This window comes from Cibotium barometz, chromosome 29, assembly GCF_041138505.1.
Source record: "Cibotium barometz isolate CiBa-2024 chromosome 29, ASM4113850v1, whole genome shotgun sequence".
NCBI lineage: Eukaryota > Viridiplantae > Streptophyta > Polypodiopsida > Cyatheales > Cibotiaceae > Cibotium > Cibotium barometz.
The window spans coordinates 19127124-19271302 of NC_141074.1; the positions used below are offsets into that span (position 1 = coordinate 19127124).

The following is a 144179-nucleotide window of genomic DNA, read 5'->3' on the forward strand; positions in this document are numbered from 1 at the left end:
ATGGCTACCCTAATGATATTGTCCCACCATGGAATCTCTGCACATATGAGTGATGAGATGATTTTTCCTTCATTAAGACCTTATGTGTTGTTGTGTATATGTTGTGTGTATATCATTCTTACCTTTTTTGTGTATATCATTCTTACCTTTTTTGTGTATGTCATTCTAATACCACGTAGATGGAGAGGAGCCTGTATTGCTTTAGATTTGTGAGACCATATTAAATGACAATGGCTCTATTATTGTCATTGTGGTACTATGCATCAAGTGGCAACCATTATAGCAGTGCAAGGGCCGAAGCGCTTCTGGCTTCTCCTTAGACACCCTGGTGAATATGCGATATACAATGTAGATTGGGAAGGCGTTTGGACAAGAGGTAAGCAACACTAACCATAGAGGTTGCCATTGAGCGCATCACTTTTTGCTATTAAAAAAAATCATCTCATACTCTTATGCAGATACATACCCTTGCTACCTTCACGAACATAGAGGTTGCCATTGAGCGCATCACTTTTTGCTATAAAAAAAAATCATCTCATACTCTTATGCAGATACATACCCTTGCTACCTTCACGAACATAATTGGACAAAACTACACACAACCTTTCTCACGTGATTATATCATTGATCCTTGGAACATGATGCACTAGGGCCAGCAGATGGGACAGCATGGTGAGATATGAAGTTAACATTTTTGTGCTCTCCAAAATAAGGGTGTTACATTTTTTGGTGGAACTAAGAGAGATGTTTTCTTTGCAAGTGGATCTCAACATGGATGACTTTTTGGAGAGAGAGAGAGAGAGAGAGAGAGAGAGAGAGAGAGAGAGAGTGAGGATAGAGAGTGTGAAGGGAAGGGTAGAGAGCGAGAGCAAAGAGAAGGGTAGAGAGCGAGAGCAACGAGAAGGGTAGAGAGAGGGAGGATGGAGAGAGCAAAGAGAAGAGAAGGGTAGAGAGAGGGGGGGGGAGGATAGAGAGAGTGAGCAAAGAGAAGGATAGAAAGACAAAAAGGGTGAGAAAGAGATAGAGCAAAGAGAAGAGTAGAGAGAGAGAGAGAGAGAGAGAGAGAGAGAGAGAGAGAGAGAGAGAGAGAGAGAGAGCAAAGAGAAGGATAGAGAGAGAGAGAGAGAGAGAGAGAGAGAGAGAGAGAGAGAGAGCAAAGAGAAGGATAGAGAGAGAGAGAGAGAGAGAGAGAGAGAGAGAGAGAGAGAGAGAGTGAAGGGAAGGGTAGAGAGCGAGAGCAAAGAGAAGGGTAGAGAGAGGGAGGATGGAGAGAGCAAAGAGAAGGGTAGAGAGAGGGAGGATGGAGAGAGCAAAGAGAAGAGAAGGGTAGAGAGAGAGGGGGGGAGGATAGAGAGAGTGAGCAAAGAGAAGGATAGAAAGACAAAAAGGGTGAGAAAGAGATAGAGCAAAGAGAAGAGTAGAGAGAGAGAGAGAGAGAGAGAGAGAGAGAGAGAGAGAGAGAGAGAGAGAGAGAGAGTGAGCAAAGAGAAGGATAGAGAGAGAGAGAGAGAGAGAGAGAGAGAGAGAGAGAGAGAAGAGAAGAGAAGAGAAGGAAGGATAGCAAGAGAGGGGGGAGGATAGAGAGAGTGAGATAGGGAGGATACATAGAGTGACAAAAGAGATAGGGAGGATACAAAGAGTGAGAAAAGAGAAGGATAGAGAGAGAGGGGTAGAATAAAGAGAATTAGCAAAGAGAGAGAAGGATAGAGAGAGTTAGTGAGGAAGGATAGAGAGTGTGAGCAAAGAGAAGGATACAAAGAGAGAGAGAGAGAGAGAGAGAGAGAGAGAGAGAGAGCCAAGAGAAGGATAGAGAGAGAGAGGGGGGGAGGATAGAGAGAGTTAGCGAGGGAGGATAGAGAGAGTGAGTAAAGACAAGGACAAAGACAGTGAGCAAAGAGATGGATAGAGAGAGAGGAGGTTGAAATAGAGAGAGAGAGAGAGAGAGAGAGAGAGGTAAGAGAAGGATATATATATATATACATGTATATATATGTATATATATATATATATATATACATGTATATACATGTATATACATGTATATATATATATATATATATATATATATATATATATATATATATATATATATATATATAGAGAGAGAGAGAGAGAGAGAGAGAGAGAGAGAGAGGGATGGTAGATAGAGAGAGTGACAAAGAGATAGAAATAGAGAGACAAGAGCAACAAAATGACTTAGATGTTGGTTGGATAGAGGAGAGGAGAGGAGAGAAGGAGAAGGGAAGATGGTAATAGATGGAGAGAGAAAAGAAGGAGCAAGGTTGGTGGTGAAGGGGGCTGGGCTGGGGGCGCTAGGCTAAGCTGGGCTGGGCGGTGGTGGGCGGTGGCAATAATTAGAGAGATATTGTTCAAGTAGAGAGAGAGAGTGCAACCAAGAAAATCTCCCTCCACCGAGCTCCCTCGGTGACCATCCCCGTTAAATGTGACAACACCCTCTTATGGAGAAGCTAGGTTGCATCCTCAAAGGTGTCACTCCAACGGGGCCTTGCAAGAGTGGTTAGGGAGAAAAGAGAAAAGGAGCTATATAAGAGATCACCTCTTAATGCCAGTGGTGCAAGATGGTGGAATGGAGAGAGCAAACTACAAGAGAGAGTGAGAGGAAGAGAGAGAATACACCAACACATCATGCAAACACTCACAATCCACTAACATGCATCAAAACGAGGAAAATCATTCAATCTCAATTAAGATTAATGGGATTTCTCTATTGAAAATAATTTATGTACATAGCCTCATATTTACAATATACAAATCCTCATATTTACAACGTGATTTCTCTACTCAAAATAAGTTATGTACATAGCCTCATATTTATAATGTTTAGCTACCCATAGAATGCCTAGGGAGCCCAAAAAGCTAGTAATTCTATCCTAGGCTTTATGCATATACAAAAATCTCGTAACCCGTTAATACACAACTTCTAGGCCATGCTAGATCATGTAATCATATATGGTGAAGTGTTGAGCATGATCACAAATAATGATTACAAAATGACACCATCATGCTTACAAAGGTCATGTCAACCATGTGGTCACAACATTGTATACATGTGTAGCTAACTCTTAGCACGGAATGGAAAAAGGGTATGTTATTAATGTACCTAAAAAAGATATATATCTTGATGACTACCTTTTTGATAGTATGGATGAGAAACCAAAGGAACATTATCATAATACAGTGGGATCCAAAAAAAAAAAGAATAAGAGAAAGATGAATATGCATTTACATCTAAAAATCCCAAGAGTACATCTTGTAGAATAGAAACCAAAAGTTAAATAAGGAACTTTACTTAAAGAGTTATTGTGTACTTGCTATGGTGGTAATAAAAGCAACAAAAAAATCCTTCTCCTTCAAAAAGCCATCTAATTCTTTAGGATTTGTAATAGTAAAAAGGGGAGCCTTTGCACTAATTATTTAAAAGCTAATGAACCTCTATAACCAAAATGCCAACCATTTGAGCACAAATAGGAACCTTCTTGATGTAAACAAGATGCCATCTATAATACCTTTAGCGCTTTCTAACCACAATGATGGAACCCTCTATGCACCCTAATTCTTCTCTAGGAAACATTTATCAAAATGAATATAAGGTTGGTTATGATTATCAAAACTAGAAATATTTATAAAGAACACATTATATTACCTAAGACTCAAAGCTAAGACTCAAAGGGTGCAACTGAGAAAATACTCATATATGACAATACACCTATTGTTTACAGTTTTAGGAGACCAACATATTATTATGCATGTGGGAGGTCTTTTTGAGTTTTAGAAATCCTAATCTAGAGATATCTCTATTATCAATTGTGTGAATTTGTGACCTCACTAATCTTTAGAAGGATTACCTTGAGAAAGGAAGACCTTGCCATCTAATTCTTAATAACCTTTAGTATGTTCCCCTCCAAAACCCACATGTGCAAGCTATCAAAACCTTTAGAATTGAATTAAATAAAAAGGAAAATATTAATGAATCTCTTAGTTAGAAGGGCAAGTGTGAAGGTCAAAAGGCTTATGACAAAGCCATATTACAAGTTAACAATGCCAAAAAGCCACTATTGAAGAAAGCAAATCGAACTAATAAAGTAATGTAAATCCAACGTAAGGAGTTCTAAATTTAAAACAAGATGGAAAAAAAAGTCAAAAAACCATTCATATCAAGGATGACAAGCAACCATTAGAAAAGGATGATTCATCTTTAAATTCATTCGATACCTCTTTACATGCATTTCTTTACATGAATGTGGGGAGCACTAATGCACCCTTAAGTTGAGAAGAACGTGCTTAGACTTGTCCAAGTGGGGTTGTAAAAAGAACAAACTAAAGAAAGAGATGAGACATGGGCATCATACCAAAAGAAAGATATGTGGGCATCATACCAAATTACTTTAAGTAAAAAAACCTTTTTGGGGGATGGTAAAGGTTAATGGGCACCACATATGTATTAGTTATACATCATATGCACATAATACAATTATGATCTCTGTTGTTCTAGATGGTTATAATGTAGGGACCTTCCTCATGCTCCACTCTCTTGTAAAAATTACACTTGAGTGCAGCAATATAAATATATACTTTGAATATCATTAATCAATGAGAAAATACCTTGTGTGGGTACAAATGATATGTGCACCCATGTATCACAAATGTAATTCCACACACGAGATACCCATTTCATTTTAATATTGTAATGTCTCTTCAGCTCTTCCTTTTAAGTGCCCAATAAGGGTAAAGACTTTTCTTGAATTAACTAAGTAAAATAGTGGATAAGGAGGATTATGCAAATGTGCTTTTAGGAACATGCATTAATTTACAAGAGAGGGTTATAATATTGTATTAATAAGACCATTGATACATGCATATGAGCAATATTACATTATTGAATAAACGATAATCTAACTTCATAAAGCTTCATGTCACCATAATTAGCATGCTCTAATTAGACATAAAATGTAAAATTACTGTTTTCCTTTATTAAAGGAGGTTCAAATATCATTATCATCCTATTTTTAGAGCCTCTCAATATATTATTTATGATATAATTATGTTTCTTAGACTTTTATCGAGTGGCACATGAAATTAAAGAAAGTAAGAAAGTAAAGTTTGTCTTACTACAATTGGCATCGAAGTAATAAAAGGGGTTCATTGTTGTGGATGGTGTCATGAGGTGCTAGAAGTTCTAAAACTTTTAGGGGCACACAATTTTTGTGGAAAATTAGTGGATCCAAGGTTAATGGAACCTAGATATATTTTTAAGAAAAGGAAGGGGGAAAAAAGGGGCGGGGAGTGGAGAGCAAGGGGTGAGGGTGGGGGTGTAAGAATTGGTGAAAGTTGGGATGATTCCACCCATTTCAAAAGTGTTTATAAGGTGAGAAGAGTCTTACATGGAGAGAGAGAGAGAGAGAGAGAGAGAGAGAGAGAGAGAGAGAGAGAGAGAGAGGAAAACTTCAAAATAACATAAAAAATGCATGATACTTACATGAAGAGAGGTAAATTTAATACGCAAAAACAAAACATATTCTAAGCTTGTGTAACTATTACACTTCATCAATATAATGTTAACATTAGTCATTGATACAATGTCACCATCGGTCATAAGCATCCAAGAGTAGAGAATAAGTTTCCTAGCCAATAAAGCCTTTTATGAACTTAAAAATGTTGTATTTGATTGGTGTAAAATAATGAATGTAGAGCTTTAAAATTACTATTTTATACACTTTAATGAGCAAACAATAATATGAAGTGATACACCCTTTGATCTCAAAAATGACAAGATTATGAGCTTCAAGGAACACTTGGAGGAGAAGGAATGTTGGAAGGTAGATATGGAACACTTGGAGGAGAAGGAATGTTGGGAGGTAGATATGGAACGCTTGGAGGAGATAGATATGGAACACTCGGAGGAGAAGGAATGTTGGGAGGTAGATATGGAACACTTGGAGGAGAAGGAATATTGGGAGGTAGATATGGAACACTTGGAGGAGAAGGAATGTCGGGAGGTATATATGGAGGAGTGTTGGGAGGTAGATACGGAACACTTGGAGGAGAAGGAATGTTAGGAGGTAGATATGGAACACTTGGAGGAGATAGATATGGAATACTTGGAGGAGAGGGAATGTTGGGAGCTAGATATGGAACAGTTGGAGGAGAAGGAAAGTTGGGAGGTAGAGAAGGAACACCTGGAGGAAAAGGAATATTGGGAGGTAGATATGGAACACTTGGAGGAGAGGGAATGTTGGGAGCTAGATATGGAACACTTGGAGGAGAAGGAATGTTGGGAGATAGAGAAGGAACACCTGGAGAAGAAGGAACACCTGGAGGAAAAGGAATGTTGGGAGGTAGATACGGAACATTTGGAGGAGAAGGAATGTTGGGAGGTAGAGAAGGAACACTTGGAGGAGAAGGAATGTTGGGAGGTATATATGGAGGAATGTTGGGAGGTAGATACGGAACACTTGGAGGAGAAGGAATGTTGGGAGGTAGATATGGAACACTTGGAGGAGATAGATATGGAATACTTGGAGGAGAAGGAATGTTGGGAGGTAGATATGGAACACTTGGAGGAGATAGATATGGAATACTTGGAGGAGAGGGAATGTTGGGCGCTAGATACGGAACACTTGGAGGAGAAGGAAAGTTGGGAGGTACAAAAGGAACGCCTAGAGGAGAAGGAACGTTGGGAGGTAGACAAGGAACACTCGGAGGAAAAGGATTACTGGGAGGTAGAGAAGGAACACCTGGAGAAGAAGGAACACCTGGAATAAAAGGATTGTTAGGAGGTAGAAAAGGGCTAGTAGGAAAGGGGGGAAATGTTGGGAGGCCTGGGGTAAATGGGAATGGGGGCAAGCTAGGAAATCCTATTGGGGTGGTGCCTGGAGAAAATGGATTAGGTGGAAGAGGAGGAAAATCAATCCATGGAGGAAAGGGAGGTAATTCTATTGGTGGAAAAGTAGGAAATGGTGTTGTAAAACCTGGGGATGGAAAAGAAAAATTGGGAAGTGGAGGAAATTTTAATGTCGGAAAATTAGGAAGTGGAGGAAGTCCAAATGGGAAACCTGATGTTGTGGGACTAGGAGCATCAGGGGGTTGGAAAAATGGAGGTAAGAAGGGGAAGGGAGATAATGGGGGTTGGAAAAATGGAGGAAAGAAGGGGAAGGGAGATAATGAGAAACCTTGTTGCTTAAGAGAGGTTTCTTTGGATGATACAACATTATGGCCACTCTTTGTTGAAAGTTCATTTGTGGAGGTACAAAAGCTTGGGATGAAATTAGGTTGAAAGCTAAGCCAACCGGTTGAGTAGGTGAGATGGCCTTTTTGCTTTGATTTCAAGGCCAAAATTGGTGAGAGCACCTTAGAAGAGCGATGTGTTTGCTTTCTACATGACTCAATTGGGCCATGAATGAGCTTCACTTTGCACCTTCTCAAGAGTTTGGGTGAGAAGGAAGGGAGGACAAATGTGAAGACGCCATGGTTGTCTGTGGAGGTTTGCATGGTGAGAGGGGTTCTTGTAGAGTGCTTTGGGCTCTTGCATGTCAAGGAGATGGTAGCACCTACAAAGAAGACACAAAATCAGAAGGTTAGAGAGCTGTGGCAAGGTGGTGGGAAGCACCTACAAAGGGAACACAAGGTCACACAGAGTCATGCATTAGTAGCATGTGTGTGTGTGTGTGTGTGTGTGTGTGTGTGTGTGAGTGTGTGTGTGTGTGTGTGTGTGAGAGAGAGAGAGAGAGAGAGAGAGAGAGCTTACCCGAGAAGAGAAGAGAGCGGTTAGTTTTGTGGTTTTCTCGGCATATATCGCACAATGCAGTGCCCTCCACTTTGATAGAGGTGATGGGATGGCGGCCATGGGGGGCTACAGAAGCAGGCAAGCTTGCAAGAAGAAGAAGAAGAAGAAGAAGAAGAGGAGCAAGAAGAAGGCGAAGAGGAGGCATGGTGAGAGAGACAACATGTGAGAGCCTTGCAGGCTGCTCAGTGTGTATATAACGTGTAGCGGGATAAGAAAAGCCTGAATTCTGCTCGCAAGCCGGTCACGCCATGTCACGTATACTCACGTGAAGGTCTATATGGAATAATTGATTGTTTTATCATATTCTTAACATAAAAGTATTCACTGTACCTACACACCCGTGCTCTTTGTCCATGTCCACTTCGTCAACACTACCTTTTGCCAGCAAAGTACTGCCGCCCCCCCCCCCTCCCCCCCCACACACACACACACAGTACTGCCCCTGCAAAAGGGGTTTCATTTTTGGTTTCAAGGCATAACTACCCCCCTTAAGCCCACTATTCCTCCCCCACCCCAAAATAAAGATAATGCTCCAAAGAAGCTCGGATTATGGTTAATGTATGGCTTTTGTCCCTTGCAAGTAAAGCCCCAAGATGGTAGCCATCTTGGGGTGAATATGGTCTTGGATCAAGGATCAAGAGTGGATATGATCTTGGTGGTGAATATGATCTTGGATGCAAGATCAAGACTGAATATGATCTTGGGAGCACTCTACATCATATGGAGAAGACCCAAGGTAGAGTCAATTGACCTTTTTTGTCAAGATTGCCAACCAATTAGCTTAGATTACTCTCGATGTACCAATCAAGATCGTTGGATTGTATTTCATAGCACCATTTGTGGTGATGTCAAACTCAATGAGTCCATCCTTTGCAAGATACTACTCACTCTTGCTTTTCCTTGGCACTTCTTTTCTCATATGCATTATTGGTCACACATAACCTAGTAGCACACTCAATAATGGGGTACACAAAGCCTTGCTTTCTCACTCAATCAAGAACCACCACCAACTAGGAAGAACAAAACAAGTGTAATACAATAGAACAAGAGTTAGGAGTTGATAAAGAACCTAAACCTCGAACCTGTAAGACCAAGCTGGACTTGGATGATCTTGTGAACCTTAAGTTCATCCAAAACTGGGGTCTCAAATGTTAAAAATCCTAATACATGGAATTGATCATGGTGTTGTGCAACATAGTTTAAACATAAACTATGGTGAGTTAAACCACACCAAGAACTACATGGCTAGAGAGAGAGAGAGAGAGAGAGAGAGAGAGAAGCACACTCAACAATACTCTATTGCATATGTTGTATGAACCATACAAATGAAAGGCTTCTAATATAGATAGTCATTGACCCAATCTTCTTTACACATCATCATGCCATGTGGCAATCTCTATCCCATGTCTTCTTGTGTGACTCTCATAAATCACACCCCACATAATATCTTATCTCACCAATAAGGTGTGTTCCTACACAAACATAAACTCACACATCAAAACCCATTGCAATTTTACATTGCACATTTCAACACCCCTCCTCAATTTAAAATTGGGTATTCATAATCTTTTCAATCATTTTTTACCAACTCACCTCTCACCTTCATCAATTTGGCATTGCCAATCTCAACACTCCCCCTCAACATAAATTGGAGTGTTCAACAAGTGTGTGTATATGTGTCTAGCCAACCTAGACACCTCAAGTCCATTTTGAGCACACTTGCTCACACAGCGGAACCACTAAGTCCGATATGAACAAGAATGTTTGGGTGGGAACCAACCCATAGCATGCACCTTACACGTGCATCGCCCATGCACACTACTACAAAACGATTTTGAGCTTCTTGGTAAGCTTGGGCAAGAAACCCTCATACCATATGGGTCAATAAAAATCTTCATTTTGAGCTCGATGGCTCGTGATGAACGGTTACCCTCATAAGCTCGGTGAAAAAAGTACAAAACCTTTTGGTAGAAGCCGAGTAGCGAACCCAACTAAGCAATAAACCACGGTTTATTTTAGTAAAACCAATATTTACCCATTATTTCAGAGCGATAGCTTGTGTGTATACAACCTTTGTTAATAATCATTATGCTTTTCAGGCATGTGAACATCTCTAATGTTTCTTTTTTATGAGGTTTCATCCATGCTCTTACAGTATGTGAAGAGGGACTTTTTAAAAAAATTAAAGGTCTTTAAAGAAATATATTATCTGTGTGCCTGTTACTCGTGGTGGCCGATTCTTTTGCTTCTCCTTCATGTCGCGCCAACCTTCCATCACTGGCAGTTGCACACATCGATTGAACACTGCATACTTTGCTTTGGGACCCTGTTTCTTCTCTAGGATAAGTCGTCTTCGCTGGGACCCGCCTTTGTTGCAGATCATCTTCTCCATGGTGCTCTCTACTCTCTGCACCCAACTCTGAGCTTGCATGGGAACTTTGCTAACCATTGATCATGCTTGCTTCTTTGCTCTACAACAGTCAAATTAGGCAAATTTTCTCCACCACTGTTTCTTAGTCGAATCATGATCTCTTAACGTTTCTCAAAGTTATGTGCCACAGCTACTCTTCTCATGCTATTTGCGTTCAGATCTCGTTGTCGTCGTTTGGAACAATCACCATCATAAGGAGGTCCTACCCCCTTCACCATCATCATGTGTTGTGCTTGCACTCCTCATTCCACCTCTATGATCTCTCTTGTTATGCAGCTTCTCTTTCCTTCGCCTACTGCTACTTTCTCTCTAACTGCAATTGCTTCCCTAGCTGCACCTATGCGCACCACTATGTGGGCATTGTTCTACTGCCTAAGAGTGTACTACTTCCTGCGTACCATAGTGGCATCATCTCATCTATCATGCAATGCTCTTTGATTCAACTAAATAAATCTGCTTGTCTTTCACAATGAAAGCCCTCCATTGTCAATTTTAGCAAGACTCGACAATGCTTGCACCTTGCATCCTCTATGCTCGAGTCCTCCATTGATAGACTTTGTGTCCTCCATCCTCTATGCTAGAGTCCCCAACCTCCTCATGTATACGATAGCAACAGCATCTCATCTCTCCTGCAATGCTCTTTGATTTTGCTAAATAAATCTGCTTGTCTTTCACAATGAAAGCCCTCCATTGTCGATTTTAGCAAGACTCGACAATGCTTGCACCTTGCATCCTCTATGCTCGTGTTCTCCATTTATAGACTTTGTGTCCTCCATCCTCTATGCTAGAGTCCTCCACAACCTCCTCCTGTGTACGATAACAGCATCATCTCATCTCTCCTGCAATGCTCTTTGATTCTGCTAAATAAATCTGCTTGTCTTTCACAATGAAAGCCCTCCGTTGTCGATTTTAGCAAGACTCTACAATGCTTACACCTTGCATCCTCTATGATCGAGTCCTCCATTGATAGACATTGCAGTAGAATTTTACCTCCGCAACCTCCTTCTTGAGGTTTCAATGATCACCAATGTGGCTCATAAGCTCCCAAATGATCTTTAATATGCATGCTTGTCCTTTGCATGCATCTATTCTAGGATGCTCTTCACAAGTTTCTCATAGGAAACCAAGATGCCAAGCCATGAAGCAAGCTTCCAAGAGCTTCCACCAATTTTCTTATCATCTATGAGCAAAATCAAGAATTGCATTCCTCTTACTGCACAAACATAGATTTCAATTTGAGCCCACAATCACTTGTTTCTTGCTTGGACAAGCTTGCATCTACTTATGCTCTTTGCCCAAGTGCAAAGAACCATGGGATCCTCTCATTTTGTAAATCAACCTCTTCTTTACATTGAACATTCTCTCATGCTCAAACCAAAACAATTGAGACAAAATTGCAGAACCAACCTTATCTTGAGACACTAGTCTCCTATACTGCAGACTCCAAAGATCTTCGCATTACTGAAATCTTCATTTTCAGCTTTGTAGCCAACTTTCATCATCTCTTCAATACCAATTACATAATCTCTCTCCAAATGCAATACTGATGATAATGAGCGTACAAAACAAAATCATACAATATGCGTAATCAACTAAACTCTCATGAAAACTACTATAAATAGATATCCATCATAATCAAGAGCCCATCCTAGCTTTGATACCATGTTAAAAATCCTAATACATGAAGCTCATCATGGTATTGTACAACATAGTTTAAACTAAGGTAGATTAAACCACACCAAGAACTCCATAGCGCGCGAGAGAGAGAGAGAGAGAGAGAGAGAGACACACACTCGACAAACTCTACATTACATATGTTGTATGAATCATACAAATGAAGGCTTCTAATATAGATAACCAATGACCCAATCTCCTTTACACATCATGTCATGTGACAATCTCTACCCCACATCTTCTTGTGTGACTCTCATAAATCACATCCCACATAATTTCCTATCTCACTCGGAAGGTGTGTTCCCACAAATAAAAACTCACATTAAAACCCGTTGCAATTTTAAGTTGAACATTTCAACATCAAAGAGATCATTAAGTTGTATTGGAACAAAAGGAGCAATGAACCTATTCTTAAAACATATGAGGTACACCATTCCTATTCATCTTACTGGCATGGTTATCTGATTGCACATTTGATACCATGGCTAAGGCCTTCAACTTGCCCTAGGCTATACACTTGAGTGGGCATTGGGCATGATAAATTACATGGAAACTAGAACCAAAGTTAAAACCATGTTAAAAAGCAAGGCCATGAATATTTACTTCAAAGTGGACTCCCAAGGGTCTCTCTCTCTCTCTCTCTCTCTCTCTCTCAACACCCTGACATGCCGAGAGATATGTAGCAAGTAGGCAAGTCTAAACTCATGATGTTTCTCAAGAAGAATTACCTAGACGAGAGCAATTGAGTAAAGAATCAATTTTCTGCTTACATGGCCAACAACATAAACAAAGCACACTGAGAATCCAAACAAAAACCAATGGCAAATGATGATGATACCCCAATTGAAGTACCACCCTTTGACCTTAAGGTCCCCAACAGGCTGCAATCTTTTAAGGATTTCAATTAGTTGCTTAAGAAGACCTTAAGGAAAAATGAGGTCACTTGCGTGTAGCAATTAGGCTTTACAAGGTGCTTCATTGTTGATTAAAACAGAACCCCACCTTTGATTGAAAAAAAACAAAAATTTAAAAAGCCCCAATTTCTAAGTTTGTGTACTTAGTGTTTCCACCATGAGCCTACTCTACAAAAATAGCAGATAACATTTGAAGCAGCAGCACAGAACATGGACTTAAGTGACTTACTAGCACCGTTGTGATTTGGAAAAAAAAATATCTATGGTTCAACAGCCTTCAGATTTTTCTGTTTGCTAAAAGCCAGAATTATTACTTGAACAATCCCAGCCTGAGATAATCTCACCATAGACAGACAAGAGGAAGAAACGATGCAGCCTAATATTCATGCCATAAACTACACGTATACAACTGGGCTGTAATGGGCGACTTTTCTCGCCTGTGTGTCCCTGAAAACTTGTTCAAAGGAAGCAGTTTCTTCATCCATGGTCTCACACAACACCTGACGGCAATCGCATGACAGATTGACCTTCCACCACACTGCATGGCCAAAATACAACCTAGTCCGTCAGCACAGTAATAACAAGCAGCAATGCACCAGGGTTAATACATTTCAGAACTTTGTCCACAGAATGTATGGCACCTATATGCACACAGGCAACTGGACTGCAAGGTGGAGGAACATGTACAATGGGAGAAGAGGGAGGGAGGGAGGGAAGGCGGGCGGCGGCCGGGGGGGCGAGGGGGCGAGGGGGCGAGGGGGTGGGGGGGGGTTTTGTTTTTGTAAATGAGACCTCACCTCTTCACATAGTAGTAGCAGAAATCAGCCAGGATGAATGTTTGCACGACTTCTGACAAAAGCACCATTGAAGGCCATAGGCCATGCCCCAAAGCTGTCAACAAATAACCGCGACTATCTAAGACCTGCAAAAGCACAAAGCACAAAGCACTAAGCCTCTCTCTCTCTCTCCATGCTTCTACCATCCAGTTGTTCATGGAACATATGTACTCATTCTTCAGTCACATAGACCCTTTGGGTCTTTCATAGACGTTTAATTCTCCCTCTCTCTCTCTCTCTCTCTCTACCATAGAGGTTCCCTCCTTTGCTCTCAGCCGCACAGCTGAACAGAGTCATCAAGAAGGACATCGTGAGACTGGATACTCAGATGACTTGGCACCCACCTGTCCAGCCCCTTGGGACGAAGATGGCCTTTTACAGGGACCATTTTCTTCGCCTGACAGAGGACGGATTCATCACACGCCAGCACTACATGGACACACATCTGTCATTTGGGGTGCGATGTGCGATTGGACAGATCCACACCTCATCCCATCAGTTGAGAGTGGAGACAGCCAGATATGGACCGAGGGCAGCTGCACCAAAAAAATACGTCAGCTTTGTCACACATAGGCTGAGACAAAGGCCCACTATGTATGCAAATGCCTAGTATACTATGAGATTAGGGGGAGATTCCACTACCTCTTCCGAGATGGATTTGGACTACTTTCCAGATCATGGATTTCCCAAACCAGAGATGCTTGGGACTTTTCATCCCAGAGCTTCGCAGACACAGGGAGTCCCTTTTGTGGCCTAGACCAACGGTACCCGTCGGAGGACGGGTACAGAAAGCTCTCGCCGACTTCTTCCAGACCAGAGTGACGAGGGCAGATTCACCCACTACACCCGACCTACAGGCTGATGCAAGAGCTCGGCCAAGAGGAGTGACACTAGACAGAGCCATTGAGCTATGTAGATCCTGGCACCCTCGACCTCGTGGTCCCCGCCCACGCCCACGTCACTACGAGAGGATCAGAGCCATCGTCTCCCACCACCACAAGACTTTCTCCCACTGGCCCAACTTTACTACATTGGGTGCCATTTTGCGGCGTCCTATGCAAGATATTTTAGGGTGATATGAGAGCTGGACACTTCGTGTTTTGGGATCAGATCTGACATTTCAGCTCTTATTACTTTCTTTGATTTTTATTTTTAGTACCCATGATGATGTGTTTCATGGACATCATGTAATCTTTTGGTCTCATAGGTCATTTTGGGCTTTGGTATACAACTTTCTCTCTCTCTCTCTCTCTCTCTCTCTCTCTCTCTCTCTCTCTCTCTCAACCCCTCTATATTAAACCATATACCAATGAAAAGTTCCAGTTATTTCCCCAACTAAACAAAAACCGAAGTCTTTGACTTTTTCAATTTGCAGCCAAATTAGGGTTTGCACGATGCAACTGTCAATGCACGAGCCCAATGCACAGCTCGTAGTTGTCACGGTACAAAAATACAATACCGTACGATCCGATTCTATATGGGAATTTTTGGTGCGATATGATTTTGGGATACTGTACGATAAAATACTGTTTTTTTAACACTTACAAACTATGGAGCTTCAAGCTTAGAATGTGAGAAGGTTGGGGGGGAGGAGTCTACACTGCTTGAGGAACCAGAACATGGAGATGTGTCTCTCCCTGGATCTCCTAATCGTCTCCAAAAAAGAGCCTGCATGGGTAATGCGATACCAAAGGTCTCCCAGTGTAGCGTTAATGACTAAGAGACCGTCCTTGCACAAATATAGGTAGTACATCTAGGTGATAGGTTTAGGGACTCCTTTGTAGATCAAAATGGCCTTGTCCAAATCTTCTCCCTCGTACAAAACTTGAGGATCTGATTGTCTAACCTACCTATACCAGGGTTCTCCAAGTGATGTAGCAAGATTCTCTCATCCTACCAATCAAGTGTACACTACCAATCTACCTTGCCAGATTTTTTAGCTCTCTCAACAACCCCATATGTATACTAAGTGGACACGAAAGTTACGAAGCATTTGGGATCTTTGTTGAGCATGATTTCTTTTTTTTTTTAAGTATTTGTTTTTTTTCTCAAGGTGAGTGAGGAAATAATAATAATTGTACCATACGATATCGTACGGTACGAATAGGTTTGTACACGTACAAGAAACAACCCTGGCCCAGCTGAACTCCAAGATATAGAATCTCTGTGAGTCCTAAATGGAGGATGGGGAAGCTACGAGTGATGCAACAATTTGGAATAGAGCCTACGAATGGACCACTACGGAAGTGGAGCAAAGGTGCATTAAGTGCCCCAACGTTCCGTGATCAGTAGGGGAAATGTGTAAGAGGCCTCCCATACCTATCTAACCAAGATCTTCTGAACACAGTCCAAACAAGATTAGAGGAAACCAAACAATTGCTGCTATAAATAGCTAACCTCCTAAAAATAGCTAGTAGCCTAGTTTTATTAATTCTAAACCTTAGCCCTTTGCATCTACTTGCTATCTCCTAATCCTAGGATCCCTAGCCTGCTAATCTGAGGATTAGCATGCCTATTTGTGATATGCCATGTCTAACCTACTATAGATAGTCAATAGCGTAGTTTTATTCATTTTGAACCTTAGCCCTTTGCATCAGGGTCCCCTAACCCTACAAGATTAGGCTCCCTAATCTGATGATTAGCGGGCCTATCTATAATCTGCCATGTCCATAGGAAGAGTAGAAACTCTAGTCCAAGCACAGCAAAAGTGCACCACACAACTAACTATATAGTGATAATTGCCACTATAAATAGCTAACCTGCTATAGATAGCCAATAGCCTAGTTTTATTAATTTTGAACCTTAGCCCTTTGTATCTGTCTACTATCTCCTAATCCAAGGGTCCTCTAACCCTATTGGATTACTGTACATCAACATAAACGGATTGTAACCAATGGCCGCATGCTTAGCACTATTATGGGCAATTTCAACCATCGTTAGCAAGAAGCGTATCCTTCAAAACCTGATCTAATGGTCTCTTGGAGACGTAAGCAAGAAGCGTATCCTTCAAAACCTGATTCACCCACTCTGTCTGCCAGTCAGATTGAGGATGATTAGAGAAAATCAAACTCAGCTTGGTCTCCAATTTCGGGGAGACTAGCTCCCAAAAGTGTTCAGTAAACTTTGAGTTCCTATCACTCATAATGTCACAAGGTAAGCCACATAACCTAAAAAGCTACACAACAAACTGATGTGCCAATTCAAGAGCCGTTATTGTTTTCCTTGTGGGTAAAAACCTTGCCATCTTTGTCAATCTATCTACCACCACCCAAATGGCATGATGCCCTCTTTGAGTGCATAGTAAACCGATGATAAAGTCCAAGAAAATACTCTCCCATTTACTGTAAGAGATCTCCAGAGGATGTGACAGTCATCCAGCCCTAAGGTGCTTAGCCTTATTTACCTAACGACGCTTTGCACCACAGTCCTTGAACTGTCCTCATTTTGGGCGAGTAAAACATACGTTTTACCAAGGCAGAGGTTCGTTGTATCCCCGGAATACCTAAAGGAGTGTCGTGACAGTCATAAATAATCCTCCTCCTAATCTCAGCACTATCCGACATGCAAACCCTATCATTTCGAAGCAGCCACCCGCCCTGAATAAGATAATGACCTCCAACCACCTTGACAAGTGGAATGAACCCTGAGCTCTAGTCTGTATAATAATGGAGCTCCCTGCCCGGACCTCTTGCCAAAACCAACCAAATATCTATCGATCTCACATAGCCCTCTCTAGTTATCATAAAAGGTCAGCTTGAATCTCGATAAAACTCAAAAGATTCACCTCCCTGATCTGACTCAACGCATATGCACCCCTATTCAAGCTACCCTTCCAATACCGAATCTCCATATCGATATTATGCATCAACTCTATCCACCGCACCTTCTTCCCCCTCAGCTTAGGTCTATCACAAAAACACTTGACCGACAATTAATGTCTCCAAATTTACCGGGCCTCTCATTCCAAGTAATAGGAGCATTGGACTTTTGTCCATGTCCTTTGAGGAGGTTAGAAAGGGGAACCGTCACGTCAGAATATTCCCTCATCACCAACTTCTTAAGAAGGACAATGAATCCTAAAAATGAATGAACCTATCTAACAGTCCGAAGTACTAGCAGTTTAAAACCTTCTGGATCGCCTTAAGATCTGTGTCCATCCCATCTCTGGAAATCCAATGACCTAGGTAAGCTATTTCTTTACAAAAAAAAAATCACACTTAGAGATTTTTGCATACAGTCGTTCGTGTCTTAGAATCTCGAAGTGGCAAGGCGAATCAAAGGTGCTCTACATGCTCCTCCAAAGAACGACTATATATCAAATAATCGTCTAGGAATACCACAATGAATTTTACCAAACAATCCCGAAAGAGATTGTTCATCATATGTTGAAAGTAGCGAGAGCATTCGTGAGCCCGAAAGGCAATACAAGGAACTCGTAATGAACATAGCTGGTTCGAAAACCTGTCTTAAAGACATCTTTCTCGGCTATCCTAATCGGATGATACCCTATACAAAGATTAATTTTCGTAAAATGCTTGACTCCCTGGAGGCTATCTATCAAATCGTCCATTCTAGAAAGGCGATATCTATTCTTGATTGTAACTTTCTTCAACTTTTTATAGTTGACACACATCCTCCAAGTTCTACCTTTTTCTATGCTTCAAAAGCATTAATCTCAATTTTGTTTTATGTTAATCGAATCACACTTCTGCAGGCATATTACAACTTAATAGACTTGGCATCTATCAATTATTCATAGATGCAGGGCACCCTCAGCCATGATGAAGGCTAGCACTAAAGAGAACAAACACACGTGCATAGTCAGTAGCTAGTAGCTGGTTGGGCAATTGCACCACTTTGAATAGAAACAATTAATACAAACCAATTGACCGTAACTTGGACGGAGACCTTCATAAGATTGGCATATATCCAAACTTACAAATTGAGAGAATAATTGAATTTACTTAATAGCAAACATAAGGAAAATGCTAGAAAAATTTACAAAGAATACTAGGATGTGAGAAAATAAAGATTCTGAAAATCAATGTTCAACTCATAGAATTACAAAAACAACTTAACAAGTTATGATCAACTTATAAAAAATAGGAGGGAGAAGACCAAGGGGCGCGCGCCGCATGCGTGGGGGGGGGGGGGGGGGGGCGCTAGTAAAAGCTTTTTAGTAAATGAACATTACTTATGTTCACCCAACCCTAGTTACTCGCTAGGTTTCGAAAGAGTCCGAACTCTTGCTTAGTAAGAAGAAGACAAAAGCACAAAGAAAGATTTCAAGGGGGGAAGAGGAGGGGAGGGAAGAGAGATTAAAAAAAGAGAGAAAGAAAGGTTATATTAAAATCAGAATTGGCAAAGGAAACAAGTGATGTCTCTGCAATGGAAACAACCTGAAATGGGGATGAAAATGGCTAGGAAATGTTACGTCATTAACATTATGTAGTAGATGTAAATGAAAAATGATGAAAAAAGTTTGAGAGAAATAGTAGAGAAACTAGGAATAGATCTTTCTTCTTCTTCTTCTTCTTCTTCTTGCAAGAAAGAGACGTCTATTAAGTATGAAAGAATCAATACAAAATCATATACCTAGATGAATCCATGAACATGCCCAAATTCACCTTTAGAAACGTGCATGTTATATACTCATGGTAGTCAACCCACATGACTATATAGCTATCAACTCCATTACGCATAGTATGGACTAGATACTACGACATCCCCACTAACGTCATCAGTGCCCAATAGTGGGTGTAGAACTCTGTATCAAGATATGCTCTCACACACAAACTCCACACACACACACACACACACACACACACACATAAGAGCATATATTCACACAAAGGCCTTTGTACTGAGTTTCTGTCAAACCTCCGGAGATGCAGGGCAGACTCAGCCATAATGAAGCCTAGCACTAAGGGAAGTAGCAAATAGAAAGAATTGGTACAGTAAATAAGTAGTTGATAGGGCAAATGCACCGCTAAAGATAGAAAGAATTAGCACAATATCAACTAGCCGCAACTCGGACGAAAACTTCACAATGTGAAATCTGCATGTCCGCTAATACGACTGAATTATATACCTAGATGAATCCAAGAACATGCCCAAATTCACCTTTTAGGAACATGCATGTTATATACTCATGGTAGTCAACCCACAAGACTATATAACTATCAACTCCATTATGCATAGTATGGACTAGATACTACGACATCCCCACTAACGTCATCAGTGCCCAATAGTGGGTGTAGAACTCTGTATCAAGATATGCTCTCACACATGCACTCCACACACACACACACACACACACACACACAAGAGCATATATTCACACAAAGGCCTTCATGGCTAGAAGCCAAAAATACTCACCATACAGTGTAAGGGCAATAGTGGGTGTAGAACTCTGTATCAAGATATGCTCTCACACATGCACTCCAGTGTGACTCCACACACACACACACACACACACACAAGAGCATATATTCACACAAAGGCCTTCATGGCTAGAAGCCAAAAATACTCACCATAGAGTGTAAGGGCAATTGCAGCCAATAAGGGGCGCAGTGATGCCAAGAGAGTCCAATGGGAGCCAAGCAGAAGATCCCACATGATCCCACACCGCCATGAAGAAACCACTCTTTGCTTCCATTGATCTAGATCTCTGTAATGCCTCACATAAGTAGCAACCTTTGGGGAGGCTACTTAGAGCATAGGAAAGTCCTTAGAAGAAAACAACATTGTGTCCAAAAATGAGTGAATTCTCCCTCCTATTTGTGGGAGAAATCTTGTGTTGCTTTTGGTCAAGTTTTGGAGGTCCCTCATGTCTGCCTTGGCACTGGGCGCACTGACCCAGACTTATTATCCATGTACTTCATCCATCCATCTTAGGTGACCACATCATGTTGCAAAGACTAGATGATTCATATTTCAGACAAGGATGGAGATTTTCGAGAAACTAGACCAATGCCTATCTTGTCGACAGATCTACCACATTAGTAATTACTAGGGGCTACCCTAGAAACATGAGACTGGCTAGGAGACGGCATGGGAATGCTCAACAAATGTCGTCATCTTCCGTCCGGCCCCTAGTGTTACAAACCTAACTCTAGCCCTTGGGTTTTGGAACTAATCCCCACAAGATTAAGGAAGCCCTGAGATTAGAAAAAGCAAGTAGATTCAGGTGGCTAAGGTTTAGATTTAATAAATCCAAGGTTATTGGCTATTTATGATTGGACTCTTATTTATGACTTAGTCTTGGGTTATTATTGATTCATTGTCATTTGGACCTGGACCAAGAGGCTTACTCTTGTTATGAACATGGCGGATCACAAGTAGTGTTGCGAAGGACCCCTGTGGGTAGGCACTGGTGGTATGGGACGCCAGGGCTGACTAGCATGGACTCGTGGGAGTGGAATGATGGGGAGAAAAACAGTTAGGGTTAGAGTTCATTCATGGGAGACATACACAGAGAAACAAGGGAGAGAGAGAGAGAGAGTTGTGGGGATAAGTCAACTCATGAGGCATGAGTGTGTGACTCCCCTATCACACATGTATATTGCACTAGTACACAGTGTGCACTTAGTACATTAAAAGTACTAAGTGTACTATGTACTATAACTTATGGGCTTGTACACACTATAAGGGTGGGCATAACGCCTTTACCCCAACAACCTCCCACTTAAAGGCAAAGTGCCCTTAAGTAAAGGAAAAGAAAAATCAGCATGTACATGATAATATACAAGGCCATATCAAGGCTGAAACTGGCCTCATCCAATGCCCATCAAGTGTCTGCAATGAGCAAACCGCTCCGGAGGCAAACTCTTCGTCAGCAGATCAGCCGGGTTGTCATCCGTATGAATCTTAACAAGCTGAATTTGCTTGTTCTCTATCACCTCTCTGATGAAGTGATACTTCACATCCACATGCTTCGTCTTTGCATGAAAGACAGGGTTCTTTGCCAACTGGATGGCACTCTGACTGTCACAATGCAACAATGGAATATCCCCTGTATAGCCCAGATCAACCACTAACCGAGATAGCCATAATGCCTCCTTGCAAGCCTCTGTGGCTGCAATATACTCGGCCTCTGTAGTAGATAAGGCAGTGCACTTCTGCATCCTGGATATCCATGACACAGCACCTCCTGTGAATGTAAATACATAACCGGTAGTAGACTTCCGGTTATCTGGATGACCGGCATAATCCGAATCCGTGTAACCATGCACTAATGCATCCTGTTTGCCAAAGCAAATGCACAAATCCTGTGTGCCCTTCACGTATCTCATGACACCTTTCACTGCTTCCCAATGCTTCTTGCCAGGGTTGGCCATGTATCTAGAAACCACTCCCACTGCAAATGCAATGTCCGGCCTAGTAGCAACCATGGCATACATGAGACTGCCACAAGCTGAAGCATACGGAATCTTGGCCATATCAGCCCTGTCTCTATCTGACTGTGGGCTGTCCATAGCACTGAGTTTCACATATGGAGGCAAAGGAGTACTAGCTTTCTTCCCCCCATCCATATTGAACCTCTGCAAGACTTTGCCAATGTATTCCTTCTGAGACAAATACAACACATGCTGATTTCTGTCCCGAAGTATCCGCATACCCAAGATGTGATTTGCATCACCCAAATCCTTCATATCAAAGGTTTCATGCAGCCTCTTCTTCAAGACATCCATCTCTTTACAAGATTTCCCGGCAATCAACATATCATCAACATACAAAATGAGAATCAATAGACTGCCATCCAAAGCTTTCTTGGTGTACAAGCAGTGATCTATGTCACTTCTCCTGAAATCCTGAGATTTCATGAATGTATCAAATTTATGATACCATTCTCTTGGTGCCTGTTTGAGCCCATAAAGACTCTTTTTCAGCTTGCATACAAGCTTCTCCTTTCCACTCACTGCATAACCCTCTGGCTGCTGCATATATATCTCCTCATGGAGATCACCATGAAGAAAAGCAGTCTTCACATCCATCTGAATCAAGTCCAGATCATCATGCGCAACCAAAGCCAACACAGCTCTAAGTGTGGTCATTTTGACCACTGGAGAGAAGATCTCATCAAAGTCCACACCATATTCCTGCTTGAAGCCCTTAGCCACTAACCTGGCTTTGTATCTTGGCTTTGCATCTGGTGCAACTTTGAGCCTGTAAACCCATTTGCATGGCAAAACCTTCTTGCCTGCAGGCAAATGCACCAACTTCCATGTTCCATTTTTATGGAGAGAATCCATCTCTGACTTCATGGCACGCTCCCATAGAGCCTTGTCTGCCCTCTGTAAAGCCTCTTTATAACATGAGGGCTCCCCACAGTCAGTAAGCATCAAATAGTCAACCCCTGGAACAAACCTGTCAGGGGTTCTGGAGGGTCTTGTGGACCTCCGTACCCAATGACCATCATTTGCAGGTTGCTGTCCAGCCTGCATATCACCCATTGGTGGCTCCTGTTCCATGCCATAAGGCTGAAAAATCATGCCCGGTATCTCCTCCAACTGTGGTATATCCATAGGGATATCTTCTGCCATCTCTGGCTGTCCATTTGGACCATTTTCAGCACCATTTAAGGGTTGGTTTTCCTGCTGTAATGGCTGATTTACAGCCCTTTGTTGTTGTCCATGATGTCCATCATCATCAAAGATGACTCTGCCAGGCTCCTGTTGCCTTGCAGGCTCTTTATACATGCATGTTTCATCAAAAATGACATCATTGCTGCGTATGATCTTTCTATTCATGGGATCCCAAAGTCTATACCCCATTTCACCTCTGTCACCATATCCTAGGAATATGCATTTATGAGACTTAGGATCAAGTTTGGTGCGCATTTCCCTGCGTATGTGCACGTACGCAACGCAACCAAACACTCTCAAGTGCTTGTACGACGGAGGCTTCCCTGTCCATACTTCTTCTGGCACTTTCCCACCAAGCCTCGTGTTCGGTGACCTATTTATAAGGTGAACGGCTGTCATAACAGCTTCAGCCCAAAAACCATGAGGTAATGCAGCATGTGACAACATAGAACGGACCTTCTCCTGTATGGTCCTGTTCATCCTCTCTGCTGTCCCGTTTTGTGGAGGATCATAAGGAGTAGAGAGCTCCCTCTTGATGCCTTTAGCATCACAAAAGTCCTGAAACTGTTTGGACATATACTCTCCACCATTGTCGGAACGCAAAGCCTTCAGTGTTTTGCCAGTTTGATTCTCAACAAGAGCAACAAACTTCTGAAACACTGAGAATGTATCACTCTTCAAACGAAGAGGATAGACCCACACCTTGCGTGTGGCATCATCAATAAAAGACACAAAGTATTTTGCCCCTCCCAAAGAAAGCTGAGGCATCTCACATACATCTGTATGCACAAGCTCTAACTGAGCATCTTTCTGTCCAAGAGCTTTCTTGTGGGGGCACTGTAGTTGCCTACCATATATACAATGCTCACAAAACTGAAAACTTGAAAACTTTAGAGAAGGCAAGTAACCCAAACGAGACAATTGCTCCATTCCCTTGACACTCATGTGTCCCAACCGGCTATGCCACATAGAAATTTCCGGCAGCTCGGTTGCATTTACATTAGCATGGTGACAAACACCTGCATGCATAAAGTAAAGAGTGTCCACCTTAGAGCCTCTGGCAACAACCAGTGAGCCCTTACTAATTTTCCACTTTCCACTACCAAATGTGGTAACATAATCAGCATCATCAAGCTGTCCAGTAGAAAGCAGATTCTTCTTGATCTCAGGCACATGCCTGACATCATGGAGCATAAGCTGTGAGCCATCTGAAAATACAAGCCTCACATCACCTCTGCCAAGAATTTTGCATGCATGGTTATCACCCAAATAAACCACTCCTTCATTGCCAGCAGTATACCTGACAAACAAGTCTCTGCAACCTGTGACATGAAAGGAGGCACCTGAATCAATGATCCATGAGTGCATACCATGACCACCTGTAAGAAGTGAATGGGCATCAAGTGAAGACGTAAAGAGGACCTCGTCCTCACTGCCACCTGCATGTGACACATTGATTTCTTCAATCTTGACTCCACTTTTGCCCTTTGGCTTTACATCTTTGGCTTCGTCTTTCTCTTTGTCTTTGCCTTTTCCCTTTTCTTTTTGATCATTTTTCCATTTGTAGCATTGCTTTTTAATGTGTCCCTTCTTGCCACAATAATGGCATTCCAAATCCTTTTTGGAGCGAGACTTGCTCCTTCCCCTTTCTTGGCTTTTCCCCCTTTGCTGGGATCTTCCACGTGCATTCATTGCATTGGACTTTCCAACAGAGTTGTTTTTCCTGTTCATCTCTTCTTGAAGAAGAGCACCCTCAACATCTGCATATGACAGCATAGCATGCGAATTGCTAGTGGCTGTCCTAAATGTGTCCCAACTCTCTGGCAAAGTGCATAATAAAAAGGTGGCTTTGAACTCATCGTCCATTGCCAACTTTTGATTAATGACCTGGCTGACAATACCATTAAACTCATTGAGATGGGCTGTCATAGATGCCCCTTCCTTCATCTGAAGGCCTATGAGTTTCTTCAACCAATACACTTTGCTTGAGGCACTTTGTTGGGCATACAAGTCCTGCAATCTCTGCCACATTCCCCAAGCTGTCTTCTCTTCACGAATGCTGAAAAGTAATGAGTCTGACACAGACAACATGATAGTAGATCTTGCCAGCTCATCCATATCTTCCCACTCTTCAGCAGTAAGAGAAGCGGGCATCACACCCCTTTCTTTGATAGGCTTGTGCTGCTTTTTCTGGAGCAACACATTGTAGCACTGGGTTTGCCAAATATCATAATTATGCGAGCCTTCAAGCTTCTTGATGTGAAGCAATGAAGAGCTCTCACCTGTGGTTGCCATAGCAAAATGCAACCTGTCAATGCCTGACTCCCTGCAAATGTGCAAACACTGCACCCTAAGCACACAAAGTGCTCACAAATGTTCTCCCAAGCTTTATCTCCCACTGCGGAAGCACAAATGCAACTTTTCTCCCACTTTTTGTGATGAAAACACCAAAATCTGGTTGCTGCAGATTTTGGACAGCACCTTAAATGTGCTCTTTTGCCCTTCCAAAGTACTGTACAACAGTACCAATTGCTCACAAATGATGTACCAAACCTGTACCGGCAAGTTCAGCAGCTGAATTTGAACCTTTTGATCACTCAAAACAGTGTACAGCCATGCCAAAACATGCACAAAGCTCTGCCAAATTTGTACCAGCAGGTACAATAGCAATAAATGCTCTCCTGGCTGTCCAAATGAGTGAAAATCAGACTTTTACAGTCCCGAACAGTGCATACAACAGTCCCGAACAGAAATTGGGCAAAAGCCCCTTGACTGCAAGCTGATTTTTGAGGATTCAAGGCATAAATGTCTTGCCTGCTGCTTTGCCAAGCTCAACAAGCATAAAAACTTGAAAAGCCCCTTGATTTAAGATCAATTGCTGATCATACATGGTACATTGACGCACATGAAGGCATCCAGAGTGTTCACGATGCTTTCCCCTGGCCACATATACATCCAATACATGAAAGCCCCTTGATTTACAGGCACATTGAGTGCTTGTAAGGCATCAACACATTATCCACAGCATCAAATGCGATCGCCTGCATGCAAATCAACCAAATCGGCACAAAAGCCCCTTGATTTGCACTGCAATTTGCTGCAATTTTGCCCAAATGTGCGATTTTTCACATCATACAGCATGTATGAGTGCTTAATTGCACAATTACATCAAAAGCCCCAAATTTCGACATCCAATTTCTTGCAAATTGATCCTGATTTGACCAATTTCCTGCAAATTTATCCTGATTGTGACCAATGTCACCCAATTTTGCCAATTTTGCTCAAAAATTGAGCAATTGGGCACCTGTACATGCTCAATTGTTGATTGTACTTGCTCAATTGCAAGTCCCAAAAAAAAATTGAAGCAAAATACCTTGTAATTTTTTGATTTTTCTCTGATTTGCAGGCGAATTTGGTGCTGATGCTGATGCTGATGCTGATGCTGATGCTGATGCTGATGCTGATGCTCCTGCAGCTGTGCAGGTAGGGACGGCTGGGTGACAAACTCCTGGTTTACCCTCTGCTGAAGAGCTTCAAGAGATTCCAAAAAAAAAACCCCAGCTTCGCTACTGTTAAAAGCGAGCAAAAGAGGCAAAGGAGTAAGGAGATGAAACCCACTCGTGCTGTTGACGTCTGCCAGCTACGCTCCTACCAGTGAACGAAACAAGCTGCCATGAAAGGGTTTGGTTGTGTGAGGTCTGCGAGCAGGCTACGGCGGTAGTAACCTGCAAAGCCGATGCCGCTTCTCTATGCTTCGCCTGTGACGCAGACATCCACTGTGCTAACCCTCTGGCCAGCAGACATGAAAGAGTCCCTGTCCTGCCCTTCTACGAGTCCCCTGGCCTCATCAAGCTCAACGCTATCGCTTGCGTAATTACTCGCTCACGTCGTGTTCGCCTGGCTACTTAGCCTCTACACGCGACTTGGACTGGCTTTCACTTTGCTTCGCCGTGCGCCTTCTACACGCCTGAAGTCGATCGCTTGTTTATCTTACTCGCTCACGTGGTGTTCGCCTGGCTGCTTAGCCTCCTCGCTATGCTGCCTTCGCCTAGTAGCACTGAGTGTGGTTTCGCCTAGCGCCAGTGAGTGTGGTTTCGCCTAGCGCCTTGCTGTAGCACCTGGTGTGAAGGTTGAAGCAGAGAGCTCGCCTTGCCTGGCGTTCAACACAAGCAGCTCACTTAATTTGCTACCTAAGCCAGGAGAGAAATCAACGCCTGAACCTTCTTCTCATCTACAGCAAATTCAACACAACCATGTTGGAAGTTCAGGCTCTGATACCAGTTGATGGGGAGAAAAACAGTTAGGGTTAGAGTTCATTCATGGGAGACATACACAGAGAAACAAGGGAGAGAGAGAGAGAGAGAGTTGTGGGGATAAGTCAACTCATGAGGCATGTGTGTGTGACTCCCCTATCACACATGTATATTGCACTAGTACACATAGTGCACTTAGTACATTAAAAGTACTAAGTGTACTATGTACTATAACTTATGGGCTTGTACACACTATAAGGGTGGGCATAACGCCTTTACCCCAACAGTGGAATCCTAGCCCCTAGCTTGGGGGAGGTTTAAACTTTGTAGACGCGAACCTATGGTTGGGTGGTGAGCTTGCTTGCACCCTTTTTTGTTTGTGTTAATCTTGTTTATGCATGTGTATTAGGTGATCCTATCGAGGAGTCCCTTACAGTTAGTATCAAAGCTAACCTAATTACGGAGGCGGGAAAAAGTAAGGTTTTACATGTTGTTTGTGTTTTTTCAAGATCGCCCAATCCAGGTATCTCTCCGTCACCATATATGTGTTTTGATATGCAATAAGTAGGTGCTTTTTTAGGGTTTGCTAGTGGCAGGATAGGAGTCGTGGATTTTGAGAGAAGGGGAGAAAGGGGGGATTAGTATGCATGTGTGTCGGTGATAATTGTCGGAAATCCCTATTTTGAAAGAAAGAGAACCCTAGATCTCTCTAGTATGTCAGTGCAGGTGCAGTTGTATATCTGTTTTCTTACGAGTATGCATGATCACCTAGCATGGGCTCTGGCATGGGCAAACACCTATATATTGGTTACAGCAAGACGTGCATAGAAAGGTCGGCCATGTACAGGTTTCTGTTAGAAGTCATCTCCTGTCTATATTTATACACCAGGGCCTCTGTTGTGGGTGTGCCCGCCCTGTATAAGGTGTTTTATCATTTTTCCTCACTCCCCGTATTTTTTCCTATTTTTCCCATTTTTTCCATGGTGTGGATGGATGCCAGATGGTTGGCAGGAGCACCTAGTGGCTGGCCGACTGTCCATTTAGCAGTCGTGTGGCTGGCCGACTGCATATTCAGCAGTCGTGGAGGTGCTGGTGGCTGGCCGACTTGCTCCTACAGTCGTGGAGGCCATTTACTGCTGGCCGACTGCTGTATGCAGTCGTGGAGAGCTTTTACAGCAGGCCGACTGCATGCATGGGGCATATAAATAGGCCCCATGCCCCCCACCGTTGGATCATTTAGTTATTTGCGGGATCTTGTGTATAGAGAAGAGTTTACACACCTATCTCTCTGTGTTTCTTGTGCTGTCTATTTTCTGCATTCTACTTGCTCTTGTCAGCCCAAGTTTGGTTATCATTTCCGCTGCATATTCTGACATGGTATCAGAGCCCTAGGCTCGTGATAGATCTTGGGAGTTTTTTGAGCAAGAGGGGGAGCGTTAGGCTGCTGTTTGGTGGACTGTTTTGGACTGTTTGGGAAGAGAAGGTGCAAGAGAAAGGCGGGCTAAGGTGCTGGACAGACACTTGCAGGTTTTACAGATTTTTTTTTCCCACCCACCCACCCTTTCAGTTTCCTCCCCGTGATGGCAGATTTACTAGAGATGGTTGAGAAGCACGTGAAGATTCCGACTCTCCCCACGTTCCCAGTGGACCGTCAGTTGGACGGGTCCAATTACGGCATCTGGAAGGTCATGATGGAGTCTGTGCTGGAGTCATATGACCTTGCTGATTTCATCATCATCAGGGTTCCACGGCCGGAAGCAGAGGAAGGGGAGTTACTGTCGACGAGGAAGGACCGAGAGGCACATGCACACATGTGGGATCGTGTCAACGCCAGGGTCCGGTCATTTATTTTCCTCAACTGCACACCACAAGTGATCAATCATGTAAAGCACATGACGCTGGCGAGAGGCATATGGGAGCACTTGGCTTCTCTTTATAACAGGGTATCTCCAATGAAACGGATCTCCTTGGAAGTGCAGATGCGGGTTATGAACCCTGTAAAGTCCTCGACGATGCCGGAACACATAAACAAGCTACACACCCTTCAGCAGGAAGTCCTACAAGCTGGGAAAGAGATATCATCTGAAGACATGGCCATCACTTTGCTGTCCCACTTGCCTACTCAGTATTCTGCTTTCTATTCCTCGTTGATTACGAGTGGCAAGCTCAGCACCATTACCTGGGAGGAGCTTGTGCCAATGGTCTTGGACCAAGAGGAACGTTTCACGAACCCACCTCACAGTGGCGGTTCGGAGGCCTTAACTGGCCAACGGTCGAAAGGCCGGAATAACAACAAGGGCAAAGGGAAGGCTTCACCGGAGAAGTCTTCTGAGAAGAAGCCTGACTCAAAACGAGAGAAGCTGAAGGCCGAAAGATTCTGCAATGATTGTGGCGAGAAAGGCCACTATTGGAGGAAGTGCCCTAAGCAGACAGGGAAGAGTGCTGATTCCTTAGCCTCAGCTGCAAAGACTCCGGCATTTGTGCACTTAGAGATGATGGACTCCGACGCTTCATCATCTTCGAGCGAGGAGGCAATTGGCTTCACCGGGAAGATGCTCGGGAATGGATTCTTGACAGTGGTGCTTCCAGGCACATGACTCCATCCCGTGACTTCTTTTTGGATCTGAAACGACAGTCAGGTCGCATCTTTATTGGCGACAACTCCACTATTCCGATACATAGTGAGGGCCGGATGGAGATTATTCCCGACGACGGCAAGGGGGGCAAGCATGCTTCCCGTGTTCTTTATGTCCCTGCTCCGGATTTTCATCTGCTGTCAGTGCATGAAGTATGCAAGACTGGCTTTCGGGTGGAATTTGAGGAGCATTCAGTTGCTCTACGAGACCATGAGACTGGCCAGGTTGTTTGGGAAGGCGGAGTGGAGAATGGTATCTACAAGCTCTCTGCACTCTCCTCATTGACAGGTTCTCAGGTCGGAGATTTGTGGCACTTTCGTTTTGGCCACTTAAATGTGGATGCATTGAGGCGAGCTTTCCGGGACCAGATGGTGGTTGGCTAGCCAAATGTTGGTAGTAGGCAAGGGCGTTGTAGTTCTTGCATACGTGGTAAGCAGCATAGGGAATCCTTTCCAAAGCAGGCTTCCATGCGGGCTTCGAAACCATTGGAGTTGATTCACACTGACTTGTGTGGACCTCAGCAGACACCATCTTTGGGAGGATCTCTCTATTTTATGCTGCTGCTTGATGATTGTACCAGATTCATGTGGGTCTACTTTCTTTCCCAGAAGGACCAAGCTTTTGCTCAGTTCAAGGATTGGCACGTGATGGTGGAGAAAGAGTCTGTGAAGACTCTCAGGGCTGATAAAGGAGGTGAATTCTCCTCGACTGTATTTCTCAGATTTTGTACAGATCATGGCATCAAAAGGGAATTGGCCAATACTGGATCGCCTTTGGAGAATGGAGTTGTCGAACACAAGAACAGGACTGTGGTGGAGATGGCGAGGACCATGCTGGAGCATCGTGATCTTCCTCGTCCACTTTGGGGAGAGGCTGTGGCAACGGCTGTCCATACCCTCAACCGATCTCCGACGACTTCAGTACCCCATATGGCTCCATTTGAGGCATACTTTGGCAGGAAACCTGATGTCTCGCACTTCCGTGTCTTTGGGAGTGACGCATATGTACATATTCCGAAGAAGCAGAGGGGAAAGCTTGACTCCAAGTCCCGCAAGCTTGTATTTGTGGGATATAACTCTCTTTCCAAGGGATACAGGTTGTATGATCCAGAGAGGAACGAGATTGTTGTCAGCCGGGATGTGGTCTTTGACGAGCATGTTCCAGTATCCACTGTCGAGGAGCCGCCACTTCTTGGAGATCCAGAGGAGTCTGATGATGATTCCCAGACCATTATTCCAGTTGATCAACCTCAGTCAACACAGGAGGTTGAGCCCGCAGCTGGAGTAGAGCCCCCGCGAACACAGGAGGCTCTACGATCTGTTCGAGTACCTAGGTGGTTGTTAGACACCCTTCGGGAGTCAGGTGTCACGGAGCTACCCTCCGAGTGGACCACAGAGGACGGCCCTCGAAGATCACATAGAGTCCGAAATAAAAGCAACACAGCGGAGCTTCTTCAGGTGAACTATGCTTTGATGTCTCGTATCATGCGGGACAAAGAGCCCACTTCCGTAAAGGAAGCCCTTTCACAAGAACTTGGAGGAAAGCCATGCAGGTGGAAGTTGATGCCATCGAGAAGAACAACACTTGGGAGTTGGTACCGAGGCCGTCGAAGCGGTGAGTCATTGGTGTCAAATGGGTCTTTAAGACCAAATATGCGTCTGATGGATCGGTGGACAAACACAAAGCCAGACTTGTGGCTAAAGGTTATGCTCAGCGGCCAGGCATCGACTATGAGGATACCTTTGCACCGACAGTACGGATGTCCACGATTCGGACCGTTCTTGCCCTTGCTTCTTCTCAGAGGTGGCCCGTGTATCAAATGGATGTAAAATCTGCGTTCCTTAATGGTGACCTACAGGAGGAGGTGTATGTTGAGCAGCCTCCAGGCTTTATTGTTCCAGGATCTGTAGGGATGGTTTACAGGTTACGTAAGGCCTTGTATGGTCTTAAGCAGGCTCCCAGGGCTTGGAATTAGAAGATCGATTCCTTCTTTATTCGGACTGGATTTCAGAGATCGGTTGCAGATCCGAACCATATCTCTTTCGGGAACGCGGCATGGCACGCTTATCATCCTTTATGTGGATGATCTCATTCTCACCGGCGGTCATGTGGAGCACATTAGAGTGACGAAGGCTGCCGTCAAAGGAGTTTGAGATGACCGACTTAGGCTTACTCCACTTCTTTTTGGGATTGGAGATCTAGCAGACCCAGAGGGGGTTTTCCGTCTCTCAGCAACGGTATGTTCATGAGTTGCTTGAGGCCTTTGGGATGGAGAACTGCAAGCCTATTACTTCGCCGATGGACCCGAACACAAAGTTAACCGTTACTGATCCTTGTGAGCCAGTTGATGCCTCGCATTACCGGAAGTTGGTTGGTTCATTGATCTGGTTGCTGAACACCAGATTGGACTTGAGCTTCTCCGTGGGGCTGTTGAGCTCTTTTATGCAGACGCCATTGAAGTATCATTGGGACGCAGGATTGCGGATCTTGCGATATCTGCAGAGTGCGAAGGATCTAGGACTCTTTTACACAAGAGGGGATGGAGTCAGGCTCCAAGGTTGGAGTGACTCAGATTGGGGAGGAGATCCAGACACGAGGAGATCTAATTCAGGATACAGTTTTACCCTCGGCTCAGGAGCAGTTTCTTGGAGCAGCAAGAGGCAGCCAACTATTGCCCTTTCTTCGACAGAGGCAGAGTACCGGGCTGCTTGTGGTGCTGCTTGTGAGATTGTGTGGCTGCATAGACTACTAGGCGAGATTGGGTTTCCACAGAAGGAGCCCACAGTCATCCAGTGCGATAACCAGAGTTGTATAGCTATTGCTCGGAACCCGGTCTTCCATGCCCAGACCAAGCACATAGAGATACAGTATCACTTTGTACGTGAGAAGATCTTGGCTGGTGACATCTTGCTACTTTATTGTTCGATGGAGGACAATGCGGCGGACCTCTTCACGAAAACTCTACCTCAAGCTACGCTCATGCGGCACTCCAACTCCCTTGGGTTGGTTTCACAGCCAGGAGCTGAGAGGGGGTGTTAGAAGTCATCTCCTGTCTATATTTATACACCAGGGCCTCTGTTGTGGGTATGCCCGCCCTGTATAAGGTGTTTTATCATTTTTCCACACTCCCCGTATTTTCTCCTATTTTTCCCATTTTTTCCATGGTGTGGATGGATGCCAGATGGTTGGCAGGAGCACCTAGTGGCTGGCCGATTGTCCATTTAGCAGTCGTGTGGCTGGCCGACTGCATATTCAGCAATCGTGGAGGTGCTGGTGGCTGGCCGACTTGCTCCTACAGTCATGGAGGCCATTTACTGCTGGCCGACTGCTGTATGCAGTCATGAAGAGCTTTTACAGCAGGCCGACTGCATGCATGGGGCATATAAATAGGCCCCATGCCCCCCACCATTGGATCATTCAGTTATTTGCGGGATCTTGTGTATAGAGAAGAGTTTACACACCTATCTCTCTGTGTTTCTTGTGCTGTCTATTTTTTGCATTCTACTTGCTCTTGTCAACCCAAGTTTGGTTATCATTTCCGCTACATATTCTGACAGTTTCATGGGGAAGACGACGCAGCATGGTCACAAGGCTCTTCGGCTAGCAACTTCAATTGTTACGCAAGTTTGGCTATTCTCTCATCCTTCTCTATCAGTCGTAATGGTCACTTCTCTTGTCTCCCTTGTCTACAAAAGTTGTTCATATCATGAAACCCCATGTGCTACCTTTGTCTATTCTTCCAGCTCTGCCGCAATAGTGTTGTTGAAGCACCTCATCTTTTACTTGGTTCTTTCTTCACTTCTTGGATGGAGGTTGTGAGATGTGAAACAACTTGTTGGTGGCTACTGATGACCATCTCCAACTATTCCTTGCTTGGCTTGGATCTCAACATGATGAGCTCTAATGGCCTAGGCATGTTGTCTATTTAATTCGTCTCACTCTATTTCCATATTCAATCTTTTCCTTCTTTACTCCTTCGACCTTGTGCAATTTTGTGATTTGCCCTTTTGCCAATTTTTCGCTTGCTTTCTCTATTTGATGAAGTTGGGACTTGAGCTCATTAACTTGACGTACCTCTTGTTGTAGTCTCTATTTATATTCTGATTTGTCTTCCTACAATTTCTTCACATGATGGCTGACTTATGGCCACAACCTGCTTCATAAGCCAAGAATTCCAACACCTTTTTATCAAATTTTTCTTTCATCTCATCAAGGTGGGTATTAATATTCGCTAACATGGCCTGACATTTTGTTGTCATTCTTGGAGTTTATCCTCGGTTGTCCTTCCCTTTGCTACTTCTTCAATCAATTCTTCTTTTATCTTGTGTAGCTCATCCTCCCAGGCAGTAGGATGTGTGCGCATGTGCAACCTAGCAGCCACCACGAGTGTGCAACATACCATACAGGGTGGGGGGGTAATAGGTTAAAGAGGGCCTAGATTTTTTTAAAGCACTTAGGTGTTTTTTGCCCATAAAAGGGGAGGCCTTAATCCACTCATCCTTAGCACATGACGAAACCGATTGAAGGTTAGCCCGTTGCAAGGATTCTCAACCAGTTCTTCATCTATCATGCGTGGAGCACCGGTGGGTCACCTTGTTTTGCATGCTTTTCTCCAATTTCTCACATTGAATGTATGTTTTTTTTCTCCCACTTTCCTTATTTTCAGAATCAATCACATAGGTATCTTAAAGCAGCAGACCTTCCTTTCCTTCTATTTCTCCCTTTACCATGGCAACACAAGAAGGGTTCGAGAAAACTTACTTCGCGGAGCATATAGCAAAACTCTGGGCTGAGTTGCAGGAAGTGATCGAGCTTTTGCAAGATCAAGTAGTTTTACTTCAACAGGTAATGATTAGTGCAGTGGCTCCTATGAGGCCGGCAGCAATAGCTCCTCCTTTTGCACCCAAGGCTTTTGCGGGTGAGAAAAAGGAGGACCCAAGATATGGTTGACTCTTGGCTCAATTACTAGAACAGACACTTCAAGTTCCACTTGGATTTAGTAGGTAATGGTTTGGGTTGCCTGCTTGATGTGTAAACGTCAATCTCACAGGGCCAAGGAGGCTTGGAACTACCTCTCGTAAGACCGTGCACATGAACTTGGATGTTGACAAGGTTTGTGGGCTTTTACAGGTGGTAAGTATCCTTCATTACTCTTGCAAACATTTGAAATATTTTGCTTGTTATGTTTTGTTCTAACTATGATGGCAGGTTCACACTTTATTGAAATCGGTAGGACACTCATTAGTGGGCGGGCACCCCATGGCCTTCACAAAGGGCCCTGGACATTTTACAAGAGAAAGGACTCCTGGAATTTAATCTTGGACACCCTCTTGCTGTGTGGTTGGGCCCCAACCACCTTAGAGTGGCCACCGTGACACATGGCTGGTGGAGCCCCCCACATGGCAAAAGGAAAGAGCCTTACCAACCAACCTGACTCCCCTCCACCTTATGAAGGTCACTTGCCCCCATGCAAGCCATTGCAACTCTTTATCTCCCTCTCCCATAGGAAGCGCACAAGCCCATAAGTCATTCTTTTGGTCTTCTTTTTTGTTAGTCCAATGAAACATGTTGTGACAGACTCAACCACGTATCCAAGAGATAAAGATATAGAGAGAGAGGGGAGAGAGAGAGAGAAGGGAATATGGATCTTGCACAATACACCACACTGAGCAAGGACAAGCCGTCCCCTTTCAAGAATTTATTCAGGAACAATCCACGGGCACGGTAGCCAGGAACAATACAATCAATGAGTACAAAAGCAAACAAATATGCCGATGTAGAATCCCTAAGTCAAAGTTGGTGTCGAGGCAAGAGATCTCTCATGCCGAGCACACCACGGGGACGACCCACAAGAATCTCTCACCAGGCTAGTACCAGATCCAAATCCAAGTCCAAGTCCAAATCCACAGTAGATTAGGTCTCTCTCTCCTTCTCTTTTGTGTATTTGCTAAACATAGGATTAGCGTTCTCTTCTTTGCTTAGCGTTAATCATGAACATGCTTCTACAAGGCATGTTACGTTGGTATCAGAGCGATCATTCTAGGACAACCCTTAGCTTATGTTTGGTGAATGCTAAATTAGCAAATATATGGACAGATTTAGGTACAGATTTAGAGTGGATTTTGCAGCCCCTCCGGGAAGTGCCCAAGACATAGCCCAATGGTTGGGACACCTTTTGGGTATAGTTTGGACACAAAATATGACTTTTTGGACAATGTTTCCTAGGTAAAATAGACAAAACCAACTTGATTACGAATTCATACCTTTTTCCTATAAATGGATCATCAAGCATTCATTAGAATCATCATTCAAAGATCAAGAGGATCCATTTGTCAGAGTCTGCAAGGCAGCAAGGACACAGTGGTGGATCAACAGGAGCTTCTCTTGTTCGACTGCAAGTAGAGGGTTGCAAGGATCTTTGGTATGCATCATGAAGCTGTGAATCACTAAGATCATTGTATATATAGCATGTTTTGGCAATATACAGTAGATTAGGTCTATCTCTCCTTCTCTTTTGTGTCTTTGCTAAACATAGGATTAGCGTTATCTTCTTTGCTTAGTGTTAATCATGAACACGCTTCCGCAATGCATGTTACACACACACACACTCCACGATCTCCTTCATGATGCTACAAGAAAGGTTCAAGCCTTTTTATACTTAAAGAGGGCTCTGCTTTTTACGAAAAGCTTAACCAAGCTTTTGCTTTTGCCTTTTCTCCTTTGCTTTCCACTTTATAATAAAATATTGCTCACTTTTGTCAAAGTTCTTTAACTTAGCTTTTCTAACTTCAGAACCTTGCTTTTAGCGTTTTGGTCCGACTCAGTCCCCTCTTGCCAGTGGTGCCCCTGACTCGCGATCAACATGGTTTGACTTTTTGCTTTTTCTTGCTTTTTGACCAAGACTGGTGCCTTTTACCCATACTACACAGATATGCGTTGTAGGCTCCAATCACCGAGAGAATGCATGTGAAAATGATGATTTTTTAATATGCATATATATACGCATCCCAATGCTAGTTGGCCACTACTTATGCTGTCGGCCTATAAAGAGAACTGCCAAAGACGTGTTGCCGCAGACACATCTCCTGAGGCAGCCCACAAGCCTACACAAATTTGTCGTCTCTTGTCCAAGGCTGGTAGACATATACCATAGGTGAGGTGTGTCACATTCTCCCCAACTTGCATTGGGGTTGTTGTCAATTGCACGGTGCCCATATAAAGTGCCCTTTCATAAAAGGAAAAGATTCAAGAAAAGCTCATCCAAGCTACCCAAGATCCCGAAAATAGAGAGAGCAGTTTGCGTCCTCTACAAAGGCTCACATTCCATCCTTGACGTGTTAGCACAAAGACCGCAAAGAAACCTATAGATGGCCAACTTTTGCTTGATCTAGCACCTTCCAGTTGCCCACCCATCCTTGAATTAACACTAACATGCAACTAAGGATAGCCCACGGGAAGAATGGCTTGGCAAAATCCACTATCCACGAGGGTTCGAGAAAAGACGGGCTCACTTCATATTGGAGCCTACTCAACTTTTGAAAATACACCTTATCTTGAGAGGGGGAGGAAAAATGTGTTCTCCAATTTTTCAAAATAGTAGCAATTGGATGAAACTATGAAGAAAATGCTTGTTCAAAATTGTGTTTCCCTCTTCAACCCATGGTGAGAAGGACTCATGTTAGGTTCACTCAAAAATGTTTCCCGAACACTGCTATCCACACTCCAGCCACTAATGCATCAACTCAGATGGATCACAATACCTGCTTGCACCAACTCCAACGCACCCTAACAAAAGAAAGCCAAACCAAGCACATACTACTCAAAAGAGTTGCACCAAATCTGTATCCATCAATAGTAATGTCTAGACCACCATCTCCTCGTGGAACATACTCCAAGTAATCCATCCACTGGTAGACCTAAGTAAAGCCTTCGACTATTGTTAGTGCACCCTCTAAGAAATATGTGCATTTCCTCCCAAGGTGAAGACAAATCTAGTGATATGTCCTCTTGTAGTCATAAGACACTAAAGATACTCCACCCAATTGAAATGGCAAATGAGAAGAGTCCTCCTGAATGGACCCAGAAATGCAACCACCACTGCAGCCTAAGTATCTCCACCTAGTGTAGATAGGAACATCAAGACTCCCTTAGAGACTTGGCTAGAAACTTCCTCTATTCGAGTAGTGGCATGATGCAATGAAGCACCCTGGGGGTGTGCTCAACTCGAGAAATGAAGACCTTAGATGTGCACACATGCATCTCCTTCACACTCATTCTCCAAGGTCCTCGGGCAATCCTTCTTCGTGATGTGCTCAACGGAGTCACACTTGAAACACCTCCGAACTCCTCATGAGAGCTATGTCCATGACACCCCCACTAGAGCTGATGCTATCCTCCATGGCCTTAAGAGCTCCTTTAGGAATCTCCTTACCCTTCTACAGCTCGACTTTTTGTTGATCTCAAGTTTGGGAGCCCCCCCGCATCTCGAGGGTCGTAGCAAGACGAACCGCACCAAAAAGATCATGGAGACCTTAGATGTGCATGTTAGAAGTCATCTCCTGTCCAGTTTTATACACCAGGGCCTTTGTTGTGGGTGTGCCCGCCCTTATGAGGTGTTTTATCATTTTTCCTCACTCCCCGTATTTTTCCCCCTATTTTTTCCCATTTTTCTGTGGCATGGGAGGCAGTCTAGTAGTGGCAGGAGGACCCTGAGCCTGGCCGACTGCATCTGTGACATGGCTGACTGCAGTGCATGAGTCGTGGGACTCTTCTGGTGCTGGCCGACTGTGATTATCCAATCGTGGAGGTTCTTGTGTCCAGTCGGCTGCCCTACAGCAGGCCGACTGCTGATGTGGGGGCATATATATAGGCCCCCACTCCCATACCACTCATTGTATCATATTCGGGATCTTCTAGTGTATGTCAGCGCAGAGTTACACGCCTACTTCTCTCTCTCTCTCCTGCGTTTTTGCTCGTGTTCCCAGATCTGGTCATCATCTCCGCTGCGTATTTTGACATGGTATCAGAGTCCTAGGCTCTAGATAGGTCTTGGGATTTGTGTGAGCAAGAGGGGGACTGTTTTGTGGCTAATTGGTGGACTGTTTTGGACTGTTTGGGAAGAGGAGAAGCAAGAGGAAGGCGGGCTGATTTGCTGGACAGCCACTTGCAGGTTTTAGTTCTTCTTTGTTCCCACCCACGGTCCACCCACCCTTTTCAGAGTACATCCCCGCAATGGCAGATCTGTTTGAGATGGCCGAGAGACATGTGAAGATCCCGACACTCCCCACGTTCCCGGTGGACCGTCAGTTGGACGGGAGCAACTACGGCATATGGAAGGTGATGATGGAATCTGTTCTGGAGTCTTACGACCTCGCCGATTTCGTCGTCGTTGGTGTTCCACGGCCGGAAGTAGAGAAAGGGAAGTTACCGTCGATCCGAAAGGACCGGGAGGCCCAGACACAGATGTTGGATCGTGTCAACGCCACGGTCCGTTCGTTTATTTTTCTCAATTGCACACCACAGGTAATCAATCATGTAAAGCATATGACGCTGGCCAAAGGTATATGGCAGCATTTGGCCTCACTTTACAACAGGGTATCGCCCATGAAGAGGATTTCCTTGGAAGTACAGATGCGGGTTATGAGCCCTGCAAAGTCGTCGAGGATGCGGGAGCATATTAACTAGCTGCAGGCTCTTCAGCAGGAAGTTCTTCAGGCTGGGAAGGAGATATCGTCAGAGGACATGGCCATAACGTTGCTGTCGCACTTGCCCTCTTCGTACTCAGCATTTTACTCGTCTTTGATTACCAGTGGCAGGCTCAGCACCATCACGTGGGAGGAGCTTGTGCCCATGGTCCTGGACCAAGAGGAATGATTCACGAACCCTCCTCAGGGTGGAGATTCGGAGGCCTTAACTGGCCAACGGTCGAAAGACCGTAACTCGGGCAAAGGGAAGGCTTCATCGGAGAAGTCTTTTGAGAAGAAGTCTGACGCTGACCGCGAGAAACTGAAGGCAGAGAGGACCTGTAATGATTGTGGCGAGAAAGGCCACTACTGGAGGCAGTGTCCCAAGCGGAAGACTGAGAAGGGTGAAGATTCCTCAGCAGCAATCATGAAGACCCGACTTTTGTGCACCTGGAGGTGATGGACACCGATGTTTCATTTTCTTCAGGCAGGGAGGAGACTAGAGGACTCTCCGCAAAACGGATACTCGGGAGTGGATTCTCGATAGTGGTGCTTCCAAGCACATGACTCCTTCCCGTTCCGGTTTACAGGATCTCTACAGGCTTTCTGGTCATATTCTTACTGGGGATATGTCCGCTATCCCAGTTCACAGTGAGGGCAGGATGGAGATAATTCCCGATGGCAGAGGGGGGAAGCATTCCTCCCAGGTGTTGTATGTTCCGGCACTTGGTTTTCATCTGTTGTCAGTGCATCAGGTTTGCAAGACTGGCGTACCGGTGGAGTTTGATGAGCATTTTGTTGCTCTCCGGGATAAAGCAATAGGCCAGGTGGTTTGGGAAGGCGGAGTGGAGAATGGAGTTTACAGGCTTTCAGCACTCTCTCTCCCAGGTCCTCAGGTTTGTGATGAGTGGCAGTCTGGTAATGGCCACTTGTGTGTGGATACACTGCAGGTGCGGGCTTTCCGGGACCAGATGGTGGATAGCTTGCCAGTAGAAGGCAGCAATTGGCAGGAACTTTCCAGTACTGATGTTGGTAGTTCTTGTGCTCGTCAGTCAGAGGAAGCTGAACAGGTCACTTATGCTCTGATGTCTCGTAGTGTTCGGGACAGAGAACTTCCAGTAGTTGAGGATGTTCTTTCCACGGGGACCTTTCGAAAAGCTAGGTAGGTGGCAGGTGCTTACTTGTAGAAGGAGGTGGTTTCTCCAGGCCTAGTGGTTCCGGATTCAGAGGTGGTGGTTGACAGGTTTCATCAGGTTTCCAAGACTTGTTTGTGCACCGTAACAGGTGTTGATCCTTGTGAGCAGCGTGATGTCTCTGTAACTCAGAAGCTGTATGGTTCATTGATCTGGTTGATGGATACCAGATTGGACGAGAGCTTCCTGATGAGGCAGTTGAGCTCATGGTTGCAGATGTCTCTTTGGGAGGCAGGATTGCGTTTCCTATGGTTTCTGCGGCATGCGAAGGATCAGGGACTCTTTTACACATGAGGGGGGTTGTTGGATGGAGTCTGACTCCACGGTTGGAGTGACTCGGTTTGGGGAGGAGATCCGGACACGAGGAGATCTACTTATGACCCAGGAGCAGTTTTATGGAGCAGCAGGAGGTTACATTACAGGTTTGGGCTTCCACTGGAGGAACCCGTGGTCATCCACAGGCACTTTGTTCGTGAACAGATCGTTGCTGATGACATCTTGCTGGAGTTCTGTTCGACGGAGGACAGTACGGTGGACCTCTTCATGAAGTCGCTCTCTCAGGATTTGCTCAGGCAGTACCCCAGCTCCCAGTGGTTGGTTTCACAGCCAAGAGCTAAGAGGGCGTGTTAGAAGTCATCTCCTGTCCAGTTTTATACATCAGGGCCTTTGTTGTGGGTGTGCCCGCCCTTATGAGGTGTTTTATCATTTTTCCTCACTCCCCGTATTTTTCCCCTATTTTTTCCCATTTTTCTGTGGCATGGGAGGCAGTCTAGTAGTGGCAGGAGGACCCTGAGCCTGGTCGACTGCATCTGTGACATGGCCGACTGCAGTGCATGAGTCGTGGGACTCTTCTGGTGCTGGCCGACTGTGATTATCCAATCGTGGAGGTTCTTGTGTCCAGTCGGCTGCCCTACAGCAGGCCGACTGCTGATGTGGGGGCATATATATAGGCCCCCAGTCCCATACCACTCATTGTATCATATTCGGGATTTTCTAGTGTATATCAGAGCAGAGTTACACGCCTACTTCTCTCTCTCTCTTGTGCTGTTTTTCTGCCGCGTTTTTGCTCTCGTGTTCCCAGATCTGGTCATCATCTCCGCTGCGTATTCTGACAGTGCACACATGCATCTCCTTCACACTCATTCTCCAAGGTCCTCCAGCAATCCTTCTTCGTGATGTGCTCAACGGTGTCACACTTGAAACACCTCCGAACTCCTCATGAGAGAGCCATGTCCATGACACCCCCACTAGAGCTGATGTTATCCTCCATGGCCTTAAGAGCTCCTTTAGGAATCTCCTTATCCTTCTATAGCTCGACTTTCTGCTGATCTCAAGTTTGGGAGTCCCCCCGCATCTCGAGGGTCGTAGCAAGACGAACCGCACCAAAAAGATCATGGAGCTGATGTGCACGAACATCTGCGTACAAGGGCCATTTCACAACATCCACAAAACATTCAACCTGCTTCGACCACCGTCAAACGGTCCTCAAGAGCAACAGAAAAGCCTTCTAGAACATGACAAGTGGTCGGTTACCTGCTCACCCTACTCCTTGGCAACTGTTCTTGCTTCCCATTTTGGGATAGCCTAGTTTTCCTTGGTCCACACAACTTCACTGAATGCATATGTTTTGTGGGGTGAAGCCAAGGACCCAAGTGGGGTCTTGGAGCAAGGATCAAGACGGGAACACCAGAGGATTCTTGACCCAAGGGAAGATCCCCTAAAAGACTATCTACATCGGCAAATCTCTTGTTTTGTAATATTGTTTTCATCATGCAAATGTATTTGGAAATTTGGGACCAAATGCCCCCAAAGCTTGTAGATCAAGAACTCCTTGCTAATACATCATCAACAAGGGAGGGTCAGCCCATTCCAGCCCTAATATGTATACAATTTTAATGTATCTTTGTGTTGTTGTGAATGTTGTTGTTCTCGATTCATCTTTCTCAAATGTGTTAATAGTAATTTGCTTCCAAGAGAGTTTCAATCATAATGCCTTATGCCCCACCCACTTCTAGCAAGATGATGTCTCGGATTTTCCAGTTTTTCTAGGGATATGTATCATCATATTCCTCGATGACATCCTGGTCTTTAGCATAACCAAGAACAAACACGATTGACACATGGAAATGGCCAAATACATCATTAACGAAGGAGGGTCGGCCCATTCGCTTTACCCTGAAAAGTCGGAGCTTTTCATGACAAAGATCGCCTTATTGGGCATGTCATCTCCAAGGATGGAATCTCTTATGTGACCCAATTTGAGCAAAATGTACACGCACTTCGGACATTTCTTGGGCTAACTATCTTTCGTCACCGCTTTCTGGAGTATTGTGCCCGGAAGCCCCATCCTTTGTCAGATGCAACAAAGGAGTATCAGGACCCGGTTGAGTGCTTAAAAGGTCCCCACATTTTCGACTTCCTTTCCAAAACCCCAAACACCTCTAATCCTAAATTCCCAGGAATATCACAACTATAATTTAACACAGATTGATTGTAGCCCTTGCAAAGAAATTTAAAAATACTAAACAAAGTAGCAAAAATATTTTTATTTGTACATAGGCAAGAAAATCTATGGAAAGGTGAAGTTATTAATCCATGTTTTCCTATATTTGCGGTACTCTGAGACATTCTTATTATATCTATACATGCACACTCTGGCTCAAGACGTATAAGAAAAATATAAACTTCGAATCCCATATCAGATTGCATTTTCAAATCTAACAAGGAACAATAACCTCCACTAGCTGTAAGAACAAGCTCTCAAAAATCAGGGCGGTAAATTCCATCAGCAAAAAATTCAAGATTTTGAGTATAAGTTGATGGAAATCTTGGAAATCACGGACAAACATGACCTCTCACTTGACATGGTTTATGAAGAATAATAGGACAAGTGTTGTGATGCACCTACATATTAGTACAGCCCAAGGTGGGTAGCCTTCATCGGAAAGGGCTGCCTACAGAGCAGCAAGGACCTAAACATGGACAGGCAGGCAGGTGGACGAGCAGATATTCAGCAGGCAGACCAAACAAACATCCAGCAGCCATGTGTGGACAGGCTAGTAGTCAGGCACCCCTGTGTGAAAATCGGGCCCTTCTAGTATGGTTTTGATGGGTTTTATCTGGTCAATCAGCCCACGACCAATATGAAGCATCTAACGAATAAAATGAGGGGAAAGATATGCTTGCGTTTTCAGCCTTCTTATGTCATTTTCCCTCAATTAAATGCTTGCTGCTAGCTGGTAGTCTGACATTTGATATCAAAGCTTAGGACTCCTAAATTCTTGCTTTAGCTAGAAGCCCGCAGAAGTGGTTTTAGAGTGAAAACAAGGTATACCGTAAATGTCAAGCTCACCGCCAAGCTGAACTGGTGGCATACGTGGAAGCTCTACAGTTGGAAACCACTACCGATTTGTTCTTTTCAGCTTAGGGTTATTGAAAAAAAAGCTTTTCTCTAACAGTCTGTTATGCTGGTCACCTGATTAGGGATCAGGCCCTAGAGTCAAGAAGCACAGTCGGTTTTGGAAATAGATCTTTTCTTGGTACACTTTGCTTATTTCAAGGTTTCTCCTAGGCCAAAGACAAGCACATGGTGGTTTTGGCCAATTTGCTATGGCACAACTCGACAACCAAATAGCTACGCGGCTTAACACGAGGAAGTATGTATTTCTGAGGCGTTCATGCTGCATGTTGTTCAAACAGCTTTGATTGGTTCCATCTTGTTATGATTGGAGGACTATTTGAAGCACTATAGGGTTCAGACTTGGGACGACTGCAGTCAGCCAGTCCTCAAGCAATTTATCCCAATGAATTACCCACATAACCAAAAGAAGCAGTGGGAGAATTTTTCTCAGAAGCAATGTAAGCAATGTAAGCAGGCAATTCACATCATAACCTTCTAGAGAGAAGAACAGTAAATGTGAGGAGAGAGAGAGAGAGAGAGAGAGAGAGAGAGAGAGAGAGAGAGTTGTGTATGAGAGCACCATAAGAGAAAACCCTCAACCCCAAACCACTTTCATGCTTCTTAACCACATAAGTTACACGATCCCTTCAATAGGGAAGGTTGGACCACTATTGAGTTTTTACAACACAAAGAGATCATAGGAGGATGCCCAACACTTAATGAAAACACTAAAATCATTTTCCCTTACTTTCTTCACAAGCTACTCAATGGACCAGCTGCCACGTCAAGTGGGCACTAGAGAGCATCAAAACTAAAACGCACTGATACTGTCAGCACATAGAACAGCTTACACCACAACCTTCACAAAGAGAGAAAGCAAAGACCACAAAACAAGCTCTCATACAAGGATGAAAAAGGCCTTTACCTGAAGAACCCAGTGGGCACAACTCAAGAATCTTGCCACTCCCAATGCAAAAACATAGTGTGCTGTAAAGGGCTCAACAACCTGCCAAGCATCCGATCTATATTTTGACATGAAAGTATTGTCCATCTAAAATGGTGGCATGATTGAACCAGCAGATTTCATATTTTTTTATTTTTATTTTTTTTAAAGCACTCTTCACTATCGGCTTAGAAGATACCTTTGTGTTCTGCATAACCCGAAGTTGAGGTATGACCGAGACAGCTTCCAAGTAAACACAGAAGGCCCAGAGAAGCCTATTCACAATGTGGTGTGTCGTGGTAGGATGGATGATAAGAGCAATTACAGCGCAAGGGATTACCTTCACCAAATAACAAGATCCCATCAGTACTCCCTGTTGTGAGATACACTGATCTACCCAATGTATGTTCATGAAAAGATTATTAATTCCGCTAATGATCCTTAAACATACCACAAAATATATGGGAAAATTGTCCAGGTCAGCCAAATAGGTTGACTTCAGCTTGTAGCGTATCATGTAGATGACCCAGCAAGTTGTTATTAGAGTTGCAGTATCTAGTAGAGTGTGGATGTCATACTCCATCACAAAACTACAGTAAAGCCTGACAGCTAAGAAAAGTGCTGTCAACTCCTGTGACTTCAATGATAACCCTGGAAAAGACAAGAACCATCAGCATAAGTGCTTTAGAAACTGAATCACTATGAAGCAATTCCATTTTTCGACACATGACCGTTTGCCATGCGTGGGTCATAGAAATTTGCTTATGTCTGTCCACCTTTTGTCTGTGATAGCAGTAACGATATGTTTATGCAAGTCTTCCATTGCACCCCTTCTCCGTTAACGCCTTCATAGCACCAGTAGGCTTACAGTTCAGCCAGCTCATTTGGTGACTTGCCAGCTAGGAATAGCACTAGCATGTTAAGACACCCTTGTTTCTGAACAAGGACCTCTTCAGCAGATGTAAATGGATTTGAAAGATCTTTTACCAAGCTTCTTTTCCCAACGCCTCCACTAGCTTGGCTATGATGTTGAAAGACCTCTCTCTCTCTCTCTCTCTCTCAAAACTTGGCGTGAGCCTTCACCCCTAGGCCCACACACAGGCGCCCCTTTCTGTCTGCTCGTTGTCTGCGCTGCGCACCCCGTTATGTCTGCTCGAGCGGCGCTTCCATACTGTCTGCTTGTGCCACACCACCCTGTCCGCGCCATGAGCCCTGTTCTGCCTGCGCACAGGCGCTGCCACTCTGTCCGTGCTGCACGCGTCCCTGTCCCTCCGCTGAAAGATCTTTTACAAGGCTTCTTTTCCCAACACGTCCACTAGCTTGGCTATGATTGAAAGGCAAAACCACCAGGCTTCGCCTCTTACGCAAGAGGAAGCATGGGCTGATTTCAGCACATAAGATGCCATACACTCACTCACCAAAAGAAACGAGCATTTCTCGACAGACGAGAACAAGAGTTATACCAGCTCTTTTTGAGTGAGGACAACTCAGAAGCTTGGCGCATTCTGGAAGAAAAAAGAGCACCTACACCTATCACAGATCCTAGCATTTGGGAAGCCTATGCACGACAACTGTATGATGTGCCAAACCAGCCTATACCACAAATGTCACACATCCCTAGGCCTACATCATCTTCTCTCTTTGATTCCCCCAATGTCACTAGGGCTCTTAAAAAGCTGCATAATGGGAGAGCAAAAGATCATACGTGCGGAACATTTTGCCCACGGGCATCTTTTTAATAGAGCACTCTATGAAGGCTTCCCACCCTCCTGGACAACCAACACCATTGTCCCCATCCACAAAGCAAGAGATCCCACGGACCCAGGTAACTACAAGACTATCATGATCGGTCACACAATGGCCAAAATCTATGGGGCAGAACTAGAGGACATGATGAGCTCTATGGCAGAGAGGATGGGAAACAGAGCATCAGGCTAGGCAAGCTTCAAGAGAAACTTCTCCACGCTAGACCATATCTTTATTTTACACGCTATCATAGAGGGGGCGACGTCCTCAAAGAGACATGTGTATTCCTGCTTTGTGAATTTCCGCAAAGCCTTTGACTCCGTCCCTCGATCTCGTCTGATAGGACGCTTGCAGGAGCTCCAGTTCTCACATGAGATGATATGGGGTGTGATGGCACTATATGAGGCAGTACTCAGCCGAGTACGTGCACCCGGTGGGACCTCGGGAGATATATGTAGCACTATTGGGATTGAGCAGGGCTGCCCACTCTAACCTACACTCTTTGGCTTATACATTGATGAGATCGCAGTATTTGTGGATAGTTTCACAAGTAGAGGTTCCCCATTGGCTCAGATAGTAGTGCCCATATTGCTATATGCTGACGACATTGTCTTGATCTCAGATTCAACCAAGGGTTTACAGAAACACTTAAATGCATTGGACAAATTTTGCAGGGAGTGTCAAATCCCCACGGATCCCCTCGTGATCGATCTTGGTTCGAAACTCGAATCTTGCAAACAAACGAACAAACGAACAAACAAACAAGCAAGGGGGTGCAGGCCTGACTCACCTCCCAACCATGACAGCCGTGGGCAAGCCCACAGTCTTGGCTGTCCCCACCGAGCCACGAGCTGAGCTAACTAGTTTGACGTACCGACCAATCTCCTCCTCGTGACGTGCCATACCGCCACGAAGCTGCCCTCGCGAGCCTCGAGATTGCTGCCGGCCTCGGCTGCAGAAAGCAGGTGCACGTCTGCACTAGATCCAGGCTCCAAGACCATAGAGCTCTCACAAACTCGCGAGACTCTCTATAGTACAATAACTAACCTTGGCCACCCTTTTATAGGCTCTTGGCCGGTCATCGAGCGTCCACACTTGGCCGCCCGCCCGTCCATACTTGGGTGCCCGCCCGTTAGTATTTCCCTAACTCAGCTCGTCAATCAGCCTGCCTAGTTCCAAGCTTCCCCAAGCCTCGAAACTATTCTTGCATGCGTATAGCACATGGTAGATACACATTGTGCACATGACATACTCCCCTTCCTCTAAGAGCTCACTCCTGAGCCCACTAAAAAGCCAGGGTAATCTCTCTGAAGAGCAGTCAATGTCTCCCATGTAGCGTCCTCCTCAACACGATCCTTCTACTTGATCTTGTATTCCGTGATAAGCGTATGTCGCAATCTTCGTTCACGAAAGCCAAGAATCTTTTCAGGTTCGTGCGGAACAAATGTCATGTCTTGGACATCTATAATTTCTTGAGGAGTAACTAACTGATCTGCTCCACCCAGTACTTCCTTAAGTCTACTGACATGAAATACAGGATGAACTTTCATAAATCCAATTCATATGCAACTGAACCAATCCGTCGTGTAACACGAAATGGTCCACAGTATCTAGGGGATAATTTCAAAGATCTACCTGTCCGTAAAGTCTCGGAATCTTTCAGAACTCGCAAATACACCATCGTTCCTTCAGAGAACTCTCTAGGTAAACGATGTCTATTAGAATAAAGCCTGTCTCGGTCTTGAGCACTTCTAATAGATTCCTTTGCAACCTGTAACATTTCTTGCATATCTTGCAAAAAATTACGTGCTGCATCATCTTGAAGTCCTGAGAATCCTACTGTAACAGGTGATCTAGGTTGAAAACCATACATAAGCATGAAAGGACTAAACCCTGTACTCGTATACTTAGTACTGTTATATGCAAATTCTAACATAGGAAGATAAGCCTCCCAAGAACTCTGTCTTTTGGATACATATGCTCGAAGCATATCCTCCAAAATCTGATTCACTCTTTCAGTCTGGCCATCAGATTGAGGATGATCTGAGGAACTCAAATTCAAAGTTGTTTCCAACTTCTCAAAAACAAGTTTCCAAAAATCACTCGTAAACTTAGAGTCCCTATCACTGACTATGTCCTGCGGTAACCCGTACAGTCTAAACAATTGCTCGATAAACTGCCGAGCTAATTGCGTAGCTATAATAGTCTTCCGGGTCGGTAAAAATCTAACCATTTTTGTCAAGTGATCTACCACAACCCAAATAGAATCGTGGTCTTGATGTGTTCTTGGCAATCCGGTAATAAAATCAAGGAAAATACTTTCCCATTTATTACCTGGGATTTGCAAAGGATGCAACAACCCAGCTTGTCTAAAGCGTTCAGTTTTATTTGCCTGACAAATCTGACACTTGAGAACATAATCTTCTACATATCCTTTCATCTTCGGCCAATAAAAAGTGTCTCACTAACGATAGTGTCCTGTGTACCCCAGGGTGTCCAGCAGAAGGGGCATCGTGACACTCCTTAAGAATCTTGGAACTAATGTCCAAGATCTGTGGTACACAAATTTTGTCATTACGGAATAGCAAACCATTCCGAATCATCCACTGACCTCCAGCAGCCTGAATAGTAGACTGCTCAGTCATCGAGTCTTGGTCAATCAATGAGCTCCCGTCCTGGATCTTCTGCCAAAATGGACCAAAATAACTATCAGTCCTGCAAAGCCCTCTCAATGACTGAAATAAGTCAGTAGAAATCTCGGTGAACGACAAAGAATTACCTCGCTAATCCGACTAAGCGCATCTGCAATATTATTCATGGCTCCTTTCCGATAACGGATCTCAAAATCAAAATCTTGCATTAACTCTGCCCAACGAGCTTTCCTGCCTCTCAAATCATCCGCATCACACACATACTTGATTGACTGATGATCAGTCAATACCACAAACTTGGAGCCATATAAATAATGTCTCCAAACCTTGAGAGAATGAATCACAGCATAAAGCTCCTTCTCAAGGGTTGGCCAACAAGATTGAGTGTCGTCTAGCTTTTTACTTTCAAAAGCAACCGGTCTACCATCTTGAAATAAAGCAGCCCCGATAGCATAGTCACTGGCATCAGTTTCAAGAACGTAAGGCCGACTAGGATCAGGTAATGCTAAGATAGGTGCTTCCTTGACTTTATCTTTCAAAAGTCTGAAGGCCATATCCAAATCATTATTCCAAGTGATAGGCTCATTGGACTTACGTCCACGACCTTTCAATAAGTCGGTCATCGGTAGTGTGAGCTAAGAGTACTCCCGTACAGATTTCCGAAGAAAAACAACAAAACCGAGAAAAGAACGAAGTTGTTTCACTGTTCGCGGTATAGGCCAGTCTAAAACCTTTTGAACTCGGTCATAGTCAATGCTCAATCCATCTCTAGTGATCTTGTGTCCCAAGTAAATGATGTCAGTCATAAAGAACTCACATTTACTCAACTTAGCATATAGTTGATTCTGTCTCAAAATAGATAAGACAATCGTGAGGTGTCTGACATGATCCTCAAGAGTACGGCTATATATCAAAATATCATCCAAGAACACCACCACAAATTTTCCCAAATGTTCACGAAAAAGATCGTTCATCATTTGCTGGAAAGTGGCTGGAGCATTGGTTAACCCAAAAGGTAATACGAGAAACTCGTAATGGCCATACCTAGTCCGAAAGGCGGTTCTTTCGACATGCCTTTCATGAATACGTATCTGGTGATAGCCAGTACGTAAATCTATCTTCGTGAAATATTTTGCTCCTGCTAACCGGTCAATTAGGTCATCTGATCTAGGGAGAGGATAATGGTTCTTAATGGTCAGCTTGTTCAATCTCTTGTAATCTACACACATTCTCCAAGTATTATTTTTCTTTCTCCTAAGCAACACAGGTGCACCCCAAGGTGATTCACTTGGACGGATGTGACCCATCCTCAAATAATCTTCGAGTTGTTTAGCCAACTCATCTTCCTCAGCTTGGCTCATCCTATAAGGTGGAATACTCACAGGATGAGCACCAGGGATCAAGTCAATACGATGATCTACTGTCCGTTCAGTTGGTAAACCCGATGGCAGTTCCTTAGGAAATACATCTTGAAACAAATCAAGTATCTTCTGTAATTCTTTGCTTTCAAACACACTTAATTCATTCATATCCATGGAAGGGATGAGAAAAGAAGAAAGTGGAATCAATACACAATGGAAAGCGGTATACAAAGAAGAATCCATTATATTTCCAAAATCAATTGTATTTACAAGAGATCCCTGAGAGGGATGGATACAATCACCTAAAATACTATACTTGGTGTCCCTATGCTGAAAAGAAAAAATATGACTAGACTAATCTATCTGGATTTCAAGAGTCTTAAACCACTCAATCCCTAATAACAAGTCTACATTTTCCAGATGCATAACATAGCATTCCAGAGTATCTTTGTAGTCCTGAATCTGGATTGGAAGCATCTCCACTTTGCGATCCCAAACTTGTCTTCCCGCAGGTAGACGTACCTCATAGGTATGGTCGCTAAGTGTCATATCAAGACTCAATTTCTGCACAAGTTTGTAGTTAACAAAGTTATGCGAACTGCCAGGGTCTAAAAGAATGTGAATTTTATGGCCATTCACTTCTCCATAAACTCTGAGAAGATCATGCATGCCAAATACTTTAGAATTGAACAGACAATCAGAACAAGTACTAGGGCGAGAAAGTACAATAATTGACTTGCCTGTCAAACACAACTGGTTAGCTGCCTTTGGCTTGGGTCCTGCGTTTGACTTAGTACCCTTTTGCTTTGGGCACTCATTACACATGTGTCCTTTTTCTTCGCAGATAAAACAACGTCCTTCCTTCTTGAGCTTCAGAGCCCTAAGGAGTCGTTTCTTCTTCGCTGGTGTCGAACTGGAATTCTTCGAAGGTTGGTCCGAAGACTTGCCTTCATTCGTGTTAGCCATAAGTGCGGAGAACTTTCTTTTATGCTTGTTCCCCTGCTCGGTAAGGTTTCGACTTAGAAGAGACTATCGTATCATCATAGATACGAGCTGAATGAACGGCCTCGTCCAAAGTTTTACATTTGTTATTTTTAACCTGTAATCGGTACGAGTCTAGTAAACCAGTTACGAAAAACCCCAACAGAGTAGTGGGATCCATCTTTGTAGCTTTCATCTGCAAGTCACGAAACTTCTGGAGGTAGACCTCATAAGTAAGGTGCTGCGAGGTCATGGTCATAATCATCCTCTTTCTTGAGAAATTCTTTCTTGAAAATGTCTTCAAATTGTGCCCAAGTCGTTGGCTTAGGGTTCAGTTCCTTCCACCAAAGCAAAGCTTTGCCGGACAGGAAACCTGCTGCTAACTCTATCTTCTTTCCATCATCATATGGATGAAACTGAAAGTGAACTTGCCACTTGTGTAGCCACGTGTCCACGATCTCCTTGGTTCGCTGTTTTTGCTCGCCCCTGAACGGTTCCGGAGTAATATTGGGACCTAAAGCTGAAGCCAAGGAATCCATACCCGAGAAAGTAGAGAGAGTAGTGGTCAATAGAGCGATGGAGTTCTGCAAAGCCTGCATCTGGGCTGCGATTTGTGCCTGACGTTCCGTCGAAGAAGCTTTGAGAGCTACTTTGAACTCTTGGAAATCTGATTTTGACACAAAATCGTCAAAAAGATCGGCATCGGTACCTTCTGTAGCCGGCAAGCCTTCGCGTTCCACGAGGGGCTCCAACTCTGATTCTTGGGTCGACATCGTGAAGAGGGTACGTGGAGAGAAAATTCGAACTTTGCACAACAAAAGTGCACGGGAACTTGAGAGCTTGAGAACTCGAGAGATGTGTGGCAAGAAGCCCACGTGAGGGGGTTTATAAAGGTTTCCCAAAAGCCAAAAAAATCTCGAAAAGCTAGGCTTAGCTTTTGCTTTAGCTTTTGTGTTTTTTTTTTGAATATATATATATATATTCTTTTTCTTAAAAAAAATAAACACCTTTAAACTATGGAGGAGGGTCTTCAAAACTGAGAAAATTTTAAGCTCTGATATCACTGTCAAATCCCCACGGATCCCCTCGTGATCGATCTTGGTTCGAAACTCGAATCCTGCAAACAAACGAACAAACGAACAAACAAACAAGCAAGGATATGCAGGCCTGACTCACCTCCCAACCATGACAGCCGTGGGTAAGTCCACAGTCTTGGCTGTCCCCACCGAGCCACGAGCTGAGCTAACTAGGTTGACATACCGACCAATCTCCTCCTCGTGACGTCCCATACCGCCACGAAGCTGTCCTCGAGAGCCTCGAGATTGCTGGCGGCCTCGGCTGCATAAAGCAGGTGCATGTCTGCACTAGATCCAGGCTCCAAGACCATAGAGCTCTCACAAACTCGCGAGACTCTCTATAGTACAATAACTAACCTTGGCCACCCTTTTATAGGCTCTTGGCCGGTCATCGAGCGTCCACACTTGGCCGCCCACCCGTCCATACTTGGGTGCCCGCCCGTTAGTATTTCCCTAACTCAGCTCGTCAATCAGCCTGCCTAGTTCCAAGCTTCCCCAAGCCTCGAAACTAGTCTTGCATGCGTATAGCACACGGTAGATACACACTGTGCACATGACAGGGAGAGAGACCTTACGGTCAATTTGGGCAAAAGCAAAGTTATGGTCTTCAATACATCTTATGCAGTCGCCTCACAATTTTCTTTCATATACAAAGATGTCCCAGTGAAGATTGTGCAGAAGTATGTGTATCTAGGAGTCACTTTTACAGGCCCTTTGTTTTGCATGACCACAGCTGCCCCACTGACCGACTTGCGAGGGGGGACGCCTCCCTGGCAAGTATGGAGAGCCTGTTTCCAGGCACATTTCCAAGAACCCTGCTCTAAGTGCTGGCTCTTTGATACTCTAGTACAACCAGCGGCTATGTATGTGTAACACGCGGAAGCTCTGGGGGTCTTCTTTCAGCCCTAAACACCACTGGAAATAATCTAATGCAAAACGCAGACATGAAGAGAGAGTAGAGAGAGAGAGAAGACTGTTGGAAATTCAGTATATTCATATAGTACAAAAAGGTACTCCTAATCTAAAGCCCTTGGCTGCCTTCATAAAAAAAGGTGAACTTCACCAAAATCTGGTCCTAAAGCTGAACCCTAAGGACCCAACTCCTAGAGAGTTGAATGATTCTACCAATGAGCACTCAAGGCCTTATATAGTCTTCTTGAACCATGGATGAGCTGGCCGACTGCTGTCGGACCAGCCGACAGGGCACCCTTTTCCATAAATACTGGTCGGCCCAGCAAGCCCCTAAATCCTCTTCTTTTGGTACAGTCGCCTTGCCTCTCTGGTTCAACCGACAACCCTGTATGCAGCCGACAGTACCATCCAACAGCTGACAACATCCCATGCCTTCCATGCCCTTGCTCCAAGTCCAAACTAGTCACTTCTGTATCTTGTGCTCCAACTCTGGTTCTTATGCTCTTCTTCTGGTTGCCTCTTCTAGATGAGCTTCTAAGAATGCCCATGGCATTTTCATGCACATGACATCCCCCTCTGCTAAACTTGATGACGGGATTCCAACCTGTTCTTGGATGACTGTCATCATCCCTATCTTTTCCCGAAGTCCCTCTATCATCCATCCATGCTTGGCAACCCTTTTCTCTGAAAGCCCGACACGGTCTCCAAAACCACTCTGCCTCTGAATAAGATCAATGCATCTGTTCCCTCCAGCCCCCAATCCATTGTTGCCCTGACTCTGAACACGGTCTTGGTCTTCATTCCTCAGAAATGAGTCTAGCACTCTCACATCCCCCTTGGAGGATAATCCTCCCTTGGGACCGTTGCCCGAGAACCTATCTGGCTCACAGGACTGCCATCCATAGTCACACGGGACGGAGGGGACGGAGGCTTGGAACGCCGGGACGACGAAACGGGACAGCGCAGGGACCGGGACGGCAGAGAGCCGTTGCGCCTGCCGTTGCTGCCATTTTTGGCCGTTGTTCCTGCATCTCCGTTTCTAGCCGTTTATGGCTGTTGGGCCTTGGCTCTTTGAGGCTTGGCCCTCTCTCTCTCTCTTGCCCTTGAGGCTTTCCTCTCTCTCTCTCTCTTGCCTATCTATATAAGAACAAGCCTCTACAAGGCTAGAAGCACACACAAGTTCACAACTCTCAAGGCTCAAGCTTCTTGAATCTTCTCTCTTCCAACTTCCAAGTTCCAAGCTCTAGGGCCTAGGCTCTCACCTCTCCCTCAAGCCTCTTGAGTCTTGACTCTTCCAACTTCCAAGCCTCTAGGCTCTCTCTCTCTCTCTCTCTCTCTCTCTCTCTCTCTCTCTCTCTCATTCCTCAAGGCTCAAGAGTCAAGCCATCTTCAACCATGGCATCCTCCTCACGTGCCGGGGCTTCTCGTAGAAGGACAACGGGATGGACATGGTGGGAGGAGGTTAACTACACCACATCCGTTAATGGACGCGGTTCTCGGCCATGGGTATGCAAGCTTTGCCTGTACCGGCGAACGGGTGGCGCCGACAAAGTGCGAGCCCACCTCTTGCATGAGAGTGGGCATGAGGTGAGGTTTTGCACGAATGTCACGCCCGAGAAGAGACGGGAACTTCTTGACAAGCGTAGCGTCTACGAAGCGGTCGAAGCGACAAGAAGGACACCACAAGTGGCCGTGGATCCCGCGACGATGGGGAGAGGAACTCAAGCCTATACAATGGAGTCATGTGGTGGATCGGGATCATGCACACCATCACCTTCACCATCAAGTCGGAATGTTACTCCATCCACGACACCGGCACCCTCCATCTCCACAGCCTCTCAATCATTACATGGCCCACGGCGACAATCTACACTTGGGGAGAATTGGAACCCCAAGTTGAAGGAGGCGGTGGATATGGCGGTGGCCCGCTGCTTCTTCCACGACCAAATTGCCTTTCAGGCGGCTAGGTAAGTGCAATCGATCATTGCCAATTCATCATTCATGTTTTCATCATCCTAGTCCCCTTCTCATTAGTAAATTACTTTCTTGAATAGGTCGGAATACTTCAAGGTCATGGTTAAGAAGATTGGGGAGTATGGCTCAACCTATACGCCCCCCTCATCCGAGAGCTTGCGCACTACATTGCTCGACAAGGAGAAGCGCATTGTAGAGCAAGCGGCCGACAACACAAAGCGGCAATGGGAGAGGAACGGAGTCTCCCTCATTGTGGATGGATGGAGTGACACCCGCAAAAGGAGTATTCACGGCATGGTTGCATATTCCCGCGGAGAGATGTACTTCATCTCATCTCATGATGCATCCGGCACTGGGAAGAGCGCGGATGTGCTTGCGGCGGAGTGGGCTACCACCATGCAGATCGTTGGTCCCGAGCATGTAGTGGGCTTTGTTGCGGATGGGGAGCCTTCCAATAGGGCGGCGGGAGCTTTTCTCCAAGGTATGTATGGACATGTCACGGTGTCCTTTTGTATGGCTCATTGCCTAAACAACCTCCTCAAGGACATCGGAGCATTACCATGGATCAGCCCGCTCATTGAGGAGGCCAACACCATGGTCTCCTTTGTCCTCAACCACCAAAGACTTCGGCATGAGTTCAACAAGAGGTCCTGTTTGTCTCTCCTCAAATATTCCGACACCCGGTTTGCCTACAACTTTCTCATGTTGGGCCGGTTGAAGGATTGTAGCGGTGCTTTGAGGGGGCTTTTCCTTAGCGACGAGTTTGTCGCCATGCAAGAGTCCCATACAAACACTGGCCAAGAGTATAGGCTACAGGCAGATGACGCCTCTTGGTGGGAGCGTGTGAAGACCACAGATGCTATGGTGAGGCCCATAGTCCACCTATTGAGGATTGTAGACGCTATGCAACCATGCATAGGCAAGGTCTACGAGGCCATGGATCGCATGATAGAGAAGTTGAAAGACTTCGTGCATGACGAAGACAAATACGAGGACATCCATGCCTTGTGTCTAGGTACTACTATCCATTGCATGCAGCAGCTTATGTGGTGGACCCAAAATTCCAAGGCAACAAGCAAGAGAGCGACCGGGAGGTGAGCGCTGGATGGAGGATCATCTTGGATCGTCTTGTGCTTGATGCATCAGTTAGACGCAAGATCAGGGACCAGCTTTCAATGTACAGGTCATTTCATGGCTCCTATGGCTGTCATGATGCACAGGTTGACCGCTCCAAAGTTGGTGCTGCTCTATGGTGGGAGGACTTTGGTTCAGATGGACCGGAGCTGCAGCAGCTTACCATCCGCATACTTAGCCAGGCCGTCAGCTCCTCTTGCTTGGAGCAACTTTGGAGTACCTACAACCACATTGCCTCTAGGAAGAGGAACCGACTCGGGGTAGAGCGTGCCAATGACCTTGTCTTCGTCAGCGCGAACTTGCGAATGCTTTGCAAGAGCGTGACCAAGAAGGCAGATTCCTTCACCGAGTGGGAGATGAGTCAACAAGAAGAGCAACAAGAGGATGAGGTGCAGGAGCAACATGCCAATGAGGATGAGACTGAGGATGAGCTTGATGCTTCTTTGGCACAAGCTACCCATGACCATGAGGCGAGCACTTCACGCGGATGATCATTCATGGATCATGATTCATGGGCCTTACTACTTAGCTCTAGCCTCTAGCCTCTAGTCTTCAGCACTTTTTTGTCATTGACTCATTTGAGTCCGTCCATGTATTTTGCCTCCTTAAGGCTTAGTCCTGACTCCTGAGTCATGACTCATTTTGTATCTACTTAATTATTAATATGACTCAAAAGCTTACCATTTTAGTGTAAATTTGTGCTCATTTTGATGTACTTCCAAAGTAGAATACGTGGAGAGTAGAAAAATTTTAAAAAAAGTATTTTTTGAGTGTCATTCCCTCCCCCGTCCCCGTTCCCTACTTATGGCCGTCCCCCGTCCCGTCCCCGTCCCTTGTGACTATGCCGCCATCCCCTCTGGCTTTGTGAAACACCACCAACAAACCTCCTAGGAGCTCTTCCTAATTCTGTGTTCCTTGCCTTGGGCTTTGTACCGTGTACTTTCTTGTACTTTGGACCTGTACACCATCATATGGGACCGATTCAGTGTTTTAGCTTTGCTGAGCCTGATGCTCTGATACCAATGTAACACGCGGAAGCTCTCCGGTTCGTCTTTTAGCCCTATCTGATGCAAAACGCAGACATGAAGAGAGTAGAGAGAGAGAAAAATGCTGAAAATTCAATATATTCATATAGTACAAAAAGGTACTCCTAATCTACAGCACTTGGCTGCCTTCATAAAAAAGGTGAACATCACCAAAATCTGGTCCTAAAGCTGGACCCTAAGGACCCAACTCCTAGAGAGTTGAATGATTCTACCAATGAGCACTCAAGGCCTCATATAGTCTTCTTGAACCATGGATGAGCTGGCCAACTGCTATCGGACCAGCCAACTGGGCACCCTTTTCCATAAATGCTAGTCGGCGTAGTAAGCCCCTAAATCCTCTTCTTTTGGTACAGCCGCCTTGCCTCTCTGGTGCAGCCGACAACCCTGTATGCAGCCGACAGTACCATCCAAGCTAACAGCATCCCATGCCTTCCATGCCCTTGCTCCAACTCCAAACTAGTCACTACTGTATCTTGTGCTCCAACTCTGGTTCTTATGCTCTTCTTCTGGTTGCCTCTTCTGGATGAGCTTCTGAGAATGTCCATGGCATTTTCATGCACATGACAGTATGGTGCAGCCCTTTGGGGGCCAGGCCTAGGGAAGGATCACTTGAGAAGCTAGAGAGGCTACATGATGTTGTCACACATGATTAGGAGTAAGCCATCTGTACCACATGACATTCTACATGCAGAGTGGCCCCAATGCCCTTTTTTAGACAGTCACTTATATTCAGCATGAATACACGCTTGAAAGAGATCGCCTCCCACAACTAGCACTAGAGTCCTCTATGCGATTGTACAGCGAGAGGGAGGGGGAGCGATTGAGACGAGCTAGACTGCCCCTCCTCCTCAACGACACGGCCACCACCATTACCGACACATGCATGGTACTCTGAGGTAGTCGAGTGGTTTCATGCACATGGCATACAGATGGAGCGTCTCCTCTCGTTTCAGTATAGCTTGGATTCCCCATACCTTGATCTCTCACCTTAGGAGATCAACCGGATCATCCGGTTAGATCTACTCACGCTACACACACACACCAGACATGGGTCTCTGTCAGAAATTGGTAAGAAGTGTGAGTTCTACAAAGATCACTTCTTGATACTCTCCGAGGATGGATTCTTTGAGCTCCCAGGATACATACAGATACACACGTCACATGCCATGCGTATCACGATCGGCCAGCTCACGGTATCCTCCCACCGCCTTAGAGTAGCGACTGACAGAGCTAAGGATATCCCACATGAGGAGAGGACATGCACAGTGCCATACTATCCGTGCTGCGCGCACCCCTGTCCGTCTACCTCCACTCTGCCACCCACCCTTGCTCAAGCCCCCAACCTCGGAAAGTCTTGGACATGAAAGGAACAACTGTTCCAACAGACCTGGTTATGACACAAGCTAGCATCTATCATAGCTATCTATATCAAAAGTAAAGTATCTATTCCTCAAAAATGTTGAGATAGCCTTGTGTTTGTAGGCGCAGAGTCTTAATGAAGTCTAGACAATCTGGCATAGCCCCGTAACATGCGATGGATCATGGCGTCCCATACCACCATATGATACACCCCATACACGTGCTACAATTACTACAAAACACCAATTTGTGGATCTGTCTCGCGATCTATCAGAAACAATAAATGCCAATGGTTGAGCATGTGCCACAAATTGAAACAAGTTCTCAAAAGGAAGAACTCCAAACGAGACTAGTGATCGTAATTCGGTCCAAGGATTAGACAACATCTATGTACACAAAGAAGAACAACCTTGACCAGCGTCCCAATCAAAGCATCTGTCTAAACCCAGAAAATCCTAGAAATCAAACTTGCTTCCAAAACATTATGTGCATAGCGCAAATTCTTGAATAACCATGATTCAATGGTCTTGGTATAAGAATAGGCGGGTATACTTGGAATAGTGTAAATATCTGTACACACTCCTACTATGGACATAAAACTAGAGGACCATCAAAACCTTAAGGATTGTAAGGCTGAAAAGGTACATATTGGGTATTGTCGCATAACCATCTTGTCATGCAATCTAAAAATGAATCCCAACAAGTAAACTTAATCTAGATGCCCTCTATCAAATATCCCTGTAGCCACAGTGTCAATGTGTGGTCAACTATTCCTCAATCCGACATATGTAGATAAGTCTTGCCTATCAAAGCCCGACAATGAAAACAATGGTCATTCCAATATCTGTAGGGTATTAGGTCTATGTCTTGCATGATACAAGTCCATGACTAACTCGTGTGTGTCTCCATAAAGTTCTTGGAGTAAAAACTCCCATGTGTACCACATAACAAACATGTGTACTTGCATAATATGGTACAACACTGCGCTTTTATTGTTAAACCCTATCTTGCATGTTCCTTGCATGTGAAAAACAAACACATACCTCATAACACGCTGTTCCAAAACTGAGATAGAACGAAACACGTGAAGCTCGCAAGTACACCACAAGTCCCGTACACAACCTAGACATCTTGGAGAGAAAAGAATCTAAAGAAAGATCATAGAAAAACATGTCGCCATCACTTGTTGCTGCAAGGCAGCCCACTGACGATCGTATGCCTCTGTCTGGACAACCTACATGTGGCTGTCCACAACCATTGGCTGCGTGTGATAGACCTCGGGTAACACGGATGGTTGTGGCATGTGCGGCTCTGCTAGACTGCCCTGCATCTGCATGAGTGCGTGCACACGTCATGCATGGCTGCATGGGAAACAGCCCCAAAAACTTGGGCTTCCGCACCCCTAAGGGGTGCCCATCAGCAAGGTACAGTCCCCATGTGGGCTGCCACAAGCCCCATCAAGCCCCGACAGCCCTGGTCGACTCCAACAACCCTTCGCAAGTGCCATCGACAACCCTTCCCACGTCCGTCGCCTAGGAGACCAGGTAAGGGGACCCCAGGCGTGCCATCGGGTTCGGGAAGGTAGGTGTTTTTTTTTTAATTTAAAAAAAACTGCCCGCTTCTTTTTTTTTTAATGTGTGTAAATATGAGTCCCCTTGATATTTAAAAAAAACGGTCCCAGGCTTTTCTAAAAACAATGTCCAGCTTTGTTCAAAAAGTCATGCCATTATTTTTTTTAAAGAAAACATCATGCTTTTTTCTTGTGAGAAACCAACGCTCAGTTTTTTTTTAACAAAAAACATTCTGTTTTTTCTTTTAAAAACTGAGATACGCTGTTTTTAGACTACTGCCGGCTGCTTTTCCCTCTTGCGCACTGCTATCCATACATTGTACGGACTATTCAGAGGTGGTCGTGCAAGTCTGACGCTGCTTTTGCTGCACACCAGTCCGTACATACATGCAGCTGTGTATCCTGTGCTAGTACGAACCCTGTACCACAACTAAGGCCTGTCCAGGCCTCTGTCCAGGCCCGCCACATGTGTGGTTGCTGTACCTGTATGCACAGGCCCGTAAGTCTTGTACGACTATTGTACCTATATGCACATGCCCGTACAGCCTTGTACGGCTGCTATACTTGGTGCGACCTCTGTACAGCCACCTACTCCTTAGGATAGCCAGGATGGTCAAGCATGAGACTCTTCAAAAGGGGGCTCACTCCACACATAAACCACCGCGATCTCTTCTCCCCTCACACACGACTAGACATGCTTTTTCCCTATGCCAACCACAATCTCATGCAACATAGAGCAACGACTTGATAGAAAAAGCAACAATTCATAGGAAGAGAACGATGAGAAGCATGCCCGGGTCTCTTGTCAGATGTGACGCATACCTTTCAGCTTCTTGCGTTAGGGTTGGCTTTGATACCACTGTAAAGCCTCCAGGATCTCCTGGTAAGACAAACCTACATAAACAAACCAGAAACCATGTGACGCATACCTTTCAGTTTCTTGCGTTAGGGTTGGCTTTGATACCACTGTCAAGCCTCCAGGATCTCCTGGTAAGACAAACCTACATAAACAAACCAGAAACCATGAAAAAAAAGGGGAGGGGGGGGCATACTCGCCACCCAACCATAACAGCCGTGAGTGAGGCTCACAATCTTGGCCGTCCCCACCAAGCCACGAGCTAGAGTGTCGTGCTCTCGTGAGTGCCCTGCCATCATCCTCATCCGGTGTCCTCTACCACCCGGGGTTGTTCCCCAAGGACGACGGCCTCTTGTGCGACGGTGCTCTTGCTCCACGCACTCTGCACTCATGTGCTCCATCCGTCGGTGTGTGCCCAATTGGTACCCCTCCCCCCCAATAAATAGGGAAGAAACGCCCAAAAAGCACACGCTATCAATAGCGGACCAAAAAACACATGTCCGCCCATAACATATCACACTCTAGCTCGCCAATCTGCCTGGCCCTAGCGTGCACATGACAGATTCCCAAATCTTGAGTTATTGCAAGAAGCAGGTTGATGTGCAGAAAATCAAGGTTGCTGTGAGGAGTTTTCAGATTGTCGTGCAGAGTTTTCAGATAGTTGCAGAAAAATCCAATAAAGTGCAGAATATGCAAATTTGAAATCTATGCAGTCTTTTTGGGAAACTGTGCAAAGTGCAGTGCCGAATTGTTGTACCAGTTGCAGATTTACAAGATTTTCTATGCAATTTAGTACACTTGGTGCAAATTTTCAAAAAGTACAAAAATTCGAATTTCTGCAAATTTAGTACAAGAAATGGTGCCAGTGAGTTACCCTAAACCTTAATCTTATCCTAAAGTTGATTTTCTTGGAATTTGTACAAGATCTTTACATTCTATGCAAGAAAACTTCAATATCAAGTTTTATTTAGTCATAAATGCACAAGAAGTGGTGGCAAAAGTGAATCTTGGTGTGCAAGGAAGTGCAAATCTTACAAGATAGCAAGATTCTTGACAAATTACATAGTTTGATGCAAATCTTGATGTATGCATGTCAAAGATGCTGTATACAAGGCATGAAATGATATATGCATGCACTAATGAGTGAAAATTTACTGTAATTTTTTTTTGATACTCATTAAGTCTCACTGGGAGTCGAACCCAATTCTTTGGCCATAGCCAATGTGCCCCATACACCAAAGGACATTGTGGTTTTAGGACAGAAAACTTTTTGATGCTCTCAAATTGGTACATGTCAAATCCCAACGGATCCCCTCGTGATCGATCTTGGTTCGAAACTCGAATCCTGCAAACAAACGAACAAACAAACAACCAAGGGGGTGCAGGGCTGACTCACCTCCCAACCATGACAGCCGTGGGCGAGCCCACAGTCTTGGCTGTCCCCACCGAGCCACGAGCTGAGCTAACTAGGATGACGTACCAACCAATCTCCTCCTCGCGACGTCCCATACCGCCGCGAAGCTGCCCTCGCGGGCCTCGAGATTGCTGCCGGCCTCGGCTGCACAAAGCAGGTACACGTCTGCACTAGATCCAGGCTCCAAGACCATAGAGCTCTCACAAACTCGCGAGACTCTCTATAATACAATAACTAACCTTGGCCACCCTTTTATAGGCTCTTGGCCGGTCATCGGGCGTCCACACTTGGCCGCCCACCCGTCCATACTTGGGTGCCCGTCCGTTAGTATATACCTAACTCAGCTCGTCAATCAGCCTGCCTAGTTCCAAGCTTCCCCAAGCCTCGAAACTAGTCTTGCATGCGTATAGCACACGGTAGATACACACTGTGCACATGACATACTCCCCTTTCTCTAAGAGCTCACTCCTGAGCTCACTAAAAAGCCAGGGTAATCTCTCTGAAGAGCAGTCAATGTCTCCCATGTAGCGTCCTCCTCAACACGATCCTTCCACTTGATCTTGTATTCCGTGATAAGCGTATGACGCAATCTTCGTTCACGAAATCCAAGAATTTTTTCAGGTTCGTGCGGAACAAATGTCATGTCCTCAACATCTATAATTTCTTAAGGAGTAACTAACTGATCGGCTCCACCCAGTACTTCCTTAAGTCTACTGACATGAAATACAGGATGAACTTTCACATGAGAAGGCAAATCCAATTCATATGCAACTGAACCAATCCGTCGTGTAACACGAAATGGTCCACAGTATCTAGGAGATAATTTCGGAGATCTACCTGTCCGTGAAGTCTCGGAATCTTTCGGAACTCGCAAATACACCATCGTTCCTTCAGAGAACTCTCTAGGTGAATGATGTCTATTAGAATAAAACATGTCTCCGTCTTGAGCACTTCTAATAGATTCCTTTGCAACTTGTAACATTTCCTGCATATCTTGCAACAAATTACGTGCTGCATCATGCTGAAGTCTTGAGAATCCTACTGTAACAGGTGATCTAGGTTGAAAACCATACATAAGCATGAAAGGACTAAACCTTGTACTCGTATGCTTAGTACTGTTATATGCAAATTCTAACATAGGAAGATAATCCACCCATGAACTCTATCTTTTGGATACATATGCTCGAAGAATATCCTCCAAAATCTGATTCACTCTTTCAATCTGGCCATCAGATTGAGGATGATATGAGAAACTCAAATTCAAAGTTGTTTCCAACTTCTCAAAAACAAGTTTCCACTTGTAAACTATGTCCTGCGGTAACCCGTACAGTCTAAACAATTGCTCGATAAACTGCCGAGCTAATTGCATAGCTGTAATAGTCTTCCGGGTCGGTAAAAATCTAACCATTTTTGTCAAGCAATCTACCACAACCCAAATAGAATCGTGGCCTTGATGTGTTCTTGGCAATCCGGTAATAAAATCCATGGAAATACTTTCCCATTTATTACCTGGGATTTGCAAAGGATGCAACAACCCAGCCTGTCTAAAGCGTTCAGCTTTATTTGCCTCATAAATCTGACACTTGAGAACATAATCTTCTACATACCCTTTCATCTTCGGCCAATAAAAAGTGTGTTTCACTAATGATAGTGTCCTGTGTACCCCAGGGTGTCCAGCAGAAGGGGCGTCGTGACACTCCCTCAAAATCTTGGACCTAATGTCCGGGATCTGTAGTACACAAATTTTGTCATTACGGAATAACAAACCATTCCGAATCATCCACTGACCTCCTGCAGCCTGAATAGTAGACTGCTCAGTCACCGAGTCTTGGTCAATCAATGAGCTCCCGTCCTGGATCTTCTGCCAAAATGGACCAAAATAACTATCAGTCCTGCAAAGCCCTCTCAATGACTGAAATAAGTCAGTAGAAATCTCGGTGAACAACAAAGTATTCACCTTTCTAATTCGACTAAGCGCATCTGCAATATTATTCATGGATCCTTTCCGATAACGGATCTCAAAATCAAAATCTTGCATTAACTCTGCCCAACGAGCTTTCCTGCCTCTCAAATCATCCGCATCACACACATACTTGATTGACTGATGATCAGTCAATACCACAAACTTGGAGCCATATAAATAATGTCTCCAAACCTTGAGAGCATGAATCACAGCATAAAGCTCCTTCTCAAGGGTTAGCCAACGAGATTGAGTGTCGTCTAGCTTTTTACTTTCAAAAGCAACCGGTCTACCATCTTGAAATAAAGCAGCCCCGATAGCATAGTCACTGGCATCAGTTTCAAGAACATAAGGCCGACTAGGATCAGGCAATGCTAAGATAGCTGCTTCCTTGACTTTATCTTTCAAAAGTCTGAAGGCCATATCCAAATCGTTATTCCAAGTGATAGGCTGATTGGACTTACGTCCACGACCTTTCAATAAGTCGGTCATCGGTAGTGTGAGCTGAGAGTACTCCCGTACAGATTTCCGAAGAAAAACAACAAAACCGAGAAAGGAACGAAGTTGTTTCACTGTTCGTGGTATAGGCCAGTCCAAAACCTTCTGAACTCGGTCATAGTCAATGCTCAATCCATCTCTAGTAATCTTGTGTCCCAAGTAAATGATGTCGGTCATAAAGAACTGACATTTACTCAATTTAGCATATAGTCGATTCTGTCTTAAAATAAATAAGACAATCGTGAGGTGTCTGACATGATCCTCAAGAGTACGACTATAAATCAAAATATCATCCAGAAACACCACCACAAATTTCCCCAAATGTTCACGAAAAAGATCGTTCATCATTTGCTAGAAAGTAGCTGGAGCATTGGTTAACCCAAAAGGTAATACGAGAAACTCGTAATGGCCATACCTAGTCCGAAAGGCGGTTCTTTCAACATGGCTTTCATGAATACGTATCTGGTGATAGCCAGTACGTAAATCTATCTTCGTGAAATATTTCGCTCCTGCTAACCGGTCAATTAGGTCATCTGATCTAGGAAGAGGATAACGGTTCTTAATGGTCAACTTGTTCAATCTCTTGTAATCTACACACATTCTCCAAGTATTGTTCTTCTTTCTCCTAAGCAACACAGGTGCATCTCAAGGTGATTTACTTGGACGGATCTGGCCCATCCTTAAATAATCTTCGAGTTGTTTAGCCAACTCATCTTCCTCGCTTTAGCTCATCCTATAAGGTGGAATACTCACAAGATGAGCACCAGGGATCAAGTCAATACGATGATCTACTGCCCGTTCAGGTGGTAAACCCGATGGCAATTCCTTAGGAAATACGTCTTGAAACGAATCAAGTATCTTCTATAATTCTTTGCTTTCAAACACACTTAATTCATTCACATCCAAGGAAGGGATGAGAAAAGAAGAAAGTGGAATCAATACACAATGGAAAGCGGTATACAAAGAAGAATCCATTATATTTCCAAAATCAATTGTATTTACAAGAGGTCCCTGAGAGGGATGGATACAATCACCTAAAATACTATACTTGGTGTCCCTATGCTGAAAAGAAAAAATATAACTAGACCAATCTATCTGGACGTCAAGAGTCTTAAACCACTCAATTCCTAATAACAAGTCTACATTTTCCAGATGCATGACATAGCATTCCAGAGTATCTTTGTAGTCCTGAATCTGGATTAGAAGCATCTCCACCTTGCGATCCCAAACTTGTCTGCCCGCAGGTAGACGTACCTCATAGGTATGGTCGCTGAGTGTCGTATCAAGACTCAATTTCTGCACAAGTTTGTAGTTAACAAAGTTATGCGAACTGCCAAGGTCTAATAGAATGTGAATTTTATGGCCATTCACTTCTCCATAAACGCGGAGAAAATCATGCATGCCAAATACCTTAGAATTGAACAGACAATCAGAACAAGTACTAGAGCGAGAAAGTACAGTAATTGACTTACCTGTCAAAGACAACTAGTTAGCTGCCTTTGGCTTGGGTCCTGCGTTTGACTAGGTACTCTTTTGCTTCGGGCACTCGTTATGCATGTCCTTTTTCTTCGCAGATAAAACAACGCCCTTCCTTCTTGAGCTTTAAAGCCCTAAGGAGTCGTTTCTTCTTGGCTGGTGTCGAACTTGAATTCTTCGAAGGTTGGTCCGAAGACTTTCCCTCTGTCGTGTTAGCCATAGGTGCGGATAACTTTCTTTTATGCTTCTTCCTCTGCTCGGTAACGGGTTTCGACTTGGAAGAGACCATCGTATCATCATAGATACGAGCTGAATGAATGGCCTCGTCCAAAGTTTTACATTTGTTATTTTTAACCTGTAATCGGTACGAGTCGGGTAAACCAGCTATACGAAAAACCCCAACAGAGTAGTGGGATCCATCTTTGTAGCTTTCATCTGCAAGTCACGAAACTTCTAGAGGTAGACCTCATAAGTGAGGTGCTGCGAGGTCATGGTCAAAGCTGAAAACCGGGCAACAACATCGTAATCATCCTCTTTCTTGAGGAATTCTTTCTTGAAGATATCTTCAAATTATGCCCAAGTCATTGGCTTTGGGTTCAGTTCCTTCCACCAAAGCAAAGCTTTGCCGGACACGAAACCTGCTGCTAACTGGATCTTCTTTCCATCATCATATGGATGAAACTGAAAGTGAACTTGCCACTTGTGTAGCCATGTGTCCACGATCTCCTTGGTTCTCTGCTTTTGCTCGCCCCCGAACGGTTCCGAAGTAATATTGGGGCCTAAAGCTGAAGCCAAGGTATCCATACTCGAGAAAGTAGAGAGGGTAGTGGTCAAGAGAGCAATGGAGTTCTGCAAAGTCTGCATCTGGGCTACGAATTGTGCCTGACGTTCCGTCGAAGAAGCTTCGAGAGCTACTTTGAACTCTTCGAAATCTGATGTTGACACAAAATCGTCAAAAAGATCGACATCAGTACCTTCCGTAGCCGGCGAGCCTTCGCGTTCCAGGAGGGGCTCCAACTCTGATTCTTGGGTCGACATCGTGAAGAGGGTACGTGGAGAGAAAATTCGATCTTTGCACAACAAAAGTGCGAGCGAACTTGAGAGCTTGAGAGCTTGAAAACTTGAGAACTTGAGAACTCGAGAGATGTGTGGCAAGAAGCCCACGTGAGGGAGTTTATAAAGGTTTCCCAAAAGCCAAAAAAAATCTCGAAAAGCTATGCTTAGCTTTTGCTTTAGCTCTTGTGTTTTTTTTTCCTTGAATAATATATATATATATATATATATATATATATATATATATATATATATATATATATATATTCTCTTTTCTTAAAAAAGAGAAAACACCTTGGAAACCTCAGAGAGAAGAGGACTTTTAAACCTTAAAAATTTTAAACTCCAAAAAAAAAAACTGAAAGCTAAAAAAGAAACGTGCTTTCCTTCTTGTTTTTTGTTTTTTTTTTTTCTTCTCCATGCAGGTCATGCGACTGCACAACATCTTTCCTCTTCTTTGCAAAAGCATTCAACCCTTCTAAACCTACCATCTCCCATCAACATGGGGTTCTTTGATGAAGAAAAAACACATACTAATCTGAAAACTGCAGTATGCACAGAAACAATAGCAAGCTTTTTAACACATACCGTTCTTCGACCTCTTCTACTCTACCTACCGACTTGCTCGTTCACGAGGTATGCTCTGATACCACTGTCAAATCCCCACGGATCCCCTCGTGATCGATCTTGGTTCGAAACTCGAATCTTGCAAACAAACGAACAAACAAACAAGCAAGGGGGTGCAGGCCTGACTCACCTCCCAACCATGACAGCCGTGGGCGAGCCCACGGTCTTGGCTGTCCCCACCGAGCCACGAGCTTAGCTAACTAGGATGACGTACCGACCAATCTCCTCCTCGCGACGTCCCATACCGCCGCGAAGCTACCCTCGCGGGCCTCGAGATTGCTGCCGGCCTCGGCTGCAGAAAGCAGGTGCACGTCTGCACTAGATCCAGGCTCCAAGACCATAGAGCTCTCACAAACTCGCGAGACTCTCTATAATACAATAACTAACCTTGGCCACCCTTTTATAGGCTCTTGGCCGGTCATCGGGCGTCCACACTTGGCCGCCCACCCGTCCATACTTGGGTGCCCGCCCGTTAGTATTTCCCTAACTCAGCTCGTCAATCAGCCTGCCTAGTTCCAAGCTTCCCCAAGCCTCGAAACTAGTCTTGCGTGCGTATAGCACACGGTAGATACACACTGTGCACATGATAGTACACTTGCAAGCTTTCTTTCATTGTGATAGGAAGGCTCAGCCTATATCAGACGTGAGACACTGCATTGTTTACAGCCAGTGTGGGAAAGCAACATCATATGCAGAGATTGTGTTCTTGTATGCACATTATTCTTTACATTGTCTTAGTTCCGTGCTTTAGAAAGCACTGCTCGTTTTAATTGGCCCAAAACTACTTGTTTTGCCTCAGCAGTAGTACATCAACAGAGGTGTACTTTAAGACATAACAGATAGCACATGAGGCTCAACTTAGTCGCCAAAGGCAAAGCTTGCTTGAATGGGAGAAAAGAAAACTACAAGAAGGCCAAGAGAGGTTGCTTGATGGCGAGAAGTTTCTTAACCAAAGAGAAGAGTTTGCTAACCAAAGGGATGAGGCTCTAAAGATCAAAATGGATCTACAAGACACCAAAAAAAAAGCAGCTTGATAAAGAGGGTATATCACTCCAACGGTCAGAAACCGATCCGAGTGCTAGGCTTTCAAGCTTGACACTCAGGGAAGAGAGTGCAATCAAGGAGGAGATTACGACATTGGCCTTTCAGAAAAAATCACAGCACGCGCATAATATCTCAGCTTGGTCTAATCTAACTACAGTGCCAATACTACAAACATCAGTGGCCGTGGTAGCAGGCAACGGGCCTTGTTAGTGCATGGAATCGGAGTTTGGGGAGGGTTCTGTTCTCCTGTCTGTCAAATCCCCACAGATCCCCTCGTGATCGATCTTGGTTCGAACTCGAATCCTACAAACAAACGAACAACAAACAAGCAAGGGGGTGCAGGCCTGACTCACCTCCCAACCATGACAGCCGTGGGCAAGCCCACAGTCTTGGCTGTCCCCACCGAGCCACGAGCTGAGCTAACTAGGATGACGTACCGACCAATCTCCTCCTCGCGACGTCCCATACCGCCACGAAGCTGCCCTCGCAGGCCTCGAGATTGTTGCCGGCCTCGGCTGCGTAAAGCAGGTGCACGTCTGCACTAGATCCAGGCTCCAAGACCATAGAGCTCTCACAAACTCGCGAGACTCTCTATAATACAATAACTAACCTTGGCCACCCTTTTATAGGCTCTTGGCCGGTCATCGGGCGTCCACACTTGGCCGCCCGTCCACCCATACTTGGGTGCCCGCCCGTTAGTATTTACCTAACTCAGCTCGTCAATCAGCCTGCCTAGTTCCAAGCTTCCCCAAGCCTCGAAACTAGTCTTCCATGCGTATAGCACACGGTAGATACCCACTGTGCACATGACATACTCCCCTTCCTCTAAGAGCTCACTCCTGAGCTCACTAAAAAGCCAGGGTAATCTCTCTGAAGAGAAGTCAATGTCTCCCATGTAACGTCCTCCTCAACACGATCCTTCCACGTGATCTTGTATTTCTTCTTTCACGAAATCCAAGAATCTTTTCAGGTTCGTGTGGAACAAATGTCATGTCCTCAACATCTATAATTTCTTAAGGAGTAACTAACTGATCGGCTCCACCCAGTACTTCCTTAAGTCTACTGACATGAAATACAGGATGAACTTTCACATGAGAAGGCAAATCCAATTCATATGCAACTGATCTAATCCGTCGTGTAACACGAAATGGTCCACAGTATCTAGGGGATAATTTCGAAGATCTACCTGTCCGTAAAGTCTCGGAATCTTTCGGAACTCGCAAATACACTATCGTTCCTTCAGAGAACTCTCTAGGTGAACGATGTCTATTAGAATAAAACCTGTCTCGGTCTTGAGCACTTCTAATAGATTCCTTTCCAACTTGTAACATTTCTTGCATATCTTGCAAAAAATTACGTGCTGCATCATGTTGAAGTCCTGAGAATCCTACTGTAACAGGTGATCTAGGTTGAAAACCATACATAAGCATGAAAGGACTAAACCCTGTACTCGTATGCTTAGTACTGTTATATGTAAATTCTAACATAGGAAGATAATCCTCCCATGAACTTTGTCTTTTGGATACATATGCTCGAAGCATATCCTCCAAAATCTGATTCACTCTTTCAGTCTGGCCATCAGATTGAGGATGATCTGCGGAACTCAAATTCAAAGTTGTTTCCAACTTCTCAAAAACAAGTTTCCAAAAATCACTCGTAAACTTAGAGTCCCTATCACTGACTATGTCCTGCGGTAACCCGTACAGTCTAAACAATTGCTCGATAAACTACCGAGCTAATTGCGTCGCTGTAATAGTCTTCCGGGTCTGTAAAAATCTAACCATTTTTGTCAAGCGATCTACCACAACCCAAATAGAATCGTGGCCTTGATGTGTTCTTGGCAATCCGGAAATAAAATCCATGGAAATACTTTCCCATTTATTACCTGGGATTTGCAAAGGATGCAACAATCCAACCTGTCTAAAGCGTTCAGTTTTATTTGCCTGACAAATCTGACACTTGAGAACATAATCTTCTACATACCCTTTCATCTTCGGCCAATAAAAAGTGTGTTTCACTAACGATAGTGTCCTGTGTACCCTAGGGTGTCCAGCAGAAGGGGCGTCGTGACACTCCTTAAGAATCTTGGATCTAACGTCCGAGATCTGTGGTACACAAATTTTGCCGTTACGGAATAGCAAACCATTGCGAATCATCCACTGACCTCCTGCAGCCTAAATAGTAGACTGCTCAATCATCGAGTCTTGGTGAATCAATGAGCTCCCGTCCTGGATCTTCTGCCAAAATGGACCAAAATAACTATCAGTCCTGCAGAGCCCTCTCAATGACTAAAATAAGTCAGTAGAAATCTCGGTGAACGACAAAGAATTCACCTCTCTAATCCGACTAAGCGCATCTGCAATATTATTCATGGACCCTTTTCGATAACGGATCTCAAAATCAAAATCTTGCATTAACTCTACCCAACGAGCTTTCTTGCCTCTCAAATCATCCGCATCACACACATACTTGATTGACTAATGATCAGTCAATACCACAAACTTGGAGCCATATAAATAATGTCTCCAAACCTTGAGAGAATGAATCACAGCATAAAGCTCCTTCTCAAGGGTTGGCCAACAAGATTGAGTGTCGTCTAGCTTTTTACTTTCAAAAGCAACCGGTCTACCATCTTGAAATAAAGCAGCCCCGATAGCATAGTCACTGGCATCAGTTTCAAGAACGGACTAGGATCAGGTAATGCTAAGATAGGTGCTTCCTTGACTTTATCTTTCAAAAGTATGAAGGCCATATCCAAATCGTTATTCCAAGTGATAGGCTGATTGGACTTACGTCCACGACCTTTCAATAAGTGGGTCATCGGTAGTGTGAGCTGAGAGTACTCCCGTACAGATTTCCGAAGAAAAACAACAAAACCGAGAAAAGAACGAAGTTGTTTCACTGTTCGCGGTATAGGCCAGTCCAAAACCTTTTAAACTCGGTCATAGTCAATGCTCAATCCATCTCTAGTGATCTTGTGTCCCAAGTAAATGATGTCGGTCATAAAGAACTCACATTTACTCAACTTAGCATATAGCCGATTCTGTCTCAAAATAGATAAGACAATTGTGAGGTGTCTGACATGATCCTCAAGAGTACGGCTATATATCAAAATATCATCCAGGACCACCACCACAAATTTTCCCAAATGTTCACGAAAAAGATCGTTCATCATTTGCTGGAAAGTGGCTGGAGCATTGGTTAACCCAAAAGGTAATACGAGAAACTCGTAATGGCCATACCTAGTCCGAAAGGCGGTTCTTTCGACATGCCTTTCATGAATACGTATCTGGTGATAGCCAGTACGTAAATCTATCTTCGTGAAATATTTCGCTACTGCTAACCGGTCAATCATGTCATCTGATCTAGGGAGAGGATAACGGTTTATACTGGTCAGCTTGTTCAATCTCTTGTAATCTACACACATTCTCCAAGTATTGTCCTTCTTTCTCCTACGCAACACAGGTGCACCCCAAGGTGATTTACTTGGACGGATCTGGCCCATCCTCAAATAATCTGCGAGTTGTTTAGCCAACTCATCTTCCTCAGCTTGGCTCATCCTATAAGGTGGAATACTCACAGGATGAGCACCAGGGATCAAGTCAATACGATGATCTACTGCCCGTTCAGGTGGTAAACCCGATGGCAATTCCTTAGGAAATACATCTTGAAACGAATCAAGAAACAGCAAGCATTTTTAACACATACCGTTCTTCGACCTCTTCTTCTCTACCTACCGACTTGCTCGTTCACGAGGTATGCTCTGATACCACTGTCAAATCCCCACGGATCCCCTCGTGATCCATCTTGGTTCGAACTCAAATCCTACAAACAAACGAACAACAAACAAGCAAGGGGGTGCAGGCCTGACTCACCTCCCAACCATGACAGCCGTGGGCAAGCCCACAGTCTTGGCTGTCCCCACCGAGCCACGAGCTGAGCTAACTAGGATGACGTACCGACCAATCTCCTCCTCGCGACGTCCCATACCGCCACGAAGCTGCTCTCGCGGGCCTCGAGATTGCTGCCGGCCTCGGCTGCGTAAAGCAGGTGCACGTCTGCACTAGATCCAGACTCCAAGACCATAGAGCTCTCACAAACTCGCGAGACACTCTATAATACAATAACTAACCTTGGCCAACCTTTTATAGGCTCTTGGCCGGTCATCGGGCGTCCACACTTGGCCGCCCGCCCGTCCATACTTGGGTGCCTGCTCGTTAGTATATACCTAACTCAGCTCGTCAATCAGCTTGCCTAGTTCCAAGCTTCCCCAAGCCTCGAAACTAGTCTTGCATGCGTATAGCACACGGTAGATACCCACTGTGCACATGACACTGTCTCAACGGACTTTGCGGTCCAACGTGCAGCCAATAGCAACAATAGCAACCTACAGTGGTTCGCAGCACATGCTTCTTGTACAATGAGCAGCAAGTGTTTCATCTCACCACAGCGTAGCCTAACGCAATGTCATCAGTAGCAAGCGTCCAAGAGCAGCATCAACCAAGTGTCCAGCAACGAAAGCAGCCATCTTTGTGGCCATCTATAGCGACTACAGCTCAACGTCGTTTAGCTTCATCGCTCAAGTGCATAATCAACTACTATCAACAGCACCTGCAGTCATCACTCAGCGTCATTCAGCCGCATAATTACCTACAGTGCAAGCCTGGGCAACAAACTCCTTGAAGTCGTGTGGCTCCAGACCTTTGTTTTCGTGAGTCTTCTCCAAGTGTCCTTAACAGTCAAAAGACACTCTTCAAACAGCACAAAAGCGTCTAACTGTAGCACAGTGTGGGCAGCACAACCCACATCATCACCTCGTTCAAGGCTCAACGCACACACATCTAACTGTAGCACAGCATGGACAGCACATTCCGCATCATCGCTGTGTTCAAGGCTCAGCGCACAAACAGGCGTTCTTAGGGAGCGTTAATGTTTATTTTTGTTTTTGTTTTTCTTTTTTTTTAAGAAAGCATCACCTACTGAGAGCATGGCTAAAGGCACAAGCTCGTTCGCTGCTACACTCAGCAAGAGCATCATAGGCTAAGAGGCTCAACAAGCAAGAAAGCAACTAAGGTCTTACCCTCACAAGGAGAGGAAAGGGATGCAGCTGCAAGAAGCGAGCGAGAAAGAAAAGTGAAAGAGAAAGAACGTGTAGTCTTTTATCCTTTCTATCATCTTTTGCTTTAAACCCTATTCTCACTCACATCTCCACCCTCCATCTACTTCACATCTTGTCCCTTCATTTTTTTTTTGGGTTTTTTCACACTAGCCCATCTTGCCCAGTTTTGCAGCTTGTGCCGAAGTATTTTTGCGGGTTTCTTCTTTGGATTTGGATTTTTTTGAGCTTGCCAATTGTTCACATGTGCATTTTGGCCCTTGTTCACACACACACTTTTGGCCATTTGGTTCATTTTTGGGCATTCACACGCACATCTTTTGACCATTTGAGCATATTAGTGGCTTTTCCACACGCGGTGTGACATTCTTGAGCACATTTGGGGGTGTTTCCACACTTTCAGGCATTGGCAAGACGACATGGGGATCCATTACTACCTCTACCCCGCCTACGATCGCCGTGCTACCCACCATCATCGTCGTCGACATCACTACGACCCCATCCCAGACGCTGATCGTACGGCATCCGCTCATACCTGATTACTTTGGCTCTATGCCCGTCATCTTGATTTGCCATTTCAGGTGAGGAGATGCATATCATTTGCCGATTTCATACATACATTTGGCACATCACGACTTTGACCTCTGGATCCTTCTTCATCGATATCATGCTATGATGACATCATATTCATGTCACATATGGATGTTTGAGCTTCAGATATTGTTGCCTAGCCAACTTAGACACTTATTTGATGAGGAGGATGTCCGTGCCAAATGGTCCAGACGTTCTACATATGGTGATTTTGTTCAGGATCTATGTGGTTATCTTTACATGGATGGGTGGGCATTGCTTTCATGGGATGATGTATGTGGAGACTTGATTGAGTGCCCTACATTTGTGAGCAAAGATGACTATATACTTGAGGATGGGTATCATCATGACATGCATTCAGTGGATGATTATAGTGATGATGATCATCATGTTATGATGATACTAATATTGACACATATCCACATGGTGATGGTCAAACACACATGTAATAACATTGATGTATCACACCCACATACCTATAATGACCCACATACCTATAATGATGTATCACACATACACATGATGATATTGATGTATCACACACATACACATGATGATAGTGATACACGTGCACATGGTGCCACTGACCCACATGCACATAATGATGATGTATGTGTTAGTGATAGTGAGAGTGATATATGCGAGTCAAATCATGGGGGCATAATCTTGATGGGAGGGATAACAGCGAGCATTCCGAGCATTATGATTATTGATATGCCTATGTCTACCTACCTTCCAGTGAATCATAGTAATGCATTAGGAGATAGAGATGCATTGGCGGATCATAGTGATGCATTAGACTATCATGGGAATCAGTTCTTGACTAGTGATGCATCCATTGCAGTATGTGAGATTCGAGATGATGATACTTCACATGTTGATGAGCACATCATGGACCATGAGGAGCATATACCCGAGAATCTAGTATTAGATATGTTGGGCTACTCCTCTAGAGTTGTCACATGTGGAGAGATTTCAGATATGACCACTACTCCTAGTTTTCATAGCATTCCTAGCAGCATTCGTGTGGATCGAGTCGTTGTGATTGAGCAATCGGGGATAGTGCATGAGAGTAGTGATGAGTTCGTGGAGGTGAGACATCGCAGAAGTATGCATATCAATCGTATTTTTAGCATATCCTATGACATTGACCTTGAGAGCTTTACATTCGATCTAGGTATTTCCTTAGTTCCAGTGTTATTGGAGATTGATTTATCATGGAATTTAGGTCATATAGGGACACCAGTGATGGAGTTTATCTATACCTATGGGGATGACCTTAGTGGCCTTGGAGATTCCATTGATAGTGAGTTTGTTGATACCACTTATCTCTCTTGTGTGTACACTTTGTCTGTGCTTAGTGATGGTGATCTTAGAGAGATACACACATATATAGTGTCTTGCACATGGAGATATTGTGCATGGGTCGGATCATACTCATACATACATTGATATGGTAAATCATGCCTTCGACTTTTCGAGTGGTGCTACATGTGATGGTGGCATGAGTTCACATTTGACTCTACATGAGGCCGACCTTGAGCTATGTTCATTTGGCAGGACATTTTCCTTCGGATGCATTCTGTGTCATTTTAGGAGCACAGTTTTTGGATATGTGGCTCGACATTCAGATGCATCTATGACATATTTTAGTCTTTGCCTACACGATGATTCTTTTGTGCCAGGACCATTTGACATTCTAGCCAAGAGTTTCGAGCTTCTTCAGTGGGTACCTTTCATGCCAGATTCACTCTGTGGTCGTGAGAATGGGCTTAAAAGTTTCCCTTTCAACCCTGAAGCTACTATCTCTTCAGAGGTGAGCTTTCCTTTTGATCCAAGAGCTACCATTACTTCGGCTTTGAAGTTGAGCTTTCTTTTCGACCTAGGAGCTATTACCATTTCAGCTTCGACGGTTCGGGATGTATACCGTACATTTCCCTTTGACCCTAGAGAATACTCGACTAGCTTCGTCATCGACAGTGATTCCTTATCCTCTCCACTTGCACCAAATTATCGTGGGACCATTGCCTTGGATTTTGCATACCTATTTTGTCTGCACAGCTCTAGGAGATCCCTATATGCGGGCCCACGTGGCTAAAAGAGTGTGAACAAGGTTACTCCATATAGCCCAAATGCAAGGAAAAGTCCATGTGGAATCTGATGACACCCATGCAGATGAAGTTCCCGTCAATGAAGAAATCGACACTCATGTGATTTGACCCTTAATGCGTGCTTCTTCTTTTTTTTGTATGATGAAGATACTTATAGACAAAAAAAAAATTATGGCCATGTGAACAACCCTTAGTGTAAGGCCATTCACACCCATTTTTCAAGTTCTTGCTCCTATCAAACCCAAACCTTATCCAAACACAAAAAAAAAAACTAAAGGTGACATAGACGACCAGGAGCAGCTATAGTAAATGACGTAGATGGGAACTTCTGTGAGATTATGAAAAACCACGTTGGAGGGTTGCTGCCATTGGAGGATCGTTGGAAATGTGTGCCGCAAGAGGCAGGGTTATAAAAACCCATTGTCTTGTAATTGAAGAGGATGAATGCACGAAAGAGGATAAGTAAATCCCTTAACCCAAAAAGACATACATCAAAAACCCTGTAAAGCCTTAACCCAGAAAGGCCATAAAAGCCCTACAGAAAACCTTCGCGTCATGGAGTAATAAGAAACCCTAAGCAACAGCCATGTTGTGAAGTTAACCCCTAAAGGATAAGCTGATGTAGAAAGAAGTCCTAATTCAGGAGGAAAATCTTTTAAAAAACACTTATGGTAAAATCTGATTCAGATGAAAAGAACCCAGTCACGATATGATCTAATTACCTGCGCATGTCTTCTCCTTGGTGAGTTTGTAGATGAGGACCACGATGCCGACAGCGTGGATGGCTTCGGCGGCAACGAAGAGGTTGTCATGGTCTCGGACCACGAATCGGATGAAAACAAGGGCAAAAATGCCTGAGACCACGGCAAGGAAGGACTTGACCTTCGGCGGCTGCCGCTTGAGCCAGGAGATCAAGACGCGCACGGGGTTGCGAGATCGGCGTCCAGCAAGCATGGCGAAAGTATCGGTGGCAGCACAGAAAACAGGGAAAAAAGCTAGGGTTTCGATTAGATCGCCCTCTGCAGAAAAGCTATGGCTGCAGCAGAAACCTAAAAGCAGAGATTAGGGATTCTGCAGCAAGCACACAGAAAGCTTCCTTGTAAAGAAGCTACCGCGCTTCGCAGAGGGTTTTTTACTTGACATGAAAAAAGCTTCGGGGTTCCCAGCGATGGCGAAAAAGGACGTATTTTTCAATTTTATTTAATTGAATTTTACTAGTATTGCACCCGCGCATTGCTGCGGCGGGCCGACCAAGGTTCCAGAAAAGAACTATTCCCTCTCTACAACCATCTCTCTCTCTCTCTCTCACACACACACACACATGACCCTCTCCCCCTCTCTGCCACTTACACACACTCTCAAATGTTGAAACTCTCTCTCTCTCTTCTCACATGCACACATATACACACCTGCTCTCTCTCTCTCTCTCTCTCTCACACACACACACACATGCACACACTCTCTCTCTCTTCTTACACACATAGAAGCGCTCTCTCTCTCTCTCTTTCAATCTCTTTCTCTCTCTCTCACTTACACTCTCTCTCTCTCTCTCTCTCTCTCTCTCTCTCTCTCACGCACACATACACATATGTAAATATATAGTATATACAATATTATGTTTTAGATACATAAGCCTATACATAGACACATATACTTATACCTATATACATGTATTTAAAAATATAAATACAAACATCAACATGATTTAATTAATTTTGATTAAATTGTATGTGCGGAGATGGGTGATACTTTTAAATATATAGATAGATATATCATACACACATCTAAACACACACACACACACACACACAAACATAAGTATGTATATATATATACATACATATGTATGTATGTATATATAAATGTAAATAAAAACACACACACATGTATACACACATATACATATATGTTTTCTATTTAATTTATATTTTATTAAAAGATACTTTTTATTCTCTTTCTCTCTCTTTTCACCCTCTCTCATTACATCTCTCTCTCTCTCTCTCTCTCTCTCTCTCTCTCTCTCTCTCTCTCTCTCTCCAGGTCTGGCCCATCTCACTTTCTCTCTCTCAAGCACATTCTACACAGATGCAGATGTACGCACATGCATGCATATACGCTCTCTCTCTCTCTCTCTCTCTCTCTCTCACACACACACACACACACAAACACACACATGTACACACCGCACACACAAACACACACATGTACACACACACACACAAACACACACATGTACACACCGCACATACACTAATCTAAACGCACACTCTCTCCTCCCACTCTCTCTCTCTCTCTCTCTCTCTCTCACACACACACACACATGTACACACTCACATACACTAATCTAAACACACACTCTCTCCTCCCACACAAACTATCTCCTACATAGAAATTATCTGTCGCCTCTCTCTCTCTCTCTCTCTCTCTCTCTCTCTCTCTCTCTCACACACACACACACACACACATGTACACACCGCACATACACTAATGAAAACACACACTATCTCCTCCCACACAAATTATCTCCTACATAGAAATTCTCAGCCTCTCTCTCTCTCTCTCTCTCTCTCTCTCTCTCTCTCATGCACACTCTCTCTCTCTCTCTCTCTCTCTCTCTCTCTTCACGCACACTCTCTCACATAGAAACTCTCTCTCTCTCTCTCTCTCTCTCTCTCTCTCTCTCTCTCTCTCTCTCTCACACACACACACACTCACACACTCTTAAATAGATTTACACACATATATATAATTATAATTAATTAAATTTTAGATTAAATTTTAATGGTAGGGATGAGTGGTGAGGTGTGCTCACTCTCAAATAAATGCATCTTTCATGTAATCTCTCTCTCTCTCTCTCTCACACACACACACACACACACACACTCAATTCATACATCCACCTATAATCGTAATAGACCACCTATAATCGTAATAGACCATACAATTATCTTGTCAACTCAACTCATACATCCACCTATAATCGTAATAGACCATAAAGTTATCTATACTCCACCAATGACATTGTGGAAGTAGCAAACCATTCAACGGCTAGTGCAACCTTTTTTATTTTGTGCTCTTACAAAATGACTACCAAAACGTCTCACATCTATGGTCCTCACAAATGACTACCATCAAAGACTTTACTTTAACATTTGTACACTTGGACATTGTCTCTCGTAAATGGTGTACACCAAGGATGATCCTTCTTAGCCCCATGATGCCATCCATCAAACAACTATTTTTTATCCCTTGTGATTAGGTTAGGGTGGGTGACTGACTACAACCATAAACATATGACTCAATGTCCATTTTGTTAATTATCTCATGTAAATAGTTGATGTTATGAGATTTTTATCGTTAGACAACTCTTTTTAATAAGTCTTTTTACATGCATAACCATATAGGTAAAGACATAAATCAAAAAGTCATATAGCCAATACTTATAGGTGAAAATGTATAAAACATATAGGTGTAGACATAAATAAAAATTCATTTAGCTAATCATTATATTAGGGTTTTCATACCTAATGTCCATGGTTAAGATATAAAACCCTAATGGCCTAATGCTTGCCTATAAATTTGAACACTCAAAAACCCTAATGGCTACTACTGCCTATATACACATGCACAGGCACACTATTTATATATACATGTTTTTTCTTTAAATGCCTTAAAAAAAAGAGAGTCTTTCGCTGTAATTAACTATTTTCGATCTTGTTGAGGCATAATTGTTAAAAGAAAAATAGAGTTTCATTTTCTAGAGAAATTTTTAAATGATCAAATATTTTGTTTTTTTCTCAAAAGCACGCGCATTTTATCTCTAAAAATACTATTTTTCCCTACAATATTATGTTTTAGATACATAAACCTATACAAAGACACATATACTTATACATATATACATGTATTTAAAAATATAAATACAAACATCGACATAATTTAATTAATTTTGATTAAATTTTAATGTGCAGAGATGGGTGATAAGTTGTGGTCACTTTTAAATATATAGATAGATATATTATACACACATCTAAATACACACACACACACACAAACATGTATATGTATATATATATACATACATATGTATGTATGAATGTAAATAAAAACACACACACATACACACATGTATACACACATATACATATATGTTTTCTATTTAATTTATATTTTATTAAAAGATACTTTTTATTCTCTTTTTCTCTCTTTTCACCCTCCCTCATTACATCTCTCTCTCTCTCTCTCTCTCTCTCTCTCTCTCTCTCTCTCTCCAGGTCTGCCCCATCTCACTCTCTCTCTCAAGCACATTCTACACATAGATGCAGATGTACGCACATGCATGCATATACTCTCTCTCTCTCTCTCTCTCTCTCTCTCTCTCTCTCTCTCACACACACACACACACATATGTACACACCGCACATACACTAATCTAAACACACACTCTCTCCTCCCACACAAACTATCTCCTACGTTGTCTCTCTCTCTCTCTCTCTCTCTCTCTCTCTCTCTCTCTCTCTCTCTCACACACACACACACATGTACACACCGCATATACACTAATGAAAACACACACTATCTCCTCCCACACAAACTATCTCCTACATAGAAATTCTCAGTCTCTCTCTCTCTCTCTCTCTCTCTCTCTCTCTCTCATGCACACACACTCTCTCTCTTCACGCACACTCTCTCACATAGAAACTCTCATGCACGCACACACACATACTCTCTCTCTCATACACACACACACACTCTCTCTCTCTCTTCACGCACACTCTCTCACATAGAAACTCTCTCTGTCTCTCTCTCATACACACACACACACTTAAATAGATTTACACATATATATAAATTTAATTAATTAAATTTTAGATTAAATTTTAATGGTAGGGATGAGTGGTGAGGTGTGCTCACTCTCAAATAAATGCATCTTTCATGTAATCTCTCTCTCTCTCTCTCACTCACTCTCACTCACACACACACACACATGTACACTATTTATATATACATGCTTACATACCTATAGATACACATACATACATAATATATATAAGTGTGTGTATCTACTATAGGTATGTAAGCATGTATACAAAGATTTCATTGAAAAATGTGAGATGAGATCTTCTTAGATTCAAATTCAAAATTGCTTTGGAAGATGTGAGATTTGGCTCCTCCTCACGCTTGAAGGAGGAGTGGCCATTTTGAAATAGGCCCCCCTCCTTTGCCCACGTGGAGGGAGGGCCACTCTCCCTTAATCTTGTATAGATTTAGAGCTATTGCATTTTATTTAGAGCTATTGCACCCAATTCTTTTTTGCCCGTGTGAATGTACATTTTTTCAGAGGTTTTTTCTTTTGTCAATACCATTGAAGAGGAGGACCAAAGAGAACACACTTAGAACAATTTTCCTTGCAATGGTAAGACACATAGAACAATTTTCCTTGCAATGGTAAGACACGTCCTCGCTTGTTATTGCTTTTACAATCAAAGTTCTGGTTAGCGGTGGAAAAAGTACTATCATATAATTTAAAAAACCACGTCAATGTCATAGTGTGTCGAGAACTCGAGACATAATGGTTACAAAGTTCTATGTATATACCATGGTGTTTTGTTATTAGTAAATTTAGAGAACTCGAGAGATAATGGTTACAAAGTTCTGCATGTATACCATGGTGTTCTGTTATTAGTAAATGTGGTTTATATCAAAACTATGACCAAAAAAAAACTTAAGGTAGAGATTGCATATCCTACAAAGTATATGTTAGCCAAAAATTACAACATTGTTCTCAAGCTCTTTAGTAAGAATGTAGAGGAAATAAAGTAAGATAGCAGTATTATAGTACAAAATGTCAAACTATGTCTAAGAGAATAGCTATAAAAGACAATACTTACGGTTGTAATGTCACTAGCTTGTGCAAAAACCACGATTAGAAAAAAACTCCCATGTTAGTTAGTACTAAGGGTGTACAGCAAATGCTCATCATAAAAGTAAAGCATTAGACAAGTATCCCTATTGTAAATTGCCAAGAACATTATTAAGAGGTGCATAGCCATATACTATAAATAATACAGGTCGAGCATAATTTGATGTATCAAATGCTTAGGTTTAAGTTATCAGGAAAATCTACCTTTTTGATCTGTCATGCTTACTGTTGCTGAGTCTTTCACTGATATGTGTAAGGCACTTACTCTTTTGATACCATAGAGTTTTTCAATTCTTGCACACATAACTTGCTAGCGTCTATGTGATCACTGTATGCAACACAAAGTGCGGGAACCAAGCAGTTAAGCCACTATCACACTACTTGCAATTGTATAACAATCCTATGTCCTAACAATACCATTAATCACAGGCAAAATCCCTTTGATCGGAGTTATTTTGTTAGGACCTTTATGACACTTGGAGAATAATTATTTATCTTAAGCACAACAATTAGAGCAAACCATGGACTTGAAACAAATTAAAAGCAAGAACCTTACGTATACAAATTTATACCAAAATAAATATACATGAAAGCTTAAAAATAAGAGAGAGGTCACCGTCGACACAAGATTGGGATCAATCTCCCTTAGATGAGTGTGGCCCATCGTACCACTCATCCATATTTATACTCAAAAAGACAATTCCAAAAATAAATCTTAAGAGCTTTGTGAGTTTTTGAGCATACAAGCTCTTCCAAAAATATAAATGCCAAAATATATAACCATAGTAGGTGTTCACATGTCTTCCAAGATATCTCATTGTCTGCCACTCAATCACCGCCTATATCTAGTCAGTGCACATAAAGCCGACTAAACCCATTAATCCTGAGACTATATCATACTAGTGCACACAGATGATTAAATACATTAATCCTAAAAAATGATACAAATAAATGGCACATCCCACACATAAAAAAAATATCCCCGACACATACACCATGTATAAGTAATGATTGCATAAGCGTCCCTACTTTACCATAGAGTTTATGACTAACATTCCCTCTTGCTTGGACTCTAATTAACCTCAATTACGTGGGTAATATGAGTGGATAAGATTTTGGTAAGAACGGATAAACTTTTCTCACATCCATTTAGCATCTTCAATAGGATGATTCTTGAACGTCACAAGATACTTAACATAAGTGTTGCATGTGCGTGTAGTGGTGGTCTCATGGTAAATGATAGACTCAGGCACAAGATGTTCTTCTTCATCTACTAACTCTAGAGGTTCTTCTAATATAGGATGAGAAGGTAGAGGTCCTCTAAAAGGTCTCAAAACACTAACGTGAAAAGAACTATGGATATGCCAATTGGAGGGTAGTTTATCTTTGTAATAATCTTAAAATGTCCATAAAATCTAGAAGCTAACTTTAACATTTGGTCGGTATCTACAGACTCAATTCTCATTTTCTCAATGCGAAGAAGTACATAGTCTCCTTCGTTAAAGATGACATGTTTATGTTTACGATTTGCGTACTTCATGTACTTTTCTTGAGCTTTTTGGATGTTCAATTTCACTAAGTCATGAATTTGGTCAAAGTTTTAAATAAAAAAAACTACAACCTCAATAGAATGTGAAAGACGAGTTGTTGGAGTTAGCAAAGCCTTACCATAGACCATCTCAAATGGTGCTTTTTTAGTAGCCATGTGAGGATAATTATTAGACGCAAATTGCAAAATGTGTAAGTACATGTTAAATCGGGGCCAAAAGTCAACTTTTAGTTAACATTTTAGAAAACTTCCCCAGGGGCTATGTAAGCGTCCTAGCCCTATAAAGACCCAATGATAGGGTCTAGACATGAGGGAATAAGACCTCAAATGCTATATATATATAGCCTATAGCGTACATATAAACATTAGGAAAGTATGCGAGCTTTTACAACCCTAGAGTAGTATGGGCTAAATAAGAGCTTTCTAGATATGTATGAGCTTTTTGTAGAATTGTAAAAGAACCTTTACAATATGCATGGAATCTAGGAAGCCCATAAGATCCACTACAGTTGCCGAGTTGCAAATATCACCCCTAGGCAAGTGAGTCCTACGGCCGCGTGTGATACCTAGCCTATGGTGAAAACAAGTTACTGGCAGTCATAAACCATAGAGAAAGCCCTATAGAACATTGAGGATCCTATCCTTGACACAAAAAAACTTGTGAAAACACCAAAACCACTTAAGCTTTCAATTGATAGGTAGTACCATAGCCTTGTATGGGTATATGACAGGCTAATCATGCTTGGATAGAGGATCTTTTTAATATATGCACAAGCCCTTGGGCTTAGGAGATGGAGGGGAGCCCATATAAGGGAGCAAGGCCTTGTTCAAAGTGTGGAAGGAGGTGGTGGACATAAATAATACTATAAATAGTGATAGTTTTGGTCACTTTTTTTTTACTCATCTTCATCCCTTCCAGTCGACTGCTCTCCCAACTCTTCTCCAACCTACACCTTCCACTCGCAAAGCTTGAGGTAAGCTTCTCCTCTTACCTATTCCCAATTATTTGAGCTCTATTATGAATGAATAAATGGAGTGGTGTGGGGCAATGTTATGTTACAGCCAATAGGCTATCAGAAATTTGCATTGATTTCTAGCTAGCTTTGGGAGCTCCCTACCCTCCCCTAAGCATGAGGGGTGGGAGAGGTCTTGGGGCCTTAGGGCTAATATAACCCTAGCCTCTTGTGATCAATAGAGGCTCCAAATCAGCCCAAGCCTCTTCCCACTATGCTCCCAAAGTGGCCTAAAACTGTGATTTTTCCATGTGTTTTCTACTCTTTCTCTTCCCCCTTCTTGATTAACACTCATTGATCTTGCTTTGATTATTAGGTGAAGTATCTAGAGCTTAGAATAGGTTATTTGAGTATGATTGGATAAGGATAATGATGTTTTTTCTTAATGCTAATGCTATGGTTAGTTAATATCTAGATCTCATGTTTACATTCCCTCTACTTGCTTATGCTAATATGTATTGATTAGATGCTAAGTAGGGATTGTAAGAGTGATGTTTAGGGTAGATAAGATATTGATTTGTGCCCATTTGATGTGTTACAAGCTTGGAAATGATTGGGGATCTTGCTTGACCAAGCCCCTTCCACAAAGTTACCCTTGGGATTACATGAACCATGACATCATATTTGCGAATCTTTTATGATTAAGCTTATGACTTTTGTCAAGATTCCCCCCTTGCTATAATACTCATGTTATGAACAAACATCATTACATGACATCATATTTGTGAATCTTTTATGATTAAGCTTATGACTTTTGTTAAGATTCCCCCCTTGCTATAATACTTTTGTTAAGATTCCCCCCTTGCTATAATACTCATGTTATGAACAAACATTAAGAGTAGATCAAGTCAATATGTTTTTGATCTAATGTCTTGCTAAAGTCCTAATAATGCTTATACTTTAATATGTGAAGTTCAATAAAGCTAAGCAATGATTTTTTATGGAAATAGGTGTTGAACTTACTATGATAATTTTGTTTTTGTTTGGCTTACATACTTATAATATTCATGTCAAGTTCCATTAAGTTGGTGTTGGGCTTGCCCATGATCAATGCAAGTGATTGAATGTTTTTGTAAGACTTGGAAAGTAAACAGGTAAGTTGATTCAAGAAGAGCAAGATTTACTTCATACTTGATGTTTTCATAGGCTTACAATAGGATACCAAGGATGTGGGTTTTGCTATATAAATTCCCTTTTTTTAGTACTTTAGGGTTATGTAAGCATTAATCTTGACTAACGTTCTTATGTTATGGAAGCATTAATCTTGACTAACCTTCTTGCGTTGAGTATATATAATTCTTATTCTTGGAGCATTAGGGTAGTTTATGATGGTCTAAGCATGGAGTATGCCTAACTTGCTTGAGTTTTGATATGGTTCCACCCAAAAACGTTATGCTATCCTAATAGTGAGTTAGGTTCACTTGTTTTGACCTTGTAAAAGAGTATTGTAATAGCTTATGCTACTTGAAGGTTCACATGATGATGTAAGATTTGCATATGCTAGTCTCCCCCAACCCTTATGGGAATAATTGCATTATATTTACATTAAGGAACCTTGAATGTCTCTACTATAAGCATGTAAATATAATTGTATTATATTTACGTTAAGGAACCCTGAATGTCTCTACCATAAGCACGGTGAAAGATTTGCATACCGATTGTTTATCGAGGGTTGACAAAACCATTTAAGATGAAATTCTTGATTTATTTCTTCCTTTTTATCATGTGTAAGTACCTAAACTAAGGTTCAAGTAGGCTTGTGAAACCTAATATTCTATCTTGTGGATATTGAAGATTAAGTCTTAATGATCCATAGTAATGCTAACACTCTATATAGATGGTGATTATGCTTCATTGATAACTAGCAATGTTGATGCTAGATGGTAGAAATACTAATGATATTGTTTAGACATGTTATGTTTACGTTATTTCTTAAAATCTACCTTTTACTTTGGGCTCCCTAATGATAGCCATGTTGCATGAGAACGTAGTATGGATATTCTTTTCTCAAGAATGTTATTTTTCAAAGCTTAAATCTTTCTTAATCTTGCATATGCTTATTAAAGGACACTTGAAGGGAGAGAGTAAAGTAAACTTCTTTCACTTGCTTTCATTAACTTAGGACACTAACTTTGTAATCTAGAAGAACTTTCTTAAACTAAATGATAAGTCTTGTTATAGTAAAAGTCAACGAATGATTTAGATGAAGTTTGCATTATGTATGGTTGTTGAAATTCTCATTTTACTACTTCAAATAGCGATAACCTTGGTGATTAAAAAGGAAATGCTTAAAGCTAAATGTGGTGTATTAGTTCTAGACTTTGTATTTATTTGTTTTGTGACTTATCCCCTATGGATTGCCTAAGGGTTATGTTATGAATGAAGGAATATTTCAAAAATTGTATGATTCACATCGCTCATCTTACATAGAAGTAATTATCATAGACTTGCGATGATCTTGTAGTCACATAGGGTACTTCTCAAGAAGCAAAGTAGACTTATCACAGATGGATGAGAGATTAGAGAATATTTTATCTAAATAAGAGGTAAATTTTATTCATAAGAGCTTTTTAGATGCCTCTTTACATGCCAGGAGATCGCTTGTGTTGATCTTTATCCACCTAAGCAATCTAGTAAAGATCATTTCAAAAATGTAACTACAAATGTGAGAAAGGTAGTAATATCAACTATAAGGTAAATTGATCAAGGCTATGCCTTTCTCTTTGTTGCTCATATGACAATGTTCATGGAAAAGGGTTTTGAGGATTTAGGGATTCATTAGGTATAGGATTTAAAGAGCGGAGTAAACATAGGCAAGGAACAACTTCCCAAGTCTTAATTATTACAAATATCTTGTCCACTTCTAACACTTGTAGGAATCGTCAAGATCTACAGCTTGAAAGGACAAAGGCAATCTCCTCGAAAAATCCATGGAGAAGAAGGGTGCACTCATCGTCTTGCTGTCATTGAAAGAAAGTCAATTAAATCTCTACTCGCCGTCAAGTGGTATAATTGCTTAATACTTTTGTATCTAGTAAATACTAGGTTGGATTCCCAAATATTATTGAATTTATAATTTAAATTAATAAAAAGTAGTTGATTTAGAAAATTCAAGCTCAAGAAAAGCTCCAAAGTTGTAAATGATCGAGTTTCTATCTAGAATTAGAATTGATCTATATCCTTAGAGCTAAGTAGAAGTTATGGAGTAATAATTGATCTATAATTCTCAAAGAGGAATGTGTCGACTTGGTCTATGTGACCCGTCTCAACGGAAGTATTGTTAAAGATAGGAATTAAAATTTCCCTAAGATCCCAAAAAAAGGAATGAAACTTGGATTCTAGGCTAGAGAATTATTAATGTTAAGACATTATTGATAAAAAAAGTACTGCATTCTTATATCTCTTAAAATTAGATTGATACATCCACCTAGAAAAGCAGCGTGGCCTTGGGCCATTATCTAGTGCATATTTTGAAAGGATCCCAGGCAAGGTTAATTAGTGCATTGGTGTAGCAAAAAAAGGCATGATAATTGTTGCTGACATATAGGTTCATCCTATGGACGATCCGACTTCCAGGGTTGTGACCCTCCTATGTCAAGGCATAAGGGTGTGATCCCAACAAACGCAGTGATGGAGCGTTGAAGCGACCTCACGGACACTCTATGCTTTCATAGTCAGGCCTAACTAGTGGCAGTAGGCTCGAGGTGAACATGCTAGTGTGAAATCTTAGGATCTTAGGAGTGCCTTGTGGAGGTTATTGGTGTGAGCCGCACCTAACAATGGTATAGATTGAGCCGCTCTTGAATGGTCAATGGTGTGAGTCGCACCTAACAATAGTTGTTATATGGGTGTGAGCTCCATAAAAAATAATGGTCATTATAATTTTGATTATGAAACCAAGGATGAAGAATTCAATTAAATACTCCCTCATCGATTTTTCCTTTTTAAATCTAAAGGGACAAGGTAAGCCTTGAGAGGCCAACAACATCGACCGAGTTGAACTCTAAGAAGAATGACTCGGGTAGGAACTAAAGGAAATGGTCTGAAGAATATTATTTTATATTGAGTTGGTTAAATTTTGTGATGGTTTTGAAACAAAGAGGTTGAAATAATCCTCAATTGGAAAATATGGGTGTGTTGGAATTTTTTTGTATTTATTACAGGTAAATTTAAAACAATGCCGGTGGTTAGGGGGCATTGGGATAGTCTCCCATGTACCCGAGCACAAACCCCAATCCCAAAACAATGAAAACGGACACACCAAAATTCCCTTTGAGTGGTTGGGAGGCTGGCTAACCCAAGGGCTTAGATGGGGTTAGGCTCTAATAATGAGGATTCCCGAAAATCCTCAAGACATGCAAACCCTATTTTAGAAACATGGTACACCTGAAGTAGAGGGAAGATTCACACAATTCTTAACAAGAACACGAGGTTTATAAAGTGTATAATCCTAACACCAAGACGAAGGCACTGATTATAAAGAACCTTTGCTCTAGTGTGGCTAAGCTCAACATAGTCAGGATGATTGTGCCTCTTGCCACGCACTTCAGTTGGCCTCTGTATCAGATGGATGTGAAAATAGCCTTCTTGTATGGAGATCTAAAAGAAGAAGTGTACATCAACCTCAAGAGTTTTTGGTCCAAGGTCAAGAGATAAAAGTACGTAAGTTAAAAAAGGCACTTTATGGCTTGAAACAAGCTCCACGGGCTTGGTATAACAAGATTGATGCACACTTAAAATCTCAAGGGTTTGAGAAAAATCTATAAGATTCTAACCTTTATGTTAAATGGGATAAGAAAGAAAACATTAATATACTTGTATTGTATGTTGATATCATCATCACAACAAGCAATAATGTGATGAGATAATAAACCAAGTCAAGGTTAACTTGAGCAAATCCTTTGACATGAAAGATCTTGGTTTGATGCAATATTGTTTGGGTTTAGAAGTCTAGAGGGAAAAAGACAAAAGTTTCCTCACCCAAACAAAATATGCCATAGACATTCTGAAAAGGTTTAGAAGGGAAGAGTCAAAGCTCATTTCAACTCCAATGGAATCTAGTAGTATTAAGCTTGACAAATTGGATTCAAGGGTTGATGCAATATTATATAGGCAACTTGTTGGAAGTCTGATTGATCTTACAACCGCAAGATTTGATATATCTTACTTGGTAAGTATTGTATCACAATTCATGGAAAAACCTATGGAGAATCACTGGAATGCTGCTAAGCGAATACTTCGGTATATCAAAGGAACTTTGAATCATGGCACTGAATACACATAGTGCAAAGATTTGAAGTTAGTTGGCTACACAGATAGTGATTGGGCTGGTAACAAAATTGATAGACGATTCACATGAGGATATTACTTCTCACTCAGATCTGGGAAGATCTCTTGGAGTAGAAAGAAGCAAAGCACAGTGGCCTTATCATCCACTAAGGTAGAATACAGAGTTGCCACCAATGCATGATAAGCTATTTGGCTTAGAAGAATCTTAAGGGACATTAGATTAGAGCAAGAGAATCCAACACCCTTATGAACAGATACTCAAAGTTCAATCAAACTAACTAAAGACCCAGTATTTCATGCTCGAACAAAACATATTGAAATACAACATCATTTCATTCATGAAAAGCATTAGAGCAATGAAATAGAACTTATGTATTGTCCAACTGATAAGTAGATAAGTAGATATCTTGATCAAACCTCTTGGTAGAATCAAACAAAAGGAACTCACATTCCTACTTGGAATAAAAGAAAATCCACTTATCATCAAGGGGGAGTATTGAAATATTTATGATGAGGTAGTGGAATTAAACCATAGGTTTAGGATTTTAATAAATCAAAGATTGTGAACCTTAGAGTAGTAGCCTCTCATATTATCACACTTGGATAATATTGGTTTATCCTTTTGTTAACTTTGCACCACTCACCTACATGGTAATATTATCACACTTTGATAATATTGGTTTGTCCTTTTGTTGACTTTGTACCACTCACCTACATGGCAATTACCTTGTTGACTTGTGAAGCTTCTTATGTACTTTCCTTGATTGTGACACATGGGATGGGATAATCTTTGACTTGGTATGGAACCTACTTTACACATGTGCTTAGACTAGTCCACCTCCCCACATTTGTGTATAAATAAGCCTCATGGCTATTGTATCATGTATGAAGTTATAGTACAATCTTAGTACTTTGTTGTTGTGTGTGAGCTACACTCTTTTAGTGTAAGTTGGATCCTCTTGTACTTTTATTTTATAATATAAGAGATTTCTTTATTCATGTGCAAGTGAGTGTGAGTGATAGGCATCTTGCTATCCACTCCTTTAATTCTTTTAGTTTCGTGGGGTGGGAGATACTTGGTGACATCTAAACATAATATTCATAGATCACTAACCAAGATATAAGAGAAGATAGGTCTAGGAGCTCATCTTTATGATGATACACATTGTAACAATCTTAGATTAGTGGATTGTCCTATAAATTTTCTTTTGTCTTGAATATATATTAAGTAGACTATAAAGACAATGTGTGTTAGCCCCATTACATGGTTGTGGATATGTCTTTCTTTTTCCTAGTACATTTTTAATAGACAAAGACTTAATGTTTTGCTTGATATATATTGTAACTTGGCTCAATATTGTGGGGTTGCACAAAATTGTTGTACTATTTCTTATTATGATCACTTTGTTGATCTCATGACTTAATGTTTTACTTGATATATATTATAACATGGCTCAATATTATAGGGTTGCACAAAATTGTTGTACTATTTCTGATTATGATCACTTTGTTGATCATGTGTAAAAGTTCTAGGCGATTAACATCATTTATTTGTGATCACTCACCCAAGATATAAGAGACCATAGGTGTTAAAGTTCATCATAATGATGATGCATATCATGGTCTGACATAATGCATGCTTGTACATATAGTAAATAGAGTAGGAAGAGGCACATAGCATGGCTTGTAGAGATAGTAAACATAATAGGAAGAGACCCATAACATGACTTGCTATATCTTATTACTTGCCCCAATATCATCCGTAGTACTATAGTAGGAGGAATACACAACATTATTATAGTACTATTCCTTTTCAATAACAATAATGCTTTGCTTCAAACTTGATTTACAAATGTCAATGGGTAGTCTAGGCTACACCACACTTCAAATTCATGATAGATATCTTGGCTCAAATTTAAGCTACCCTATGGTTAGATAACTAGGTTGTGCTCATCTTTTTTTTAAAAATGTGTTTAGCTTGCAAGTGTTGCATTGTAGGAGAAGGTATTGAAAGACATGCCATTTTTTGGCTTGCACCTCGTGGGTGTGGTGAGCAAGGATTGAACCCAAGACTTATGCGTTGTTCTCTTGGGTTCTCCCTTAACCAAGGCTTATGCGTTGTTCTTATTGGACAACTAGGTTCTATTCATCTTAGCCCCAAGGGTTAAGCCTTGGACAAAGCCTTGAACAACTAGGTTCGATTCATCTTAGCCCCCAAGGGCTAAGCACTAGTTGAATGCACACACTTTGAGCATTGATGTTTACGCTTGTTTTCAAGCTCTGCTCCTTCCTAGGGAAGAAACATGTCACTTCTTCTCGGAGGAAGTTGGTATAAGTGAACACATGGGTTAAAATCCTTGAACAACATACCATTTAGATAACTATTTTTGGAGGAAGTTGGTATAAGTTGACACATGGGTTAGATACTTGAACATCATACCATTTAGTTAACTGTTTTTGGATTGTCTAGAATTTTGTAATGACTAAAAAATGATGATTATTTTTGGTTGAAAAGATAAATTTTTGAAGAAGATAAATAAAGGCTTGGCAGATATTTCACACGACTGTGAAGGCCGCATACACAAAAAACCCGCGATCCACATAGAGTCTCTTGCTCTTTTGTGCTCCTTTTTGTTCTCTCTCTCTCTCTCTCTCTCTCTCTCTCTCTCTCTCTCTCCATTGCACATTGTGCTGGTGTAGACAGTCTTGTTTTAAGATATCAAGCCATATATGTAACCAGTACTCAGTGGTCTTTTGGTGTAGTTTGTTATCACATCAATCTAACACAATCAAGGTCTCCGGTTCGAGCCCGGGCGAGGGCCTTGGACTAATTAGGTGGAGGGTTTTAGCTTTAAACCTCATTGTCAAGGTTGGCAACAACAAAGGAAATTATACCCTCCTTATTTAGAATGTTTTGAGGGCTGGTAGATAAGGCCCTCTTTCTTCTATCTCTCTTGGGCCATAGAAGACTCTAAACGCACAAGGCAACTATGGCATTTGTTGTGTATGTCGTTTATTTTAGAATGTTTTGATGGGTGGCAGATAAAGGCCCTCTTTCTTCTCTCTCTGAGGCCATAGAAGTCTCCAGACGCACAAGGCAGCTATGGCATGTGTTGTGTATGGCATCTTTTTGAAGCCTCTCTCTTTCTATATCTCTCCCTACCACTACAGACTCTCACAAGCATCCTCACACAGAGCAGGAGAGTGGGTGCTCTTATCGAGCGCAAAAGGCTATATTTGCAGGCCATCAGAAAGCTCTCTTTCTCATTGTGGCAGGAGCTTCTCTCGTAAGCAGCCTGCTGCTGCTCGAGGAGAGTGTTCTCTCTCTCTCTCTCTCTCTCTCTCGATTAGGAAAGGGCACACCCAAGCAAAGACATCCTAACTCGTAGTATTTGTTGTCTCATGTGTGAAGAAACCTTGCTACAATGGAACCGCATGCAGGAGCCATGCCGAGTCTCTATCGTCTCACGAAGGGCAAGAAGGTAGTGATTGGCTTAGCGCAGGGAAGGAGTAACAGAGGACAGATGCTGGGGTTGGTTTCGTGCGTACACATAGTGAGAGGGTGGGGCTTGTTGCCTACCACGTGAGTATAAGACCTTACGTATTAAAGGTTTAGGATTGATTAAAGGGGTGCGGAACACCCCTTTAATTAATGCACACTCAACGAATTGTGTTTACACCCTTACTTTTCAAAGGTTTTATACTTTAGGATTAATTAAAGGGATGCATAACACCCCTTTAAATAATGCACACTCAATGAATTGTGTGAATATGCACACTCAAATTGTGTGAATATGCACGAGTGAAAAAATGGTCACGAGTGGCAAATTGTTTAACAAAAACCTTTGCAAGTAAAAAAAGGACCACAGATAGGCAACCAACTTCATAAACCAGAGGCCATAAATGTAGACAATCTACATGATGTCAGACCTATTCAAATTTCATTGTTGTTGTGGCTAGTCAGAGGCTTATACTGTAGAGGCCGACAAGCCTTTCCGAGAGTAGTCATGTTAACTTGGCCAAAAGCCTTTACTGCAACTTGGCCATCCACTTTCTAACTGTGCCAAAAGTGGCACAGTTAGCTTTTTGCTCATCAATGGTCATGAGAAAACAACATTCTACTTGTATTAATTATGTTATACATGCATTTGGCTAAGTTGAACGTGGTCGTGGTGGGTAAGCCACTTGAGTTTCCCTCTTTTTTCAATTAGACAACTTCAGGTACTTTCATTACATCCCACAACCACACCATGGATTTTCTTTTCTTTGGTCCGCATGGATTTTCTTTTCTTTGATCTCAAATCATTTGTCCTCTCTCTCTCTCTCTCTCTCTCTCTCTCTCTCTCTCTCTCTCTCTCGTGCGCGCGTGCGTGCGAGAGAAAGGGAAGGGGGAGATGAAGTAGCTGCTAGGAGCCCCTTAACTCTAGAGAAAAGGCAGTGCAGGTCCTTCCCAAGGTTATCATGGACGAGGGGAGTTGGCGTATAAAGCAATCAAACCAGACCACATCGGTGTACATAGAATCCTTATTTGATGCGTTGCAAACAAGCACACCTAGCAGATTTTGACCTCTCACATTTTGAGTGAGATAGTGACAGGAGAATGTAACATATTTTGGCCAGTCATCTACGAGAAAGTTAATGATGTAATGATAATGCGCAACTGAAAGAGATATGCGTAACTGAAAGAGATATGCAATTGCAAAAACAATGCTTGTTGATTTGATGGCCTTGATAGATTTATAGTAGTATTACAATGAGGAGAACATGCACTATGGCCTTGATAGATTTATAGTAGTATTACAATGAGGAGACCATGCACTATGGTCTTGATAGATTTGATGGCCTTGATATATTTATAGTAGTATTACAATGAGGAGGACATGCACTCATGTCACATAGGTACTTTTATCCCACCGGGTTTTTCCCCACCATGGCCATTTAGGTGTGAACAAACACCTTAGGGTTAGCTAGTATATAAACAATCTTGTACTCAGTTTACGGTTGTTGTTCATTTGTGCTAGTCATTTGTACTCTTGCTAGCATACATACCCCACTAGTGAGTGTAATCTAGCCTCTTCTAAATTCTTAAGCTTAATGACTCATTAAGACAACTCATGGCTGGTCCATTCTAGTTGCTTTTGACTCTCAAAGTTGGGATCATGAATTCCATAGGGAGAATTGCATCAAGTCCAAACACTAAGTTTTAAGGCATTATTCTTGTTGAGGTTTTGTAGGCAGTTATGTATGCCCATAATGTTGATGCTAGTTTTTACTCTCAGTCCATCCTAAAACTTCTACCATTTTAGTGAGCATTGTACATAAGACTTTGTTTGTACTCTGTGTGGATAGTATGGGAAAGAATTACGGTGGACAACCATAAATTCTTCTAAGAAAATCTCCACCACTTCATTTGTGATTCCCTCGGTCACACTGATGAGGTCAAGGGGACATCCAAACCTAGTGATGACATTTTCGTAGAGAAACTTGGTAGAAGTTGTCCTCACATCGGCCTTGAATAGGGCTCGTGCCTCGACCCATTTGGTCACATACTCCGTAGCCACAATAATGTATCGCGCTTGCATACTTTTAGCTTCTAGGCTAATTGATCCTATAAAATCCATTTTCCATTTTGTGAATGGTCTAATATACATTATTGGCTATAAAGGCATCCGATCTCTTTGTTGTAGTATTGTGAAGCGTTGATATTCATCGCATCTTTTGATGTATTCCATGGCATCTCCAAAGAGTGATCTCCAGCCACCACCACAACCCTATATAGAGGGCTTCTCGAGTAGTTATTTCACCTCTAAAGTGTCCTCCAGCAACTCCTACATAAGTTTGTTCAAGGATATCTAAATACTCATCTTTGCATGCATAGAGTCTTAAGACATCATCCTTTCCCTTTTTGTAGAGATGTCCCAAACTGAGAGTATAAGGGCTTCACTAATTGTGTCTTTCTTTTTAAGGACATTGATTCTTCCATTGGGAATCCATGGCTCAAGAATTGAGCAATTTTATAACTACATTTGGGAACTAGACTGAATTGGAATAGAGGAGTAGAAGATCATCCTCAACTCCCATTGGTGGCTCTCCACTCAAGATCCTTCGGCTCTTATATGCGTTGACTAAGACAATAAATTCAAACTCTAGAAGAAGTAATAACCACCTTGTGATGCGCCCCATGGTGCACGGTGTGATCACGAGATAGAGTAAGGCTTGATAGTCATAAAACACAAACTTGTTTGCCAAACGATAATGGCAAAAATTCTTCATCTCATAAACCAAAGACAATACTTCTCTCTTGGTAGTATAATTCTTCTCAAGTTCATTACGTTTCTCCTCATTGAGCTATGCATCCTATGGCATAGGTTGATGCATCAATATGTACATGGAAGGTAACATCCCACCTCAGTGCTCTCAAGATTAGAGGCTTGTTTTAGCTTGTGGTATGCTTCCTCACATTATTCTATACATACACAACATATCAATATGGCATCTAGAGGTTGTGAAATCTATACATATATTATAAACATGAATCTTCTATAATACCATGTGTGTCCCATAATCTTTAGACAACCTTTTATCTTTCGGGTCTTTCAAGTTCTAAAATAACTTAAATCTTTCCTTCATTTATGGTTATCCCATTCTTGGTGGATACCACATGTCCTAGGATTCTATCGTGCCTTTTTTCAGATATATAGGCACATCCTATAGTATTGGCATCTCTCAAACACTCATCCTCGTAGATGAGAGATATGCTCTTTTCTCAACTTTGAGTTCACATAGAGGTTATCTATGAAGACCTCTAAGAATATCTATAAGAAAACCTTAAAATCAGTGGTGGTGGACATCAATCGTTGGAACATAGCTGGCATGCTTGTTGTGAGTCTAAACGACATTACTCTATATGAGAATGCTCCCCACTTTATTGCAAATACAGTCTTATGCTAGTCTTTTGGATCAATGGGGATACTTGGTTGTATCTTGAGAATCCATCTAAGAAGTTATAAGTTTCTTTTTCTACTACTTTTTCAAGTACATACTCTATGTATAAAAATGGATAATGGTCTCTCATAGTAGTGGCATTCATCTTTTTCAAGTTCACGCATACGTGGATCTTGCCATTCTTCTTTGGTACAATCACCACTATTGACACCCAATCTGTGTGCTTAATATCATGAATGAAACTTTGATGGTTCTGGAACACATTTTGGTGTAAGTGTGTGACTACTATTTGACAATCTATCACCGTCGACAAGTTAAATCATATGCTGGTAGTATACCTCTAGAGGGACTTCAGGAAGCTTGATCCACCACCCTTGGATATGCTAGTTAAAAGTGCCAAGACAAAATCTATTGCTAAAGCCTTCTAATGGAGGAAGACTTTGCCCGAAGATTTTCCAAAGGAGGACTCTCAATCTAGAAGGTTACTGCCGCCGCGGTCCTAAGAGATCATTAGTCCTCGTAAAGGAAGTCAAAACCCACCTAAGTCAAAGAAGAAAAGGGCCCAAGGTCCAAGACAAGATTTCCAAAGCATAGGGCCAAGAAGACAAGATTCTGATATGATCGACGGATCTATGCAACATCTCATAAGGGAGTGAAAATGTTTCAGATGCCAACAATCACGCAAGGCATATCATGAGCCAATGTCCCAATGCACCAGTTCTGACTTATCCCCATATAAATTGTTGTGGGACCATAATTTTAGAGGCATTCGGCATCTGTAATACAAAGCAACCAAAGATCGAATGCTTTTTCCCAAAGCTATGCAAGGACATACACCCTAGAAATTGGGAAAATTAGAGAAGAAACTTCTAGTTTAGTTAGTTGCTTCAAAAGTTGTTATTGTTGGGGCTGATGTGGAAGATGAAGAAAAAGGAAGTATTCATACACACCCATTGAATATGAAGATTGGAATTAGCAATTTTCTATCATCCAAGCATTAGCAAATTATTGAAGTGGGACCATAATTTCAGAGGTGTGCGACATCTATACAAAGCAACCAAAGACTGATTACTTTTGCCCAAAGCTATCCAAGGATCACCACCCCATAATTGGGAAAATCATAGAAGAAACTTTCTAGTTTAGTTAGTTGCTTCTCAAAAGCTGTTATTGTTGGCTAATATGGAAGATGAGGAAAAAGGGAGTATTCATTCACCCATTGAATATGAAGGTTGGAATCAACAATTTTCTATCATCCAAGAAATAGCAAATTATTGAGATAAGAAATTTGAGCTTTTAATTGATTTTGTATCTGGAACTTTTGGCCATTACTCATGCACTAAAATTATGGAGAAATATCTTCTTGGATAGAAATTTACTCTGGTAAAACCGACCACTAAAATCTAAATTGGATATTTACTCAGCTTGATCTCAATATGTGTCAAAGGAGGTGGATGCAAATACTATAAGAATTTGACTTTGAGATCAAATATAAGTCAGGGAAGGAAACTACACATGTAGATGCCCTTAGCTAGAAAGTATCATTACTTGCCATAACAGTGATTTTCAATCCACTCCCTATAGAAATCAAGGAAAAGATAGGGACATATGAATTCTTTGCCCCCCAATTATTGCCTTCTTGATGTAGGAAAGCAAAACTACCCTAAACTGAACAAAGTGCAAGGGTACAAAATTGAGGATGGATGCTTGTACTATAACAATGCTTATGTGTCCCAAGTGAAGGTGGATTCAAGAAATGGATATTATTCGAGGCTCAATTGCAGGACATCCTGGGTACGTGAAAACATTTGTTGCAATGGTCAAGAGGTGTTTCTTTAGCCATGATTACAAAGGGATGTACTGAATTATGTTCATCAATGCCTTACTTGTCAAAGGATTAAATCCAAGAGGGTGAAAATGTCTTTGAAATTGCATCTCCTAGATATTCGGACTATGAAATGAGAATGCATAAGTGTGGATTTCATTACCAGACTACCAATGAGAGTGCCGGATATGATTCTATATTGTAGTAGTCGATAGGCTCACTTAGGTTACACACCTAATTCTGGTAAAGAAACATTTCTCTACATTGGATGTTACGAAGGTATTTTTATGAGAAATCTTTCGATTACATAGATTACCTCATAGAATGGTGAGTGACAAAGATGCAAAGTTTACGTCACATTTTTAGACCAACATTCTTAGAAGTATTTGGGACTTCCTTGGATATAAGCACAGCTTATCATCTGGACCGATGGCCAAATAGAAAGACTCAATCAATTTAGTGAGGATACTCTTAAAGCTTTTTGTGGACGTGAAAGATCCCTGTCCCCTCCGCGCAACAAATTCTGGGGTGCTAGCAGCGGAAGTAGCACTTCTTGCATAGGGCAGAGCCTCTCACTCGGGGCCTCGCCCACAAATATCCGGACAAGAGACTAATCCCTCGGTTCTTCCAAAACCGAACCCAAAAAAACTTCCCTCGCCTAGCAGACAGAGGCGATTCCTCCAGGATATTTTATTCTAACGTAGTTAAGGTCTTCACTAACCAAACTGATCCGACCGAACCCGTAAATCTCATGGTCAGATCAAGGAAGAGACTTGCACTTGGGTCATAGAGACCAACGCTTTTTTCCTCGTCTCAAGAGGCATAGCCGTTGATTGTTTTCCATAGAAAAGGGACTATCTGGGATTTACTTCATCTATCGTAACATAACAGAATTGAGTCTCATTTTAGGGATCCATAGAAAAGGGACTATCCAGGATTTACTTCATCTATCGTAACATAACAGAATTGAGTCTCATTTTAGGGATCCATCAGTCCAGCCTAACCCCATCCAATCCCATGGGTTAGTCCAACCGCCCAACCATTGTAGTGATAGGATCCATTTAGGAATTTGGTTATGTTTTGCCCTGGGTACCAGGGAAAAGAGTTCCCAGGCCTCCTAGCCGGTGCTTCAAGCAAACTTCAAGATAGTCACACCCAATATGAAATTGCATGTTTCACAGATTTAGCTGTGAAACAATCTTTTAATGAAATTGCATGGTTTCATAGATTTAGCTGTCTTTAAAACAATCTTTTAATAAAACCATAGTATCACTGATCATAATCCTCCAAAATATCTAGCTTGAGTTCCAATTTGCAATCATTCCTTCATCGGTGTACCTATGGCATCATTGGTATCCAGAACACTCACCACCTGTTCACTCAGGGGCCTTTTCAAGGGCCTTTTCAATAGTTTCTAGCTCATAGTACCCGGAAATATAATCATATAACAAAAATCCAGATGGACTTTCCATTTTGAAGATCAGCAAGATCAACCAACAGATCCATATAAAAGAGTCATGGACTCAACCGTTGAGGACCAGCAAGGCCAATCAACCAGATCCATACCCGAGTTCAAAAAACAACTCTAACTCCTTATTCCATTTTCTTTCCCGACGCACGCGTGGGTATCTTCGGCGACCCAGAGTCCGCCGATCACCGTATGGTTAGCACCCTCTAGGCTCCTTCGCAGGTCACCTAGCGCTTCACTCATAGGACACTTCCTTGGTCCCTCATCCACCGTACCGGAAGCTCACCATTTAAATCAAACTGAGGCTGGTCCAAGACCTCGACCATGACCTTGCTACGCAAGACGTCTTCCATTGACTCTCCGTCAGCTGTTGCAACTTTATCACTTAGGTCTCCACGATCTCATTCATAAGATGGTCAAAATGCTTTCCCAGCATTCTTGACATAAAACAGTCATTTAAAAACAGGTTTCATAAATACAGTTTCTAACAAACTCTCATCTTTCCACATTGTTCCACATCATTTCTCGTTATTCTATTTATATCACTTCACATCCATTCATATCTACCCAAGTCCACATCACATCACATCTCATCTATCCACATCATATCTCATCCATTCATATCTACCCAAGTCCACATCACATCATATCACAGCTCATCTATCCACATCATATCTCATCACTTCACATCCATTCATATCTACCCAAGTCCACATCACATCACATCTCATCTATCCACATCACATCTCATCTATCCACATCATATCTAACCAGATCCACATCACATTACATCCATTCACATCTCATTACATCACATTCATATTTCACCACATCCACTCACATCTCATCACATCCATTCACATCCATCACACCCATTCACATCCCAAATTCATTCACATGTACATCATATCTCATTCTCATCCATTTACATCACATCACATCCTTTCACATATCATCACATCTCATTCTCATTCATTTACATCACATCACATCCTTTCACATATCATTACATCTTTATCACATCTCATCACATTCACGTCCACATCCATTTACATCACATTGCATCTCATCCACATCTCATCACATTCACATCCACATCCATTTACATCACATTCACATCCATTTACATCACATTCACATCCACATCCATTTACATCACATCACATCTCATCCACATCTCATCACATCCACATCCACATCCATTTACATCACATCACATCCACATCCACATCCATTTACATCACACATCTCATCCACATCTCATCACCACTCACATCTTATCACATCACATCTCATCACATCCACTCACATCTTATCACATCGCATTCATATCTTATCACAACACATTTACATCTTATCACATCGCATTCACATTTAGTATCGTTTTCTACTTTCGATACCGATAGGACTTTTCTAAGTTTTTGCCACCATAAAAATTGATTTTACCTGTAAGTTTGGCTTGATTCTCTAATTGCAGTGAAGCCCTCGACCAATCAATTGGTCCACTAAGAGGAGAAGAGCAACTCCAAGAGTTGTTATAGAGAGAGAGAGAGCTCCAAAGAGAGAAAAATTTAAAAGATAATAGAAAATATGATTATTTTAATATAATGCTGGCATAGTATAGCTCTAATATTTTATTACGAATGACTGAGGATCTATTTATAGGTGAGGGAGGCCACTAACCAAGTCCAACTGGGTTCTAGAATTTTCCAGGTTCAGTTTGACTCAATTTGGACCAGTTTGGCTCCCTTTTTGATTTGGTTTGATCTAGGAGAGAGGAGAGATAAAAATATCACAAGTTTTTTGAATTAAAACCCCTTCCACACATGTGAAATGGGCTCCTACCTCAAGAGTCCCCCTTTTCTTACCAAGGTGTCAAAAATGCATCATTATTCAATAATATATCATTTTTTTAGTAATATCTCATAATTTTTAACTAATAAGCCTTGTACTCAATCAACTCTTTATCTTATGTGAGCATTTACTCAGTTTTGGGTATTTTTTTTAATTCTGTTGGATTTATCTCATCCCAACACTTGGATTAATCCAATTGGCCCATTAGAACCTTAATTGGACCATAATCTATTTTTTTTTGAAAGTGTAGACCCTTAGACTAAGGGCCCTTATACCATTTTCAATTAATTCCTAATGCACATTGGAAAGTTCATTTTGAACTTCTATTTCGGGGGAATCCATTTTAGACACTAGGAGGATTTTCATATCCAAAGATATCTCAATTTATGATTATCTCTCTCTAGGCCAAAACATGGTAAAATAAGATCTTTCTTCTATTTTAGAGAGGGGAATAATTACAAGAATAGAAGGGAAGGCTCTTACACCTTTACACCTCAAAAGCTAGAGGGAGGAATCTTACAGGACGAGAGCCAACAAGATGGTTTAATTACCTACATCTGGTGTAATTTGCATATATTTGAAGTATATGCAAATTCCACATGATGGTTAAATTAACTACATCTGGTGGAATTTGCATATACCAGAAGTATTCACATGAGTCCCTTTAAGGCTTTTTATGGTCAAGATGGTTAACTACATCTGGTGGAATTTGCATATACCAGAAGTATTCACATGAGTCCCTTTAAGGCTTTTTATGGTCAAGAATGCCTCACACCTTTAAATTGGTCCGATTCATGAAATGGATAACTAGATGCAAATTGACTAGGGTAGAAGTCTTAAAGTAAATGCTTGATGAAATGGATAGCTAGATGCAATCAATAAGGATAGATATTAAGTCTTCTCTCAAGACATACAAAAGCAAGAGATTGAGTCGTGGGTTTAAAGAAGGCGACATGGTTTTTCTTCTTGTACGACCCAAAAGAAGTTCTTTATCCTTAAATATAGGAAATTGGCACCAAGGTAATGTGGGCCTTACGTTATCACAAGGAAGATTGGAAACCAAGCTTATGAACTTGGTCTTCCTCCACATCTTAAGGTTCACAATGTTTATTTTAAAAAATTATCATCCAAACCTAGAGCACATCTTAAAGGATGATCAGATAATTATGCCAGTGTAAGAGAAAATAGAATTAGAACTAGAAGAAATATTGGATGTTAGGGAAAAGCCTTTATAAAATAGACTTTAAGGGAATACTTGGTAAAATGAAAATTCTTCCCAGTTGAAGACACAACTTAGGAAAAAGAGAAAGATTTAGCCAAAATGAAAATTCTTCCGAGTTGAAGATGCAACTGGAAAAAAGAGGAAGATCTAGTCAAAGATTATCCCCAACTCGCGAGATGAGGACATCTCAATGCTTAAGTGGAAGAGAATGTAAGATCCCTCTTACTCTTGGTAAAATAAAATTATTAGATAGAGAAATGTTTTGAATTGTAGTCAATGTGGAGAGAGAAAATTATTCAAACTAGGTGTACACATGTGTAAATTTTTTTAAGACTTGGCAAAGCCTTAGGAAATTTATATTAAGGTGGGAAACTTAGTCTTGACCATAAAAACGAAGGTTCATATGCATGTGCATGTGTGTGTGCGCATATTAACAGTGTAAAATGTGTAAAATATAGTTAAACAATTTAAATAAGTTGATAGCATAAATAATTAAATTTAGTGCCAAACCTCTATTATAATTAACATGATTAGATTGGCTAAGGTTCCCTTAGAAAGAAAAATTATAATAAAATCAACTAGGTTAAGGTATGTATATATGATAATTAAAATCAACTAGGTTAAGGTATGTATATATGATAATTAATTAAAATAAATGGATTGGGCCTAAGGTTAAATGGTTAAAGTCAAAACCATGGTCTAATGGGAAACTATAGTGGTTAGGGGAGAGTGGTAAGCAATTAAACAAGCTCATGATATTTGCTAGTGGTATGGTGTCGGGGTCTCTTCTACTAGTTGCATTAGTGCATGGTGACTCATGTATGAGTTATACCTTAGTGTAGCCCACCACCCTAGCCCACAATTTCATTTAGTTCAACTCAAACCGTGACTCCCTAGCCCTCGTTTTCTTGGGTGAGTGCTAGTGAACTATTGTCCATGGTGTGCTATATCTTATATGGGTCATTTACATTCATGTGTAAGACTACCAAGCTATAAAAAGAGTCCCCATCCTACATATTTTCTCCACACCTTCTTTTAGCACCTACAAGTAGGTGAACTAACCTTGGTTCATTTTTAAAAGAAAATTAAAGTACACGTGTCCTTTTTGTGTACATTTGAACCCTGGTCTTTTCAATTTCAATCTTCTATTTATATTTTAGTTCTCTATTAATAGAAGGTAGAAATAGAACCCTTTTCTTTTTAATTTCATTCTTCTATTTATATTTTAGTTCTTTGTTGATAGAAGGTAGAAATATTACTTTTATCAAATATACGTGCTTTTCTTGACCATATGATTCTCTATAAATTAACAAAGAATATAAATAATTCCCTAATGTAAATAGACGTCATTTTTTATCATAAGACTCTTTTATTTGATTACAATTAAATTTAGTGCCAAACCTCTATTATAATTAACATGATTAGATTGGCTAACGTTCCCTTAGAAAGAAAAATTATAATAAAATCAACTAGGTTAAGGTATGTATATATGATAATTAATTAAAATAAATGGATTGGGCCTAAGGTTAAATGGTTAAAGTCAAAACCATGGTCTAATGGGAAACTATAGTGGTTAGGGGAGAGTGGTAAGCAATTAAACAAGCTCATGATATTTGCTAGTGGTATGGTGTCGGGCTCTCTTTTACTAGTTGCATTAGTGCATGGTGACTCATGTATGAGTTATACCTTAGTGTAGCCCACCCTAGCCCACAATTTCATTTAGTTCAACTCAAACCGTGACTCCCTAGCCCTCGTTTTCTTGGGTGAGTGCTAGTGAACTATTGTCCATGGTGTGCTATATCTTATATGGGTCATTTACATTCATGTGTAGGACTACCTAGCTATAAAAAGAGTCCCCATCCTACATATTTTCTCCACACCTTCTTTTAGCACCTACAAGTAGGTGAACTAACCTTGGTTCATTTTTAAAAGAAAATTAAAGTACACGTGTCCTTTTTGTACATTTGAACCCTGGTCTTTTCAATTTCAATCTTCTATTTATATTTTAGTTCTCTATTAATAGAAGGTAGAAATAGAACCCTTTTCTTTTTAATTTCATTCTTTTATTTATATTTTAGTTCTTTGTTGATAGAAGGTAGAAATATTACTTTTATCAAATACACGTGCTTTTCTTGACCATATGATTCTCTATAAATTAACAAAGAATATAAATAATTCCCTAATGTAAATAGACATCATTTTTTATCATAAGACTCTTTTATTTGATTACATTAATATTGTGACCTTAATGTAGAGTATTTATAATCAACCATAGGGTTAATTTGGATTAGGTACATGTGATATAATAAAACCCCATAAATCTTTACCTTAGTTGGGATTTTTAAATAGAGAACCTTAGATTTTCAAAGCTTAGAACACTAGGGACTAACCTTGGGCTTAGATAAAAGTTAATTGAAATGTTAATGTGCACTAGACTAAGATTATTAAATTATGCACTATTTGTGTATCAAGGTGTGCACATGATTTTTTCTAGATGACCTAGATGGGGTAAATGTGCCCTCACTAAACATTAGTACTTCCTTATATTTTTATGTGTTAAGAGATAAACCCCAATCAAGTCACCCAAGGATCTTAGGAAAATTATTATGAGATAGAGGTAGAGGCAATTGTGCATAAATTATGCACAAGTAGGTGCATATGAATTTGTATCAACTCTTTTTTCATAGGAATGTCTTATTAATTTTGTTGAATTCATGGATAATCCAATTAAATAGATTGATTTACACATAAGTGTTCCTATTCTTCAGACTTAGGAAACTTGTTAATAAAAAGTGTAAGAGAAATCATCTAGGTAAGATATGCAATTTTTAGAGGTATGAAATCTTTTTCTATGGGATAATTTTTTATGAGTCATACCCATAGGAATATGAATTCTTAGAAGTAGATTTTGAATTGACTCTAAGAAAAGTGAGTCCAAAAAATTTAAGTTTTAGAAAGACAAGGGAATCTAATTTTCTCTCACCTCTCTCTAAGAAAATAGACCTAAAAGGTAGACTGAAATTGCCCATGTGTTAACCACTATGTTGGTTGACATGGTTTTACTTACCATCTGATTGCAAGGCTCCTCTATCATCTAAAGAGATCTTCACATTTGTAAGAATGGCACTATATTATATGAAGCAACCATCTCCTGTGTTCTACCATGCTTAATGTGTCAACTTGAAAGATCCATGTCTCCCCACCGCGCAATGAATCCTGGGGTGCTAGCAGCGGAAGTAGCACTTCTTGCATGGGGTAGGGTCCTTCACTCGGGGCCTCGCCTACCACGAATATCCGAACTAATCCCTTGGTTCTTCCAAAACCGAACTCGAAAAAACTTCCCTCGCTCGGAAAGCACGGGCGATTCCTCCATGATATTTTTACTCTAACGTAGTCAAGAGCCTTAACTAACTGAACTGATTTGATCAAACCCGTAAGTATCATAGTCAGATCAAGGAAAAGACTTGCACTTGGATCATAGAGACCAACGCTTTTTTCCTCAATTGAGAGGCACAACCAGTGATTCTTTTCCATAGAACAATTTTTATCCGGGATTTATTTCATCTATCGTACTATAACAGAATTGAGTCTCATTTTAGGGATCCATCAGTCTAGCCTAACCCCATCTAGTCTCGTGGGTTAGCCAATCACCCAACCACTGTAGTGATGGGATCCATTTAAGAATTTGGTTAGGTTTTGTCCCAGGTACCAGGGAAAAGAGTTCCCAGGCCCCCTAGTCGGATATTCATGCAAACTTAAAACTATTCACACCACTTACACACCTAATATGAAATTGCTTTTTCACAGATTCAGCTGTCTTTAAAACAATCTTTTAATGAAACTATAGTATCACTGATCATAATCCTCCAAAATTATCCGGTTGAATCCTAATTTCTAATTTTTCCTTCATCGGAGTACCCATGGCATCATTGGCAAACCAGAACGCTCACCACCACTCAGGTGCCTTTTCGATAGTTCCTAGCTCATAGTACCCAGCAATATATTCACTTATAAAAATCAAAATGGAATCTCCGTTGTTGAAGATCAGCAAGATCAACCAACAGATCCATATAAAAGAGCCATGGACTCATCCGTTGAGGACCAGCAAGGTCAATCAACCAGATCCATGCCCGAATTCAGAAAACAACTCTTACTCCTTGTTCCAATATCTTCCACGACGTACATGTGGGTATCTTCGACGACCCAGAGCCCGAGCACCGTATGGTCAGTACCCTCTAGGATCCTTCGCGCAGGTCACCTAGCGCTTCACTCATAGGCCGCTTTCTTAGTCCCTCATCCACTGTATCGGAAGCTCACCATTTAAATCGAATCGAGGCTGGTCAAGACCTCGGCCGACCTTGCTACGTGAGACGTCCTCCGTTGACTCTCCGTCAGCTATTATCAGATAGGTCTCCACGACCTCATTCACAAGATGGTCAAAATGCTTCCCTAGCATTTTTTACATAAAACAGTCATTTAAAAATAGGTCATAAATACAGTTTCTATGACGAACTCTCGTCTTTCCACATTGTTCCACATCAATCCTCATTTATTTCATATGTATTCCTATTCTCATCACATCATTTTTCATCTCATCACATCTTTCCTCATTTATCCGCATCAGATCTCATCCACTCGCATCTACTTATATCCATATCTCATCACATCTTTCCTCATTTATCCGCATCAGATTTCATCCACTCGCATCTACTCATATCCACATCTCATCATATCATATTCATTCACATCACATATCATCCATTCACATCTATCCCAATTTACATCACATCTCATTCACTCACATCTCAATTCACATGACATCTCATCTAATTCACATGACATCTCATTCACTCACATCTCAATTCACATGACATCTCATCTAATTCACACACATCTTAATTCACATGACATCACATCTCATTCATTCATATCCATCGCATTCATTCATTCATATCCATCACATTCATTCTTATCACCATCCCATCACATATACTCTATCCACATTATATCACATCACTTCTATCCACATCATATCTCATTCATACACATCATATCTCATTCATCCACATCCATTCAATCGTTCATATGTACGACTACTCACATCTATCCATACATTCATATTTATCACATTCATTCTCATCACCATCTCATCACATACATTCTATCCACATTATATCACATTGATTCTATCCACATTATATCACATCGATTCTATCCACATCATATCTCATTCATGCACATCTCATCTCATTCATCCACATCCATTCAATCGTTCACATGTACGACTACTCGCATCTATCATTACACTCATATTTATCACTTCACATCCACATATATTCATGTCACATCATATTCTTTCACATACACATTCACATCCATTCTTCACATACACATTCACATCTATCCATTCACATACACATTCACATCCATCAATTCATTCACATCTATCTGATTCACATCCATCCATTCATTCACATCTATCTGATTCACATCACATCTCATCTTTATGCAAGTTTTCAGTGTGATTTTCTTTTGAATACAAGGAGTATTTCTTGAATCAGTATCCCAAAAACTTCTTGATCGGAATTCTGAATATCATACCAGAATTCTTCGAATTCTATAACCTTGATCCATAGATCAATTTGAAGGGTCTCAAACTTAGTTTCAAATTTGGCTGGAGTTTTGAGTGTATTTTTCTAAACTGGTCACTCCTTCTTTCCTCAAAACTGACAAAAGAGTTTGGTCTTGGTCATAATCTGATTCAAGGTTCGAGTCGGATAAGATTTTTTCTGAACTATCTTTTTGGAAAAGGTTTGAAAATTCAGTTACTATTTTACTGAATTTCTTTCTTTGAATATTCACTTAACTGATTTCTAATTTAGTTACGAATTCCAATGAGGAATAGATTAATCATTTATCTCAATATTTCGATCTCGATAGATTTCCTGAATTCTCTTTTTACAATCTGTGTGAATATAAAACAACAAAAATTTTTCTCTTAGAGTATTTAATTATTCATTTATCAAATACTCATAGAATTTAAACATAGAATTTAAGAGAATTCTAATTTTGATATAAAAATTCTTTATGCATCTGTTTATGCATAAAAATCAACTTTAGTGGAAATAACACTTTTATAAAAAAATCCTTTTATGCATCTATTTATGCATAAAATCAAATTTAATAGGAATAACACTTTTAAAATAAAAAGAATTTCTTTATGCATCTATTTATGCATAAAAATCAATTTTTATAAGAATAACGTTTTTATAATAAAAAATTTTCTTTATGCATCTTTCTATGCATAAAATTCAAATTTAATGAGAATAACACTTTTGTAATAAATAAAATTCCTTTATGCATCTTTCTATGCATAAAAATCAAATTTAATGAGAATAACACTTTTGAAAAAAAAATAGATCCTTTATGCATCTTTCTATGCATAAAAATCAAATTTAATGAGAATAACACTTTTGAAATAAAAATAATTCTTTTATGCATCTTTCTATGCATAAAAATCAAATTTAATGAGAATAACACTTTTGAAATAAAAATAAATCTTTTATGCATCTTTCTATGCATAAAAATCAAATTTAGTGAGAATAACACTTTTGAAATAAAAAAAGTCCTTTATGCATCTTTCTATGCATAAAAATCAGTTTTATTGTTGAGAATAACACTTTTGAAATAAAAATAAATCCTTTATGCATCTTTCTATGCATAAAAATCAAATTTAATGAGAATAACACTTTTGAAATTAAAAAAAAATCTTTTATGCATCTTTCTATGCATAAAAATCAAATTTAATGAGAATAACACTTTTGAAATAAAAAAAAGTCCTTTATGCATCTTTCTATGCATAAAAATCAATTTTATTGAGAATAACACTTTTGAAATAAAAATAAATCCTTTATGCATCTTTCTATGCATAAAAATCAAATTTAATGAGAATAACACTTTTGAAATAAAAATAATTCCTTTATGCATCTTTCTATGCATAAAAATCAAATTAAATGAGAATAACACTTTTGAAAAAAAAATAAATCCTTTATGCATATTTTTATGCATAAAAATCAAATTTAATGAGAATAATACTTTGAAATAAAAATAAAAATAAATCCTTTATGCATCTTTCTATGCATAAAAATCAAATTTAATAAGAATAGCACTTTTGAAATAAAAATAAATCCTTTATGCGTCTTTCTATGCATAAAAATCAAATTTAATAAGAATAACACTTTTGAAATAAAAATAAATCCTTTATGCATCTTTCTATGCATAAAAATCAAATTTAATGAGAATAACACTTTTGAAATAAAATAAATCCTTTATGCATCTTTCTATGCATAAAAATCAATTTTAATGAGAATAACACTTTTGAAATAAAAATAATTCCTTTATGCATCTTTCTATGCATAAAAATTAAATTTAATGAGAATAACACTTTTGAAATAAAATAAATCTTTTATGCATCTTTCTATACATAAAAATTAAATTTAAAAATTAATATTAGTTGTATCCATGCATATTTATAGGTGAATATGTACATGGAGTAATTAAAATATTTCTTTTAGATGTAAAAATGGTGGGAATTACTCTTTTGGAATAACATAAAAACAAACTTTCTTTTCCACAAAATTCTAGAAAATTTTACCATAACCTCCTTTGTATGGCTGACCATTTCTCATTTTTATCATTCTATTTTTAACTTAAATTAACCCAAATTAGATTCATAGAACTCTAATCTATACAATTTTCTAAATTCAAGAGAGTAAACAATAAGAAGAGTTTAATTAATCCCTTAGTTAATATTTCTAGGATTAAGAAAGGCTGGAATGTAAAGAAGAGAAGGGGTGGCCTTTTCCTCAAAGGCATAGCATTTGAATTTAATTCAATCAACTGTAAAACATGAAAATCAAGAAAACCATAGATTTAAAATTAAACAAGTAAGAAAATTAACTTACATAGAGCTTGTAAGCTCTCCTTTGGCTTGAGGGATTGAGGGTTCTACTCTTGTTTGAAGCAAGAGTGGCCACCAATTCACTTTGGAGAGGATTAGGCCAAAAACAATTGAATTATTAAAAAATTCAATGTAAATGGCTTAGGACAAGAGCAGAGTAACAGTGCATAAACACCATTAAACTTTTACAAAGGAGGAGGAGGCTTCTATTTATAGGATAAAGTGAGCCTCTAACCAAGCAAATTGATTCTAGAATTTTTCAGATCAGTTTGGTCAATTTTTGAGCATTTGTGGGTCAGTTCAGCTTACTTTTTGGATCTAGTTTTGAAATAGGAGAGATGAAATATCTCATTTTATTGATTAAAAATTAGAGGTAATGATGAGGAGAAAAAAGGTGTCTCCTTCATGAGGGGAGATCTCCACTCTGAGGTGTCAAAATTCAGTTTTTTAATTATTTTCTTTGGTCCTTAGTCCACTCTTCATCTTATGTGAGCATTTACTCATTTTTTGGGAGGGGTTTTCTTTTATTCTTCAATTTATCTCCTCCCTACATTTGGATTAATCTTATTGGTCCATAGGAACCTTAATTGGATCATAATCTAAATTTTTTTGAAAATCTGGACCCTTAGGCTAAGGTCCTTTATACCTATTTTCAATTAATTCCAATTGCACATTGGAAAGTTCTTTTTGAATATCTGTTTCAGGGGAAACCATTGGAGACACTAAGAAGATTTTTTATATCCAAAAATATCTCAATTTTGAATTACCTCCCTCTAGATATTTTCTCTCTCCAGGCCAAAACAGGGTAAAACAAGATCTTTCTTTTATTTCAGAGAGGGGAATAATTATAAGATCATAAAGGGAGGTTCTTACACCTACACACCTCAAAAGCTGGAGGGAGGAATCTTACATCCTTAAAAAATGCGAGATGTCCTCATCTCGCAAACTAGAGGACAACTCTTTCCCTTAAGATCCAACTGATTCTAGGGTTCCTTATAGTCTGGTAAACCCAACAGAATCCTCGGATAAATATCCCTTATATAGAACTCATCATCAGATAATAATTCATTCAGATTATATCATTCATATTCTTAACATAAATCTGGTCCATTAGATCGAAATTTCCATATGAACATTTCTCCAAGGGAAATTTCAATTATACAAGTTTTTAATTTGTTATCCCTTAACTTGATTCACTGGGTCAAGGGTTAACAGTAGCTAGCACAATCCACTAATCTCATAGTGATTTACTGAAGTCATTAACGTCATTCCAGTTAACGAACATCATCACAGGGACTTGTCCCTTTCATCCTCATTGTGGTTTTGCTCAGCGTATCGCTTTTTAACCAAAATTCAAGAATCATCATTTTTCAATCAGAATCCAAATCAACTCATCAGTTCTCAACCAGAATTTTAAAATCATATTAACCACATTTGAATTTTATAACCTCGGTATATTCGAGTAGTCACTCACGGTCCTTGGAATTTTAAGGTAAATATCATCATGTCTAGCCCTTAAGCAAGTCAGGGATTCGATACAATTGCGGTACTTCCATTTAAAGACCCAATTACCTATTTATGAATCTTCATTTTTGTGAATATCAATTTGTATGAATTTCATCACATAATTACAATCTTTTACTGCTACTTCATAAATTTTTGACATTTCTGGCTTCTCGGTTGATTCACTTTAGCCAAATTTGCTTTGATAACAGCTGAAAGATCCCTGTCCCCCTGCACAACGAATCTTGGGGTGCTAGCAGCGGAAGTAGCACTTTTTGTGCGGGACAGGGTCCTTCACTCGGGGCCTCGCTTACCACGAATATTCAGCCAAGAGACTAATCTCTCGGTTCTTCCAAAACCGAACCTGGAAAAACATCCCTCGCTCAGAAAGCACGGGCAATTTCTCCATGATATTTTTACTCTAACGTAGTCGAGAGCCTTAACTAACTGAATTGATTTGACCGAACCCGTAAGTATCATAGTCAGATCAAGGAAAAGACTTGCACTTGGATCATAGAGACCAACACTTTTTTCCTCAATTGAGAGGCACAGCCATTGATTCTTTTCTATAGAACAATTTTTATCCAGGATTTACTTCATCTATCGTACTATAACAGAATTGAGTCTCATTTTAGGGATCCATCAGTCCAGCCTAACCCCATCCAGCAGTCCTGTGGATTAGCCAACCGCCCAACCACTGTAGTGATGGGATCCATTTAACAATTTGGTTAGGTTTTGTCCCAACTACCAGGGAAAAGAGTTCCCAGGCCCCCTAATCGGATAATCATGCAAACTTAAAACTAGTCACTTCACTTACACATGTAATATGAAGTTGCCTTTTTCACAGATTCAACTGTCTTTAAAACAATCTTTTAATGAAACTATAGTATCACTGATCATAATCCTCCAAAATTATCCGGTTGAATCTTGATTTCCAAAATTTTCTTCATCGGAGTACCTATGGGATCATTGACAACCAGAACGCTCACCACCTGTCCACTCTCAGGGGCCTAGCTCCTCATAGTACCCGGTAATATATTCACTTATAAAAATCAAAATGGAATCTCCGTTGAAGATCAGCAAGATCAACCAACAGATCCATATAAAAAAGCCATGGACTCATCCGTTGAGGACCAGCAAGGTCAATCAACCAGATCCATGCCCGAATTCAGAAAACAACTTATACTCCTTGTTCCAATATCTTCCATGACATATGTGTGGGTATCTTCGATGACCCAGAGCCCAAGCACCATATGGTCAGCACCCTTTAGGATCCTTCGCAGGGTCAGCTAGCGCTTCACTCATAGGCCGCTTCCTTAGTCCCTCATCCACCATACAAGAAGCTCACCATTTAAATCGAACCCAGGTTGGTCAAGACCTCGACCGCGACCTTGCTACGCGAGACGTCCTCTGTTGACTCTCCGTCAGCTATTGCAACTTTATCAAATAAGTCTCCACAACCTCATTCACAAGATGGTCAAAATGCTTCCCTTGAAATAAAACAGTCATTTAAAAATAGGTCATAAATATAGTTGCTATGACGAACTCTCGTCTTTCCACATTGTTTCACATCAATCCTCATTTATTTCATATGTATTCCTATTCTCATCACATCATTTTCCATCTCATCACATCTTTCCTCATTTATCCGCATGAGATCTCATCCACTCGCATCTACTCATATCCACATCTCATCACATCATATTCATTCACATCACATATCATCCATTCACATCATATTCATTCACATCACATATCATCCATTCACATCTATCCCAATTTACATCACATCTCATTCACTTACATCTCAATTCACCAGACATCACATCTCATTCATTCATATCCATTGCATTCATTCATTCATATCCATCACATTCATTCATTCATATCCATCACATTCATTCTCATCACCATCCCATCACATACATTCTATCCACATTATATCACATCACTTCTATCCACATCATATCACATTCATACACATCTCATCTCATTCATCCACATCCATCTAATCGTTCACATGTACGACTACTCACATCTATCCATACATTTATATTTATCACTTCACATCCACATATATTCATGTCACATCACATTCTTTCACATACACATTCACATCCATTCTTCACATACACATTCACATCCATCCATTCATCCATTCATTCACATCTATCTAATTCACATACACATTCACATCCATCCATCCATCCATTCATTCACATCTATCTAATTCACATACACATTCACATCCATCCATTCATTCACATCTATCTAATTCACATCACATCTCATTTCTATGCAAGTTTTCAGTTTGATTTTCTTTTGAATACAAGGAGTATTTCTTGAATTAGTATCCCGAAAACTTCTTGATCAAAATTCTGAATTTCATACCAGAATTCCTCGAATTCTATAACCTTGATCCATTGATCATTTCGAAGGGTCTCAAACTTAGTTTCAGATTTGGCGGGAGTTTTGAGTGTATTTTTCTAAACTGGTCACTCCTTCTTTCCTTGAAACTGACGAAAGAGTTTGGTCTTGGTCATAGTCTGATTCAAGGTTCGAGTTGGATAAGATTTTTCCTAAACTATCTTTCTTGAAAAGGTTTGATAATTCAGTTACTATTTTTTTGAATTTCTTTCGTTGAATATTTACTTAACTAATTTCTAATTTAGTTACGAATTCCAATGAGGAAAAGATTAATCATTTATCTGAATATTTTGATCTCGATAGATTTCCTAAATTCTCTTTTTACAATCCGTGTGAATATAAAACGATAGAAATTTCTCTCTTAGAGTATTTAATTATTCAATTATCAAATACTCATAGAATTTAAACATAGAATTTAAGAGAATTCTAATTTTGATATAAAAATTCTTTATGCATCTATTTATGCATAAAAATCAACTTCAGTGAGAATAACACTTTTATAAAAAATCCTTTTATCCATAAAATCAAATTTAATAGGAATAACAATTTAAAAATAAAAAAATTTCTTTATGCATCTATTTATGCATAAAAATCAAATTTTATAAGAATAACGCTTTTATAATAAGAAATTTTCTTTATGCATCTTTCTATGCATAAAAATCAAATTTAATGAGAATAACACTTTTGTAATAAATAAAATTCCTTTATGCATCTTTCTATGCATAAAAATCAAATTTAATGAGAATAACACTTTTGAAATAAAAATAAATCCTTTATGCATCTTTCTATGCATAAAAATCAAATTTAATGAGAATAATACTTTTGAAATAAAATAAATCCTTTATGCATCTTTCTATGCATGAAAATGAATTTTAATGAGAATAACACTTTTGAAATAAAAATAATTCCTTTCTGCATCTTTCTATGCATAAAAATTAAATTTAATGAGAATAACACTTTTGAAATAAAATAAATCTTTTATGTATCTTTCTATGCGTAAAAATTAATTTTAATAATTAATATCAGTGATATCCATGTATATTCATAGGTGAATATGTACATGAAGTAATTAGAATATTTTTTTTAGATGCAAAAATGGTGAGAATTACTATTTTAGAATAACATAAAAATAAACTTTCTTTTCCACAAAATTCTGGAAAATTTTACCATAATCTATTTTGTATGGCTGATCATTTCTCATTTTCATCATTCTATTTTTAACTTAAATTAACCCAAATTAGATTCATAGAACTCTAATCTACACAATTTTTTAAATTCAAGAAAGTAAACAATAAGAAGAGTTTAATTAATCCCTTAGTTAATCTTTCTAGGATTAAGAAAGGCTAGAATGTAAAGAAGAGAAGGGGGTGGCCTTTTCCTCAAAGGCATAGCATTTGAATTTAATTCAATCAACTGTAAAACATGAAAATCAAGAAAACCATAGATTTAAAATTAAACAAGTAAGAAAATTAACTTACAAGGGATTAACTTAATTAATCTCTTAGTTAATCTTTCTAGGATTAAGAAAGGCTAGAATGTAAAGAAGAGAAGGGGGTGGCCTTTTCCTCAAAGGCATAGCATTTGAATTTAATTCAATCAACTGTAAAACATGAAAATCAAGAAAACCATAGATTTAAAATTAAACAAGTAAGAAAATTAACTTACAAGGGATTAACTTAATTAATCCCTTAGTTAATCTTTCTAGGATTAAGAAAGGCTAGAATGTAAAGAAGAGAAGGGGGTGGCCTTTTTCTCAAAGGCATAGCATTTGAATTTAATTCAATCAACTGTAAAACATGAAAATCAAGAAAACCATAGATTTAAAATTAAACAAGTAAGAAAATTAACTTACATAGAGCTTGTAAGCTCTCCTTTGGCTTGAGAGATTGAAGGTTCTACTCTTGTTTGAAGCAAGAGTGGCCACCAATTCACTTTGGAGAGGATTAGGCCAAAAACAATTAATTTATTAAAAAATTCAACGTAAATGGCTTAGGACAAGAGCAGAGTAACAGTGCATATACACCATTAAGCTTTTACAAAGGGAGAGGCTTCTATTTATAGGAAAAAGTGAGCCTCTAACCAAGCAAACTGATTCTAGAATTTTTCAGATCAGTTTGGTCAATTTTTGACCATTTTTGGATCAGTTCAGCTTACTTTTTGGATCTAGTTTTGAAATAGGAGAGAGGAGAGATGAAATATCTCATTTTATTGATTAAAAATTTGGGGTAATGATGAGAAAAAAGGCACCTCCTTCATGAGGAAAAATCCCTACTCTGAGGTGTCAAAATTCAGTTTTTTAATTGTTTTCTTTGGTCCTTAGTCCACTCTTCATCTTATGTGAACATTTACTCATTTTTGGGGAGTTTTTCTTTTATTCTTCAATTTATCTCCTCCTTACATTTGGATTAATCTTATTGGTCCATAGGAACCTTAATTGGACTATAATCTAAAATTTTTTAAAGATCTGGACCCTTAGGCTAAGGTCCTTTATACCTATTTTCAATTAATTCCAATTGCCTATTGGAAAATTCTTTTTGAATTTTTGTTTCAGGGGAAACCATTTTAGACACTAGGAGGATTTTTATATCCAAAAATATCTCAATTTTGAATTACCTCCCTCTAGACATTTTCTCTCTCCAAGCCAAAACAGGGTAAAACAAGATCTTTCTTTTATTTCAGAGAGGGGAATAATTATAAGATCAGAAGGGGAGGTTCTTACACCTGCACATCTCAAAAGCTGGAGGGAGGAATCTTACACAACTAAGGAGACCCCAAACTCTATGGGGATACTTGTTTAAAGACTAGTAACTAGGGTCCATGGACTATTTTTAAGTTATGTCCACTCTAATGTGAAACTAGTCAATTGTATATATTAAGTGCCTTTTTGACATTGATCCTCTCCCATTTTCATTGAAATCAAGTGAGCAGGATGGTCTTTACACCAAAGGGATGTAAAGAATGCTTTCTTGCATGGTGATTTGCAAGAAGAGGTTTACATGGTGTAGCCATCGGGTTATGAGGATGTTGCACACCCCAATTTTGTTTGCAGGTTTCTCAAGGCATTGTATGGTTTAAAATAGGTGTCTAGAGCATGGTCAAACAAGATAGGACATTATCTTGTCACTATTGGATTTCAGATATCTGGTGCAGATTTATCATTTTATGTGAAAAAGACAGACATGGGGACTGTGCTTATAGTCATCTATGTTTCTCAAGGCATTGTATGGTTTAAAGCAGGTGTCTAGAGCATGGTCAAACAAGATAGGACATTATCTTGTCACTATTGGATTTCAGATATCTGGTGCAGATTTATCACTTTATGTGAAAAAGACAGACATGGGGACTGTGCTTATAGTCATCTATGTTGATGACTTGATTGTCACAGATGACAGTGAGATGAGGATGCTCATGAGGTGAAGATGCTTTTTATTAAAAGACTAAGGTCATGTAAAAGGGTAGGAGAAGGGTGTGTGTTTGAAGGGACTTAAGGTCCACTAGCTCACCTATTTAAAGGTGGAGCTAGAAGGCAATTTGTATAGAGCAAGAAGCCTAGTTGTATTTGAGCAACTTAATAAGCAAGATATTTTTCTTGTATTTTGTGAGTCCCTCTCCTCCACATACTTGATCTAGCATGAGCACCATGAATTCTAACATGGTATCTAGAGCCTTTGGTTGAGTAGGTTACATTTGTGGTGTAGAATAGGTCATTTTCCTTATCTTCTCCTTTGTGGAGTTGAACCCCCTGCTGGTGGAGGACCTCTAGCTACTCGTGGAGGCAAGATCTCAACAAGCTTTCAACTAGAGAAGTGAAGAGGAGGCCTTGGCGTTCATACTCGTATGGCCAATTGACGGAAAGCATGCTTCGCTACTGCGGCATTGCCGCCTGAGGGAGCCGGCGCCATTTTTTGCTACGTTGGAGGCCGTACAACGATTTGCCGCCTGTAGGCCATTGTAAGCTACATACATGTGTTGAGGGCTTTTGAAGCCCAATGTCTCAAGCATCTACACCTGTAATCTCAGCTTCAATGGTGCATCAACGCGCATGCTACAGCAAAAAAACAAGTCCTCCTGTGAGGTTTCATTGGAAGCTTGCATAAAAGCTTCATAATTATGTTTTTTCTTGCTCTAATCCTCTCCACTTTGCTCTAATCACCTAAGTAATCTTGTGAGGGCTTATTGCTGATCCTACTCTTGATTTTGAAGCGGTGGCCAAACACATGAGGCATTCATAAGTCTCATTCATCAAAACGTCATCAAGCTTCCTCATCATCTTCAAGTTCTCAAAGCTCTTCAAAGTGTGCTTATGAGCACTAATAGTGTTGATTAACACTAATGAGGCTTCTAATCCAGCAAAGGGGAGTTATTCCAAAGTGTTTTTAAACACTAAGAGTGTTATTCAACACTAATGGTGAATTTAATCACCAATACAAGTGTCATTAGATGCTAGAAATGTGCTCTTAAGCACTAATCGTATTTTTTAAACACTAATGGTAATTAGTGCTCTTAAGCACTAATCATATTTTTTAAACACTAATGGTGATCTTAATCATCAAACAAAGTGTTCTTTAATAGTAATGAAGTTAATCTCCATCAAAATTACTGGTTAGGCACAAACCCTACGTGCTAAACCATAAAATTTACCATCTTAATCTCCTATTTATGCAACATCCTTGACTTGATTAGGGTTGTTGCACTCTCATAAGCCTCTCTCTTTCTAATTAAGCCTAAATATTATAAATTTTTGGTTTTTTCTTCTTCATAAATCAGTCCATTACTCTCTAATAACCTCCTTCAATACCCAATGTCAAAGGAAAACACCCAAATCAAGAAGTTCTCGGGAGAGGGCTTCCACACTTGGCAAGTCCTTGTCAAGTATAAGATGATGTCCAAAGGTTTTTGGCCATTTATCTCCGGCACTAAGGTTATTGATCAAACTAAGGCTGAAGATATTGAAGATGATGAGAGGGCATAAGCCATCATCATGCTTCATCTTGATCAGGCTCTCATTCACCATGTGGACCAGCTTCCGACCGCAAAGGAGAAATGGGATGAGCTTGATAAGCTCTATGGAGCTCGTGGTAAGAATTTCAAGATTTCACTTAAAATTGAATTTTTCAGCTTGGAACTCAAAGAGGGAGACGGCATTGGAGCCTTCATCTCTCACTTGAAGGGCCTTATGGCTCAACTTGCATCAGTGAATGCGAGAATGGATGGCTGTTTTGCTAAAAGCAGTCAAGAAGGTATACCCCACCTTAGTCACACCACCCTGAAGAACATACCTAATCCCACCCTCAAAGGAGTCATTAAATCTTGTCTTGATGAAGAAAAGAGGCCAAAGGGAGGAGCTGAATCTTCAAATGCAACCACTTCAATGAATATTGAACAAGCTTTGTCACATCAAGTGGTCAAAGTCAAATGTGCCCATTGCAAAAAGGTGGGTCATTTGGCAAATAATTGTTGGATCAAATATCCCAACAAAATGAAATGTAACAAGTGTAAAAAAATGGGACATATCACTTCTAAATGTTCTAACAAAGAGATAGAGGCTAACTTTGTATCAACCTCTAACTCTTCTGAGCACCTATTTTAAATCTCAATGTAACAACACCTATATTCCTAAACCTTGTATGCCTAATGTTATAAAGGCAACCTATGTCCAATACCACCTATTCCAATTCTTTCATAGTTGGTATTGAGGGAGGGTATTAAAAGACTAAGGTCATGTAAAAGGGTAGGAGAAGGGTGTGTGTGTGAAGGGACTTAAGGTCCACTAGCTCACCTATTTAAAGGTGGAGCTAGAAGGCAATTTGTATAGAGCAAGAAGCCTAGTTGTATTTGAGCAACTTAATAAGCAAGATATTTTCTTGTATTTTGTGAGTCCCTCTCCTCCACATACTTGATCTAGCATGAGCACCACGAATTCTAACACTTTTAAAGCAGAAGTTTGAGATGAAGGATTTGGGTGAGCTACGGTATTTTCTGGGCATAATAGAGGTGTTGAGATCTTCACATGGCATCATGGCATTATGTTGTTACAGTGGCGGTATGCTTTGGACATGTTGTCCAAGTATGGTATGACAGGCTGTAAGCCTATTTCAGTGTCATTGGATTAGAACAACAAGCTTTATGTAAATATAGGTGATTTACTGGAGGACCCTACTATATACAGGCACATAGTAGGGAGTCTTATCTACATGACCATCACGAGGCCAGACATGTTGTCCAAGTATGGTATGACAGGCTGTAAGCCTATTTCAGTGTCATTGGATTAGAACAACAAGCTTTATGTAAATATAGGTGATTTACTGGAGGACCCTACTATATACAGGCACATAGTAGGGAGTCTTATCTACATGACCATCACGAGGCCAGATTTAAGCTATGTTGTTGGATTTGCGAGTTAGTTTATGTAGGCCCCTTGGAAGCCACACTTGGATGTGGCTAGATGGATCATCAGCAGAGCAGGTAAATAAAGTCCACATTTGGATATGGACTTTCTATGAGGTTGGAGTACAATTACAGGTGCAGGGTTACATAGATGCTGATTGGGTTGGTAGTATTTCTATTGACAGGAGATATACTAGTGGCTTTATGTTTTCATTTGGGAGTACTGCTGTGAGTTGGAGTAGCAAGAAGCAACCTATAGTTGCTTTATCGAGTACAGAGGAAGAGTACAGGGGCGTAGCTATGGGTAGAGAAGGTGAAGTAGCTTGGTTACAAAAGCTACTTGCAGATATTGTGGAGCCCATGGATAGGGTTATTGTCATTTATTGTGACAACATGAGAAGCATACAATTGGCCAGCAACCAAATTTACCATGCTAGGATAAAGCACATTGAGGTGCACTATCACTTTGTGAGGGAGAATGTTAAAACCCTAAAGATCTCTCTAGCTAATCACTATGCATAAACATGCATAAACTAGGCATATACTCATCCACCCAACCACCCCTGAGCCCAAGGGTGCACACATCAATACAATGAAGTACCACATACCTAACCTTGGTGTCCGATACCACCAAGAGATATGACTTCAATCCAACAGCACATAGCTCTAGCATGAAATGATAAGAGAGTAGATACAATGCTCTACACAAGACAACATACCTTGAGAGTGCCTCATGTCCCTATTATATAGGAGAGCACTCAAGTGACTCTTGACTCTTCACTTCCATGTGTGACCCTTGGTTGCCTAACCCTAACCTCAACCCAAGGTTAGACCTAACCCTTGCTCCACTAGAGCATGTTCCCATGCTCCCATGCTCACGTGCCTAGGGTGGGTTAGCCTCCTAGTATATGCACATATAATGTGCACATAACATACTTCCTCTCTCTCAAAACATTGCACTCTTGCAATGAAAAGAAGGAAATCTGCGCTGAATGTTCTCAACTGACTCCCAAGTCGAATCCTCAATTTCCCTGTCTTTCCACTTAATTTTAACCTTAGGGATTAACTACGAAGTTTCCTTTCCCTGAATTCAAGTACCTTCTCAGGTTCATGTGGAACATAGGATAAATCTTCGAGGATAAATCTTCGACTTCAATGAGTTCTTGAGGAGTAACTGTGTTATCCTCACCTCCCAGCTTCTCTTTTGGTCTACTAACATGAAAGACTGGATGAACTTTGACATGTGGAGGTAGTTTTAGCTCATACGCAATCGTGCCAATACAACATATAACTCGAAATGGACCAAAATATCTAGGAGATAATTTTGAGCACTTTCCTGCTGATAAAGTCCGAGAATATTTAGGAACCTTAAAATAAACCAATGATCTTGGCTCAAAAGACCGAGGTGAGCATCCCCTATTGCGGCATAAAACCGTGCTCTATCCTAAGCACTCCTAATAGAATCCCGAGGTTGGGTCAGCATTTCCTCCATATCACACAAGAAATCCCTTGATGCATCAAGCTCAATGTCCTTAAGACCAACATCAACAGGTGTCCTGGGCTGATACCCATACATAAGCATGAACGGACTATAGCCAGTAGCCGTATGCTTAGAACTGTTATAGGCAAATTCCATCATGGAAGATATTTTTCCCAACTCGATGGTTTTCCAAAGACATATGCACGAAGCATATCCTCTACAATCTGATTCACATGCTCTGTTTTCCCATCAGACTACAGGTGATCAGAGAAACTTATACTCAAAGTATTTTCCAATTTCTTGAAAACTTCTTGCCAAAAATGAGCCGTGAACGTAGAGTCCCGATTGCTCAGAATATTAGAAGGTAGACCATACAGTCCAAATAGTTGCTCGACAAATTGGTAAGCCAATTTCGATGCTTTAACTGTTGTCTTTGTGGGTAAAAACCTAGCCATGTTTATCAATCTATCCACGACTACCCAAATGGAATCTTGACCCCTACTGGTTTTCATGGAAGTCTCGTAATGAAATCCATGGAAATACTTTCCCACTTTCGAGACGAAATATCCAAAAGGATGTAATAACCCAACATATTTAAGGTGCTCTGTCTTATTAATCTGACATTGATGATACTTGACCACATAATTTTGAATAAAATCCTTCATTTTTGGCCAATAAAAAGTCCTTGTAACCAAAGCCAAGGTACGCTATATGCCAGGATGTTCTACTGCATCATGGCACTCAAATAGGATCCTCAGTTTAATTTTCAGCACATCCGGCACGCAAACCTTATCATTTCGGAATAAAAGACCATTCCAAATAAAAAATAGGTTGGCTTTTCCTTCATTCACTAGGTTTTGATCTACCTCAGAGTTGGTGGACCCTGATTTTGCCAAATTCCAATATTTTTCAAAGAAAATATAGAGTGAATTGTACAAGTTATTAGAAGTAATTTTCGTGAAGCTAAGTTCATCAACTTCACCAATTCGACTAAACGCATCAGCAATGCGATTCAAACTACCTTTCCTATATTTAATCATGAAATCAAAGTCCTACATCAACTCAACCCATTTGGCCTTTCTACCTTTTAAGTCCGGTTGATCACAAATGTACTGTAAAGACTAGTGATTTGTCAAGACCATAAACTGAAACCCGTAGAGATAATGTCTCCATGCCTTTAAAGCATAAATGATTGCATACAACTCTTTCTCCTAAACTGGATACCCAGTCTGTGCATCATTAAGTTTCTTACTCTCGAAGGCCATAGGTTTCCCATCCTGGAACAAAGTGTTACCATATTATAGTAGTGATGTGTGTGAACACACTTAGGACCGCCGGGGCACTTTTTCCCTCACTAGGAGGTTTTTTCCCCCGTGCATTGTATATACGCCCATTATCTTCTAGGGCTTGTTATCTTTCATTTTTGGCACTCATAATACACTACAGTGTTGTGCTCAAGCTTCCTCATCTTCTTGAAGTTGTGTGTGCATTCCTGCAACCCTAATTCCAACAATTGGTATCAGAGCAGGCTTCCTCCTCCCGGGCAGCATCACCGGCACCTGCCGCTTCATCTCCTCCGATTGCAACGAGGTTTCACGAGCGTCTGCAGGTTAGTATATGCCGTGGGAGAGCCCGTAGGGCTTGGTCGTTTCAGAATTTTGATCTGAAGTCATTTCGCCCTCCGTTTTTGCATTCCAAGTACTGCGCAGGCAAAATCGTCCTACTGTGCAGATTTTCTGTCAAGATTAAAATCTGCAGGACAGGTGCCCATTCGTCTGTTTTGGGCTGTGCTATATAGCACAGGTCGATTTTATACAAGTTTACCTCTTGCAGACAGCATTTACATCTAGTAGTACAGTCATTGGCCATGGCTGACAACAATGATGTATTCCGCATGTTGGCTGCTGAGGATAAGTTGGATGGCACCAACTATCCATTGTGGGCATATATGATGCGACATGTATTGGTAGCAAAGGGGTTATGGAACATTGTGCAGGGTATTGATGCACGTCCTATTGTGGCTGGGAATGCTGCAAACACATCAGAAACAGGTACTGTTGATGATGGTGCAGGCACAAGTGCTGTTGCAGCTGTTCGAGAACCACCACTTTCAGCAGAGCAGATTCGTTGGGATGGTAGAGATGCGCAGGCTCATGCCTTGATTGCGCTGTCTGTCAAACGTACCATTATCCCACATATTCGCTCCTGCAGGACTTCTAAGGATGCTTGGGATGTACTTGCCACATTGTATCAGGCAAGAAATGAGGCTCGTGTTGCTTATCTCCGAAAACAGTTGGAGAATGAGCATATGAACGAAGGTGATTCTATGGATAGCTTTTTGACAAAGATCAAGGATTTCAAAGAGCAGCTCATTTCTGCAGATGAAATCCTGTCAGACAGTTCACTTGTGCAGACTGTTTTGAATGGTCTACCAGATTCTTATCAGGGTTTTGCTTCCACTCTTCGCTTGATGATGAAAGGCAATCCCAATGCCTTATCATTTGAGGAGTTAGTTTCTGTTTTGCTGCAAGAAGACCAGTCAAGGCAAAACAGGAATATTATGCGTGTCGCAGATCAAGCTTTCGTTGCTAGTCAGAGAAGCGAGAAAGGTAAAGCTGGCTTTTCTTCTAGTAAGCAGAAATCTGCAAATGCTGCGCAACCAAAGAAGGAAGACAAAGATGAGAAGAAGGGTGACAAACAGAAGACATTTTGCAAGTACTGTAAGGGAAATGATCATGTCATCAAAGCGTGTCCTAAGCTGGCTGCGAAAGAGGCTAAGAAGAAAGAGGCTGGTATGGCTGTTGCAGATGCCTCTCCTTCTAACAATGAATCTGCTAATGTTGTGCTAGATACAGAATGGGCATTCAATGCGCAGTGCAGTTATGACCCATCTTTGCATGACACATGTATGTCTGCAGTAGATTCAGATGTATGGTACTTTGACAGTGGTGCCACTAAGCATATCACCTCGCAGCGCAGTTTATTCACTTTCCTTGAGTCTGCTCCCACAGGGAATACTGTCACTTGTGCCAATAACTCCTCTTATCCCGTTAAAGGAGTTGGACAGATTGTGCTGAATGTTGCAAATGGCAACACCTTTACACTTTTTGATGCATTGTATGTGCCAGGGATCAAAAAGAATCTGCTGTCAGTCTCCGCATTTGCCAAAACAGGTTTGGTTGTAAAATTTGTGGATGACAGATGTACTGTTCATGATCTCTCTTGTGGTGACATCATTGTAGCATCTGGTTCACTATGTCGAGGGCTGTATAAGCTCAATATGGATGGCAAATGTGTAGAGGATTCAGCATGTGCTATTATGGATACGCAGGCTATTTCAAATGCAAAACTGTGGCATGCACGTTTTGGTCATCTGAATTTTGCAAGTTTGCTGCGCCTGCAGAAATCTGAAATGGTGTCTTCTTTGCCTAAGCTTGAGGCACCTGTCAAGCATGTTTGTGAGGGCTGCATATTGGGTAAAATGCAGCGTGCTTCCTTTCCCAAAGATGGATCAGTGAGAGCTGAACGCAGATTGCAGCTTGTTCACAGTGATGTTTGTGGTCCCATGCAAACTCCATCATTTGGAAACTACCTTTACTTCGTGACTTTCATTGATGATTTTACCAGGCATGCATGGGTATATCCTTTGAAGGCAAAGTCCGAAGTGTTTTTGTGCTTCAAACAGTTTTTGGTTATGGCTGAAAATGTGTCAGAAAGTAAGATGGGCACCCTCCGTTCAGATCGAGGGGGGGAGTATATGTCTTCAGAATTTAATGCATTTCTGGCTGAGCGTGGGATAAAACACCAATGTACAGTGCCGTATACACCACAGCAAAATGGTGTGGCTGAGAGAAAAAACAGGTCTCTCATGGAAATGGCAAGATGTATGGTTAAGAGTCAAAGTCTACCACATGGTTTTTGGCTTGAGGCTGTCATGTGTGCCACTTATGTACTAAACAGGTGTCCCACCAAAGCATTACAGGTTGTCACTCCATATGAGGCTTGGCATGGCCGCAAGCCATCTGTTGGCCATTTACGTGTTTTTGGTTGCCTGGCATATGCATTAGTGCCTGTGCAACATCGCAGAAAATTGGATGACAAAGCTGTCAAATGTATTTTTGTTGGATATAGTGCTGAGAGCAAAGGCTATCGTTTGTATCATCCACAGACAAAGCGCATTTTGGTTAGCCGTGATGTTGTATTTGTGGAAGATGCAGTTCAGCCCTTGGTTTCATGTACTAAGGAGACAGATATCAGCTCACGTGATGTCTATGATACATTGTTGCCTCTTTTCAGTGGTGCACAGTCAAGTGCAATACCTCATGAGGCAGTTTTTCAGCCTATGCAGGTTTTAAATGATGGCACAGATCAGCCTATATCTGATGCAGATGTGCATGATGCACTTGAGGATGAGAGACAAGAGATTGAGGGCTCTAGGAATATGCCTAGATGGCTGGTGCAGACTTTGCGTGACAGCAAGTTGGATGCCCCTTTGTCTAGTCGCACTCGTTCTGGCTCTCATGGTGCCTCTTATGCGTCAGATTGTTATGCATTGGCTGTTTCTAGTATGTGCGATGAAAGTGAGCCTGTTTCATTTGATGAGGCACAAAGTTCAGAAAATTGGATGGCTGCTATGCAAGCAGAATACGATGCTATTATGAAGAATGGTACATGGTCTTTATGTGACTTGCCCCCTGGCAAGAAGGCCATTGGCACTAAGTGGGTATACAAATTGAAGCGTAAGCCTGATGGCACAGTGGATCGCCATAAGGCTAGGCTTGTTGCAAAAGGTTATGCTCAAGAGAAGGGCATTGATTTTGATGAGACTTTTGCTCCCACATGTCGTATGACCACTGTTCGTAGCATCTGTGCATTAGCAGCTCATAATGGTTGGAATGTACATCAGCTGGACATAAAGACTGCGTTCTTAAATGGAGATTTGCATGAGGAGGTGTATGTATCGCAGCCTCGTGGTTTTGTTCAAAGAGGGCAGGAAAACAAAGTGTGCAGGTTAAAAAAGGCTTTATATGGTTTAAAGCAAGCTCCACGAGCTTGGTATGAAAAAATACATGCATATTTGACTGCACATGGGTTTCAGAATAGTCCAACAGAAAGCACTTTGTATGTTAAACGTGTGGATGGTGTACATCTAATCATTGCTCTCTATGTCGATGACATGCTGCTCACAGGACCAAATAAGAGTCATATTGCTGATTTTAAGGCTGATTTGAATGCCTCTTTTGAGATGTCAGATTTGGGGCATTTGCATCATTATTTGGGGATACAATTTAAGCAGTGTGATGGAGGTATTGCTTTGTGTCAGACAAAGTATATTGAAACATTGTTGCGGAGATTTGGCCTTGAAGACTGCAAGCCTATTGCTACTCCAATGGAGACAGGTTTGAAGTTGAGTCTTCATGATGCTGGAGATCACTTTGATGTCACACTCTATCAGACAGCTGTTGGTTGCCTCATTTATGTATGCATTACGAGGCCAGACATTCAGTTTGCAGTCTCACAGGTGAGCAGATTTATGCATAGCCCAGGCATTAAGCATTGGCAGGCAGTGAAGCGTATCTTTCGCTATTTGAGTGGTACTCGGCATCTTGGGTTGTTTTATCCCAAGGGGGGATCATTGCCGCCAGATTTACATGCTTTTTCAGATTCTGACTGGGCTGGTTGTTATGACACACGCGTGTCCACGAGTGGTTTTTGCTTCATGCTTGGAAGCTCATGCATATCATGGTTGAGCAAGAAGCAGCCTACTGTGGCCACTTCTAGTTGTGAAGCTGAGTACAGGGCAGCTTTCACAGCTACGGTTGAGTGTGTGTGGCTCAGACGCCTTATGGCTGATTTGGGTGTTGGGCAGCCATCTGCCACCACCATCTTCACTGACAGTCAGAGCGCATTGGCAGTTGCGCGGAACCCAGTGTTCCATGCTCGTACGAAGCACATTGAGGTGCACTACCATTATGTCAGGGAGAGACTCTCTGCAGGAGAGATCAGTTTGGCTTATGTGCCAACACAGGATAACCTTGCAGACCTTTTCACAAAGGCTCTGCCTCGTGAGAAGTTCGAAGCTTTTCGCAAAGCTTTGGGCTTACTCCCTTTTGTGGATTCGTCCACATAGCTAGACACTTCCCTATACATGAGTGCTAGCTCTTGTTCACCGCATCACTCCAGGGGGGATTTGTTACCATATTATAGTAGTGATGTGTGTGAACACACTTAGGACCGCCGGGGCACTTTTTCCCTCACTAGGAGGTTTTTTCCCCCGTGCATTGTATATACGCCCATTATCTTCTAGGGCTTGTTATCTTTCATTTTTGGCACTCATAATACACTACAGTGTTGTGCTCAAGCTTCCTCATCTTCTTGAAGTTGTGTGTGCATTCCTGCAACCCTAATTCCAACACAAAGCTGCACCTACCCGCAAAATCACTAGTATCAGTCTCAACAATGTGAGGCCTGCTAGGATTTGGTAAGGCTAACACATGAGCATCTCGAACTTTATATTTCAAAGTATTGAGAGTTTCATGTAGCTTCTCATTCCACTCAATTGGAGAATTAGACTTCTTATTTTTACCCTTAAGAAGGTTGGTAAAAGGCACTGTCAACTTCGAATAATACTTGACAGATTTTTGAAGAAATACTACGAAACCTAAGAAAGATCTTAACTGCTTGATCGTACGTGGAACAAGCCAGTCCAAAACCTTTTGGATTCGATCCAAATCTATTACTAACTTAAGCCATCTCGAGAGATCTTATGACCCAATTATAACAATTCCTTTTTGAAGAAATCACACTTAGATAACTTACAATACAGTTTCTCCTTCCTGAGCCTTCCTAGAATCTCTTTAAGATGATCCTCATGCTCAGCCAAAGTTTTACTGTACATCAAAATATCATCTAAGAAAACCACCATGCATTTTCCTAAACAGATCTCAAAATATATCATTAATCATTTGTTGGAAAGTTGCTGGTGCATTAGTGAGACCAAAGGGTAACACTAAAAATTTATAATGGCCATAACGTGTCCTAAAAGCAGTTTTAGAAACATCTTATTCTGTAATATGGATCTTATGATAACCGGTTTGCAAATCAAGCTTTGTGAAATACTTAGCTCCTTGTAACCTATCAATAAGATCGTTTGATCTAGGCAATTAGTATTTGTTCTTAATTGTAACCTTGTTAAGACGTTCATCTGCCAGGTACCTTGATCTTTTTTCTTAACCAAGAGAACTGGTGCATCCCAAGGAGACTTACTTGGTCTAATCTGACCCATCCTCAAGTATTCAGATCGTTTGATCTAGGCAATTAGTATTTGTTCTTAATTGTAACCTTGTTAAGACGTTCATCTGCCAGGTACCTTGATCTTTTTTCTTAACCAAGAGAACTGGTGCATCCCAAGGAGACTTACTTGGTCTAATCTGACCCATCCTCAAGTATTCAGCTAGTTGCTTGGCTACCTTGTCTTCCTCAGTCTGGCTAAGCCGATATGGAGGAATACTACCAGGTACTGCCCCTTTTACTATAGCTCAATTTTATGGTCCACCTCTCGTTTAGGAGGTAATCCATGAGGTAACTCATCAAGAAAAACATCCTAAAATTTGCTCTTAATGGAATTTAACACTTTACTTTCCCAAACATCTAAAGAAACAATGTTTACATCAAAAGTAACACATGAAGACACAAGATCCATAACCAATTGGAAAAGTTCATAGTTAAAAAGATTTTCCATTAACTCAAGCTCATTAATAAAAGTTTCCTTGGGAACAACAATGTTTCCCTTACGAGTAACAAGGTTTCCATTGTGATGGAAAGACATCAAATGTTTGACCCAATTAACATAAAAATCCTTATTTTTTCTATGAAACCATTGCATCCCTAAAATGATATCTACACGACCCAAGCTCATGACATGAAAATCAAGTCTATTTGAGTATAACTAGATGTCTAACAATAGTTTTTACACCTTTTTGTCCCAAAATTGGACTTGTCCTCTAGCTATCTTGACCTTGTACATGTGATCATTTTGTGTGGTTTCTAGCTTCATCGTCTGTACCACAATGTTGTTAATAAAATTGTGAGTACTACCAGGATCAAACAAAATATGAACTTGATGTCATTTATTAATCCATAAACACGAAATAATTCGTTTGGACCAAAAATATCTTTACTGAAAGTACAATATGAACATTAGCTTCCTTCAAGATGCATAATATTGACTTGAGAAAATTTACCTTAAAGTTCTGGAATGTGCACAAATTTCTTTAGTATAAACTTCTTCGGTGTGTTACCTTTTGTCCAGGTGCCGAAGGTGCTGTAGCTCCATTCAAAGGATAAAATTTCTTTGTGTGTCCCTTTTCCTTACATTTGAAACATGTGATATTATCCCTGCTCACAAATTTAAAACATGTGATATTTTCCTTTTCCTTACATTTGAAACATGTGATATTATCCCTGCTCACAAATTTCTAATTCTTGTTGGCATTGTGAGAACTTTTTGGTTTTGGTGTGAAAAACAACTTTCTTTTCTCTCCACTATTTAAAAAAGTGAATATGCATTTCTTTTCATTAAATGATGATGGTTTTGAAGTGTTGGTGCTGATCATAGTCTTATGAAAAACCTGAGCTGCCTAAATAGCATTCTTCGCCATTTTGATCGTGTATTTTTTTTACCTCGTACTGATAGTCACGAGCTAGACCATTGATGAAAATCTCACCCAAGGTATAATCATCGGCGGACTTGGCTTTGGCATCCAATTGTCTAAACTTCTATGCATAATTCTCAAAAGACTGATTTTCCATCTTATTTTTAACAAGCTTCGCAATTATTTCGAATTCATCCTCTGGTTGGACACTCTTTTTTGAAAGCTTCCTCGAAACTTTGCCAAGTGGTAGGAATGGAATCTTCTTTGAGATCCTTCCACCAAGTTGATGCCTCCCTTCAATAATCCCTGCGTCATCTGCATCTTTTTCGCATCAGTGAATGGATGAAAGGCAAAGTGTGTAGTCCACCTGTTGAGCCAGGCATCTACACATTCCTGAGTCTTCTCCTTTTTCTCACCGTCGTACACCTTTGGTGCAAAAGACAGAGCAACTATTTTAGTAGGAGTAGGAGACACCGCTAAAAGAGTCTTTTGTAGAGTTAAGATCTACATCTGCAGTGACTCAATCTCGTCATCATGGCATTTGGCAATAGTTGCTTCCAGATGCTCTATCATTTCCATAAATTCACTCTTTCCAATAGCCTCCTCTTCTTCAACTTGGAATTTAAGATCTTCTTTACCTGAGTTGGGATGATCACTCATCTCATGGACATTATCATTACTGAGAAGTCAATATAAGCCATGGTAATAAGGTTCTTCAAAAAATCACGATTCACTCGAACCAACTTCACTTGACCACCCTTGACCAAAACGATCTAGCAAATTAATTTGCTAGAATTGATTGCACATAAGAAAAAATGCTTTAATTAGCATTTGGTGACTAAACAACGGTAAAAAATCATGAAAACACTGTCTAGAATTAATCCAAACAAAAATAACTACAAATACGAGGCACACTTGTATAAATTATATGCGAATCACCCGCATCTCTCTAATGTCAGTATGTAAAAAATGTACTTCAACACTAAATAATCTCCAAAAATATTAAATTCTTGAGGAAAAAAATTATCATGATTTTTCTCTAATTTTTTCTAATTTTCTAGGGCCTCAAAATTTACTAATTTTGAAATCCACTAATTCTATCTTATGGCACTCCAAATCTAAAATTTTCTAGGAAATTTTAGCAATAAAATTTACCAAAATACAATTGATATTTCAAAATACCAATTTCTAGGATTTCTAAAATAATTTCTAAAATTTTCCTAAGTTTGGTAATTATAAAAAAAACTAGAGAATCCCATCAATCATGAATTTTTTTTAATTCCACCCGATAATTCTCAAATCCAATCAAAATCTCTAATTTTAATGGAATTACTAATTTTCAGGGCAAAAAGTAGTTTTTAAAAGGAATCCAAACAGTCACCACCCACCACGGGTGCCAAAATGGACACGCCACATGCCGATTTTGTCTAAATTTCCATAAATTTTTATTATACCCCAAATGGATTAGAATACGAACGGACAAAAAATTTGAGAACCCGAATGGTCACCATGGAATGCGAATAGCCAAGGGTTGCAGAAAATGAAGAGACAAAAAACTCAGGAATTTAAAAGGTAAAAAAAACCCAAAGGCCAAAGGGCTCAATATGATTTTTTTAAAAATCATGAAAATGAAGTGTTTCTTTTCTTTTAAAAAAACTTTAATCAAAAGTTTATAAAGCTTTAATTAAAAGATTTAACAAACCTTTATTTAAAAGCTTTTCCAAGCTTTTTTAAAAAACCTTTATGAAGAAACGTGGGGGGCGCAGACTGCTGTCCCCGCTGTGAGGAAAACACCCCCCCTCGCCCCCTCCCAACTGTGCACGAATGGGTGTGGAAGAAGAAGAAGCCAAAATCTTCTCTTCTCACTTCACTTCTCAACCCAAACAATCCCTTCAACTCCTTCTCATCTCCTTCCTCTCTTCTCTGTTAATCATAATCATGATTATTTTACTAATCAAGCTTACCCACATAAGGGGTGTTTCCACACGGAAGAGTTCTTTTGAAGGAAAATTCCGATGAGAGAGATAGAAATTATGCCATGCACATGGGAGAGAACCTGATGCATCAACATTCTGTCCCCACTGAAGAAAATCGACAGAATTTTGCTAATCATGCATGCGGGAAGCTGCAAAAATGCATTAAAAATGCCCATTTCACCATAAAAATGCTCAAAAAAATCCTTAAAATGAGAAAAATTTCTTAAATTTTGTAGAAATGTAGGGAATCCTTTCTACCAAAAACTACCCGTACTAGCATGTGCGGTATTTTGGTAAAAAATTTCATAAAATGCTTATTTTAACTATAAAAATAAGAAAAAATAGCATTTTCACTCACAGAATTTCGATACGTCCATCCAAGTTGAGAAGCACCATGTTTCGACCGCCATATTGACGTTCCCAATGCATAGGCCACCAAAAAAACCAAAAAATAACATTTTTTGCTTACTAAATGTTAAAATTTACTTTAAAAATGCTAAAAAATTAGAATAATGAGAGAAAATTAAGAGGAGAAAAAACATCAAAAATTAACTAGAGACCGCTCTAATACCATTGTTAAAACCCTAAAGATCTCTCTAGCTAATCACTATGCATAAACATACATAAACCAAGCATATACTCATCCACCCATCCACCCAACCGCCCCTGAGCCCAAGGGTGCACACATCAATACAATGAAGTACCACATACGTAACCTTGGTGTCCCATACCACCAAGAGATATGACTTCAATCTAACAGCATTTAGCTCTAGCATAAAATGGCAAGAGAGTAGATACAATACTCTACATAAGAGAATATCCCTTGAGAGTGTCCCATGCCTCTATTATATAGGAGAGCACTCAAGTGACTCTTGACTCTCCATTTCCATGTGACTGTGACCCTTGGTTGCTCGACCCTAACCTCCACCCAAGGTTAGACCTAACCTTTGCCCCACTAGAGCATATTCCCATGCTCCCATGCTCACATGCCTCGGGTGGGTTAGCCTCCTAGTATATGCACATATATGTGCCTATAACAGAGAAGGTTCTAGCAGATCATGTTGATTTGGTGTATGCAAGCACAGAGAACCAGGTAGCTAACATATTCACGAAGGCATTGCATACGGAGAAGCTCCGCAGATTCAGGCTTACTTGGAGTACATGATACGGAGTTGATATCGAGGGGGAGAGTTGATATATCGAGCTTAACTAGTGCGGTGGGTGGATGTTGATGATCGCCTAGGTGATAGGCCCCGCATTCATACCACTAGCATGGTTGGTAAGATTATGGTGATATGCAGCTAGTGGGATGACATGATGTGTGACAGTCACATTTAGGTCACTAGAGTATGGCATAGGTATAACGCCTGCTCACATAGTCGGGTTCACACTATGGACCAACCATTTGTATGTTATAGTGCGGAGAGTACTTCCCCATATAGTATGTACTCTTATCTTTATGTTATGGTTGTAGAGAGAAGAAGATAATACAGAATAAAATTTAGCCATCCATCTCTCTCGTGTCTTACTCTCTCTCTTGTGTATGTGTGTGTTTGCTTGCAAGGAGCTCAAGCTCACCCTCTCCCCCGAAATCTTAGAGTTTAAGATGACCATCCTTTATATTAGGAAGATCTTATCCAAAGATTGGTTAAGATAAGAAAAATCCCAAAGAAGGGAAGACTTGAGAAGACCTCGCTCGGATATGCTACGAGGGATTCAATTTGTTCAGAGTTTCGACTGGAGAGATGTGATGTCTCATCCAACTTGCAATGGTTTTCTATGCTTCGGACTATGAATGTGACATGTTTAATGATTGTAATAGGTAATTACTAGTTTGAAATATTATATTCATGTATTACATATGTTTGTGTATAGCATGTGAAGGTACCACACACGTTTATGGATTTTCGTGTGGGTGTGTCATCTAAGAGGTGCATCACATGAAGGCGTTAGTTGTGTGAACTCTATTTTCTATAAGTAACATGTGCGAGTAAAGAGACAATTTCAATTATGATTGTGCGAGTTTACACCGACTCCTTAGGTTGGCATGCTTACACTAACTCCTTAGGTTGGCATGCTTGACCTATGGGATTGGACGGAGCTATCAGGGGAACCTGAGAATTGGGTACTTTCTAAACCGAAACAAAAGTTGTATCTTGTAGGACACTTAAAAAAAAAACAGGGCAAATAGTTTTGTTAGCAAATCATAAATGAGGATAGATGCAATGCCTTCATTATTGAGAAGTCATGACATCTTGTTGAGCATGAAGGAACCGCCCGATGTGACCTATTTTTGTAAGGATTATGAAGGGAATACACCTAGAGGAATCATTCACCTTTCTTGTGTGAGAATTATTCTAGTCAGACTAAGAGGATGTGACGGGATATAGCCAAGCATTATGACATTGTGACATGAGGCCTCGTGTGAGTCGCTCTACCCTTCATGTGATTTTTTTGCCATTATTTAGAGGGCTAGGGGTCTCACAATTCCCAAGCATTGAGAGGATAAAGCTCATGCATGCTCTTTTTTGCATGCTAGGTGAGCATAGAACTCCATACCACTTTAGCACTTATCCATCTACACTACTGAGCATAGACCTCTTTATGCTCTATTTTTTCTTGTCAGAAGATGCATGCCCCCTCTGCACAAGCATAAAAAGGGAAGCACATGCTCTCTTATGCATGCATGCTCTTTATGTGAGCATAGATATCTTTATGCTCTATTTTTGCTTATCAAGAGATGCATGCTCTCAATGCAAGCATAAAAAGGGATGTATGCTTCCTTTATGCATGCCCTCTATGTATCATGTGCTCTTTATGCATGCGTCCTTTATGCATGCCCTCTATGTATCATGTGCTCTTTATGCATGCATACCCTCTATGCATCATGTTCTTCCTATGCATGCATAAAGAGTGCTCCATGCTCTCTTTATGTATGCATGCATAAGAGAGCATGCTCTCTATGCCCTCCCTCCTGTTATGTTTGTGTAGAGAGCATGGAGCTCTTATATCCATGAAACACCTATTCGGTGCCGCCAATGCTTCCTCCACCTTCTTTTATTGTAGATAATGTGAGCTCCAAACAGGGGAGGAGAGATAGTTGTAGGCATTTGCAGCCACCACCCTTTCCAAAGGAGGGAAATCCCTCTGTCGGTAGCTCATTGCATCAGGGCTTGCCTAGGTCATTTACAAAACTATAGCTCATTGTGATCTCAGCAAAGGACCCATTACCGAGTAACTCTGGACCCTTTGTGAAGCCTTGAGGATCCTCCCACAGGTAGCTTGTCACCACATCATCATCATCATCACCAGCATCATCACTATCATCACCACCACCACCACCATTGCCTTCTTTCCTCCTGTTACCTTCCATGGATAATCTCATATGCATGAACTCAGCGAACCTACGGATTTCTGCATTCCCCCTTTTACCCAAGGACTCCAGCACAGCGCTCAAATCATCTTCTTTCATGCCTTGAGTCCAGATACCTTTGAGCAGGCCATAGGCTCTTTCGGCTTCGGTGTCACCCTGCGAGGCATACTCATCGTTGGGGGAACGCAATTGATAAAACAGTTCGTTTAGCACAGAAATGCTCCAAACCAAAGGTGAATGTCAACTGACAGTAATCTAAATGCTTTCTCGACTGTCCATTCTTTGCACTTACAATCCTCCAGGAACCTTTCTTCCTCTTGCAAAACGCTGTGAGAGGCCCATCGAGCTTCTCAGATAAGGTCTGCAGGAGCGATGGCGACGAGGCAGCTAGTTGTTCCATGCTCATCAACACCTCCTTCACCAGATCCAAGTAAGACGTTGCAAAGCACTTGCACCTGTCGGGATGCAGAACAAACGGATCACGGTTGTGTTGGATCCGTCGGCGTATCTCAATCAGAGATGAAATAAGCAGATTAAAGTCGTGTGACCAGCCACGCATCCTCACAAGGCCATCAAATTCACCTTGCAAGACAACGTCCTCAGCTACACTGGCGAAGGAACACACAGTCCACATAACAAATGAGGGAAGTATGGGAAGACCCGGTGGTGTAGCCACTGGACACCTGTTTTTCCTAGGCAGCCCTTCACACGCAGCGTCCGGATTACTGTGGAAGGTTGCGTAAACCTGCAGACCCTGTCAAACAGCGCACAGCAGTGTGAAAATTGTTGTGTATCAGGAGAGGAAGATGAGGCAAAAAGCCGGATTGTGTATGCCATCCACTAAACCTAGTAAAGTGGCTACGTTTGATTTGATTGATGTTTGGCATGCTAAGAGCAGTGTGCTTGTTGAGGATCACTATGTGCGTGATAAGTCAAAAGATGCAAAGGCAATGGTTCAGCATGTTTGTGAAGCTGCAGAAAGGTTCCATGTCTGTGGACCCAAAGTTGGGGCTAGAAGACACTGGCTAAGTGATGGTGGATTGTTCAGAGGATGGTGAGTCTCCTATGGAGGCGCAGGTGGTCCCTAGTGTGTTGGAGATATCACAGGAGCCTGAGATGAAGATTGCTTCGTTAGACGATGTTGGTGTGGAGCCTACAAGTTTGTTTGGTAAAGTGGAGTATGAGGAAAAGTTTTTTTCAAAATTGCCTTTGTTTGATGGCATAGGTCATTCGCCTTTTTTGCAGTGTCCGAGACGTTTCACATGATGGACGCTTCCAATCTTGGTCGACACGACCGACATTTGCCCCTTCAAGAATTTTGGCCTTCACACTTTCTTCCGACTAACCTTAGGCCCAAGATCCTCCCCTAGTTACTATTTTTCACCATCCAGAGGCGCTTTTTATCCATCCACCAGGTTTTTAGCCCATGACCTCCTACCCCTAAACAAACATCTCTACCACTTGAGCTATGACCTCTTTGGCTTGGCCTACACTCTCTGAAGGCTATATGTTAATTGATTCTTTCAAGAGAAGGCTAATCTAAAAACAAGAAGCCTTCAATATTTTTTTTAAATGAAATGTGTAAAATCTTCTTTTTGATTTAATATTTCTGTATTGATTTTTTACAAGTTAAGTTACATTAACGTTTAAAAAATGATTTAAAAAGATTAAAAAATACAACGTTAAAGTTTAAACCTAGCTAAGTAACTTTATTCCAATTTCCAATGTTCCCTAAATCCCTAGGCTATTGCCAAGTGGCTAGAACCTAGAGTCCAACACATAGTATTAGTAATAAATTAGGAAGTGGGCACTATATAAATATGGTTTATTTAGCCTTACCCAGCTCAACTTGCCTTTCAATTTTAAGTTTCCCACAGGCTCTTAGTGCTCACTATCTCAACTCTCCTCCACCCATTCCTCCACTGATAGTACCGCCCCAGTGCGCCCAATTTCCACACTCTATATCTACACGCTCGAGTCTCAATCCTCTAGAGCTTGTATGTTGTATGTAGTACCTACTACCCCCTCTCAACAATATGTTATACATAGTACCTATTACCCTTTTTCCATAGTACCCTTTTGCGATCTATGATCTATAGCTTGGGCATTGTAGATTGTAGTATATTATATCAAAGCCTTCTTCTTGGAGTTTGGAGCTATCTAGAGGCTAGAGAAACCTTAGGCTAGTCAAGAATCTAGGAACTTGGAGGCTGGAGAAAGCTTAGGCTAGTCAAGAATCTAGGAAGCCGGAGGTTGGAGGAGATTGTTGATGGTAGTAGCTAAAGATGCAAATCAAGTTCTCAAATCTCTACGAGTGTTCAAGGTATACAATAACTTTTTACTCCGGTATATTGTTTAGAGAGATTGTGTGTGTGCACTACTTGCAAAGAGAGAGAGAGAGAGAGAGAGAGAGAGAGAGAGAGAGAGAGAGAGAGAGAGAGAGATGAATAGCAAGAACTTCTGCCAATGCAAAGAGCGAAGGGAGTCAAGGACTTAGGGAAATAGGTAGCGAGAGCGTGTAGTAGTGACTCTTGACATTGTGGAGCCTGCCCTAGGTAACAGCTCAGCGTTACAAGCTATCCTTGTCCACATCACCATCCAATGCTAGCATGTAGAGTGCATATCAATTTTCAATTGGTTGTGTGAACATTGTTTTCAAAATGGCTTTCCAACTAGATTTCATTAATAGCTTACATGTAGACTAAATTTTTACTTTAGGGTTAGAGAGGAGCACCTATGGTGGTTGATGCTTAGTAAGCAAAACTATTTTCAGATCATCGTCATCTGGCAGAGCTTTTAAAGCAGTGAGATGCTAGATGATTGAGCCTAAAGTGCAAATGTTCTTAGAGAGATTCAGATTCTTTCACTTTTTTACCATAAAGCTTATGTTTTAAGAAAACCTTTTAATTATTAATTTTGTTTCCAAAAAGATTTTTGTAGTGAACAATGGGCATCGAGGGCTACAAGTCATCAACCTGCTGGGAGTAGAGTTGCAACAAAGGGTTGTAGGTTGTCAGTTAAGGTTGCAAGCTATTAACATTTGAGGCGACGAGTTGCAACACACATCAGGTAAAGGTGGCGGCAACCTCATTTCGATACATTCTAGGACTGTAGATGGGAGCAACAATAACAGGGCTTTGAAGCCATCAACACCACTAGTAGAAGCATCAAGTTGGAAGGTGCTAGGCTGAGTTCAGATCTGACATGCAACATAGTATCACGTAGGGAAACCAACTGGTAGAGTGGTGGTGTGATGGACATACACAAACCCGACTGTGGTAGGTGCTGCGGGGCGATCAGACAACACTAGGTATGCTGCAATTCAATGGGTATACCCTTTATTACTTTAGGGTTAGAGAGGAACACATAAGGTGTTTGATGCTTAAGAATCATGCTATGCATAGATGGTGGTGTATATATATATATATATATATATATATATATATATAGAGAGAGAGAGAGAGAGAGAGAGAGAGAGAGAGAGAGAGAGAAGGGGGGTGGTAGAGTGGTGGTGATGGGCATACACAAACTCGACTGGCAATCGCTGTGGGGCAATCAGGCAACACTAGGAATGCTACAGTACAGTGGTCAGCTAGAGCTCCAATACCCTTTGTTACTTTAGGGTTAGAGAGGAACACCTAAGGTGGTTAATGCTTAAGAACCATGTTATGCATAGGTGAGAGAGAGAGAGAGAGAGAGAGAGAGAGAGAGAGAGAGAGAGAATGAATGAATGAATGAATGCTAAAGAGAGATGTGTTGCACTACCCAATGATGATATTGATTGGTTCTAGTTAAGCTTACACCAAGTACATGATTTTATAGGCTTAAAAGTCTTACCTTTGACACATCACAATGACACATGGCTAGGCCTATGTATCATATTCACACATAAAATGGCTATAAGAGGTTGTTCACACACACTTGCTCACGTAAATGAGTGTTCACACACGAACACAAGTGGGTACACACAAATGAGTGTTCACACATAAACACAAGCGGGGTATACACAAGTGAACACTCAATCACTTACTGACTATAAGAGATGGTTCACACACAGTTACTTACTTACACACATAAATGAGTGTTCACACACAGACACAAAGTGGTACACCAAGTGAACACTCAAATCACTTACTCACCTATAAGAGTTTGTTCACACACACTTACTCACATAGATGAGTAAGAGGTTGAACAACCTCTCACTCACCATAAGAGGTTGTTCACACACTCACATAAATGAGAGTTCACACACTTACTCACTTACTCACATAAATGAGTGTTCACACACAGACACAAGCGGATACACACAAGTGAACACTCAATCACTTGCTCACTATAAGAGGTTGTTCACACACACTTACTCACATAAATGAGTGTTCTCACACAAGCACAAGCGGGTACACACAAATGAGTGTTCACACACAAACACAAGTGAACACTCCATCTCTTACTCACTATAAGAGGTTGTTCACACACACTTACTCATCCCTCTCACATAAATGAGTGTTCACACACAGACACAAGAGGGACACACAAGTGAACACTCACTTACATAAGTGAGTGAGTGTTCCACAACACGGACACAAACAGGCACACGCACGTGAACAGTAATGTCCTAGGCAACATAGATTTTGTAATAGCTCAGTACAAGCTAGATCTCATTAATAATGGCTCCTCTACCTCAGCTTCACGCTACTTTTTCACAATGGCGTGTTCTAGCTCATCTCTATAGTAGGCTCCACCTCTTTTTTTGCAAAAGCAATCACACTCACTCACTCCCCACATCAACTTTAGTGTGGCTTCACATAGACTTCACACACACGACACTAGCTTACCATTTCTAGTTACCACCCATGCTAACTAGCAAGATGCCCCCCACTTCTATAAGAAGCCCTAGAAGCCCCCCTGGAATGTTCGAACACTTGTTCGCCTATGTTTGTGAATTCTCTTAGGCACATAGCCGCATCAGACGTGAAGGCTTCTTGTTTAGATTTGCCTTCTCTTGAAAGAATCAAGCTTCTTGTTTAGATTTGCCTTCTCTTGAAAGAATCAATTGATGTATAGCCTTCAAAGATTGTACGCAAAGCCAAAGAGGTGATAGCTCAAGTGGTAGAGAAATGTTTGTCTAGGACCAAGAGGTCCTCCTAGGCTCAAACTACGGACGCATAAAAAGCGCCTATGGGAGGATCTTGGGCGTAAGGTCAGTCGCTTGGAAAAAAGTGTGAAGGCCAAAATTCTTGAAATTTTTTTTTAATGCCAAATATTTTCTCTGCCTTCCCTAGAAAAAAACAAAAGCAACGCGGCTGAAAATTTTGAGATTGTGAATCCAATCGTAAGACAACTGGCAGCTGCCTGCGCGGGGGGGCCAGATGTCGGTCGTGTCGACCAAGGAATCGTCCATCATGTCATGTGAAACCCAAAACA

At 41.3% G+C, this 144179-nt stretch overlaps 2 protein-coding genes across 2 annotated transcripts; both read right to left on the minus strand.

Annotated features, from left to right (window-relative positions):
* Positions 1-5692: 5692 nt before the first annotated feature.
* On the minus strand, positions 5693-8004 carry LOC147621936 (uncharacterized). Its single transcript, XM_086822945.1, has 2 exons — positions 7766-8004; positions 5693-7568 (listed from the first exon to the last, which is right to left on the minus strand). The coding sequence occupies exons 1-2, from the start codon at positions 7947-7949 to the stop codon at positions 5803-5805; spliced, it is 1950 nt and encodes a 649-aa protein (XP_086679071.1). The 5' UTR covers positions 7950-8004; the 3' UTR covers positions 5693-5802.
* Positions 8005-12896: 4892 nt separating this feature from the next.
* LOC147621937 (uncharacterized) lies at positions 12897-79174 on the minus strand. Its single transcript, XM_086822948.1, has 6 exons — positions 78633-79174; positions 45806-46005; positions 45554-45694; positions 45337-45417; positions 13621-13745; positions 12897-13361 (listed from the first exon to the last, which is right to left on the minus strand). The coding sequence occupies exons 1-6, from the start codon at positions 78862-78864 to the stop codon at positions 13313-13315; spliced, it is 828 nt and encodes a 275-aa protein (XP_086679074.1). The 5' UTR covers positions 78865-79174; the 3' UTR covers positions 12897-13312.
* Positions 79175-144179: the final 65005 nt, after the last annotated feature.

Excerpts from the sequence above, each read along its gene's own strand:
- LOC147621937 (XM_086822948.1), bottom strand. The coding sequence starts at position 78,864 with ATGCTTGCTGGACGCCGATCTCGCAACCCCGTGCGCGTCTTGATCTCC. Across the intron at positions 45,695-45,805 it reads ATTTTCCCATATATTTTGTG|GTAATCCCTTGCGCTGTAAT; the intron begins GTATGTTTAAGG and ends TATTTGGTGAAG. Across the intron at positions 45,418-45,553 it reads GGGTTATGCAGAACACAAAG|GTTGTTGAGCCCTTTACAGC; the intron begins GTATCTTCTAAG and ends GATGCTTGGCAG.
- LOC147621936 (XM_086822945.1), bottom strand. The coding sequence starts at position 7,949 with ATGCCTCCTCTTCGCCTTCTTCTTGCTCCTCTTCTTCTTCTTCTTCTT. Across the intron at positions 7,569-7,765 it reads CCGCTCTCTTCTCTTCTCGG|GTGCTACCATCTCCTTGACA; the intron begins GTAAGCTCTCTC and ends TCTTCTTTGTAG.